The sequence below is a fragment of the Symphalangus syndactylus genome, chromosome 11 (assembly GCF_028878055.3).
Source record: "Symphalangus syndactylus isolate Jambi chromosome 11, NHGRI_mSymSyn1-v2.1_pri, whole genome shotgun sequence".
Taxonomy (NCBI): Eukaryota; Metazoa; Chordata; class Mammalia; order Primates; family Hylobatidae; genus Symphalangus; species Symphalangus syndactylus.
The window spans coordinates 30,479,269-30,623,447 of NC_072433.2; the positions used below are offsets into that span (position 1 = coordinate 30,479,269).

The 144,179-nt window shown below is 36.4% G+C and overlaps 1 pseudogene; it reads left to right on the forward strand.

Moving 5' to 3' along the window:
* The first annotated feature begins 3,208 nt into the window (after positions 1-3,208).
* Positions 3,209-3,598, forward strand: LOC129457462 (small ribosomal subunit protein uS8-like; annotated as a pseudogene).
* The last annotated feature ends 140,581 nt before the right edge of the window (positions 3,599-144,179 follow it).

The window sequence follows — 144,179 nt, forward strand, 5'->3', positions numbered from 1 at the left end:
GAATTGAGTTGTCAATTTTCACAAAACAAACTCCTGGAAACTTAATTGGGATGGTGTTCAGTATATCATTTAAATTTGGGGAGAATTGGCATCTTAATATTGAGACTTTTAAAACACAAACATGGTCTGTAACTCAATTTATGTAGGTCTGCAATTTCTTTCTGTAAAAAATGTTAATTTATTTAATTATTTATTAAAAATCTGTGCTTTATTTGCATATTTTAAATAAAACCTATTGTTAAGTGTTTTCATTTGATGCTATTATGAATATATTTTAAGTTTAATGTTATTTCCCTGTGTTGTTGAATACCTATATATACATACATATATTTATACACACATATATTTACATATATATCTCATACTTTTCTATATTGGTATTGCATCCTAGAATTTTGCTAAATTCATTTCCTATGCATGGCTTTGTATTTTTATTAGATTTTTAGATTACTAGATTTTCAGTGTAAATTACTAGATACTTGGCGAATAAATAATGTTTTACTTCTTTTTATGAAGGCCTTCTTCTTTCTCTTGCATTTTTGAAATGGCTATAAACATTACTGCAATGTTGAATAGAAATGAAGAAAAATACCCTTGCCTTGCTTCTGGTAATAGAAAGAAAGTGATCAAAATTAACTAAATTATTGTTGTTGGCTGCAATCATAGTTGCCTTTATATGTTCTGAGAAAGTTTCATTCTATTCTATATCTAGTTTGCTGAAAATTTTGTCATAAATTGGTGCTGAATTTTTTCAAATGCTTTTTCTATCTGTTGACTTTTCTTCTTTATTCTCTCTTTTTCTCCCCTGAATGTTTGTTAGAATTTAGCAGTGTGTTATGAAAAATGTGGGCAGGAAATTATACTCTCCTTTTCTTTATTACAAAAGTATTTGGGTAAATTAAGTATTATTTCTTCCATAAATATTTGACATAAATCCCAAATAAATTCAATGTTGGACAGAAACTTTCTTTGTGAAGTTTGTAATAAAAATTTAAGTTATTTAATACTATTGTTATCCATTTCATCTTACATTCCTTTTGTTAAATTGGATTTTTAAAGAATACATACATTTAATGTACCTTATCAAATGTAGTACATATTTTTACATAACATTTTCTTTCTATTCTTTTGCTCTACATAGCACATGTAGTGATATCCCCTGTATTGTTTTTATATAGATAATTCATTTCTCTTTTATTGTTTCTTGATTATTCTAAATATATATTTATCACTTTATTTGACCTTTTCAAATAATCAACTTGCAGCTTTGTTGATTTTTCTTTATTGTGTTTTTTTCCTGTTACATGAAATTTTTCTTTATCCAAACTATTATCTTTCTTATCCTTATTTTGGAATGTGCATATTATCTTCTGATAGTTTCCAAATGTAAAAGCTTAGATTATTATTTTGAACTTTTATCTTTCATGTATAAATATATAGCTATAAATTTTCCTCTAAGGACTGCTTTACCTGGATCATGTTATTTAATATGTTGCATTTTTATTTTCATTTACTTCAGAATATATTCTTAATATTTATTTATGGTATTTATAACTAATGATTTATTGATTTCCAATTTATTAGTATCACATTATATTTCCTGTATTGGTTATATACACGTGCATAAATATGTACATAGAAACATACAAACCATACATTAATATATGCAGATAAAATGCATTTGTATTTTATATATTGCATATAGTATACAAATATAAATATTACAAGCTTATGAATATATAACATATATAGTTATAATTATATTATACTAATTATTTATGTACACACTTTTATATAGAACTACACATTCCAATTTAGAGTGATTGGATTAAATAAGGCTATATATTGAACTCTTCAGAAGAGCAACAATTGTTACTACTACTGTATTTATTCACACATGTATGTATTTATTCCAACCTACTTACATGGATATAATTTTTTTGGTATAATTGGGTACCCTTATAACAGAATTGTTCTATTATTGTTTTATGTAGTCTAATATTCTGTATATGTTAGACTAATATATGTAGTCTAATATTCTGTATATGTTAGCTTTGTTCTAAACTGGTAAAAATTAAGATACAAAATATAATTTTATATTATCTACATATTTGTCATTTTTGTGATCTTTCCTTTCAGTAGATATCATTTTGATATCATACTCTTTCAAACCAGAGATTTCCCTTCCATATTTCTTTTGTGCAAGTAGGCCTATGATTTTTTTCCTTTTACTGTGCTTGTAAACACTTTTATTGGAGCTAGTTTGTCCCCTGTTCTGTTCGAAGTCTCACATGAGTCTTGCTCTTCTCTGTTCAATCTTAGTTAATAAGTTAGCTTGTCATTTCCAAACCTCCAAGCAGTAGTTTAACAATTAAAATGTTGACACGAGTGTAATAACCAGCACTCTGGTCTTAATTTGTAGTGGTATCTTCCCTACTCTCCCAACTCTGGCTCACAGTAGGTAGAATGTCTGCATTGTGACCTGGGGTTGGGTTTACATTATCTACTTCCTTTGCATTCTTTCCCCATTGCCATCTGCTAAGTTTTTAGCTGTGCCTTTGTTTTAATTTCACCAGGTTCTGAGTACATATTCGTGTATTGGGAGTAGAGAGGTCATGCATGGTAGTTAAGAGGGCAAAAAAAAAGATCTAACTTGATTGACACTGCTGTAGTTTTTGTCACGGAAATCTTCCTGGAGACAAATTTAACATTGACTACATTTTTCATGGAGTGATTTTTGAAGTGTGTTTTAAACTACCATCACTATGACTGTCTCACTTCCCTATCAATGTGTCAGATGAGAATACACTCTTGGGAGGCTTCTGATTCTTGGTCTCTGGTTCTTAGAGGCCCATATGAAACAGAATTCCCCTTTTCAGGCCCTCAGAGCCTCTCTCAATAGCCATTGATCTCTGTAACATTTTCCCTAGCCTCTTCTTTCTAGCATTAAAACTGGAAATATGATGTAGATGGTCAGTGGGCAAAAGATTACTTCCTACAGTGTAGTTTGTTATGCTCTTGCTATGGACTTGCCTTGTAACTCTAGAATTTGGGAGCATAAATTAGAAATCATACAGTTGTGTTCCCCCACTCCAGGCTATCATTCTAGGTTTGAGTGAGGAAGCATCTACTCTCTCTGTTCCAAAGCCAACTAATTTCTCATTTAAAAATTACCCTTTAACTCTTCCTGCCATCTTTCTGCACCACAATGGCGCACATGAATATGCTGGCTGATGCTCTCAAGGGCATCAGCGATGCTGAAAAGAGAGGAAAACGCCAGTTTCTCATTAGGCTGTGCTCCAGAGTCATCATTCGGTTTCTAACTCTGATGATGAAGCATGGCTACACTGGCAAATCTGAAATCATTGATGGTCACAGAGCTGGGAAAATTGTCGTGACCCTCACAGGCAGGCTAAACAAGTGTGGGATGATTAGCCCCAGAGTTGATGTAAAACTCAAAGGTCTAGAAAAATGACAGAATAATGTGCTCCCAGTCCGCCAGTTTGGTTTCATTGTACAAACCTCAAGGGGCATCATGGACCATGAAGAAGTAAGATGAAAACACACAGGAGGAAAAGTCCTGGGATTATTTTTCTAGAGATGTAATACATGTTTACAAATAAAATGCCTTGTGGACTCTGAAAAAAAGTTACTTTAAATTAAATTAAATTAAATTACTACCTCAGCCTTTCTATACCGTGACATTTACATTGAGATAAGGATAACAAAACTGGTTTCTGATCAAGTTTTAACGATATCTGTGTCTTTGAAATAAGAGTCTAGGCTTTCAAGGGACTATTTCAAATGGAACAATATTCAATTGTATACATGAGCTTACAGATTTTAGATAATTTACTCACAATAGCTATTAGTTATCAACTAATATTAACTATTTAAGTTATCTTTTTAAATCAGCTTGTAAGATCAAAAATATTCCAAAATTGATTATCAGTATTTTGATGTTCTCCTTAAGACTTATTTCATTAACGAGAAGGATTTTCATCTCAGGCAACTGTAGCCCTGGTGTGTTCATTGTTACAGACACCAGATGCTCCCCCTTTACTTCTCATAGTTATTTCCCTTCTTTTAAGATTGTCTATCCATCAATATCGTCAGACTAAATCACCTTGGACCAGGCCCATCAAAAGCTCCATTGGCAATGTCACTGGGACCATTGGCAACCTAATTAATCTATCTTTGTGGTGCCCCAAAACAGCACACACACTGCCTTAATTGCTACAACCTCATACCCACTGGGGACCACAAACAGAGAATAAGCAGACTCTGTTACACCCTGCAACTCCTGCATTAGCATCATTTACTGCAAGATTAATGAGAGAAGCTGAGAAAGCCAGAAGTGTGGAGCAAAGCCATAGGTTTGGGCTTTAGAAAACTTCCCATGCCACTTAAATAGAGCAACAACTTGACTATTAATGCAAGAGTTAAACAATTTATACACTTTAGACATATTACTTACTGTCAGTGAACTTTACAAAGCTTTAAACTTGATATTACTATTATTCTAAAAACGTTCAAAATTAAAGCTCTTTTTCCTTAAATGTTTAAATTGTACTTTTATGTGAAGTAATCACATTTTATACATATATATTTTGTTGAGGACATAATTTATTATGATTAATGTGTTGGATGTAGTGATTCTGAAAGGAAAACATGTTTAGACTGTAAACATTTCTAAAAATAACTATATTAAAAATGATATAGTGAACAACAAAAATTTTAACTACCCAGTACATTCAACCAAAAGCAAAAGTAAAAAAATATCAACAGCAACAAAAACACAACAGCAAAAATTCTTGAGTGCTTGATTTCGAATCGTGGTTCTTTGAATTTGAAGTCTTCTCATGTTAATATTTTAGACTTGTTATGTAAGCTGTATATATAAAATCTTCTATACCCCCAAAACAACATTAATATATGTTTTAATTTTTCTAATTATCAAAAAAGAAATATTTGTATTACGTAAGAAAGTACCAACTCATTTCTTGAAATGAAAGAGTCCCTTATTGAAGCATGATTCAATTTTATGTGCCAAAATTTCATTGACTTGTTAAAAAGTACATATGTTTAATAAAGTCAAATTCACATTTAGATTGTGGTTTCCTAATGGAGTGGAAAAACAGAGGATGTGATGCTTGGAGCCATGGGCTTGAGCCTGTAAGTCATCTTCACTTATGATCACTTCCCCAATATTCAGGGGTAGGGTAGAGAAGAAGGACATTTTGCCTCACTCAATCCCCATATCTTCCTAAGAATCATTGGGAGAATGGATGCCAATGTAATTAGAAACCATGGAGTCATTCCCAAGTGGTCATTTATTTTAAAAACCATTTGTTTTCTCAAATATACAAAGAAATAGATTATCCCTATCTATTTTCCAAAGTACGAGGTACGAGATAACGCGGGTCGAATGATCCTAACATATAAATAAGCTAAGATAGTTCCAGTGGTAAATTTCAAGATAATAATTATTTTTTTATTTGCCATCATAATTATGTGATATCTATCTATTATCTATCTATCATCTATCTATCTATCTATCTATCTATCTATCTATCTATCTATCCATCTTTCTATCTATATGCATCTATACCTATCTAGCTATCTAGCTAAGATAGACAGCAAATAATGTGAGAAATACAGAAAGTAATCAGATACATAGACTGTGAAAACCTTGGTGATCAAAGAGAAAGCAAGGTGTATTCGAAGCCAAGATAAAGAAAAAATACCAGCTAGTAGAAAAGAGTTTACGCTATTTAAAGTGCGTATCTGTGTGCACACACGTAGCCACAAACACATACACACACGTATAATTATTGGTGAACCAAAGAAGTATGGTGTTAGACTTAATAGAGATTACATACTAGTAAGCAAGAAGACAAAACAAACAAGTGATATAACTGTAAGTGCTCTAAAAACATACTAAGATTAAAAAGGGTAAAGTCATCTACATTTTATTAATCTTAAAAGAGAGGCACCATACAAAGGGAAGCGCATGTTATCATAAGCAGGGTAGTAATAATGATATATTTTGGGAAATTGATGGTATGTTCTGCAATAGACAAGGGCTTTGATGTATCAGGAAGGAAGGAAGGGCCAAGAGGAAGGATAAAGACTATATGAGTAGCTTAATGTGAAGATACAGAGGGTCTTGTGTGATAGCCTGTAAGGTTAGTATTCATAGTGTGGGCAAAGGAAACCAGTAAATGATTTCAGGCAGTGACATTCCAACTTCATGTGTGCTAAGATCATTTTTGCCCACCAGGTGGGAAATGATTTGCGGTAATTAAGTTGAGATATATGAGACCATTAGATGACTATCTCCGTAGTTTGGATAATAAATGATGTTCCTAAAACTGATTTCATATAGTGGGATAGAGGTTGATAAAGATATGTGAAGCAGAATGATGCAGATGACTTAAATAACTGGACATAGGGGCCGGGCGCGGTGGCTCACGCTTGTAATCCCAGCACTTTGGGAGGCCGAGGCGGGCGGATCAAGAGGTCAGGAGATCGAGACCACGGTGAAACCCCGTCTCTACTAAAAATACAAAAAATTAGCCGGGCGTGGTGGCGGGCGCCTGTAGTCCCAGCTACTCGGAGAGGCTGAGGCAGGAGAATGGCGTGAACCCGGGAGCTGGAGCTTGCAGTGAGCCGAGATTGCGCCACTGCACTCCAGCCTGGGTGACAGAGCGAGACTCCGTCTCAAAAAAAAAAAAAAAAAATAATAATAACTGGACATAGGGTAAGAGAGCGATAAATTATTAAATATAACCCCTCTACTCCACTGCTAAAAAGAGTAATTGAAAATCCCATATGATTTAAAGATGCACATTAGATTTGGTGATATGCTAACATATAATTCCTGCTAAACAAAGACATTCTTGTTCAATTACATCACTAATTCTGCAAAAGTCCTATGAAAAACTGTATTCTCATGCTGGCTTAAGAAGGTAATTTCCCATCTTGTAACTACAACATTCAAGGCATTTTTTACTGAAATTACTGACCTTTGCCATAATATGTTATAGGAACTAATCAGTACTTTAAACATAAAGAGTTACATTTTTAAAAGTTTTGTTTTGGTCTTTAATGCACCAACTTCTAAGCAAGTACAAGCACAAAAAAATATTGTATGTCCTACATAATGTGGGTGTTCTGACACTTCAATAAAGTTAAATTAATTGTAATAAACAAAAATTGTCACTAAAGTTCTCAGTTTATACCATCTAATACTGTGTGAATACATTTTATTTCCAAACATTATAAAACAGCCAAGAGTATAATAAATTACTTACCTAAGCCCTTTGAGCATTTTTGCATAATTTACCAAAACAAATTGATTTTAGTGGAAAAGCTGCTAATTTACATGGGTAGGAAGTGTTTTCCTTGGTGTGATGAATTTAATTTCAATTTCCCTGTTTGCATGAATTCACTCCAGTAATTCATCACTGTTACATTAAACTACAACTATGTTTTGCCTGAGTAGGCCCCCAACATTCAATATATATGAATGAAAATAAATTGTCCTCAGAGTTTGGTTATATATTTTATATAGTACATGAGTGTTAAGGTATCTTTTTAAAAGAATCAATAATTTTTTTAAATAGAAAAACAATGACATGCATTCATTTAAAATTTGAGAAAAGCAGTTTTGTACCTTTATTAAACTTGATTTCAGGGTTTTGTTTTGTTCTGTTTTATGTTTTTAAAAAGAAGGAGACACAGATTTATAAGACAGTAAATATGCACCAGCTTTTGCCGAGGGTAATTTACATTTGTCATGTTATTTTTTCCTTTCGACATTGTTGCTAAATAAATAAATAAAATATAAAATCTTTATGGCTTAAAACAACCAACATGGGCCGGGCGCGGTGGTCACGCCTGTAATCCCAGCACTTTGGGAGGCCGAGGCGGGTGGATCACGAGGTCAGGAGATTGAGACCATCCTGGCTAGCACGGTGAAACCCCATCTCTACTAAAAACACAAAAAATTAGCCAGGCGTGGTGGCAGGCACCTGTAGTCCCAGCTACTTGGGAGGCTGAGGCAGGAGAATGGCGTGAACCCCGGGAGGCGGAGCTTGCAGTGAGTGAAGATCGCACCATTGCACTCCAGCCTGGGCGACAGAGAGAGACTCCGTCTCAAAAAAAATAAATAAATAAAAAAAAAATAACCAACGTGTGTATATCACACAGTTTCTAGGGTTGAGAATCTGGGAGGAGCCTGGTCTAGGGTCTTACAAGGTCACAGTTAAGCTGTTGGCTGAGGCTTCAGTCATCTCCGGATTTGACAGACGCTGGATAATTATCTGCTAAGCTCACTCATATGGTTGTTGGCAAGTGTCAGTTTCTCACCGATTTTTGGCCATAGACCTCTCTTCCTTGCCATGTGAACCTCTCCATAGGCAGCCTAAGTGTGCTCAAGGCATGGCAATTTGCTTTGGCAAGAATGTATAATCTGAGAGAGAGAACTAGCTAGCAAGACAACATCCGAGACAGAAACTACTGTCTTTTATGACCTAATCTCGAAAGTGGCATACTATCACTTTTGCTGTATGCTACTGGTTACACAGCCCAACATCTTGTACAATGTGAGAGGAAATTGTACAAAGGCATGGATACTGTGAGGTATTCATAATCTTGATGGCCGGCTCCCATGAGTATTAAGTTTATACATTTCAACGGCAAAACTAAAATGTCACAGGTAGTATAAAAGAGTCTATAAGAAAAAAAAAAAACTTGTCTCTAAACTTGGCAATATCATCAGTGGTTCAGAATGAAGTTGATCTCTTGACATGTAACAACTGGACAATTACCGTAATGTTATAGTCAAAATATATGATAATACAAAAATGTTATCTGTGGAACAAACTCCTTTTTTAAAAATAGAAAAACAATGACATGCATACATTTAAAATTTGAGAAAAGATTGAGAAAAGATCTCAAAAGATTTATAAGATTCCCAGAAGCTATATTTGAAACTTTTTAGTGACACTAGAAAAATGTGTCACCAATCACCTCTGCTGCATACAGGGTGGGGGTACATGTATGAAATTTCTCCACCCTTTTAAGTGGAGATAGACACAGGATAAGGTGTTTGGAAAATGGGAATTGAGTCTCCCCAACTCCCAGTTGGTCCATTCCTTGAGCAATGGTAACTAGAGCACATTTTGATAATTGTGGTGGTAATAAGTCTTGGCTCTCGGACCCCTTCACCTGCATGTCAGTAAAGAATTCTTTCAATTTTAGCTAACATATAAGTTGATTACAGTGTCTTAAACACATAATGGGTTTGGGTTCAGTAAGAACTTGATGTCAAATGCTTCTTCTTTTCAACTCTCTTGAACTTCACTGCAATGTTTACATTTTTGTAAGAAGTCCATCCTGTGTGTTCCAGCTACAGGTGTCCATTCCAGATTCACTGTAGCTATTAGAAGGGTGGTGTAGTACCAACCACAACTTTTGATTTTATTAGCAAAGTAAAAGCTGTCTTAATATTAAAGTTGACTTCAAATTCCATCTTCTTTGCCAACATTCACAACAACAACAAAAGTAATGATACTGGCTTTTCCCTTTATAGCATGTGTTACGTGCCAGGTATTTTTCTAAGTACTTCACATATAATAACTCACTTACATATCTAAGAGGTAGCTATTCAGATTATTCCTATTCAACAGGAGAAGGAACTGAGGTACAGTGAAGTCATTCTGTGCCCCAAATCACATAGCTGGTGGATAGAAGAGACAAGATTTAAACTCAAGCATTTGCCTTCAAAATCCATATTGATAACCATAATACTAGTAAAATATGTCACCAGTCACCTCTGCTGCAGACAGGGTGGGACTATGTGTATAAAATGTCTCCATCCTTTTAAGTGAACACAGACACAGGATAACATGTTTAGAAAATGAAAGTTGGGTCTGCCAAACTTTTGTCTACTACTGTATATTAACCACCATGTATTTTTCTATTAACCTCGTGTAAAGTTAGCTTTCTCCATATATAAAATGGTGAAAAAATGCATCCTTTTTTCTTTACTTATTTTGGGTCACACAGCTATTGCTTACTTTTAGGTCAACTGGGAACTGCAAGCTCTTTTTGTTAATTGTAATAATAGATATAAATTATTCTGAAGTGTTATTATATTAAGAAGATATAGTAAAAATAATAAGTGAGAGATGATTGTAACTCCTTAGTTGATTGCAAAATACATGAGCTTATAGTTGTATCAGCTTTAAAATTTTCAGTCCTACAAAAAAAAAGTTGTCATGTCTTGTAGTTTCTTATGTATGCCTCTTCTCTCTAATGTCAAGCATTTTGATAGAGACTGAACCAGTGAGGCATAAGGACTTCCTTTCCTCCAGAATGTTTTTATCTCATGTGCTGGTAACAGGCCAATCACGTGTTTGCTGAGCTCTCATTATAACTGGCAGATAAACATCCCCATCAAAACAAACATAGCATCACCTTTGCCCATTAAGTATGTATTGGGAGGCATCTTGAACATCTTTCAAACATTGAATGAATGGCTTTTGATAATCTTATTATTAATTACTGGGGCAAGAGAGAAATCATGGGAATGTGTGTTGAAAACATGAACCAAGATATTGGAAGCTGCAGTTATATATGATGTTCCCTGATCCATATTGTCCATGTTAGTGACCATGCCTTGACACTGAACAGAGAACCTTACATTCACAGACCTGATGTCATTAAAGCTAAGGTGTGATTACATACCCAATCGACTATACCCAGTAAACAGAAACATTGACACATAACCACTTTATCTTACTATTAGACTCATTCATATGTATGATGGCATAGGGGTGAATCCGTAGCGGCCTTCAACTAATCAAAGAACATTTAGTGAGCTCCAATTTTATGCAGAACACTGCATTGCAAGAACACTTAAAATATATTTCCAACTCTACCAAGATAATTGAATAGTTTACTAATGATTTACTGGTCGGTTGATTGAGAATTAGACTAAACAAATGCAAAGTTCTTTGGGTAACCAGTCAGTCAAAACTTCACTGAGTACCACTTTCCCCAGCCCCAAATGCTCAGATATGCAGCTGCTGTCCCAGATGAGTATTCAGAATCTAATAGAGAGACAAACACATATGCATTTAATATGTCTGAAATGTCTGATGCAGGAGCAATTCTTAAACCAGACTCAACTCTAGAAGGAAAAACATCATGGGTATTACTACTTTCAATTATACCCTCAGTTCCAAATATAAAGGAGGTGTTCAGTGAACAATTATTGAATGGAAGGATTAATAAATGCATCAAAAGAAGGAGTAAAGAGTGTATTATTGGAGCATAGATGAGGGTGTTTATTTAATAATAGGGATAGTCAGAGAAGATATGTAAGAGAAGGGTGACGGTGATGTTGCCTTGACAGAGAAGGAAAGGTGCAATGAAGAAGTGTGGAGAAAATAACTAGTACAGTTATGCTCTGTGTCCACATGCTGTTCTCCTGGTGACTTATAATCCCTATAATCTTCATAATCCCCAGGTGTCAAGGTCAGACCAGGTGGAGGTAATTGGATCATGGGCGAGGTTTCCCCCATGTTGTTCTGATGATAGTAAGTGAGTTCTCATGAGATCTGATGGTTTTATAAGGGACTCTTTAACCCTCGCTCTGGACTCCTCTCTTTCCTGTCACCACGTAAGAAGGTCCAAGTTTTCTTCCCCGGTGAAGATGTGCCTTCTGCCACGGTTGTAAGTTTTCTGAGGACTCCCCAGTCATGCGGAACTATGAGTCAATTACACCTCTTTTCTTTATTAAATCACCCAGTGTCAGGCAGTTCTTTATAGCTGTGTGAGAATGGACTAATACAATAACCAAGGCTGAGAAAATGCATGTACTGGTTCACACAGGTGAGCAAGCCCACACCAGATTGAAGAAACTGGATGCATTCCAGAAACGATTGTTTCTGTCCCGGGATGAAAATAATGGACTAGGTATACCTAATGAAGACAAGCAGAAATAAATAAAAATCCATACATAATGACTAACATTCACTATTAATGAAAGAGTTCATTTTACATGAGGTTATAAACAGACAGCCATATCATTTTATAATCAGAGGGTAAATAACTTCTATTTCTCTTTCAGTTAACCCTCATTAAATTCACATAGGATGCAGCATTTCACTGATGAGAAAAAGGCTGGGCAAGTATGGTAATGCTTAAACTTGTCATCAACAATTTTAAAAATGTAAGGTCAAAAACACATTTCTTCAGTCATTTGCGTAATTACAGAATCACTTTAATCCTGCTGAATATGTTGTCCAATGAATATTTAAATATTTCCCCAAAACAATACCTAATGCAATCTTTATCAGTAATATGTCTTAGACACTTAGCAATAAAGGTGTCATACAAAGGAACTTTAAATTGCTAACATCTATAATATGCGTATTAAGTTTCAAAGGGATTGGGAAAATGGGCCATAAAAGATGAAAAACAATAGGTTTAGAGTGATAAAGAAATCACAATTTGGGGGCAGATGTGGAGAGGTCGAGGACAACACTACGAATTATTGGCAGTGTAGTATAATAACTGATACCACCAATAAATGTGTAAAGAGCTAAGGTCATAAAGATTGAGCAACAAATGATCCCTAAAAATAGTAGGGAAAACTTCACAGAAAAAATATTTAAATTAGTGAAAACGATGATTAAAATTTCAAGATACAGAGGAGGAAAAGGGCACCTCCATAAAAGACCATCCCTTGTACATAAGATAAAGTCAGAGAAATACGGATATGCAAGAGGAGTTAGTAATGAGGCTCAGGTGAACTATTGGGTGTTAAGATGTCTGAGAAAAGCAGAAAAAGACATTAGTGTTTGTGATATGTGTCTATCTGCCTGTGATGACTTAGATACAGTAACCTTAAGGAGTGGTTTAAGCAGGTTCTTCCTAGTCCTCAGAGTTTTTCAGTATTTCACATGTCTGTTTGTTGTTAATATCTAGACAGTATGGTACATTCACTCTTGCAAGATTAAATCAGAATGCTTGGATTGGCACTGAAGGAGAGATGGTAGAGCAGCCTGGTCTAGTCTTCACAGACAAAAGTACCTACACCACAGTCAGGGAACATGCTGGCCATTGGTATTAGTCATATTAGTTTTATTTAAGAAGGGCACTGCATTTCTCCAAGAGATATTACATGCTGATATTGAAAAAAATCAAATTTGCTAGTATTTTTATACAGATAACTAACAGGAAAATGTTTGGGACAAATTTCTAGGTAAAAAGAAGTGCCTGCAATAACTTAATCTGCACAAGACTTCTGCATCGATACATAATGAGATGGGTACTTGCAGAGTGCTGTGTTTATTTAGCTTTGGCCTTATAAAGAAACAATAATTTGCATATTTCTCTCAATTAAGTATTATACTGACATACTTAATTAAAACTATAAAGGGCACTGAAAATGTTTCATTCTCTTAATGAAAGAGGAGACATATTACGCAGTTCAGAATGTCTCTGTATTTAATTTTCCCAGCTTTTTTTTTACTGCTCAAACTGTGCTCTTCCTACAAATGTTGTCAATTAGGATGAAAAGAAGGAAAATCAAAGTCGCTCTTGAAAATGCACTTGTGTTTGTTTGTGAAATCTGTGTACGTTCACCAAATTGTGATTTGCATATTTCATGTGTAATTAAACCAGGAAAAGTGAACACTGGAAAAGCTAGGGCAGTTTCACCCTCTTGCCAGTGTCTTCTTTGTTATTACTGGGGATTCATGTCTAAAGACCTCATCTCTTATCCAAAAACCTTATACTCATTTTTTTTTCTCAGAGAAATACTTTAAGGATTCCTTTAAATTCCCACTATGTATATTTGAATATATTTAAGGGCATATGTAATGTGGCTCTGCTGGGACCATGAGTGCTGAGATAAACACGGTCTAACAAAACATACACTGGATTAGTTTCTGGAAAAATGAGTGTGAATCACAACCCTTCCAGTGTATTTATGAAAGGTTCACATGAGCCACACTTATACCATTAATAAAATGAAAATAGCGACCCATATTCCACTTACTGTATTATAAAACGGAGAATGCCAAACACTTCATGTACATGTAAGCAGTTTGTAAGCTGTTACACATCAAACAAACAGAATAAAAATATTTTTCTCAGACTGAATTTTCCTGAAATGCAAGAAGAAAGAAAAAAACTAATGGTCCCTGGCCAAAAGAGACTTACAAGTCTAGTGAGAAAGATAAGTGTGTAAGCCACCCCACTTCAAGTTGAATCAAATGTATAATATATTAGAGAAATAAAGCAAATACATAAATATGACAAATCTGCCTACAGTTCATTTTGCTTCTGTGAGAGGACTTCTGATAGTAAGACTACTGGGAGTAGATCAAGACTGGAAGAATAAAAATACATTTCCAACAACGAACCAGGAACATTTTAAAGGAATTAACCTTTGATCCCAGCATTGAAGGAAACACGAGATTTTAATATTTCCAGAGAAATACATTGGCTAAGTCACCTGCCAATGATCCAAGTTTCATTAACAGTGAGTTTCCGTATATATTCCGTATATAGCTAGGCTACTTCTGGTTCTTCGTCAGCTTCTGTTTGAACTGCCGTGAGTGGCCAACTATAAAACATTTTCAATGAGCTTCACCAAGAAAGAGGGATATTCTTAGATTATCTCTTTCTCACTCTTTTTTTTCTCTCTCTTTCCTTCATCCCTCCCTCCTGTCAACCTCTGACAACCACAAATATTTTTACTGTCTCTATATTTGTCTTTTACAAAATGTCATATGGTTGGAATCATACAGTATATAGGCTTTTCAGATCGGCTTCTTTTACTTAGTAATATACATTTAAATTTCCTCCATGTATTTTTATGGGTTGATAACTCATTTTTTTAGCAGAGAGTAATATTCCATTGTCTAGATATACCAGAGCTTATTAATCCAGTCACCTACTGAAACACATCTTACTTGCTTTCAAGTTTTGGAAATTATGAATAAATCTTCTATAGATATATTTTCATATTTTTGTATAGACATGTTTTCAATTTCTTTGGGTAAATATCAAGGAGCTCAGTTGCTGGATCACCTGGTACGACTATGTTTGGTTTTCTAAGGAACTCTCAAAGTGTCTCCAAAGTGTCTGTAATATTTTGCATTCACACCATCAATAAACGAAAGTTCCTGTTGCTCTACATCCTCATCAGCATTTGTTGTTATCAAATATGTAGTGAAATCTCAGTGTTGTTTAGATTTGCATTTCCCTGGTGATGTATGATGTGAATTATCTTTTTATATGTTTATTTATCATGACCATATCTTCTGTGCTAAGGTGTTTGTTCAGGTTTTGACCTACTCTTTATTTGGGTTGTTTCCTTACTGTTGAATTTTAAGAGTTCCTTGTATTCATCTAAGATACTTTGTTTTCACAATAGTCTGTTATCAGATGTATCTTTTGCAAATATATTCTCCCTGTATTGAACTTGTCTTTTTATTCTCTTCCTGGTGTCTCACAAAGCAGAAACTTTTAATTTTAATAAAGTTCAGCTTATCAATTGCTGCTTTCATCAATCACGAAAGAACTTAAAAGAGAAGTAGCATTCGACCCAGGAATCCCATTACTGGGTATATATCCAAAAGAAAATAAATCATTCCATCAAAAAGACAAATGTACTCATATGTTGATTGCAGCATTATTCACAATAACAAAGACATGGAATCAACCCAGGTGCCCATCAACCATGGATTGGATAAATAAAATGTGGTACATATATACCATGGAATACTTCAAAGCCATAAAAAGAAAGAAACCATATTCTTTGCAGCAACAACAATTCAGCTGCAGACCATTATCCAGAGTGAATTAATGCAGGAACAGAAAACCAAATACTGCATATGATTACTGATAAATGAGAGCTAGACATTGGGTACTCATAGACATAAAGATGGCAAAAATAGACACTGGGGAATACAAAGGAGTGAAGGGAGAGAGGTGGGCAAATGTTGAAGAACTAAATATTGGGTTCTATGCTCACTATTTGTTACATGTAACAAACCTGCACATATATACCCTGAATCTAAAATAAAAGTTCTAATTATATTTTTAAAGTCATCATCAAGCCCAAAGGCATCTGGATTTTCTCCTGTTATCTCCTAGAACTTTTGCAGTTTTGCATTCTACAATTATATTTGTAATGCATCTTGAGATGTGTTTGAGTATGTTTATGAAGGGTGTTAGTTCTAGGTCTAGATACATTTTTTAAGGTAGATGTCTAGGTGTTCTAGCAGCATCTGTTGAAAAGATTATCTTGTCTCCATTGTATCACATTTGTTCCTTTGTCACAGATCAGCTGACAATATTTATGTGGGTCTATTTCTGGTCTCTATTATGTTCCATTTATCTATGCGTCTATTCTTCTTCCAGTACCGCACCATTTTGATTATTGTAGCTTTAAAGTAAATCTTAAAATCTAGCTGTGTCAATTCTCTGATTTTGCTCTTATCCTTCAGTATCTTTTTGGCTTTACGTTTTTTACTTCCCTGTGAAAATGTCATGATCACTCTAATGTCCAAAAAATAGCTGCTGCAATGTTGATTGGGATTCCATTGTACCTAAAAATCAAGTTTGAAAAAACCGATGTATTAACAATGTTGCATTTTCCTATTCATGAATATTGAATATATAGATTCTGTAGAACTATTTTAAGGTCTCAGTCTTTTACTGAGCCTTTTTTTTTTCCTGTACTGTGACTCTTTTATGTGTTTCTCATTCTCCACTTCTGCCCCTTAGGTGGTGTGCTGGTTCATTTGCATTGTTACAAAGAAAATCCTGAGACTGGGTAATCTATAAAGAAAAAGGTTTATTTTGGCTCACAGTTCTACAGGCTGTACAGGGAATATGGTGCTGGCATTGCCTTCTGGTGAGGGCCTTAGGAAGTTTCCAATCATGGTAGAACATGAGAGAAAACCAATGTGTCACACAGCGAGAGTGGGAGCAAGAGAGAGAGGCAGAGGTGTCAGGCTGTTTAAAACAATCACCTCTCACATGACCTCAATACTGCAGGGAGGGCACCAAACCATTCAAGAGACATTCTCTCCTGTTGCCCAAACACCTCGCACTGGGCCTGACCTCTAACATTGGGGATTACATTTCAACATGAGATTTGGAAGGACAAACATCCAAACACTGTCAGTTGGACATGATGACTAGTGTGAGTTGGAGTTGGGAGTTTCCCTTCCACCAAGCCAGTTAGAATCTGATAAAACCCCAGCACTGTGGACTCTAATAAAATAGTTTCTCTTGAGGGCAGACGTTATTAAGAAGAACAGAGTGATCTGGCTTATTTCAAAATAGTTTATTTTCTTCTTCCTTGGCCAGAAGCACAAGGGAAGTTTTCTTCAGTATTTATTATGAGAGCCTGGTTGAGCTCCTGGTCGTACATTTCACAAAAGTGTGGAGATTCCTCTGAAGATTTTAATGCTCAGAATTTTCCACACCAAGCCCCCAGCAATTCATCAATTACAGGTTAGTCTTTCCTACACTGACATTGGTTCCCTTGGAAGTTTTAGCTCCTGGGTTGCTGCACCAGTAACTTGAAATTTTCCTTATCTGTCTATCTGTCTCTTTCATTTTTGGGGGAGTGGTTTTCCACTTGACCTGAATTCTCTTACAAATCTGAGAAGAACTGTTGATTTTTCAGTTTGTTCAGCTGTTTACTTATTTTGGGGAGGGAGTGGTGACTTTCAAGCTCCTTACATGAAAACCAGGGCCCAGAAGTCCATCAATCATCTTTTAACGTCAAGTTTGACATGGTTTGCATTTCTGTTCCTACACAAATCTCATGTTGAATTGTAATCCCCATTGTGGGAGGAGGGGCCTGGCGGGAGATGATTGGATCATGGGGGTGGATTTCCTCCTTGCTGTTCTCATGATAGTAAGTTCTCAAAAGATCTGGTTGTTTAAAAGTGTGTGGCACTTCCCCCCTCTCTGTTCCTCCTACTCCAACCATGTAAGATACACCTGCTTCCCCTTCACCTTCTGCCATTATTGTAAGTTCCCTGAGGCCTCTCCAGAAGCAGAAGCCTGTACAGCCTGGAAAACTGGAAGTCAATGAAACCTCTTTTCTTTATAAATTACCCAGTTTCAGGTATGTCTTTATAGCAATGCAAGAAGACACTAATACAAAGTTCTTATTTTGGAAGAGTGAGATGAGGCAATTTTTGATTTAGTGATGAATATAAAGCAACTTCTTAATGCAAGAGATTCTGAGTATTTTATGTTTCAATTAATTAATAACTGCAAATCACTTATTTTAATTGATTAGCATCCATTCTTATTTTCCCTTATTGGGCATATCTGAGCATTTGACAGGCTTGTTGAATTGAAATGAACTTTGAACTGTTGGTCTATATTTTTTTTTCATATGAAATTATATGATGATATCTATCACCTTTGGCCCATCACTGTGCATTTAATGTAAGTGTGGAATGTTGTCATATCTTTCAAATGAACAATTCTAATTGGAGCAGGATGGTCTAAGACTGGGGCACTAGACAAAAGAAAAAGAAGAGAGTGCCCTAGTTTATAATCTGCAGGTTAAAACTGACAGTGTATGACCCATGCAAGGAGACAAGAAGCAGCAACACTAACAATCCAAGGGTGAAGGTTTATCTAACATATAGGATCAAAAGCATGAGAAGTGGCTGATACTTATGTAAAAAGAGTGAAGCAAACGTGGGAGACAAACTTGATAGGCATATATCATGAAGATTCTGATTTACCTGTGGCTTTCAACTACATGAGGAATAGCAGCTTGAGGGTCACTGGACCATGTCTGTTCTTTGCTGCACCTTGTCCATTATGTATAATTTGAAACAACTGGGTATTTTTAGAAAACTTAAAATTGATTTTCAAAACACTGTGGTCAGATTGCTTTAGATGTTGGGAAAACTTCTCTTAAACCCCAAGAATATGTTCTTATCTTCTTACCTAGGAAAACCTTGCTCTCTATTCCGAGGTAAGAGTAACACAAGATCAAAGGACAGATTCTAAGAAATGATTATATTGGTGGTTGGTGTTTGAAATTGATTAGATTCCTTGGTTCTTTGGGATTCCACCATAGACAGCAAGACAATAGTCATTGAGCAATTGCTATGACATAAGTAATGTGCAAAATGTTTTAAATGAAACGCTCATTTAATACTCTCAGAGAATTAATGAAGGAGAGCCCAGAAATGAAACCAGAAACTACTAGTTTCATTTCATACATTACCAAACTCAGACTTTGAGATATCTTCCTAGAATCAAGATTTTCCTCAAAGAGTAAGAATCCAGAGCTGAGTCGATATTCTACAATATTATTTGGTTGGCTACTTGGTTACCTGATATTTATGAGACTTTTGATTAAAAAATGTGTAAAAGATTCTGATAGGACACAGGCCTTTTAAACTGCTTCTCATTCCTTCCTCCAAACTCCTATTTCATAAGGTGCTACCTGCTTCCTTTGCCTTTTCTGACACTCAAGTTTCTTATATTCCAGGGTACCCTGGAGTTCTGAAGGGCATTTCACATTTTTAAGCAATACTGTGTGTTAGGCATCCTGCAAAGTACACCTCTAATGTACTTCACACTTTAAATATTAGATTATATATTTTTATGACATCATATCTTTATAAGAATGCCACAAAAATAAATATGAAATAGGAAATGAGGTTGGTGATATAGTTAAATTCCAAGGTTTGAAAAATTGTACCTCATTTAATGGGTGCACAAACCCCATTAGCAGTTCATTGTGGTTAGTTAAGAATGAAATTAAAATGTTATATCTTCTTTCAATTCATATGCATTTTTTTAAGAGATGGCCGTCAAGTCCTTAGGACAAAAGTACAGTACTTATTAAGTTATTTGAGCCTGACTCTGCAGTAATCTGAATTTTTCTGTATTTCTTTTGTCATAGGGGCACCATGAGATTTCTGACAAAGGGCATTAAAACTGAGAAAGTTTGGGAACCTCTGAATGAGGTAAGTGAGTGTAAGTTCAAACTCGGGGCCCCAAGAGTCAAGTTATATTAATAGAGAATTAACTAACTGTTTTTCGTTTGTTCATTTTACTTTTTATTTATTTACCTTTTTTGAGACTTACACATACATCCACAAGTCTTCATGAGTGGCGACCAAAGGGCATATGACACAACAGAGCAAATCTTGGACCGTAGTAAGTGGCAGGTGGGATGGGGGCATGTAGGTAGATTTCTGCTCATTTATCTTTTTTCTGGATCACTCTAAGGTGCGTTTTTTTTTGTTGTTGTTTGTTTGTTTGTTTGTAGTCCTTTGAGGTAAAGTTCTGCAGATCACATAAGCACCTTCAGTAATAAACGGCTGTGTCTTCTTGAAGCTCTCAGCTTCATAGCTTTCCTTGACTCGGTTTTCATTCTCATCATCATTACTGTCCTGGTTTTTAATCTTATCAATACACTGTCAGTATTGTGAAATTTTCTCCAGTTCCAATTTCTAAACAAGCCAGACTAACACGGTACCATCATCTACCTCAAACAACAAAGGTATTAATTGATAGTTATCATGTGAATTAATCCACAGCCATTTGACTATAGGTCCTCAAAAATATAGAGATTAAAAAAAGGAGTTTGAATGTAGAGAAATGAAATATCAGTTTCTGGAATCTTTCCTAAAATGTCCACACATGAACACACTGACCAATTTTAGTAATATTAAGCTATGTTCTTAGATATCTCCATTTTATTTTTCTGAAAATCTCAGCAATATAGTCACTATTTGGCTATTTGGTTTAAAATTAGTCAGTTATCAAAATAATCAAGTAAATCAAAGTTAGAGTTATTTTACCCATCTGATCTTAAAAATGAGTCATATTTTAGTCTTGTCAGTATCAGAAATGTCCAATAGAATCAAAGCAGGAAAGCACGTAGCCTTTGTCATGTGTCCAGTTCCGATACCAATGTAAGCACTACAAGTATGTTATTACATTTCATACTCATGTGTCACTTACGAAATAGGTACTACTATTCCTGTTTTACAGAGGACCGCACTGATACAGAGTTGATAAGTTGCACGATCTCACAACTAAAAAATGAGCAATTTGGTTTTATAGCTGGGTTCATCTATTTCAAAACAGGGTTAAAAAATGAGCACTGGCCTGGCGCGGTGGCTCACGCTTGTAATCCCAGCACTTTGGGAGGCCGAGGCGGGCGGATCATGAGGTCAGGAGATCGAGACCACAGTGAAACCCCGTCTCTACTAAAAATACAAAAAATTAGCCGGACGTGGTCGCGGGCGCCTGTAGTCCCAGCTACTCGGAGAGGCTGAGGCAGGAGAATGGCGTGAACCCGGGAGGCGGAGCTTGCAGTGAGCCAAGACTGCGCCACTGCACTCCAGCCTGGGTGACAGAGCGAGACTCCGTCTCAAAAAAAAAAAAAAAAAAAAAGAGCACTTTGGGGGATTATCAAAAAGTTACACACTTTAAATTGCTAATAATCTGCTTACACAATGGTTTCTGATAATGAACTTCAAATGATAAATTAGCTCATTCATTAAATGGGGGTTTGTTCTGCCACAGAGGGCAAAAAAGATAGAGATGCCTCTCCTTATTCATTGCTCCCACAACGTTTCTTCACACTGAGGATCCCCACTGACTTCTGAGGCACTGAACACTGAAAGCAGTAAAAGGACATGATCTGCTTTGCCCCCTGTTGGGCTCATCTGAACTCCCTTGAAGCTCCTGGGGATTCAATATGAGCTCAGAGTTCAGTTCAACTTCACTAAGAGAAAGAATGTGCTAAGAATTTGGATACCATAAAGGGTTCTTTCTCTATGTCTTCCCATTAGTGTTTATTTACTTAAAAGTTTGAAGTCAATATTTTTTAGCTTGAACTTTCAATCATCAGTCAATCTCTCTTTTCTTTTCTTTAATCTAAACACCCGTCTGAACTGATGTGCTATTGCAATAGCGTGTATCCCCAATTCTTTCAGAAATCTATTTGGTTAATTATTCTGATTCAAAAGTCATAATGTTAACAACCACTGATATTTTCCTTTTCACATCTCAGCTTTCAGAATTATTTAAATAAAGTGCTTTGATTTCCCAAATGACAATAAAAATTCTCTTTACAAATATCAACTGAATTTTCAGAGTTTTGTCAGCTGATCTATTATGGTGTGTGTCACCAAAGTCATTAACACAGTGTTTGAAGTTCATACTCTTTGGCTTGTCAAAGGTGTCAAAATGGGATTTTTGTAGATAACATTCAATAAACTGACACACATTCCTTTTGATTATCATATAAATCACATTGACCATCCTCTATAAGAGGTATCTGTTCTGTGTCACTGGTCCTCTCTCATATTTTTTTTTCCTGACTATAAATCTTCCCTTTTCTGCCTTTGAATTCTGGATATGATGACACCAAGACAAAACAGATTAGTTTATTCTCATGATTAGCACATTGATAAATAGTAGCTATCAGGAGTTTCATGAATGAATTAGCTGCTCTATGTACGCACATATGTCTTGATTATCATGCCTACTGTTATGCCTTTGCTTCACTTATCCTCAAACATAGACACTGTGCATGAAGGAACCAGCAAGGAGGATGAATGTATTTTTTAAAAGTGAAACAGCCTAATAGGAAAACAGCATGAATTTAAATCAAAACAAAAACTTACCGTTACCACCTCTACCTTGCAGAATTTCATTAATAAAAATGATCTACAGGACTTAAAAGAGAAGCGATATTACTGAAATTAGCACTATATGTTTTAGGCTCTTAAAAACATATGTCTGCTGAGATGTGGTCAACCTGATTGTCAGGCCATTGAGGAAGTAAAGGAATAACAAGAAAAGAAAGCACAGAGTGTGGGATCATGGAGACCTTGGAATTTATCCCTTGTGGTGTTCTTCCAAGGATTCTACAGAGTCTCTAGTGACCTCAGGAGTAGGTGCAGTTTGCTCCAACACTGAAAACATTAAGAATAGACAGGAATTTAAGCAAACTCACAAGAAAAACATTAAAAAGTGGGCAAAAGACATCAACACTTCTCAAAAAAAGACATACATGCGGCCAACAAACATACAAAAATAGCTCAACATCACTGATCATTAGAGAAATGCAAATCAAAACCACAGTGAGATACCATTTCATGCCAGTCAGAATGGCAATTATTAAAAAGTCAAGAAACAACAGATGCTGGCGAGGTTGCAGATGAATAGAAACACTTTTATACTATTGGTGGAAATGTTAATTAGTTCAACCATTGTGGAAGATAGTGTGGTGATTCCTCAGAGATTTAGAACCGGAAATACCATTTGACCCAGCAATCCCATAACTGGGTATGTACTCAAAGGAATATAAATCATTCTATTATAAAGATACATGCATGCATATGTTCACTGCAGCACTATTCCCAATAGCAAAGACATGGAACCAGCCCAATCAGTCAATGATAGATTGGCTAAAGAAAATGTGGTACATATACACCACGGTATGCTATGCAGCCATAAAAAGGAATGAGATCATGTCCTTTGCAGGGACATAGATAAAGCTGGAATGCATTATCCTCAACATACTAATGCAGGAACACCAAGCCAATCATTGCATGTTCTCACTTATGAGTGGGGGCTGAACAATGAGAACACATGAACAAACGGAGGGTAACAATTCTTACTGGGGCCTGTCAGGGGAGGGTGGTGTGGGGAGAGCATTAGGGAAAGAGCTGCTACATGCTGGGCTTAATACCTTGGTGATGGGTTGATAGGTGCACCAAACCATCATGGCACACGTTTACCTATGTAACAAACCTGCACATCCTGCACATGTACCCCGAAACTTAAAAAACAATAATAAATAAATTTGAAAAAACAAGAATAAATATTTTAGATCATACTACCAGGTTTCAACCTTACCTTTACCACTGTCTAGATCTGTAAAATGAAGTAAGTTACTCTGTTTTTGAAACTCAATTTTCTCATCTAACAGTGAAAATAATAATAACTCCGAGGTTTATTTAGAGTATTAAATGAAAAGATGCATTTGAAATTATTAGTCTATTGAAAGCAACATAGTTCGCACTCAATAAATGTTAGCCTTTTATTATTGTTTTTGTAAATCAGTTTATATTTACATGCCTTTCTATTATTGACTCTTTCTCTTGCTGTATTTTTCTTCTTTTTATGACTCCAAAATACAGAATGATTCGGGGAAAATAAATAAATAAATAAATAAATATTTTTCATTGAATTTTTCATGTTCCCCATAAAAGAGTCCTCGCAGGCAGACTTTGTGTACAAGTCACCTTGTAAGCTTACAATCTGTTTGCCCCACCTTCTGCCTTAGTTACATTATAAAACATGGTCCACTGAATTGAAGCCATGCTCATAGAGCCACATGGCAGAAAGCATTGTCTCTTGTGTATGAGGTATTGCCTGATTATTTTTCTCAGGAGAAAGGACCAGAAGTAGGAACTTCACTGATGCCTCTGTAATGCAGTCATCAATCCTGTTGGATGACAAATATAATTACTGCAGACATTCAACACACTGATTATATTAATGAGAAGTTATACAGCCTTCTTCCACTACTTTTTGTGAAGCCTTACTTAAAACATTTCATCTTAAAAAAAAAAGCCAAGATCTAGGGGGCATATCCTCAATGGGTTTTGAAGAGGGAGCCCTGGAGGAAAATAATGGTGTAGAAGGAGAAAATGTTACCAAAGATAAAAGTTGGTTAGTCTCCCCAAAGGAAACAAACAAACACACAAGCAAAAACAGGTCTGGAGCAGAGCCCAAAGTGGCCTTTATACATTCAAGTCAATCTATCAATCAATGGCTCTCCTGGGACCAGATCAATACCAGGATAAATATTTATTTGATGACAAAGACTGTGTGTGTGTGTGTGTGTGTGTGTGTGTGTGTGTGTGTGTGTGTGAAGAAGGTGATAAAAATGGGTAAAAGGAGTTTTCCTGAGTGTTATCCCTAAAAAATTACTATCGGGCCCAACTACTTTAGACCCTATATTTTTTGGAAAGTACCTATAAAATCATTTTTTAATATAGAAAAAATCTAGCATCCAGGAACTAAGACAAAGACTGAGTATCACATATTGCAAGTAAAAATGAGCATCACCATATCACATACCTAACTCCAAATTTCCCTTACTTGCCTCAGATTGATTTCTTTGTCTTTCTATTTCTGTTCATCAAGAATTTTGTAGTTACAAACATTAGGTAAACATGGAGATAGAAAGATGATCATGCATTATTTCTTCAGTCGCCAGTAATGTAAAGAAGGCAGACTTGTAATGATTCAGAATAATTTGATTGAGGAATATATAGGATACTGTGGAAGCAGGGTGCAAGATCTCATGTTTGAGATCAGATGTGTTGGTGATATGCTTGTTTAGATTTGGTTTTCCCAAGAAAACATATTTTTTCCTGTAGTTTAACTTGGTACTAGTTTGCTTACATGACTTGGATTGTTCAAAAATGAACAGTCTTTCATTTGATTACTATCATTTTAAGAATGTGTAAGTAACCAAAACAGGTTTTAGTACCTTAGCAATTTTAATACATAGATATTGTAGAAGGGAAAAGGTTCTTTTTTTTTCTTGGAATGTTACATGGAGAAGTATTGAAGTTGGAGCTGACAGTGGCAGTCTTAGTCAAATGCAGACAATTTCTTTTTGGAATATAAACATTAGAGGATCAAAGAGATATGAAAAGGAGAGAGAGAGAAAAAGGAAGGAAGAAAGGAAAGTTGTACCAAACCATATCTGGTTTTCGCATTGATATAAAGTCAATAATACCTCTATTTTTCTAGAATTCTGAGCTGAGTATCAGAAATTATCAGTCACACGTGTTCTGGCTATAAAAACATTGACACATTATTATTAACTAAAGTCTAGACTTTCTTTGGATATGACAAGTTTTCTACCAGTGTCTTTTCTGTTCCAGAATCCAATCCAGACTACCATATTATAATAATTGAGCTTTTAAAGAATACTACAAAATACGTTCATACCATACAGGTACAAGATACCATAGTAAATTATTATTATTGATGCCACCCATATCCAAAATCTCAGGTTCCTTTCATCACAGAAATATGATATTTCAGTGCCAAATTATTTGTTGTTTGTCAAAGTTCTGAGCATATACACACAATTTAAAAATATGTCACATAATTAATCCAATGTCTATTTATTAGCAATTTGTTAGTGTTATCAATTAAAATCTGTTCCCATTGGAAATACTTTCTTGAACAGTCAACATCACATTATCAAGTATGAGAGAGTGTGAGAAACCACTTTGGCAAACTTCCTCCTATTCATGATAGAACCCCATAACTCAGATCTTCACAGGAATGGATTTAAATTTGCAGTCATTAAGGCATGTCTCCACTTTGTATGAGGGTTTTAATTTCATATTTATCATTTAGGAAAACTGATTTGCATTTTAATGGGAAAATCACTAGGCAAACTTTTGGAACATTTCACCTAGAAGTTGACAGGAAATTCAAAAGAAGTGAGTTTACAACTTTAAAAATGAATGATTTAGACTCTATAAACTATAATTGCTTAATTTTTTCAAATTAGACATTCTATTGGAAATTAAACCAGATTTGAAATCTCTCTGTATGTAAAGAGCATTATAATGCATTCAATTTTCAAAATGTGATAGGTGGTTACTTTTCCAATCAAATAAAGACATATGCTTTATTCATATTTAAAATACACATTTTTAAGTCTTTTCTATCAGTATTACAAACTATATCAAAAATTGACTTTGTCTCTTATTTTTATAAATATGCTTTTTAAAATTATCTTGTCTACAAAGTTGTGTATGTGTTATGTTTCACATCAAGCGTTCAAGAGAATTCCTGTTGTGTAAGTATGCATTTATTGAAATGATTTCTTTTTTTTTTGGTACAGTGAGAAATATTTTAGCAACAATAAGAAACATAACAAAGGTAGTTTCAAATGAGTCAGATATAAACTATTGACCAATTTTCTAAAGCAATTTTCTAATACCCCATGAAAACATTGGGTTTTAACATTCATTAGGAGAAAATTAGTCATCAGTATAAAACTAGAAATTAAAAATTTCTTTAATTATCTAAAGTAAGATGTTTTGAAAGAACCTCAGGCACTTGGATACATTATTTATATATTTCGGTTTCCTCGTAGTATCTATATCTTAAGTCTATCATAAAGACTATCTGGAATGATAGATGTGAAGTGCCTAGCATGGCTCCTGGCAAGCATTTAATTAACAGAAATTATGTTTACATGTTTCTCCATTGTGTGAATATCACTTATTAAGTCAACTGCACATATTACATCAGGTCGAGGTGATGAAAAGGACACTACTTCATTCTTAATCTTGACACAACAATCTGTACATTTTCCACTTTTTTGCTAGATACGTATTGTTCCAATAATGTTTTATTATAGCATTGCCCCTCTGCTTCAGCATATAGTTTTAGGGATATGTTTTGCATTTAGCTGTGTAGTATCTTTACACTCCTTTTATCTGGAAGTGATTCTCAGCATTACTGCACCATTCATGACACTGACACTTTGAAAAGTACAGGTCAATTATCTTACAGACTGTTCCTCAGTTTTGGAGCTGTCTGGTGCTTCTAGAGATGAGATTCAAGTTGTGGATCCCTCGCCATCTTATGGTACAAATGAGCCAGAATCTTTTCTCATGTATCACACACATTCAGGTGTAGATGGTATCTGGCTGTCACTCAAAGTAACATTTATCATGATCCTCAAGTCATTGTCAGGCTTCTCCACTGCATACAACTATATTTGCCTTTCCACATAATAAGCAATCTCCAGGGAAACTTTTTGAGATGAGGCCATACTGCTATCATCAACCCTCACTCCCCATGACAATTACCTGGAACAATTTTAACCATGAGAATTGCAGAGTAGCAATTTTCCACCTCCTGCTCTCCCATCACCTTGAAGAGTTGAAATGCCACTGTCAGAATGTGTTCTCTTTTTCATTGTTTCCTTTCTTATATACAATTTAGCTATCGATCTTTGTATCTATCTGCTTATTGTCGAAGCAAAATCACACATTCCCCTTTTATTTAAGAGGTTATAATCCGTCATCGTCTTTACCTATTTTGATGACAAAATTATTCAGATTTGGCTACAGAGGCCCCTTCAAGGCATCTCTTGTGTCTTTTTGTTAAGTTCCCATCATTTCTGGATCCGCTGGCATAACTAGATGTCCCAGGCTCATTTTGCACTTTGGTTGTCCTCGGTCCACAATCTGTTATGTCTTGAGGATTTCTGGTTTCTTTTGGTAGTGAGTGATTCCTAGAAACCAAATTCTGAAAACCAGATTTGCTCGTTACTACTAGAATTAGGGTTGCTTCTAAGCCACTTCAGTGAATAGGAAAAAAATGCAACATAGGTAATATAAACACATATATAATATACACACACACAACCATGATTTTATATATTTGTAGACACAGATATTTTCCTCTTTGGTGAGAACCACAGCTTTTAAAAACAATGCTTTAGCTCACTAGTTCAATCGTACAGTACTGAAGGAGTTTCCAAATTTCTATACCCCCAAAATTACAAAAATTAAGCATACTAAGAAAAGTGAAAGTTTTTTTAAATTCATTTTTTAAGGAGGACTTTTTCTTCATTATTTTTTACTTTTTTCCCTCTCTTATAAGCAAAAGGCAGCATACAATATATAATTTTAAGCACTTTTCCTTCTCAATTGAACAACACATTTTATAAATCACTTTATATTAGTAAATAGACATTCTTATTAGTACATGGTGTATAGAAATAATTTGTTCAACAAATTTCTTATGTTTGGGCATTTAGGTTATTTTCGATGTGTTGCACTCACATATAATACTGCAGATAATAACTTTGTACATTGTACAATTTTTTATATTGCTGCAAGTGTATCTTCAGAATAAATTCTTGGACATTCAATTGCTTGGGCAAAGGACAAATGAACATGTAGCTCTGTTGAATGTTGACAAACTCTTCCTATAAGTGTTTCACCATTTTGCATGTAAACCATGTGGGAGAACAGCATATGTTCTCTATATTCTAGACAAGACAGTACATTGTCAAGCTTTTGGAGTTTGACCAATCCAAAGGGTGAGATGCAATACATCAATGTTTTAATTTGCATTTCTCTTATTACATATGATATCTTATCTATTCATATGTTCAATGCTCATTTTAATATCTTTATTTGAGACTTGTTTGTGTTATTGGCCCACTTTTCTATATGATTTGTGAGCTATTGTTTTCTTAATATTTAACTGTTCTTTATATATGAAGGTTATTTTGTCCTTGTCATCCTCTTCATTTTTCCCAAGTTATTAAAGAATTTTGCCCTCTGCTGCTCCTTCCTTCCCTGCCACCTTCCCCTCCTCCTCTTAGGTCTCTGATTCATTTAGGGTTTTTTCTTGTGTATAATGTGAGGAATCGATTGAATGTAATCATTTTTCTAATTGCTGTTTAGTTTCTCCAGCACTATTTTTAAAAGTTCCACTTTGAGTCAGTGCTTTGAGATATTTAGCTATGCTGGATTTTGTAGACCGTTATGTATCCTTCTGAATGGTATTCTGTTTCACTGTTTTGTCTGCTTTTGTAAAAATACTAGATCGTTTTAATTTAATTTTATTTTGAAGAAGTTATCAAGAAGATTTTAATATGTGACAGGATCCACCCTTAATTATTCTGTGCAGGTTTTTTCTAAAAGCTTTTGTGTGCTTATTTCTTCTAAGTGTGGTATAGTATCAACTTACTACCCTAAAGAAAAAGAAACATATTGATTGTATTTTTAATGGAATCAAAATAAAATTATAAATTAAACCAAATTAGGGAGAATTAAAATTGTGATGTTTCAAGACATTTCAACTAAGAGCAAGGGGCATATCTTTCCATTGGCTGAAGTCTACTTTTGTGTATTTCAAGAGTGGTTTTTGCTACACACATGCGCACAGATAGACTATGGAGATATGATATGTGTAATTGCCCAATGGACTTATTTTACTCACCACCCAGAAAAGCCAATGTACTGAGACACTGTTATTGCAATAAAGAAATTGTTTAATAAGTACAGAGCAGGCTACATGGGAGATTGGAGTTCTATTATTACTCAAGTCAGGCTTCCCGAAAATTCACAGGCTAGGTCTTTTTAGGGGTAGTTTGGTAGGCAAGGGCCTAGAGAATGGGAAGTGTAGAATGGTCTACAAAAGATTGGGTGGCTTGGGGATGAAATCAGAGGGACTCGTAGCTTGTCTTCTTGGGCTGAGTCAGTTCCTGGGTCGGAGCTAGAAGATCAGAGGAGCCAGTTAACCGGTCTGAGTGGCACCAGCTGGTCCATCAGAATGAAGGATCTGAAAATACCTCAAACACCAATGATAGATTTTACAACAATAATGTTACCTACAGGAGCAACTGGGGAGGTTAGGATTCTCATGGCCTCTGGCCGCTTGACTTCCGAGACATAATTTCTAATGTTGTGGTTAATCTGTTTGTTTTACAAAGAGAATCTGGTCCCCAAGCAAGGAGGGAGTTAGTTTGGGAGAGGGGCTGTTATCATTTTCATTTCAAAGTTAAAGTGTAAAGTAACTTCTTCCCATAATTAGCTTGGCCTATGCCCAGGAATGAACAAGGACAGCTTGGAGGTTAGAAGCAAGATTGAATGTTAGGTCACGTTTCTTTTACTTTCATAATTTTCCTATGTCAGATTTTTCTGTCATAATTTTTGTAAAAGGGGCTTAAATGTGTACAAAGTTTTTCTACCTCTCTCTCTCAACCACCTCAAATAGGCATTTCCGTTACATGTGTCTTTTGTTGTAATGAAGAGCACATTGAACTAAGTCTGTGACAGTTCTAGAAAAAATTTGATATTGACAAAATATCTACAACCCACCACAAATGTTACCACATCCTTTACATTATTCTAGCCATGATTCTTCCTTTCTGCCATTGGACAAGTCATTTCTAAAATGGAGATATTTTACCAAATAATCTGAGTTCCGTGATGTAAAACGAGAATCCTTCAACACCACAATTCTTGGTAATGTTCCCTTTAGTTCATTATTTACTTCTCAAATACTTTGGACTAAAAGGCTTACAATATTAGGAAGAGTATTTTTATAATTGTTAAACTATTGCCTATTTTGCTATTGAAATTAGTGGCTAGATTTCAAATGCTTGTTTTGTTTAATTCACTAAGAAGATGGGTGGCATTTTATGTTTTTAATTTATAAAGATGGCCTGTGGGGAAATAGCTAATTATCCTAAAGATCCTTAAAAACTCCCAAAAGGAAATACAGAAAACCCTATTTCAAATGCATCTGTTAGAATAGCTTAAAAGTCTTTTGACAAACTCAAGGTTCATCACAATGATGGGATTTATTAGGACCCTTTATGGACGTGCTACACAAAGAAAAAGCAGTATTATCCAATGCAGGAACCTGTAGCTGCAAAGGGAGAAAATACCATTTAAATGCAAATCTTCTAATCCAGGAGATTCACTCTCTAAATAGAAGTGAGTCTTCAGGGTGACTCATGAAGTTAGCAATATATGACCATTCTTCTGGGATTACTTATTTTAGGAAATTTAATAATCTGCTTTATTATGTGAGGAAACCACATTTCTACCACTTATCTCCCAGACTTTTCACAGTGACTGTTGCTTATAATATGTGGATTTCCTGGTTATTAAAAGTTTCAATGGCTCCTTAAGTTATAAGTCAGATACCAAAAAACTCCAGTTCTAGCTACATTAGTAAATTGTCTATAATAATTACATAGTATATATTCTTCAGTCACAATTATTGGAAAAGTATTGAAGAATAGCATCTTACAAAGACGCAAGAGTACGAATATTTGAGATAATAATCTTTTATAAGAACATCTCTGTTACTGGAAGGGAGTCTGGATCCAGACCCCAAGAGAGGATTCTTGGATATTGTACAAGAAAGAATTCAGGGCAATTCCACAGAGTAAAGTGAAAGCAAGTTTATTAAGAAAGTAAAGGAATAAAAGAATTGCTACTCTGTTGAGTAGCCCCAAGGACTGCTGGTTGCACATTTTTATGGTCATTTCTTGAGGATATGTTAAACAAGGGCTGAATTATTCATGCCTGCCCGTTTTAGACCACATAGGGTAACTTCCTGACGTTGCCACGGCATTTGTAAACTGTCATGGCGCTGGTGGAAATGTAGCAGTGAGGACAACCAGAGGTCACTCTTGTCACCATCTTGATTTTGGTGGGTTTTAGCTGGCTTCTTTATTGCAAACTGTTTTATCAGTAAGGTCTTTATGACTTGTATCTTGTGCCAACCTCCATTCTGATCCTTTGACTTGCAATGCCTTAACCGTCAGAGAATGCAGCCCAGTAGGTCTCAGCCTCACTTTATCCAGCCCCTACTCAAGATGGAGTTGCTTTGTTTCAAATGCCTTTGACAGTTCCACTGCAAGATATACACCTATGAACTTTTTCCACAGATTACACTGTATATACACGTAAAAATTACCATATTCTATGGCATAGATAACTGTTTGTAAGCTATGTTTGTGATGCTGTTCCAGAATTTTGGTTTGTAAGAAGCAGCTATCTTCAAAATCCATAACTTTTCTGATACTCACTTGTAAGTAATCAATGATTCAATCTCTTGGTGATGTCAAAGAAAAAGATAAAATTATAAGCTGTAAAGGAAATTTATTTCTTAATATAAGTTTTACTTTTGGTCACATAATTAGGATTGGAAGGTCTGAAACTGACTTATTTCCTCTACTAAAACCAACGTCATGCTTTAAAATTCTCCAAGAAACAGAAAAAAGGTAAGAGTTTATAAATTAGTTTACATTCCTTGAAGGATTATAGGCATGTTCCTGGCTAGGTAATGAAGTGTTTCAGTGAAATAGGGCAGAAAGGAATTTCAGGTCAGAAGCATAGCATATGCAAGTCAAAGGCGGTTTAAAAATCAGATATGTTGATTGAGGTATGTTGGTGAGGACATAGAGAAAAGGAAATCTTTGTACCCTGTTGAAGGAAATGTAAATTAATATAGCCATTCTTATTCTAGAAAACAATATGGAATATACTTAAAAAATTAAAACCGGCCAGGCATGGTGCCTCATGCCTGCAATCCCAGCACTTTGGGAGGCTGAGGTGGGCGGATCATGAGGTCAGGAGATTGAGACCATCCTGGCTAACATGGTGAAACCCCGTTTCTACTAAAAGTGCAAAAAATGAGCCAGGCGTGGTGCCGGGCACCTGTAGTCGCAGCTACTCAGGAGGCTGAGGCAGGAGAATGGCCTGAACCCGGGAGGCGGAGCTTGCAGTGAGCTGAGATTGCACCACTGTACTCCAGCCTGGGCTACAGAGCTCCCAAAAAAAAAAAAAAAGCTCTCTTGGGGGTGGAGCCAAGATGGCCGAATAGGAACAGCTCCAGTCTCCAGCTCCCAGCCCGAGCGACACAGAAGACGGGTGATTCCTGCATTTCTGTTTGAGGTACCGGTTTCATCTCACTAGGGAGTGCCAAACAGTGGGTGCAGGACAGTCGGTGAAGCGCACTGTGCGGGAGCCGAAGCAGGGCGAGGCATTGCCTCACTCAGGAAGTGCAAGGGGTCAGGGAGTTCCCTTTCCTAGTCAAAGAAAGGGGTAACAGATGGCACCTGGATTATCCGGTCAGTCCCATTCTAATACTGCGCTTTTCCAACGGGCCGGGAAGACGGCACACCAGGAGATTGTGTCCCACACCTGGCTCGGAGGGTCCTATGCCCACGGAGTCTCCCTGATTGCTAGCACAGCAGTCTGAAATCAAGCTGCAAGGCGGCAGCGAGGCTGGGGGAGGGGCGCCCGCCATTGCCCAGGCTTGCTTAGGTAAACAAAGCAGCCAGGAAGCTCCAACTGGGTGGAGCCCACCACAGCTCAAGGAGGCCTGCCTGCCTCTGTAGGCTCCACCTCTGGGGGCAGGGCACAGACAAACAAAAACTCAGCAGGAACCACAGGAACCACCACAGACTTAAATGTCCCTGTCTGACTGACAGCTTTGAAGAGAGTAGTGGTTCTCCCAGCACGCAGCTGGAGATCTGAGAACAGACAGACGCACTCCTAAAGTGGGTCCCTCACCCCTGAGCAGCCTAACTGGGAGGCACCACCCCAGTAGGGACAGACTGACCCCTCATTCGGCCGGGTACTCCTCTGAGACAAAACTTCCAGAGGAACTATCAGACAGCTGAATTTGTGGTCTCACGAAAATCTGCTGTTCTGCAGCCACCGCTGCTGACACCCAGCCAAACAGGGTCTGGAGTGGACCTCTAGTAAACCCCAACAGACCTGCAGCTGAGGGTCCTGTCTGGTAGAAGGAAAACTAACAAACAGAAAGGACATCCACACCAAAAACCTATCTGTACATCACCATCATCAAAGACAAAAAGTAGATAAAAGCACAAAGATGGGGAAAAAACAGAGCAGAAAAACTGGAAACTCTAAAAAGCAGAGCACCTCTCCTCCTCCAAAGGAACGCAGTTCCTCACCAGCAACGGAACAAAGCTGGATGGAGGATGACTTTGATGAGTTGAGAGAAGAAGGCTTCAGACGATCAAACTACTCTGAGCTACGAGAGGAAATTCAAAACATAGCAAAGAAGTTAAAAACTTTGAAAAAAAATTAGAAGAATGGATAACTAGAATAACCAATGGAGAGAAGGGCTTAAAGGAGCTGATGGAGCTGAAAGCCAAGTTTCGAGAACTACGCGAAGATTGCAGAAGCCTCAGTAGCAGATGCGATCAACTGGAAGAAAGGGTATCACTGATGGAAGATGAAATGAATGAAATGAAGAGAGAAGGGAAGTTTAGAGAAAAAAGAATAAAAAGAAATGAACAAAGCCTCCAAGAAATTTGGGACTATGTGAAAAGACCAAACCTACGTCTGATTGGTGTACCTGAAAATGATGGGGAGAATGGAACCAAGTTGGAAAACACTCTGCAAGATATTATCCAGGAGAACTTCCCCAATCTAGCAAGGCAGGCCAACATTCAGATTCAGGAAATACAGAGAATGCCACAAAGATACTCCTCGAGAAGAGCAACTCCAAGACACATAATTATCAGATTCACCAAAGGTGAAACGAAGGAAAAAATGTTAAGGGCAGCCAGAGAGAAAGGTCGGGTTACCCACAAAGGGAAGCCCATCAGACTAACAGCTGATCTCTTGGCAGAAACTCTACAAGCCAGAAGAGAGTGGGGGCCGATATTCAACATTCTTAAAGAAAAGAATTTTCAACCCAGAATTTCATATCCAGCCAAACTAAGCTTCATAAGTGAAGGAGAAATAGAATACTTTACAGACAAGCAAATGCTGAGTGATTTTGTCACCACCAGGCCTGCCCTAAAAGAGCTCCTGAAGGAAGCACTAAACATGGAAAGGAACAACCAGTACCAGCCACTGCAAAAACACGCCAAATTGTAAAGACCATCGAGGCTAGGAAGAAACTGCAGCAACTAACGAGCAAAATAACCAACTAACATCATAATGACAGGATCAGATTCACACATAACAATATTAACGTTAAATGTAAATGGGCTAAATGCTCCAATTAAAAGACACAGACTGGCAAACTGGATAAGGAGTCAGGAACCATCAGTGCGCTCTATTCAGGAAACCCATCTCACGTGCAGAGACACACATAGACTCAAAATAAAGGGATGGAGGAAGATCTATCAAGCAACTGGAAAACAAAAAAAGGCAGGGGTTGCAATCCTAGTCTCTGATAAAATAGACTTTAAACCAACAAAGATCAAAAGAGACAAAGAAGGCCATTACATAATGGTAAAGGGATCAATTCAACAAGAAGAGCTAACTATCCTAAATATATATGCACCCAACACAAGAGCACTCAGATTCATAAAGCAAGTCCTGAGTGACCTACAAAGGGACTTAAACTCCCACACAATAATAATGGGAGATTTTAACACCCCACTGTCAACATTAGACAGATCAACGAGACAGAAAGTTAACAAGGATATCCAGGAATTGAACTCAGCTCTACATAGAGTGGACCTAATAGACATCTACAGAACTCTCCACCCCAAGTCAACAGAATATACATTTTTTTCAGCACCACACCACACCTATTCCAAAATTGACCACATAGTTGGAAGTAAAGCTCTCCTCAGCAAATGTAAAAGAACAGAAATTATAACAAACTGTCTCTCAGACCACAGTGCAATCAAACTAGAACTCAGGATTAAGAAACTCACTCAAAACCGCTCAACTACATGGAAACTGAACAACCTGCTCCTGAATGACTATTGGGTACATAATGAAATGAAGGCAGAAATAAAGATGTTCTTTGAAACCAACGAGAACAAAGACACAACATACCAGAATCTCTGGGACACGTTCAAAGCAGTGTATAGAGGGAAATTCATAGCACTAAATGCCCACAAGAGAAAGCAGGAAAGATCCAAAACTGACACCCTAACATCACAATTAAAAGAACTAGAAAAGCAAGAGCAAACACATGCAAAAGCTAGCAGAAGGCTAGAAATAACTAAAATCAGAGCAGAACTGAAGGAAATAGAGACACAAAAAACCCTTCAAAAAATTAATGAATCCAGGAGCTGGTTTTTTGAAAAGATCAACAAAATTGACAGACCACTAGCAAGACTAATAAAGAAGAAAAGAGAGAAGAATCAAATAGATGCAATAAAAAATGATAAAGGGGATATCACCACCGATCCCACAGAAATACAATCTACCATCAGAGAATACTACAAACAGCTCTATGCAAATAAACTAGAAAATCTAGAAGAAATGGATAAATTCTTCAACAAATACACCCTCCCAAGACTAAATAAGGAAGAAGTTAAATCTCTGAATAGACCAATAACAGGCTCTGAAATTGTGGCAATAATCAATAGCTTACCAACCAAAAAGAGTCCAGGACCTGATGGATTCACAGCCGAATTCTACCAGAGGTACAAGGAGGAACTGGTACCATTCCTTCTGAAACTATTCCAATCGATAGAAAAAGAGGGAATCCTCCCTATCACATTTTATGAAGCCAGCATCATCCTGATACCAAAGCCTGGCAGAGACACTACCAAAAAAGAGAATTTCAGACCAATATCCTTGATGAACATTGATGCAAAAATCCTCAATAAAATACTGGCAAACAGAATCCAGCAGCACATCAAAAAGCTTATCCACCATGATCAAGTTGGCTTCATCCCTGGGATGCAAGGCTGGTTCAACATATGCAAATCAATAAATGTAATCCAGCATATAAACAGAACCAAAGACAAAAACCACATGATTATCTCAATAGATGCAGAAAAGGCCTTTGACAAAATTCAACAACCCTTCATGCTAAAAACTCTCAATAAATTAGGTATTGATGGGACGTATCTCAAAATAATAAGAGCTATCTACAACAAACCCACAGCCGATATCATACTGAATGGGCAAAAACTGGAAGCATTCCCTTTGAAAACTGGCACAAGACAGGGATGCCCTCTCTCACCACTCCTATTCAACATAGTGCTGGAAGTTCTGGCCAGAGCAATCAGGCAGGAGAAGGAAATAAAGGGTATTCAATTAGGAAAAGAAGAAGTCAAATTGTCCTGTTTGCAGATGACATGATTGTATATCTAGAAAACCCCATTGTCTCAGCCCAAAATCTCCTTAAGCTGATTAGCAACTTCAGCAAAGTCTCGGGATACAAAATCAATGTACAAAAATCCCAAGCATTCTTGTACACCAATCACAGACAAACAGCCAAATCATGAGTGAACACCCATTCACAATTGCTTCAAAGAGAATAAAATACCTAGGAATCCAACTTACAAGGGATGTGAGGGACCTCTTCAAGGAGAACTACAAACCACTGCTCAATGAAATCAAAGAGGATACAAACAAATGGAAGAACATTCCATGCTCATGGGTTGGAAGAATCAATATCGTGAAAATGGCCATACTGCCTAAGGTAATTTATAGATTCAATGCCATCCCCATCAAGCTACCAATGACTTTCTTCACAGAATTGGAAAAAACTACTTTAAAGTCATATGGAACCAAAAAAGAGCCCGCATCGCCAAGTCAATCCTAAGCCAAAAGAACAAAGCTGGAGGCATCACGCTACCTGACTTCAAACTCTACTACAAGGCTACAGTAACCAAAACAGCATGGTACTGGTACCACAACAGAGACATAGATCAATGGAACAGAACAGAGCCCTCAGAAATGATGCCGCATATCTACAACTATCTTATCTTTGACAAACCTGACAAAAACAAGAAATGGGGAAAGGATTCCCTATTTAATAAATGGTGCTGGGAAAACTGGCTAGCCATATGTAGAAAGCTGAAACTGGATCCCTTCCTTACACCTTATACAAAAATTAATTCAAGATGGATTAAAGACTTAAATGTTAGACCTAAAACCATGAAAATCCTACAAGAAAACCTAGGCAATACCCCAGGACATAGGCATGGGCAAGGACTTCATGTCTAAAACACCAAAAGCAATGGCAACAAAAGCCAAAATTGACAAATGGGATCTAATTAAACTAAAGAGCTTCTGCACAGCAAAAGAAACTACCATCAGAGTGAACAAGCAACCTGCGGAATGGGAGAAAATTTTCGCAACCTACTCATCTGACAAAGGGCTAATATCCAGAATCTACAATGAACGTAAACAAATTTACAAGAAAAAAACAAACAACCACATCAAAAAGTGGGCGAAGGACATGAACAGACACTTCTCAAAAGAAGACATTTATGCAGCCCAAAAACACATGCAAAAATGCTCATCATCACTGGCCATCAGAGAAATGCAAATCAAAACCACAGTGAGATACCATCTCACACCAGTTAGAATGGCCATCATTAAAAAATCAGGAAACAACAGGTGCTGGAGAGGATGTGGAGAAATAGGAACACTTTTACACTGTTGGTGAGACTGTAAACTAGTTCAACCACTGTGGAAGTCAGTTTGGCCATTCCTCAGGGATCTAGAACTAGAAACACCATTTGACCCAGCCATCCCATTACTGGGTATATACCCAAAGGACTATAAATCATGCTGCTATAAAGACACATGCACACGTATGTTTATTGCGGCACTATTCACAATAGCAAAGAGTTGGAACCAACCCAAATGTCCAACAACGATAGACTGGATTAAGAAAATGTGGCACATATACACCATGGAATACTATGCAGCCATAAAAAATGATGAGTTCGTGTCCTTTGTAGGGACATGGATGAAACTGGAAAACATCATTCTCAGTAAACTATCGCAAGGACAAAAAACCAAACACTACATGTTCTCACTCGTAGGTGGGAATTGAACAATGAGAACTCATGGACACAGGAAGGGGAACATCACACTCTGGGGACTGTTGTGGGGTGCGGGGAGGGGGGAGGGACAGCATTAGGAGATACACCTAATGCTAAATGACATGTTAATGGGTGCAGCAAAACAAAATGGCACATGGATACATATGTAACAAACCTGCACATTGTGCACATGTACCCTAAAACCTAAAGTATAATAAAAAAAAATAAAAAAAAAATTAAAACCAGAACTACCATATAATCCAGCAGTCTCCTTACAGGGTATATATGCAAAGGAAATGAAATCTATTAGGTTGAAGAGATGTCTGCACGCTCATGTTCATTTCTGCATTATCCATTATAGCAAAGAAATGAAATCAACCTTAAGTGTCCATCAATGAATTAATGGATAAAAAAATTGTGGGATATATACAGGGTAGGATGCTATTCACCTTTAACAAGGAATGAAATTCTGTCATTTGTGATAACATGGGTGAACCTGGAGGACATTACTTTAAATGAAGTAAGCCAGACACAGAAAGACACGTTTTACATGGTATCACTTCTGTATGGAATCTAAGAAAGTAGAACTCATAGAAACAGAGTAAACTGGTGATAACTAGAGGCTGAGCGGTGGGATGAGTGGAGAAATGTTTGTCAAAGTATATAAAAGTTCAGTTAGGAAAAATAAGTTCAAGAGACCTATTGTATATCATGGTGAATATAGCTAATAATAATAATATATTGTATGATTGAAAATTGCTGAGTATATTTCAACTATTTTCACCACAAAAAAACTATGTAAGGTAATACATATGTTACATAGCTTGAGTTACTCATTCCACAATGTATAAATACATAAAACATCATGTTGTCCACCATAAAAATATACGATGTTTACTTGGTATATTAAAATAAATTAAAAATAAACAAATTTGATGAAGACAAATGACATAGAGGACAGAGACAGGCAGAGAAGAAGGAAGTTGAGAAGGAAGAGACTGAAAGCACGTGTTGGTTCTAATTATGTAAGAAAATGTCTTTGAAATCTTAAAGAATCTAAAATTTTTACAATTGACTATTCTGAAGGAATTTTTCTTTACTCACTTTTTCTCGGAGAATAACATGATACGTATTGTAGAAAAATAACTTTGTTCTAGGAGCAAGTGGAATAAATTATAGAGGGGAACAAACAATATTTAGGACACCAATACAATCGCTAGGTCATAGATTATGGAGTCTCACCATAGCTGTTGAGATTTTGAAAAATGACTTGAAAAATAAATATGGTGGGATTAAAAGCATTATGCAAATCAATATAGACAGAGAGAAATCAGAGACATTTCTTTATAACTTTGAAGACTAGGCAGTTTAGCATTATTTGCTAAGTTATATGCTCGTTCACTAAAACTTTATATTGAGGACCACGTGAAAGGTCTGTAGGAGGGGCAGGGAAGTTCGGCATACAAAGAGTCAGGTTCCTACCTGTGTAGAGTAAACCAGCAGGATAGCAGCCTATCTGAGTTTGTAGAAGAGCAGAGATGTCTGCACCCATGTCCAGACTACATTATCATCAATTTATAAATCGGAAGATTTTCTGCCTATTATAATTATCTGAAAATATATTTTTAAATGTATACCAATGCCCTGGACACATTTCTAGTGATTCTAAATTTGCCCACGTGTAAGTCCTTGGTATTTTTCTTATAAATTCCTCACAGTTTCTAATAATTTTCTAATACTACGAATGAGAATCACTGGTATAAACTATAAACAGTAACTGAGGGGAGTAGATACCTGTTTTATTTACTCTCTTTTGCGATCTTCACCTGCATAATTATTTGTTTAATATTTGTTTCCCTCACTATGACATGTAATAACACAGACCAGATCTAACTTAGACACAGTTTTTTTGTTTGTTTTTTGAGATGCAGTTTCGCTCTTGTTGCCCAAGCTGGAGTGCAACGGCACAATCTTGGCTCACTGCAACCTCCGCCTCCCAGGTTCAAGCAATTCTCCTGCCTCAGCCTCCCAAGTAGCTGGGATTACAGGTGCACGCCACAATGCCTGGCTATTTTTTTTTTGTATTTTTAGTAGAGATGGGGTTTCACCATGTTGGTAAGGCTGGTCTCGAACGCCTGACCTCAGGTTATCCGCCCATCTTGGCATCCCAAAGTGCTGGGATAGACACAGTTTTATTTCTTGGAATCCATTACTGCAAACAGGTTAGAGTAAACTGCTCACTCTCTTTTTCATTCATTCACTCATAATATCTATTGAGCAAGGCTCGTGGATAACTGCTAGGAAGATGATGGAAAGTAAGATCCTACCCCATCCCTCACCTCACAGAGTTTACAGTTCTTTACATACAGAAAGAATGAAGGAAGCAACGAAAGAAAGGAGGGAGAAAGGAAGAAACTTGAAGTCAATATCTATTCCGCCAAGGTTATGTTCATTTTTATATCTTATGACTTACTACAGGTACATGGGATTTCAACATTATTGAATAAATGAAAGAAGCATTTGGGGCACAAACAACATGTGCGTGTGTGTGTGTGTGTGTGTACACGCAGTTTACTGCAAAATCCACGCTTTAGCTCTTTATGTATTTTTTTTTCTTTATGGCTGATCTGACAAGAAGTTTTAATAATCTGAATAAGAGGATGATGTTAACTAAGATGCATATGTTTATTTTTAACAGGCAAAATAACTTCTGCTGAGGACACTAATAATTCATGTTTCTCATTGTTTGTTCCCTAGAGGAAGCTGATTATGTGAAATAGAGCAGAATCCTTTCTGTTTAGAATAGCAAAGTAGGAATGGTTAAATTATCCCAGGTTTCTTAAAAGGTGTAGATGCATATAAGTCATTTTAGAAGGGTAAATCTGCCAAAATTTCAAGACTTGTGTTACGTAGAGCATTGGAAAGGATTGGTTTGAGTCAAATTCTATATCTCTAACAACAATGCTTCTTTGGCCAAACTTCAGAATGAACTGTGTGGCATGTAGTGTGATGACTACCAAGAGCTTTTTTAGAGCTGGATACAAGGACAATATAAAATGCGTACAAGTTTGGCACATCTTTCAACAGAAGAGCAATATAAACATCTTTGTGGGGGTCAGGCCCTTAGAAAAAGACTAAATTTAATTGAAAAGTTAAAGAAAATACAGAAAATAAAATTTACAAAAATTGTACTTGAGATCACAGAATCAGAATACTTGTGACCTGAGAAAAGGCTTTGAGAGTTTATCCCTACATGTTCAAGGGTTTTTTTTAAAATATATATTTTTAATATATTTTTTCTATCAGCTTTGTTGAATTTGAATTGACATGTCATAAAATCCACAGTTTTGTCTCATTCAATAATTTTTAGTAAATATAAAGAGTTCTACAATTATCACCATGGTTAAGTTTTAGAACCTTTCAATCAACCCCAGAGATTCCACATGTGTATTTGCAGACAATCTTTGTTTCCACACCCAGCCCCGATAACCACTAATCTACCTTCTCTCTCTATGGATGTGCCTATTCTGGATATTTTTGATAATGGAATCTTTCAATGCTTCGTCATTTGAGTGTGGCTTCTGTCACTTGGTATAATGAATTAGGCTCATGTGCAAGTCATTGTGTTTTGTTGTTGTTGTTTGCCTTTCTTTTGCTGAATAATATCCAACCACACCAACCCTTTGAATTTAAAGGTGAGGTAACTGAGATTAACAGAGGCAATGTAACTACGTCAAATTCCCACAGCACGTCTGCGGCTCTTATTTTTCCTCTCTGGATTTGAAACTGTCCCCAGGCACTGGATGCTAGACAAACACCCTGACTTCACCCTAATTGGCTTTGCTTCCTGGGGAGAGGCATCTCAATATTGAACATGTTATTTTGTTGTAGTTGTAGTGCAACTGTCCCTTTGCTAAGCCAGGAAGCTTGGTACTCTGCATTATACAGGCTTTTATTGTAAACTGCCTTTAACAGAAAGCCACAGCCCCCTAATATCAATTTCTTTGGAAGAGTAATCACATTTACTTTGGTAACTATTTCAGAATTATTTGTCTATTTATTTATGTTTCTTCCACATCTAGGCTATAAGCATTAGAATGCCAAGGAGCTCGCCAAGGCCTAGGGTTATAACCGACACACAGAGCTGTTTGACTACAAATACATTTCTACCCAAATTCTTTGCTTTGTAAATAAACTCACCAAGTTTAACTCTTCTAAAGTCTCACAGTTTGTGAGTAACAGTGATAAGTAAAGATTTTAGATTTTGTTTATTACATTGATACTAGATTATACTTTCTTTGGGCAACATACAAAAGCTTGGGAAAAAGCTTATTATCATGCTTCCTAAAGTATAATATACTATAAAATTAAAAATGAAGGCAACATGTAGAACAGGAGAGAATATTTACAAATCATATATCTGATATATCTGATAAGGGGTAATATCCAGAATATATAAAGAACACCTAAATCTCAACAATGACAATATTAATCTGATTATAATGTGGGTGAAGGAGTGAAATAGACATTTCCTTCATGAAGATACACAAATGATGAAAGGACATATTAAAAAATGCTCAACATTACTAATCGTCAGGAAAATGCAAGATAAAACCACAATGAAGTATCATTGGACACCCATTAGGATGGTCAATAAAAACAAATGCCAAAAAATAACAAGTGTTGGCATAAATGTGGAAAAATTAGAACATTTGTGAGAATGTAAAATTGTGCAGCCATTATGGAAAGTAGCATGGGGTTTCTTGAAAAAATTAAAAATAGAATCACCAATGATCCAGTAATCTTACTTCTGCATGTGTATCTAAAAGAGCTGAAAACAGGATTTTTTTTGTCTGTTTGTTTGAGATGGAGTCTCGCTCTGTTGCCCAGGCTAGAGTGCAGTGGTGCAATCTCGGCTCACTGCAACCTTCGCCTCCTGGGTTCAAGTGATTCTGCTGCCTCTGCCTCCTCAGTAGCTTGGATTATAAGCACACGCCACCATGCCTGGCTAATTTTTGTATTTTTAGTAGAGATGGGGTTTCACCCTGTTGGTCAGGCTGGTCTTGAATTCCTGATCTCGTGATCCGCCCGCCTAGGTCTCACTTTAAGTGCTGGGATTACAGGCGTGAGCCATTGCGACTGGCCAAAAATAGAATCTGAAAGTGATATTTCTAAACTGCAGCATTATTCTTGATAGCCAAGAAGTAAAAGCAACGTAAATGTCCATCCACAGATGAATGGGTAAAGACAATATGGTATGTTAATACAATGAAATATTATTCAGCCTTAAAAAAATTAGGAAATTCTGCTACAACATGGATGAAACTTGAGGACAATATGGTAAGTAAAATAACCCAGTCCCAAAAGGACAAATACTGCATGATTTCACTTACAGGAGATATTTAAAGTAGTCAAACTCTTAGGAACATTAAGTAGAATGATGACTGCCAGGGTCTGGAAGAGAGGGAGATGGGCAGTTGATGTTTAGTGGATACAGGGTTTCAATTTTGCAAGATGAAAAATTTCTAGAGATGTTGCACACCAATGAGCATACATTAGCACGACTGAAATGTACACTTAAAATTGTTACATTTGTATATTATGTGTTTTATAAAACAAAAAAGAGAAAAACTTAATCATTGTTAAATGGATTTGAGTATTTGTTTATTCAAAAAGTATGAAATGTAAAACATGTATTTTTGCCAAAGAATATGTAATATGGCTGGGTGCAGTGGCTCACGCCTGTAATCCCAGCACTTTGGCAGGCCAACGTGGGCAGAATTATGAGGTCAGGAGTTTGAGACCAGCCTTGGCCAATATGGTGAAACCCCATCTCTACTAAAAATACAGAAATTAGCCAGGTGTGGTGGCGTGCACCTGTAGTCCCAGTGACTTGGGAGGCTGAGGCAGTGAGAATTGTTTAAACCCAGGTGGCAGAGGTTGCAGTGAGCCAAGATCACACCACTGCACTCCAGCCTAGGTGACAGAGCAAGACTTCATCTCAAAAAAAAAAAAAAAAAAAGAAAAAAGAAAAAGAATATGCAGTGTATTTAAACAGGTGTAATGGCATATGTAAAGATTGGAAATGTGATTTCTTCACTGACCAAATTTGGAATATAGATTCTTCAATAAAAATATTCCTAAGGAGACTATCATTTTAAATGTATCATCAGTTTGTATAACTCATATATTATCTTCTCTCCAATGATGTAAATAATTAGCAGCAAAGAGAATGCACAAGCATATTCTTTGGTTTGCTCATCAGAAAAAAAAAACTGAACCATCTTGTTTATCTGTTACTCACTACATGAGGATCTTCAGAAGACTCAAATGTCTGGATTTTTCTGAAATGCCAAACTAAAAATTTCAGAAAGAATTATATCTGTGGCTTTGCTACACACTCATAGAAGTTCTGGGATTCTAGCTTGTTTTTGTTAATCTTTCAAAGCAGGGCTGTGTGTAAACATGTGTAATGTAAACATACGCTGTCCTTGGTGGATTGTTTAGACTCTATTTAGAGTAGGCTGAGAGGTGTGTCACATTCCAGTACACACTTCCAGTAGGAAGCTATGGAAGGCTCTGTGTGAACAGCCTGTTCTCTGACCACTCTGGCATGCTTCTGTCTTCCTGAGTTCCTCATGTCCCCACTTTGGTACACCTAAAGATCCAGCCGGCTTACAACTTTCTGATTTAATCGTAGAGTGTGTTTGAGTCTTGGTTGCACGCCCTTAGTGTCAGTATCTTAACTTCTCTCAGCCATCATTTCCTTATATATAAATAACTTCCATGGCTATAAATTTACTCTATCTTAACAGGGAATTACAAAGACATAGAAGTTTTGACAAAGACTCGTTTGCATCTGTCTATCCCTGGTGTACAATAATTACATCTGCATCATCTTTTAATCATCTAGCTCAGGCCCAAAGCATAATAGGACTTAAGAAAATGTTCATCATATAAATACAGTTTTGTGGATGTAGAGTAGATAAGGTTGTGGGGTTGGAAGATGCAGATCTGAAATACAGCTAGAAGGATTTTGGCCAAACTATGTATGTCCCTGGTGTCATAGAGAAAGAAGGGAAGGCAAATAGTGTGTAAGATGTGACACAATGAACTAGATTTATAAAAGATATTCCTGTTATCTAAATGCAGATACATGAATTTTATAACTATTGGGTGTTTAGTAATTACCTCAGAGCACACTGTCCTCTCTACTTAGAGTTAATGCTTAAAATGTCATTACAAACTGGACAGATTACACATTAACTCAAATGAATCATTACGGGGGAAGAAACTTTGTTACATTTTTCTGGGTCAGAGGTATCAGCTTTTTTTTAACGTTTATTTTTTTAAATGTTTATTTCAATAGCTTTTCGTGTACAGGTGGTTTTTTTGTTGTATGGATGAATTATATAGTAGTGAATACTGACATTTTAGTGCATTCATAACCTGAGTAGAGTACATTGCACCTAATGTGTAATTTTCTATCCTTAGCCCCCTCCCACCCTCTATCTTCTGAGTCTTTAAAGTTCATTATGTCACTTTGCTTACTCACAGCTTAGCTCCTCTTTATGAGTGAGAATATGCGGTTTTTGGTTTTCTACTCCTGTGTTAGTCGACTTAGAATAATGGCCTCCAGCTCCACCCAAGTGGCTGCAAAAGAATTTATTTCATTCCTTTTAATGGCTGAGTAGTATTTCATGGTGTACATATACCACATTTTCTTTATCCACTCATTAGTCAGTGTGTACCTAGATTGGGTCCACATATTTGCAATTGTGAATTCTGCCCTTATTAACACATGTGTGCAAGTGTCTATATAATGACTTATTTTTCTTTGGGTAGTGGGATTGCTGGATTGAATGGTATATCTACTTTTAGCTATTTAATGAACCTCCATACTCTTTTCCATAGAGATTGTACTAATTTACATTTCCACCGGCAGTATATAAATGTTCCCTTTTCCCCACATCCGCACTAACTAGCATCTATTGTTTTTCAAGATTTAATAATGGCTGTTCTTGCAGGAGTAAAGTGACACCTCATGGAGGTTTTAATTTGCATTTCCTTGATGATGAGTGATGTTGAGCACATTTTCATGTTTGTTTTGGCCATTTGGATATTGTCTTTTGAAAAATATCCATGTCCTTTGCCCACTTATGGGTGGTATTATTTGCTGTTTTGTTTGAGTTTCTTCTATTATAGATTCTATATACTAGTCCTTTGTCATAGAGTGATTTACTTGAGGAGTATGGTTCAGAGTGCACAGTCAAGAATTAGATTTCAACTGAGTGCAGAAATAATTTCATAATAAGTGCTTTTCAGCTATGCAAGGGAAGTTATTGCAAAGGATACTGTGACAATGCTTCTTCAGCAGTCCAGGTAAGATGCAAAGAAATCTCTTAGGGAAGGTGAAGTGTTTGGAGAAACATTTCTTTCATCTTGCAAACCATATTTTACAATTCGGTAGTTTTCCTCTGGTAAAGAAAAGTTTCTCTCACAGGAGAATTAGTGACCTCATTTAAAGAAAATCAGAAAGAGAGAGAGAGAGAGAGAGAGAAAAAACAAAGATACAAAAAGACAGAAAAAGACAAAGATACACAAAATATCACAATTTTGCTTTTTGTTTTTCCTATATACACATACATCAGGTAAGTTGTCTTTGACATTTCAAACACAATATAATTATCTGCATGTAAAATAATTTAAATGACCCTTAATCACTCATTATTATGCACTCTTTAATATATCACCTAGTCACTCTTTAGTACCGCCAAGATCAGTATCTTGTGAGTTTTTGTGCTGTACAAAATTTCAAGTTGCTTAAAGATTTGCTATTTTTACTTGCTTGATAAGTATTAATTTATATTCCTTATTTAGATAGTAATAAGTTAATGATTTTAAAACACATCTTCAATATGAATTGCTGGAAATATCACACACAATGGAATGCTCATCCCTCTGCCATGAGTGTGGAAAATGCAATCATACATCTTTAGTCATTATAAACCAATGTGCTGTCATTCAGCTCAAGTACCCAGATGTCATTTCGTATTTAATAAAGTGACCTCATGATTTATAAACCCTGTGAAAAAAAAGTCATAATTCTGTTTTGTCTATGTCTCCAACAGCACAAAATCCTCTCATTTCCTACAGTGAATTTGAATACAGTCGTACCATGTTTTGGCTGTAAAGATGTATATACGCCTCATCAGAATGGGGATCTCGATAAGTGTTACTGGTATTTTTCTCCATACGAACAGGTTGTACTCTTGAGAGGGCTCTTTTCTTCCTCTTGTCAAGGCTTCTGTGAGCATCTGTCATTATTTCAACATCTGGAGGAGCAGATAAGCTGTTCCAATTGGAACATTGCAGTCAGCAACTTTCTCCAGGAAACTAAATTTGTCACTTCTGCAAAGCATTTGTCTCTTGCCAGCTTTTGACTTCCTATCCCCAGGCCAAACTGAAAAAAATCAGGCCTCCAAGTCTGTAAGGCTGCTGTGCTATGGACTAATTCAGCTATGGAATAAAGGATGACAAAGGGTGGAAAGATCATGATTAATTCAAATTAATTTCCAGAACAGCAGGAAACCTATCTAAATATGATATAAAGATTTAATCTTAACTTGATGCCTCTCCAGCCATTACACATGACTTTCTTCTTAAAGAAATATTGAATGCTATACATTTTTCCCTGACAATTGCTTGTAGACTTACGGTTTCTCTTTGATTTGAGGGACAGGTCATATATTTTCAAATTAACCAGAAAATGGCCAGTTGCTCATATAGAGGGTGATATTAAATAAATTCACAAACTAATCACCCATTTCTTATTTTAATCATTCAATTACAGTGACAAATTGCACAAACATAAAATTATTTTAAAGCAAATCTGATCATATTTCATTCCTTCTCTAATCAATAATCTTCACTGAAGTCCTTTGCCCAGAGAACATCTTGATGCTTTATGAGCTTGTAAAGGTGTGTTATCTTCTGGCTTTTGCTTGATTCTCCAGTCTTGTGTTTTATTCCTACTCTGCCCTCTGACCACTTGAAATTCTCTATATTATTCCTTCTTGAGAATGTGTATGTTGTTCCCATTTCCAAGATGCTTCAACTGCCTAGGTGCTTCTCAAAATCTGTGTATGCAAAATAGGCGGAGGTGTCTTGTTAAAAGGCAGATTTGAAGTTAGTAATTCTGGAGTGGAACCTGAGGCTGTGTATTTATAACAATCTTCTAGGTGATGGGAATACTGCTGAGACCTGTAATACACTTTGTGTAGCATGGTCTCAGAGCTCTGGTTTTCAACCAGTGGGTGATTTTGTGCCCCAGGGTCATTGGGAAATACCTGAAGATATTTTATGTGTCATAACTTCGGTTCTTACTGGCATCTTGTAGATAGAGGCCAGAGATATTGCTAAATATTTCACAATGGCCAGCAGAGTCGACCAGGACAAATGCTTACTCAGTCCAAAATGTTAATAATGTGAAAATGAAAATCCTTGATGTAGAAAGCATGTAGTTTTCAGAAACCAGCTCGGCCATTGCCTCTTCTCTGAAGTCCCTAATCTCACCTAAGCCATCCTGATTCTTACTGGCTTCCTGTGTCTATTCAACTCCTCACCTCCCACACACCAAATCCAGTATACTCATTGCTTACCTGCTCTATTGTCAATTACTTCTTTATCATGCTTCATTTCCCTTAAATTTGTAAGCATCTTGAATGCAATTATTGTATGTGTCATAGTAGACCGCAACTTTATTTGTTCGGTTGTCAATTTTCGGACACTTATTTATTTGATTAAAATAAGATGTTTAAAAAAAGATCATTAATGTTTTCAAAATGCAATTTAGCAATGACAACAAGACGCAAAACAACGTGTCACTTTGCTTAATCTATCGTCATCACAGAAGAATCTACTGTGTCTGTAAGAGTCGAGGAAAATGAGCATTCCAGTTGTTCACAGGAATGTTATCTAGTTCACGATCACTCAGAGGTAAATTGCTGATAGTCCTTACAATACACTGTTCTTTGACTTCTCTTGAACAGGTCGCTTTTCACCAGTAAACTTGGAACCTAATAAGTCTATTGACATAGAGAAGTAATTCTTATCCATGAGTATGGGCTAGGGACTCTGACTTCAAAAGAGGGAAATAGTGCACCTAATTTAACATTTTTTATGCTTCATGTAGGAAACAAATCATAGAATCATTATTAATACAGTTTGCCATTCCTGGCCACTGCAAATATTTTTCAATCTTATTATACTGTTTTAAATACATTGAAATATTACTTATAATAACAAGTAACTAATAATAATGAAGAAAATAATAATAAGAAGAAACCTACCAGTATATTTTATTTAATGCATTAATGGGGAAGCACTTATAATTCTATATCATTATAAAAATACTTCAGTAATTGTATTTCAATATAATTAACTTTTCTTGTAGTTCTGTTTCTTGACTTGAAAATATTTTTTATTGTTCTCATAGTTGACCCATAGGCTGCAAGGAAAAATAAAATTAAGAGTGAAAACTCTATCCCAATTCAATACTTCAGACCCTATCAATTTGAATAATTTATATGTCTGAAAACAGTATTTCATGTCTACGCTTTTACTTTTATGTAGAAATTTATTAAAATTCTCTAACATTGGGTATTCAGAAAACACTGTGTAAGGACTATCCTGCAAGACAAATGAAATACATAATATGCTGTATTAGTTTTCTATTGCCACATAAGAAATTACCCCAAATTTACTGGCTGAAATCAACACACATTTATTATCTTACATTTCTGAAAGTCTGAGGTCTGATACATACCTCACTGCAATACAATCAACCTATCAGCAAGCTGTATTCTATTCTGGAAGCTGTAGAGGAGCATCTGTTTCTGGCTCATGGAGCTGTTGGCCTAATTCAGTTCCGAAGGGGTGGTGGGAACGGGGTCCCTGGTTTTCCTGCTGCTTGTAAGATGAAGGCCATTCACTGCTCTTCTTGGCTAATAGCCCTTCCTCCATTTTCAAAGTGACCAATAGCAAGTCCAGTCTTTTTCATGTCACATTCTTCTTCCATCATTTTTCCCTTTTAAAAACTCATGTTATTAGGGTAATCTCCCCATCTCCAGATCTGTACATTTAATCTAACTGGAAAGTTCTCTCTTGTCATAGCATATTTATAGGTTCTGGACATTAGGACATGGTTATTCTTGGGGAAACAACATTCTGCCTGTAACACACATCCCATATATAGGTATAACCCTATGCCAAACAGTTGACCAGGTTTTACCCATTCTTATCATTAGCTACCATTTTGAGAACAAATGAGTCTGGACACAACTAGCCCAGGTGCCTAGAAATATCTCACAATGAGTAGAACATCTTTTATCTTCAAATGTTATTTATACCTTGTAATTATCAAGTGAAGATACCTGAATCATATGTCCACCAATGAAAATTAAGTACATTTTATTGTAAATAAATATAATATATGTAGAGCTATTATAATCAGCTCTACTACAAAATTCTGACTGAAAAGAGGATGAAAAAGTCTTTGCTAATATACTCGTTTGAAGTTTCGTTTCTAAACCATCTTTTTCTAACTTTCATTAAAAAATTCTATATGCCCCATGTATCAAATTTTAAGTATGACATTGTTAAGACTTAATGCAAATTGAGTTGCTTTTTCTGAAAATCTCAGAGTGCTGATTATTTGCTTCCTTAGCTAGAACTGCTCAGCATGCCAGCCACCCCCCACCTTTTTCTTTTTTTAAGATGAGGGCTATTTCTCAGGATAGATATGTTAAGGGAGAATATATTAAAAATGGGTTTTTTTTGTATGATGACTACTGAGTCACATATTTTCTTGCACACCTATGTCAGAAATGTTTTACTTGAAAAAATATAATCTTCAATTATTTTCTTTCTTTCTCTTTGCCTTCATAGCTTGGTATAGTACTGAGATTTTTCACAGTGCTTCTTCATATTGATTCATCACTTATAAGACTGCAGCAAAAATGAAAAAAAAGTGGATTTTCAAAGTCAGAAAGATTAGTGCTTAAAATTTAACACTAAAAATTACTAGCTTGCACAATTAAACTGAGAGTCAATTCAATATTATTATCTCTAAATTTGAGATAATACATATTTGAAAGATTTGGCAATTAGGGAATATTCAGGATCCCCACAGATACCAAAACTCACAGATGCTCAAGTCTCTTATACAAAATTAATTATGTATTATTTGCATGTAACTTGCATACATCCTCCTATGTACTTTAATTATCCTAGATTATTTATAATACCTAATACAATATAAAGACTATTAATGTTTAATAACACTTAAAATACAAATAGCTGTTATTATGTGTTTTTTATTTGTCTTTTTTTTTTTTTTTTTTTTTGACACGGAGTCTCTCTCTGTCACCCAGGCTGGAGTGCAGTGGCACAGTCTCGGCTCACCGCAAGCTCCGCCTCCCGGGTTCACGCCATTCTCCTGCCTCAGCCTCTCGGAGTAGCTGGGACTACAGGCGCCCGCCACCACGCCCGGCTCATTTTTTTTTTTGTATTTTTAGTAGAGACGGGGTTTCACTGTGGTCTCGATCTCCTGACCTCGTGATCCGCCCGCCTCGGCCTCCCAAAGTGCTGGGATTACAAGCGTGAGCCACCGCGCCCGGCCTTTTTATTTGTCTTATTTTTTATTTTTTTTTCTGAGTATATACTATCTGGGCTCATTGAATTGGTGGATGTAGAACCTGCGATTATGTAAAGTCAACTGAATCTGATAACAGATACAAATTATTAAGGAGAAGTCAGTGCCGGCCTGGAGTTAATACTCAGATTATTTAAACTCCAAAATATCGCATTCCATAATGTATATCCTTTTTAAACCAGTTCTACTACAAATTATATTGGCAATATCTTTGTTAATTCTTAACTGCTTTCATCATTTCCCTAATACTTTTTGACTTAGATCAACTCCTACAGGGTCCAGTCTATGTCTAACATTTCTAAATTTTACTCACGGTCTATTTAAAATTACATTAGACCTATATTAGGATTACCAGCTATAAACTTTACAAATAAGCAAACTAAGATTCAGTGAAATGAAGTAACATTTTCCAGGGTAGGAAAGCTACTTGCTGGCAAAGCAAGAGCTGCAACACAATTCTAACTCACTGAGAAGTTCTCCTTTGAACACACTATTTAAAAAAAAAAAAAATCAGGCCTGGGCGCGGTGGCTCATGCCTGTAATCCCAGCACTTTGGGAGATTGAGGCAGGCGGATCATGAGGTCAGGAGTTAGAGACCAGCCTGGTCAATATGGTGAAATCCCATCTCCACTAAAAATACAAAAATTAGCTGGGCGTGGTGGTGTGTGCATGCCTGTAGTCCCAGCTACTCAGGAGGCTGAGGCAGAAGAATCGTTGAACCTGGGAGGTGGAGGTTGCAATGAGCCGAGATATCACCATTGAACTCCACCCTGGGCAACAAGAGCAAAACTCTGTCTCAAAAAAACAAATAAATAAAATAAAATAATTTTGTTAGTAATCACATATGTTTTTTTTTTATTTTTCAAGCAATTTTGAAGATACAAAAACCACAATAGAATAATAAGGCTCATATGAATAGGACATATTGTAGTAGATATTTTGTTTTAAAAAATTTTTTAATCAGAAAGTAAGATATGTTCCCTGAGTTTTTATCCATCACTAGCACAAAGACGTTATTATCATTCCAGCAGTCCTCGGACAAACTATTAAGAGTGATTTTACCTAAAACTCAAACACATAGGAAATGGAGGTTAGTAAACATTTGAGTTATGTACCATAATTGAAAAAATAGATTCTAGATTAAAAGAGAAAAATGAAGACAAAAAAACTAACAAGTTTTGACAGATCATGAAATAAAGATTAAGCCTAACAAATGTCTGAAGAAAGGACGTGTAAGCAATGATAATAAATAATATTGACAGTAACAGTAATCATGGTAACCACCAATAATATATTTAATGCTTACTATGTGTCAATCGCTGAGATAAAAATATGGCTATTTCTATCAGCTTTTACCACTACACTATGAAATAGACAATATTATTATTTTCATTTTATAAACATAGACCAAGACAGTAAAAGACACAGAGAGTATGTACATTGGCCAAAGTTTTGACTAGTTTTAAACAAACGAAATCAGCATCATGAGAATTATTACCCTTAATCAATATGTTCTATGCAATATGAAAAGAATAAAGCCCTATAGCAAGCATGTGCAATGTTCAGTGTGGAGAGAAAATGAATCTTGGAAACACAAATACCCTTAGCAGAGTTGCATACAGAGTGGTCCAATAGGCCCTAAATACTTTGAATGAATTTTCCATTGATATTTTCCATTTCCTTTTGCTCATAAATGCCTGAACACTGAACAATAATGAGTAGGTACCTGTTCATATTTAGTTGAGAAAATACTACCCTGGCTGTCAATGGCTACCTAGCCAACATAGAGATAATATATTGATAAACATTTCTTGAACACTAATCCAAAGATAGATACACACACATATATGTATATATGTGTATGTATGTGTGTGTGTGTCTGTGTGTGTATGTATAATCTTATGGATCTTAATATCTTTGCATATTGTGTGTGTTGTCTTTTCTTTTCTTTTTTTTTATGAGATGGAGCCTTGCTCTGTCGCCAGGCTGGAGTGCAGTGGTGCGATCTCAGCTCACTGCAATCTCTGCCTCCAGGGTTCAAGTGATTCTCTCACCTCAGCCTCCCAAGTAGCTGGAGTTACAGGTGCCCACCACCCACCCGGCTAATTTTTGTATTTTTAGTAGAGACGGGGGTTTCACCATGTTGGCCAGGCTGGTCTTGAACTCCTGACCTCGTGATCCACCTGCCTCGGCCTCCCAAAGTGCTGGGATTACAGGCGTGAGCCACCACGACTGGCCCTTTTTAAAATATCTTGGTATTTATGTACAATGTTGTGGTATGAAAACTTTCTTGGAAGTAAAATTCTGGAAATTGCTTATGAGAAGATTTTATTTTTCAATTTAGGACTGTCTTAATGGAATCCTACAAAATTATATTGGTCAAAGAACACTTGAATAAAGTATCCTCAATAATTACCTATGTTTGTTGGGTGAAGATTGCCCCCTGCAAAAATTTAGGAACATATACGTACAGAATATGTGGGATATAAGACTTAGGTCATTAGTAAAACCCTCCTGGTCTACATTTTTGAATACTACTCCAACATGACAAAGTAGATTATTCAGAATGTTATAAGTCTCTGGAATATTTGAATCACAGTATACACTAGCCACAGCTTAAGCAGACAAAAAAAAAAAAATCAGAAAGAAGCCTGTTAAGTCTAGAAGATTCAATTTCTACAAGAATTCCTTCTTGGGGAACCACAGGTAAAAGTAGAAAATGAAATAAAACACGAATTACAAAAGGGGAATGCCAAAAGCAGTTTATAGCTTGCTGTAGTAAACAGCCCTTTAGCCATGCTCAAATTGTTCCCTTTCTCTTTAGTGTTTTTTAAGCCAGTAAAAAAGATTGGTAAAGGAACTTTGGAACTAAGAGCTGTTTGCACTAATGAGTCTCCTGACACTGTCCCAGTGATGAGCATGGCAGAATTCCATCAATAAAACATTAAGATAAAGGACCCACGACCCTTAAGGTAGCAGCCAAATCTCATTCCAGGGACTTGCATTTTTTGTGTCAATTAAAGAATAGACTTCAAGAGGCAAAATTCACTTTACTCAGGCTTGTGTGACACTTCCGGCAAACATTAGCACAACAATCGCCATCTTTTTTGCAACTCTCAGGTCTGTGTGCAATAACCATCTCTCTCATTTCTCATTGGTGTACTGTTGTTCTAATTTACTCACCAGGACTTGCATTTACGTTCTAACTGAGCTTGTTGGACACCGAAATGGAGTAAGAGTCACAAGCCATTTTCAAACCTGTAAGTATTTCCTATCTTTATAAGTAAGCCTCAATTCATTTTTTTTTCTTTGCTTCCATCTGGAGAGTTTCAAGACAACTCTGTGAGGTAAGATAATTTTTTTTAATGAAACAATGCTTCTATAAGTAAATTTAAATTCTGGATGCCTTCTGGGGCAATCTCTTTCTCCAGTGTTTGGTTCTTGAATTTCAGGGAAACCCACAATGAAAGAGGTAGTAGTACCACTGACTCACTCTGATTTTTTAAAATTTGTTACAGCAGCAAGTTATTCTATAGTACAAATATTAGAATGGAATTTACATTGAATGTTGGTATATTTCTGCATTTCTCATTACATTTAAATTAACTAAAGGGTTTTTGTTGAAAGCATCCCTTCTCTTGAGGAGAATGTAGGTAGAATTATAAAATCTTGTGGTTTTACATATGGGATTTTCTTTTACTTAATTTGCATTAAGCTGCCACATATATGTCTTTAAAGAATAAACAAATTTACATTTTTGCATACAACTTGCCTCATCAGAAAAAGTACTGAATATTCAGATATGTGTAATTTGTCTTTGCTGTCACATTAGTTTAGGGTGTAATTTACCTGCCTTTTCTAAGATATTTAAGTTATACCATGATTAAATAACATGAAGGTGATAGACCAATCGAACATTTTAATCTCACGAAGAAAACAGGTGCACAAATGTTACAGAGCACCCCTGCAATATACCAAATTCAAGTGTTGCCTATGATAATATTCAACCTCCACCCTGTTCCCCAGAGGCATGGCACTGCCAGGAGCAACTTCTCACTAGCAATAGGTCCTTTTACCTCCGACACTTCCAAAGGCCCTATCACCATAAGCAAGCTCGTTTTTTCTTTCCTGCCTGATTGCTCCAGTTACAAAACAATGTGAGACTTGGGAACTTTACAGCAAGAAACAGTGCCTTTGTTATCACCTCTATTTCCTTAGTGATGGAATGTATTTCATCTAAGCACCAAAGATGCCGAATAATCTATCTGAATTGAATAGTCATTTGGGGGCAGAACTGAGTTTAGAAAACATATTTCCTAATTTTCAGAATAGAACATCTTCTAATATATTGTTCCATGTTTTTGAAATTTAGAAAAATGATTAAAGGATTTTATTGTGAGTGGATTAGAGACCTGAGCAGGATGTAAACAGATAATAAGAATAGAAGGCAATCAATCCATTAAAGACCAGAAATAGTTCTTCACAAATCAGAAGACAATACCCCTTCAGCCTCTATAATAACAGAATGTGAGGAATCTTTCCATTCAACTTCCTTTTCAGATACTAGGAAACAAAAATTTAGATTCAGGAGAATGACTTGCCCAGGTAATGCTTTCAAAAAATGTTGTTTTATTGATTACCCACTCTGGGTCTTGCATATAACATATCACCCACTGCATTAGGAACCAGAGATGTCAATGCCTGATCTGCGCTTTGCTGGGAATATAGCTCTAAACGAAGTAGAAATAATTCTTGTGCTCACAGTTATCTTTTGTCTAATCGAAGGAGAGAAAGAGTAAAGATATACTTATGAGTAAATATCTACTTATGAATTATAGCTATGGTAGGTTTTTAAAAAATAATTACAAGTTGAAATGAGATATGAAGGGGGTTGCCAGAGGAGGTCTAAAGATTATGAAAAGCTCATTTTGAACAACTACAGTTGAACTAAAACCTAAAATTTAAATAGAAATTGGCTAGGCCAAAACAAAAGAAAAACAAAAACATGAGTGAATGATAGGAACATAGTCTAAGCAGAGAGAGAAAGCAAAGTTAAACCTGCAAATTGTAAGGAAGACAACATAATTGAAGAATTGTAAGACAAAGATAGCTTGAGAGTTTTGAGATAAGTGGATGCTATCAGAATATATTGGTAGTGAGTGCAAAGGCCAGTCTGTGTAAGACCTTATTTCAACACCAGGTCCTTTAAATCCCATTCCATAGCTATGGTTTGTTAATTTGTAAAATTATTTTTCTTTTTTATGCGACATGACATAGAAAAAATTTGGAACTCAAAGGTACTTTACATTTTCGTGTATTCCACACATCAATCTGGTGCTTTTCTTGCAAACTTTCATTTTGATTGTGTAATCAAAACTATTGGCAGATATGGCCAGCTAAGTAGAGTTAAAGAAATTACACTACATTACATCCAAACGTGATGCTCTCAGCCAGCGTACAATCCCTTATCATCAAACAGTTTGCAGTGAGCATGTATTTTGCAAGTTTCACTATCTCAATCTGTATTTGCCCTCAAACCTTCCTCAGGCTCTGTCTACACTGTCAAATCCAGAGTTGAGCAATCTCCCTGGGAAAGGTATCAGTGGAGACAGTTCAGGTCAAATGAGTCCCCTTTTCCCAGATTCTACTCTATAATAGCCTCATGTCTCCTCTTCAATTTGCCTGCATAAACAGAGCCTTAGGGCAACTGTGAGACTAGCAGGTACTCTAAACGTGCCTCAAATAATATTACAGATTTTGGGGTCTTGTCTACAAAGCATATTTGACCCATAATATTTCAACACTGAAAGAGAGGATAGAAAGATTCTATCTTAATTTTGTTTTGTTATATTTGAAGAAACTGAGGCTTATTCAATCATTAGTGATGTTACATGGTAGCACAGAGACACTCCTTGGAGGGAGCAGAACTGAATACAAATAGTCTGACCCTTGATTCAGAGGGTTTTCCCTGTGCTTCAGTACATTGTGACTGGGATCCATTCATTCCAACAACCATTTAGCAAGTACTTAATATTTTCCGATACTGTAGGGCTTCTGCAAGACAAATAATCAAAGCTAGCCATAGTTTATTTCAAGTAGGAATTGTGCTCAGTAATTTACATGTAATTCTTCTAATTGCCACACTACGGCTAGGCAGGAGAAATGATTATTAACCCCGTTCTGTATAAGAAGAGGATGAAGATTTAATGTTTAAATAACTTTTCTCGAAATGACACAACTTTTTGGGTGGAAGATAAAATTTCATCCCTAGCCTGAAGTCTTAAGCATTATACTATTCTGCCTCCCAAGTAAAGATTTGGGTATTATATGGGGAAAATAATTTTAACTTATATATTTAATTTAATCAATATTTTCTGACTCCTGCTATGCATTTGGGATTATGTTTCTTGCTGAGGATGCTGTGGGGAAAATAATACACATCATTCTAATATTTATAAAGTGTATTAATTAGTCCAGTAGGGGAGAACTACATTAAAAAATTTTTAAGTACTAAGAGTACTTTTAATTGTATTCTAATTGTAATCTTAACTACTAGGGATTAACGGGAGGCACTGTAAAACAGTATAACAACTCAAACAGTGGTGTCCAGGAAATTGTTGTCAAGATCAGGCTTAAGAGTTGACAACATAAAAGCAGAATTGAAGAAAATTAGAGGTAGAAAGAACAAGGGTGGGTGCAAAGGTGCTGGGTTGGAAAACAGCCGGATGCATTCCAGGCATAGAACTGATCAATGTGATCCCAATGTATCGAACAAAGGGACCAGGGCTGCAAAATTGGCTGAAGAAAAAGACAAGGCATGGGCACTGAAAGATTTTGGTCCTTCTCCCAGAAAGTGTTATGTGACTAAGGGAAATTTTAGTGGGGAGGTACCATGATAGGATTTAAGTTTTCAGAACGATATCTTGACTGTTGTGTAACAAAGAGATTATAGAGGTGCAAGAGTGAAACATTCCAAGCGGTGACATTTCATTCACTTACTGCCATACTGGCAACCTGGAGTGCAAATAGAGAAGGGCAAGTATGTTTGACAAGGCTCCAGAAGTCACTGCCATTTAAATATTGTGGAAAGAATGGGGCATGTTTACTCTTGAAAAAGACCAAGGGGAAAGCAGGCCTTTTTTAAGGAGAGAATAGAAACAATGGGATGAATTTCCAAGGAGACATATGTCAGCTCAATATGACAGAGTCATTATTATACAAAGAGATTGTCAACGATATAATAGTCAGTTCTCTGCCACTGAAGATATTCAAGGAGACGTTACACGTTTTTACTTTTTGGATATTATAGAGCTGATGCCATTACTGGAAGGAACTTTTGGGCAAGTTGCACTCCTGCAAAATTGAATGCTAAGATCCTTCCTTTGCTTTATAAAGCCAAATTTCAAACAATCTGTTGCTAGAGATGAAATAGCATAATTTGTTTCTGTGTAAAATTCTGATGGAATTGTTAAATCTTATTTACAAAGTGAGGACCTACCTACCTTCAGAAACTTGCATGGATTTTTTGGCACAAAAGTCATGACTGTTCACACCTGTAATCCCAGCACTTTGGAAGGCCGAGGCAGATGGATCACGAGGTCAGGAGTTCAAGGCCAGCCTGGCCAAGATTGTAAAACCCCTGTCTCTACTAAAAATACAAAAATTATCTGGGCGTGGTGGCGGGCACCTGTAATCCCAGCTACTCGGGAGGCTGAGGCAGGAGAAGCACTTGAATCCGTGAGGCGGAGGTTGCAGTAAGATGAGATCACACGACAGAGCGAGACTCCATCTCAAAAACAAAAAACAAACAAACAAAAACAAAAAAAAAGGTCATGACTGACTCAATTCAGCTGGTTACCTGCCTGTAAGTGGTGACTGGCCACATAACAGCATAAACTGTGTAGAAAGAGCTTCCATTTAAAAAAGATTTGCCACTCTTTCTGTTTCTATTCTACCAGTGATTATGCAAATACCAAGATTGAAAATATTTTTTATTATTAGTTGTAAAAACAAAACGAAATGTTATCTAGAAACTCAAATGTAAAGTCAATTTTTTTCTCCTGTGCTTTGGTTCAGTTTTCATGATCTCTTTCACTTGGCCCATCACATACTCACAGACTTCAGTGTTCCCTTCCTTCTATGTCCCGTTTTGTCTGCTATGCCCTGCTCCTCCTTCCCCCTTATAGCTGCTAGTGTGATCTTTCTTAACACGCACATCTTCTGTGCCTTCCCCATGTTTAAGATACGCATACACAGTAAACTTCTTTTCATTGCTGCAATATAAAGCTTATATAGTTTTACCTTGATATAAATTTTTTTATTATTTTAATCTCATGTACTTGATCATTCTCCCATACAGCCTTTTTTTTTTTTTTTTTTTTTTTGAGATGGCGTCTCGCTCTGTCGCCCAGGCTGGCGGGCAGTGACGCAATCTTGGCTCACTGCAAGCTCCGCCTCTTGGGTTCACGCCATTCTCCTGCCTCAGCCTCCGGAGTAGCTGGGACCACAGGCGCCCGCCACCATGCCTGGCTACTTTTTTGTATTTTTAGTAGAAATGGGGTTTCACCGTGTTAGCCAGGATGGTCTCGATCTCCTGACCTCATGATGCGCCCGCCTTGGCCTCCCAAAGTGCTGGGATTACAGGCGTGAGCCACTGCGCCCGGCCACATCCTTTTTTTTTTTACTTATTATAATGTATTGAAGTTACTGTGAACTGCTTTTTATTTATTTTTCAAGCAAAGATGTAGAAGCAGTGGTTATTATATATCAAATATGTAGATTATACATATAATATAATATGCCTGTATAAATATCTATATTATTATTAATAATGTATCTACATTTAGATATATTGTATTCATCATAAAGACAGATATTTATATATTATTATTAGTCTCAGTTATGGTAAAAACAATGGCTGCCATTTGAGGATCTGATATAAAGCAAGCACTCTAATAGATAATGTACATATGTGGCTTGCAACTGTTTTTTTTAATTCATTTATTTATTCAACATATATTTGTAACAGGACACTCTTGGGCATTAATCCGGGAATTTGGAATAGTGCAATGAACAGAACAGATAATGTCCTTCTTTCAAGGAGCTTATATTCCAGCTAGTCATAATATTAAATTGTACAGAGATAAGTATTATTCAATATTAATTCCCTCTCTCTTCTACTTTTCTTCTTATTCTAAGTCCTACATAAATATAATTTGCCTTAGGAAAAATAAAGTATAAATAAACACGTTTTCTCCATATGTGCCCCCGAATGAAAATTCAATGCTTAAATAAGAAACACATCTTAATATGTCTATTAAGGAATGTTACAGCTGCCAGAACAGAAATGGGTTTCTAACCTTGTTTTGATTCAGTAACCTACATTGTCAAGGAGATATGCCAATTGGACTGTATCTTTGAAGCTTTGCCTCCACCATCTGTATTCATTTTAATGTCATGCCATCAATGTGTCTCTTCAAGTGGAGACCATCTTATTCTTAATATAGTAAGGTAGCAAAGAGTGCTTTTCATTTTGGGAACTGCAAGAAGTGCAAGATGGGGGACTTTCTGGGTTGAGGAACAAAGTCCAAGAGAAACCCCTGTGAGCCTGTCAAAGGCAAAATGTAAGGAGATGTGAGAAAGTGTCACATGTTATCCAAAAGGAGGACGAGTGATTGGCAAGGTCAGGCTATTTGCAGAGATAGCATTTGGGCCCAGTTCGATTGAAACTTGAAAGCTTAGATAAGTCAAAGGGCTGTGAGAGTGGGAAATTACAAAAAGAGTCAAGTTCTTCCTTATGGTAACTTGGTAAGAAAAAGAATCACTTAAGTTAAAGGAATTAGGCAAGTGGATAGAGAATTATAAAAGGAATCTTAGTGTATAGTCCCTAGAATATATTAAAAACACAACAAATTATATAAGTCAATAGAATGATTAATTGTGAACGTGTGCAAGGGTTGGGAGTGTATTTCCAAAATATCCAAAGAGAGTATAACCAGTTAATGTTAATAATTGCTTTTCAAAAATCTCATGAGGCAGTGCCTGTCAAACTGTGATCTTTGAACAGTTTGAATCAGAATCACTTGGTAAACTTCTTTTAAAACAAAAATGCAGCTCCCCTGGCCATTTTTCTTGCCTGTTCCACCCACATATGCTGGGTGGGGGGGCCTTTTTTAGCAAGTTTCCAGGGGTGAGGAATAGGCCTTCTTCCTTTAATCAAGAGGGGTATTTTTCCAGAATCTCATTTGTGTCTTCACAGCTTAGTTCTGCTTGTTCTCCTCGGCTGCACATGTGCCTCTTGCTGTGTTTCCACTGTGGAATCCACACTTCAGCCACACTGACTTGCAGATCGACACCAGACTCTAGGTCTTCCACCTTCCACGATGTCACATGTTTCTTCTTTGCCTGCAATATTATGCAGATATCTCTCCTTTCCTTTTACCTGACTAATTTCCATCTTTCTTTCAAAACGCAACCTAGAGTCACTTTCTCTGGGAAGTGTGTGATGAGTATCCCAGGTTCTATGTTAGGCAGCCTTGTCCTGTGCTTCTCCACCTTTTGGTGGTTGCAACTATTCTTTTCACCCCAGGGTGCACTAATCCATTTACATGGTTTTTTTTATTATTTATTTTGGAATTCCTGTGAAGGGTAGGTTTGGTCTCAGGCAAAATGCTAGTCAGTAAACTCATGTAGTGTCCAGTGAGGAAGATCAAAAGTAAACAATTACAATAAAGTGAAAAGATTGAAATGATAGGAGAAATGGAGGACACTATAAGACAATACTACGGCATCCCAAATCTAATAGACTGCCTGTTGCGCAGTTCAAAACTTACATGACTGCTGCTCTGCAGAGGCTGTTGGTTGCTTGAATTCCAATTTCTGCATAAAGCCTAAACTGAGCATTCCTCCACAATCTCAATAAATTCTGTAGCCATTGCTGGAGTAGTCTCTTCTCCAGCCGAAGAGGTTTTAGCACCCATCTATTTTGTACTTAGCATTGCCTATGTGCTTTGAGTAAGAATGGGCAAAAACAAACAAAACATACAAAAGCCATATTGGCCTTAGCCTCAGGTTAATTATGTGCACTAATTATGATAGTATCTGCTGAAATACATAGGCTATTTAATTTATGTCAGCCCTTAATGTGAATTATATCACCTAAACCTCCCATCATTCTTATGGAGTAGGTTGTGATTTTAATCTCCATTTTACAGATGAGGAGACTGAAGTTCCAATAAATAGACCCATTTGTATATAGTCACAGAGTAATGAGAATATAAAAATGTCAAACTCATAGAATTAGAGAGTAGAATGCAGGTTTCCAGGGTCTCTGGGGGTGTGGAGGTGGGGATGGGAAAATGTTAGTCAAGGGTACAAAATTTTAGACAGGATAAATAAATTCTGGAGATCTAGTGTACAGTATGGTGACTATAGTTAATAATTTATCATATATTTGAAAACGGCTAAGACAGTAGATCTTAAATGTTCTTACAAAAAATCATAAGTATATAAGCTGATGGAGATGTTAACTTGATTTAACCATTTTACAATGTGTACAGATGTTACAACATCACATTTTATAACATAAATATATACAATTCTTATTTGTCAATTATATCTTAATAAATTAGAAATCCCTTGATTTCAAAACTATGAAGTTTGACTCCAGAACACATACTCATATCCATTAAACTGTCTTTCTTGCAGTTGGATTCCACTTCAACGTCCACTGTGCTTTAGATTGAAGTTTTATTCTAACCCTGTCGTTTCTGGAGAGAGGCAACATAGCAGAGGATCTAGGATCAAAATGCTTGATTTTAATCTCAGACCCAGTACTTATGAACTAGGCAGGCTTGAGTATATCAGTCAAGCTTTCTGTGCTTTAGTCATTGGCAAAGTGGAAATCTTGATAGCACACAATTTATAAAGTTGCCTGTATTAAATAAATTAATACATAATAAATTATTGCAACAGGACTTAGCAAATAGTAAGCACTCAATTTTAGTTACCATCACTACTATTACTACTATCACTGCTATTATTATTATTAGTACTACTACTAATGGAGCTACTATTACTTCCACCATAGTTGGCTGGTGAGCACTCAATAGACCAATTAGAATCAGTTTTCCCACCACGTAATGGGCATTTAAATCTTCATTGCTCTCCCTACATAATTTCTTTGAGGATGAAAATAAAAAGTGAGTATAACATTATTTCAAGTTATCTGACTCTAACAAAGTACTTATAAATACAACCCTTCAATTTTTGCTTTTATTAATTTCTTGTTTTGGATGATTCTGAAAGATATATGATAGGACTGGAATAACATCCTAAATTCAGGAGGAAAATATCTTCAAATAATCTCATTTATATCTCCATGACATCAGGTTACCCTTAAGAAGGGAACATAACATGAAAATAAAGGAACAAGAATAATGTCAAATATTCCTAACGATCAGCATGTGAAATATGATGAAGCTGCCTGATCTCTACCTGCCTATCAAAATATACACTGGACCCTGGACCCTAAATATACACTGGGCTCAATGAGAAAGAGGGTGTTACTGTCATTCATTAATGCAATATTTCCATTACAGGAACTTTCACCTGCATGCACTGGTTGTTTTATTTTGTTTTTTACCCTGTGTTCTCTATAATATTATGAGGTATAATACATTATCCCTTCTCATCTTTGGTTGACAAATTTTCAGCTCTGAGAGATGAAACAAGTTACGGATAGACATATTAATCAATGGCAGAGTTCAATGATTCCAGAGTTCAGGCACTTGCCACTAGGATATGGCACATCCTAAATATGCTGTAAAACAACTAACAAACAAGTTAATTCACCAACCCAAGAAAATAATGAGTGTTTTAAGAAATGGCATAATTGATGGTTAAATTAATGGACAAATGGTACAGAAAGACAGGTATGATGAGGATGGTTGGAGATCTGTATATCTATTACATAGATATATATAGATAGTTAATATCCCCAAATCATTCTAGGTTCTAGAGCCTGAAAAAGTGTGGCATTAATTTGAGTGTTCTTACCCTACAGTAAAGTCTCATGTCTCTATGTCTTAGTTTCATAATCACATATTCTTTTTTTTTTCCTTTCAATCGTTACAAGATTACAAATGCTCTATATGGCAAATTTTGGAAAAATTTGAGATGGGGACAGCTCATGTTTGGCATCCTGTGTTCATTGAGGTGTAGGCTCATGGAATTTCCTGGCCTTCAACCCTTCGACACAAAGGTTACCTGTATGTTTTACTGAGATGCACTTGAAACAGGGCTGAAATTAACTAAAAAACGCGGCTCATCTCGCACAAGACGTGTACAAATAACTCCACCGATGTTCAGGCTGGTTTTGGCAGCTCAAGGCAATCAAACATTCTAATAATTGAACCTTGATGCAATCATCAAGGCGCTGATTTCTTTACTGTCACAAGTGGCCTCAATAAAGATAAAAATGATGGCCGTTAATTATATTTTAATTTTCAAAACTGAAAAACACAAATAATTAAACAACATAGTGCCAATTATACATTTTTATTTTTGGGGACAGGTGGCATTAAAGTGTCTTTCTTTCATTGTGATTTCAATATTGCCCTGTGGGTTTTTTCTTTTACTTTTTTCCTAAATTTGTATTTATGAAACTCAATTTATCAAAAATAATTATAGATGACAGTCACAGATCAAATTATTTGATTAACAAGTATGACCCTTCAGAAAATCACCACAATTGTTTAAGAATTACTGGTGGTTGGGCAAACAGATTTAAATGGACACATTCATGAACACATTTAACAAGTGATTACCGAGATTAAAATTAGAGAATATAAAATTAATTGTATTCTCTGTTTTTGAGACGCTCATATTCTAATGATAATTACAAGTAAGAAACACATATTCTGCGATTTTTAAGACCAGTAGGGAAAGGATCTCTGTCTTGTTTTTTCTTCTTGTATGCTATGCAGCTATGATGATAGAATGTTTAGGGTTTTCAAAAACCCCAGAGAAGGCACATCTAGTAAAGCCTAGAGAGTTAAAAAAGTCCATTTCAGAGGGCAGGTCATTACTTAGCTGAATTACCCAGGAAGTGATGGCAAACCACGATCCAGCAGGATAAACCATCACCTGCAAAGTCATGGAAGTGTCAAGGAGTTGGAGAGTTGGAGAGTTAGATAATTCAGAATATCTGAAATTTGAGTTTGAGGTGAAATTCATGAACTAGGCAAGAGACAAAATCACACATGAATGTTATTCATTTGGACTCTGTTGTTAAGTATTGTTGGAAGATTTTACACAAGTAGCAGTCATATGAAAAGTTTAGAAAGATCTCCCTGGTGGAAAGATGGAAATTAAATTTGGAGAGTTTAGGAAGTGAGAACGTCATCAGGGTAATTTATTATTAGACTAGTGTAATAGTTCAACTGAGATGTAAAGAGGCCTTTTTCCATGATAATAAATGGAAGAACAGAGAATAGAAAATATATAAAAGATATTTATTGTCAAGGATGTTGAACATGAGTTTGTTTCAAAAAACTCATTTTTGTTGTTGTTGTTTTTTGTTTTTTTTTTTTGTTCCACAGATGTACAGTTGGGCATCTTTTAAAAAACAGGGACTGTTAAAATGAGAAAGAATGAAAGCTAAATTGCCTTCAGCTTAGAATAATTTCTTTTTCAGCTCTAATTTTCCTGCGTTTGCTGTGGAATTAGGTATTGAAATCCACTCAAGTTTCTAATTTTCAGCTTCCTTGCACCAACACAGCCTCACAGCTGTGAATTTGCAAATATAATGGATTCCCAGTTAAATCTAACAAGGGGCTCACTAAACAAACATCCTTGCATGGTGTATTTTCATATTAATAAAACTTAGATCAAAATATGGATATGAATAAACTTAGGGGTCTATATTTTCACAGAATGGTTCTTAAAGCTATTCTAATTAAACATGTTCCCTTGACCAAGTTGTGACAGATCTAATTTTTTTCATGTGATGTTAAGGGATTGCTATTTTAAATACTTGGCACTACAGTGATGTAGCATTGGTGCAGTTCTTAGATGTCACCTAGTCTAAAATTTAAACAGAGGTATTTAAGTGAGGAAGTGATTTAAAAAAAACCCAGATACTTCTAATTTATAATCCTGGGATTAGTTCCCTTAATGAGTCCAAATTAGAACATTCCCCTCTTAAAGCCTGAATTGTTGTTCACTTCAATTATGAAACCCAAACAAACATAGTAAAATATAATGCATAATCCTACATGTCTATATTATTGGAAAATCTGGGGTTTGGAACCTGGGAATCTGTATTACAGTAAAAAAGTAAACCAGGTTTATTAGTCCATTTTCACACTGCTATAAAGACATACCCGAGACTGGGTAATAAAAAAAGAGGTTTAATTGACTCATAGTTCTGCATGGCTGGGGATGCCTCAGGAAACTTACAACCATGGCAGAAGGGGAAGCAGGCACATCTCATCTTACACGGTGGCAGTGAAATGGGAAAACCTTCCTGGTCCCCCTCGCAGAGCATGCGACAGGGGGAGTGGCTCGCTTCTTCAGTGCCCCGCTGATCACACCTCTAGGGGAGCATACAGACGGGCAGGTCGTGGGGCTCTGACCCCACAGCAGTGCCTAGGGCTAGATGTTGACAGCTCCCGAAGCCCCAGTGGGTGTGTGCTACCGTGTGCTCTTTTAGTTTTGCCGTCTATAGGCAGCTTGTGTTAACCAGCTCAATTAGACCCTCTACTCTGTCACAAGGACAGAGGGCTTTCTGTATCCCGGTTCTTGCCTTGGTGTACTGGAAGAATCGGATCACCCCTGGGCTTGGAGAATGAGTGCAAGGTTTTATTGAGTGGAGGTAACTCTCAGCAGATGAGAGAAGCCAGAAAAAGATGGAGTGGGAAGGTTTTCCCCTGGAGTCGGGCTGCTCAGTGGCCTGGGCTCTCCTCCGACTGCCCCAGCCAAACTCCTCGTCGTTCTGCCGGTCGATGGCCTGCTGGAGTGTCAGTGCCTGTTGGTGCATTACTCTCCACCTCCAGCCGCTTGTGTGTTCCTCCGCTGATGCATTCCTCTCGAGGTGCAGCTGCCTGTGTGTCTGCCTGCTAGGGTCTTGGGTTTTGTTTTGTTTTTGTTTTTGTTTTGAGACGAGTCTCGCTCTCTCGCCAGGTTGTAGTGCAGTGGCAAGATCTCGGCTCACTGCAACCTCCTCCTCCTCCCGGGTTCAATAAATTCTTCTGCCTCAGCCTCCGGAGTAGCTGGGATTACAGGCACTTGCCACCACGCCCAGCTAATTTTTGTATTTTTAGTTGAGACAGGGCTTCACCATGTTAGTCAGGGCGGTCTCGAACTCCTGACCTCAAGTGATCTGCCCGCTTCGGCCTCCCAAAGTGCTGGGATTACAGGCGTGAGTGTCTTGGGTTTTTATAGGCACAAGATGGGGGCGTGGCAGGCCAGTATGGTCTTGGGAAGTGCAACATTTGGGCAGGAAAACAAAAATGCCTGTCTTCACCTAGGTCCGTGGGCACAGGCCCAGGGGTGGAGCCCTAGCCAGAGACCACGCCCTCCTCTACCCAGCACTTCCCTTCCACGTCAGCAGGTGAAAGACAGCATGTATGAGCACAGGAAAAACTACCATTTATAAAACCACCAGATCTTGGTGAGAATTCACTCCCAAATTCCTGAGAGTGGCATGGGGGAACTGCCACCATAACCCAATCATTTCTCACCAGGTCCCTCCCTAAACACATTCAAGATGAGATTTGGGTGGGGTCACAAAGCCTAACCACATCATTCTGCCTCTGGCCCCTCCCAAATGTCCTCACATTTCACAAAGCCTAACCATATCACCAGGTAATAATTTTCATGTATGCCCAAGTTTCCCAAGTTTGATAGTGACTACTCTAAGATTGCAAGAATCTCTATCCCTTTAAACTCATTGGAATACATGATTTCAATGAAAATGTTTTTACTGAGAACAAATATTTGAAAATCCAATGGCTGCCTTGACAGATCTGTTCTCACTACCCAGAAACTGTTGAAAAAGATAAGACAGAAGAAGACTTAGATATGTGGTTAGGTTTGGATACGTGGGCTAGGGGTAGAGGGAAAGACCATAGTATATTCCTGTCTGTGCTTTGCCCAAAGCCTGAGGCATGGCGTGTATCCAGCAAAATGAATGGGAAAAATTTGGGATTTGGAAATCAGTGACTTTCCTCTCAGTAGGGAAGTAGAGGAGGTAAGCTTTGGCTTCTGAAAGGAAGTCTGTTTGTTTGTTTGTTTGTCTGTTTGTGACAGAGTCTCCCTCTGTCACCCAGGCTGGAGTGCAGTGGCACGTTCTCAGCTCACCGCAACCTTTGCCTACCAGGTGCAAGTGATTCTCCTGCCTCAGCCTCTGGAGTAGCTGGGGTTACACGTGCGCGCCACCACGCCCCGCTAATTTTTCTTTTTTGTTTGTATTTTTAGTAGAGATGAGGTTTCACCATGTTGGCCAGGCTGATCTCGAACTCCTGACCTCAGGTGATCCGCCCGTCTCTTCCTCCCAAAGTGCTGAGATTACAGGCGTGAGTCACCGCTCCCGGCCTGAAGTGAAGTCTTGACTGCTGCCAGTTACGAATTCTGCAGTCGCCTCTTAATGGGAATAGAAAGCAACTCTTTCACAGACAGCCTGTAAGGGGGTATATATTGAAAAGTGAAGTAATGATTTTGTCGTTGATCAAATTAAACAGATGGGCTTCCTTCTTTTGTTTCTTCCGTGTGCAGGATTCCGGCTCACCTCTAGATGGTGCTGCTGATACATGGCTAACCAGCCACACACCAACTCATAGTATGAGTGCAGAGCTCCAACCTGAGGCACCAGCTCTACACTTCTATTTCTGACTCTTGCCAGTTTGCAGGAAGCTATATTTTAAAATGCATTCACTTGGCCAATGCGGATCACCTTTCCTTCCTACTCTCCTCTCATTACCTTTGTTTTCAAATTAAGGAACATGTTTTAAAATAGTCTTAATAGCATTTCTAATTATGTTTATGCTCTTTTTATTTGTGATGTGTACAGTGGAAGGGTAGAAATAACTGACCCATGGTTGGGGGAAAAGACTGTTTCTAACAGGAAAAATGTCATGTTATACTCCATATATATATATAGAACTCTATCCTTAGATACTCCATAGGTAACTTTGCCCAAGAGGTTTAATCTTTGGGAGTCCAATTTTTGCCATCTTTAAAAGAAACAGCTTAACACTAGAAATATAGCATTATTGAAATGGAAACACTCAGGACTGAAAAAGATGTGGCATCTGCATAGCTGCTCTGTTCTTTCCTTCCCAGGACAGATACCAGTATTTTTTTCATGGTACTTTCTCCCAATTAGCAAAATCTGGGATCAAAATTCATTTCCAATGCAGAAATGAAGGTGGATGAGTGTCTGAATATACTTTAAACCATGTATTAACCCTGGCCTAGTATAATTCCATTGTTTTATGTTAGTTATGTGGGACCTAAAGAAGGTAGGTGACCTGTCCTTATTCCCATGAAATAAGTTGCAGAACTAAAAATAGACCCCAGATACACTGACTCTAATTAAGATATACACCATGCTGATTAGGTCTATTTTATCTCTAAAAATCCAAGCCAGAGTCCCAGTACCATTAACACACAGTCTAGGAAATAGACAACAATTCATTCATTAGTCAATATAACTTATTCAGTAATTACTATGAGCTCAAAACTTTGCTAAATAAATCGTGCTAAAGAGATAAAAAGATATGTCACCTGCCCACAGAAGCTATCATTATTAGAGAGAAGAATACTTATAAAGTATTGTTATATGCAATAGCTGTATATCACATATTGCTATGTGAAACATGTGACATGAAAGGAATGTGTACCAGATGCAGGGGGGGGGGCATGTGATGTGATAAGCATATACACAAGGACCATAATTAATGCTGTGTTGGGTGACAAAAGCATGACTCAGGCTCAGTTTACTGAAACTGGAAAACATAGTCAACATCATTTTTTTTTTCCCCAAGAATGAGCAGGAAGTTACCAGAAGTACTGGAGGTAGATGAACGCATTTATTTAGGTTGTAAAAATATAAAAACAATAATGATAGTAGCACATGTGAAGTTGGTATTCCTATGTGATAAGTGTCATTTAATTTCCACACCACTGCCGCCATGCCTACCTGTATGTGACAGCCACTTCCAATTTTACAGATCTGATAATTGAGACTCAGAGATGTAAAGAGGTTGACTTGAAGTCAGGCAACCAACTGCGGAAGTTGTTTCAAAGCTCATGCCTTTAGCCTCTTCACTAGATAGTCTTTCTTATTTTATTTATTTATTTATTTATTTATTTATTTATTTATTTATTGAAATGGAGTCTCGCTCTGTCGCCCAGGCTGGAGTGTAGTGGTGCGATGTCCGCTCACTGCAACCTCCGCCTCCCAAGTTCAAGCGATTCTCCTGCCTCAGCCTCCCGAGTAGCTGGTATTATAGGTGTCTGCAACCACGCCTGGCTAATTTTTGTATTTTTTTTAAAGTAGCGATGGGGTTTCGCCATGTTGGCCAGGCTGGTCTAGAACTCCTGATCTCAGATGACCCACATGCATTGGCCTCCCAAAATCCTGGGATTTACAGGCATGAACCACCATGCCCGGCCTAGACAGTCTTTCTGATTGCCTTTTGAATAGAATAAAAGAAGAAAGTAATCAAATGCCTGTAGCAGTCCATAACCAAAGTTATATCTTAGTTTCAAAAACAAGACATGTGATGTTTTCCTAAATCTCAGAGAAGGAGTCATTCACGGAGGATTGTGGGAGGATATGTTCATCTGTCTTACTCAGATAGTTTCCTTGGACAACTAAAAGCAGACCTGTGCCTGAGCAATACTATTCCCAGAGTGTTTAACTTGCAAAAAGCACCATGATCAAATGATTTGGTGTAGAACCCTACTTTTTAGGTCAGTTATCATGTATCTCTCTCTCTCTCTGTCTTCATTTTCTAAATAGAAAGAAAAACAATATAGTATATTGACATATGAATTAGCACTTTAAAAGCCTTACATGCTAAGGCATATAAATAAGCAAGAAACAGTTCAGCTTGAGCATCTTCAGACCAACAGGATGTCAGAGCAATCAGTGCCTGGAGACCCAGCCACTCCATCTGTGTCATGCTCTGTGGGTGTTGGTAACATCACTGATTATTCATTCACAGACCTGTTCATCCCATCACCACTATACACTGGGCACAATTGCTCATTGTTCTCCACTGATTAGAATGCTGTGATTTATAAACCGATGATGTAAAAGAAAAATAGACCAAGGCCATTACTTGCAGGTGGATTTTTCTAGTTCCTAGATTCTGGGGTAATCAATCTTTTATAGAATGTCTCCTGCCTACTTACTGTTGGGCTTTTTAAGGAACATTCTCCACTGGCAACTGCACCAAACTCCAGTATGTCCAATTCTAAAAGGCAGCTTAAATATTACTTTTTTTCATGACAGTGTAAGTATCTAATTTACTCTAATACTGTCCTTTGTGTGAAAACTATAACATGTGAGTCAAAGACTCTAAATGGACAGACTAAAGGGGCTCAGGAGCAAGTGTGGGTATTACTATATCAGGATTGTCACTGCTAAAATACTCAAACTGACTCACGTCCGTTAATTGCAGTTGGGCAAAAATTTAGACTGCGTAAGTACTATTAAATTAGAGTGTATTTCTATGGACTAGTTTTCAGAGTTGAACCTATCTTTAAATATTGCCTTATATGATCACCTCCTCTTGACAGGCAAAGAAGACAAAGAAAGGAGAAATCACACAGTTTGAGACATGGAAAAAAAAGTGTGCTTTCTTAATTTCCATCCTGAGTTTTAACCAAATAATGCTCACATGCTTCTTAGAGGTGGGAAACCGTGCTTTGTGGTTTCCTGGCTCTCTTGCATGTCTCATGTAGCACACAACCCACTGCACTGAACAAAGCTGATACTCATACATAATAATCATAAGAATAATTATAGAATGTATATAGTGTGGAAGAATTAGGGAGGTGGGGATTAATTAAAGTCTAAAGAGAAGTGGGACTGTGAGAGAAAGAGAAAGTAGCATTTATGGTTGTGGGCTCCTTATGCCTACTTATTTCAGTTGGTGTGGAACTTTACCAGCCCATCTGGCAAACTATCTGAGATTTGGCGGATGAGGTGTTCTCAGATATATATATATGTAAACAAATATATGTTTTTTAAAAAAGTCAATAATGGGAAAGATAAATTATATATTTTTTTCTTTTTTGAGAGGGAGTCTCACTCTATTCACCCAGGATGGAGTGCAGTGGTGCAATCTCGGCTCACTGCAACCTCTGCCTCCAGGGTTCAACCAATTCTCTTGCCTCAGCCTCCTGAGTAGCTGGAATTACAAGCACATGCCACCACGCCCAGCTAATTTTTGTATTTTTAGTAGAGACAGGGTTTTACCATGTTGGTCAGGCTGGTCTCCAACTCCTGACCTCATGATCCGCCTACCTCAGCCTCTCAAAGTGCTGGGATTACAGGCATGAGCCACTGCCACCAGCAGATAAATGATTTTTCATTAAAAAATAATGTGTAAAGTTCAGTGACAAAAACCAATATAAGTTCAGCAAAATATGAGGCTGTTTTACAAGAGTATATATATATATATATATATATATATATATATATACACATATACATACACACACACACACACACATATATACTCTTTCAGAAAGAGTTTTGCTCTGTAGCCCAGGCTGGAGTGCAATGGCACAATCTCAGCTCACTGCAACCTCCACCTCCTGGATTCAACCCATTCTCCTGCCTCAGCCTCCCGAGTAGCTGGGATTACAGGTGCGCCCCACCATGCACTGGTTGCTAAGTGTTTGTATTTTTAGTAGAGACAGGGTTTCACCATGTTGGCCAGGCTGGTCTTGAACTCCTGAACTTAAGTTATCTGCCTTCCTCGGCCTCCCAAAGTGCTGGGATTACAGGCGTGAGCCACGCCGCTGCCCAATATTATATATTTTTAACTGAGTCTCTTGCTGTGTCAATGCAAGTGGGAGGGCCAGGAACCTGGGCTTGGAGTGAGACACCATGGATTGTTTTTATAAAATGGCACACAAACAATATGAGGAAGACTCTCATTTACCTAAGGCCAAACTAAAGAACACAGAGATGCAGTAGGACATCCTACTGACCAAAGAGACCGTTGAGCAGGAGAAGTGGAGTGAAATTTTCTAAGAGCCTTGAGGATTCTTCACCCTGTCATCTTCAAGGCCCGGTCGTCATGCACCCAACTGCCAGATGGCCATGAGCCCCAGCTGGACCAGGAACCTGGACACTCCGCACTGAAGTCCCTGGCCTGTGCATCTCTGAGGGGATCCTCTCGTCGGACTGCCACATTCCCTGATTAGCTCTGGAATATCAGCCCTAGAAAATTATTTGTATAATTAATGAAAATAAAACACACCATTAACACTCATTTCCTGTGTTTTTAAAACTTTGAACATTTGTTTCTGCAACTAGCAGCATGTACCTGCAAATAGAGATAAGTGATAGACACCTGTATATTAAATTCCATGTATATCTGGTAATATCAACTTGTTTTCAAAGATACATTTATATAAATTTTCTTGGCCCTTTCCTCCTCTGTATAATCTAGAAAAATTAAATACAAACCTTACTAAACAAACAAAATTGAGATATAAACCTTCCCATAGAAATTCACTCTGTGGGATCACAAGACTTCTCTGACTAGCAGAGAACCTAAGTTAGAGTCAGGACTTGCATTCCTGATTCAACCAACTTGCTTTTGAAACCTGATAGTTGTTGCTGCCTGAAACAGGGGAGTGCTGGAAAAACAGACTAATTATTTGGAAAAAGACTGGAAAAGACAATCTGAAGGAGGAAGAGCTAAAGAGACTGAGCAAATTCTTACGGTTTCATGTAATACCTAATGATTCTAAATTCTATGAACTTGAATTAAAAAGCAGTAGAATTGGCTGGGCGCGGTGGCTCATGCCTGTAATCCCAGCACTTTGGGACACCGAGGCGGGTGGATCATGAGGTCAGGCGTTCAAGACCAGCCCGGCCAATATGGTGAAACCCCTTCTCTATTAAAAATACAAAAACTAGCTGGGCGTGGTTGTGGGCGCCTGTAATCCCAGCTACTCGGAGGCTGAGGCAGGGAATTGCTTGGACCCGGGAGGCAGAGGTTGCAGTGAGTGGAGATTGCACTCCAGCCTGGGTGACAGAGCAAGACTCCATCTCAAAAAAAAAAAAAGCAGTAGAATTTCAAATTTCTAGAACATGGTCCATTATAAACTTTATTTATTTTTGAGCAAAAAAGTAAAATATCAAGAGGAGTAAGTAGCAAATAAGTAGCTGTAGGGAAAGTAAGTCTTCTCTTAAATATTAAAAGAAAAAAACCAAGAATATGCCAAGCATTAACCCATCTTTCAGCTCACTTGCATATACACTAATCACCAATGTTCATCATAATAATTGCAGTCCTAGCAAAAGCCCTAAGGATAACAAGAAGATTAAATTTTACTGATTACATTGTCACTAACAAGGCAGGAGATGATAGATACAACAACGATTTCCAATAATGTGCTCTGTGACCTTGGAAAATTTACTTAACTGCTCTGAACCTCATTTTTAATATCTGTCAAATTAAGTGATTGAAGGGGATAATCCGATGTTCCTCAGATAATTTAGTCAATGATTTTCAGGATGTATTCAAAAAGAAAAAAAAAGTCCTTTAATTCAAAATGTCCTTCCAGTAAGAAAGTTAAATTACTAAGTACTCAGAACAATTAGTAGCTCCCATAAGCCTTATATATATAAACCTGAAGCATGGCCAGACTTGCGTATCATTGGTAATACCCACAATATCATTAGAAAAGCAATAGCAGGGAGTCAGACCAGGTAGACAAAAGTCAAACTTCTTAATGACTTATTTCAGCTCATTCTGAAAACTCATGTGGTGGCCAGAAATCCTGCAACAGTGTTCTGGGTTTACGGGAAGTTTTCACTTTGGGAATATGGAAAATGCACTAAACATTAAGTACTGAATCAGGGGAAGCCAGAAACGGAGGGAGGTAAAAGAGAAGGGGGTAATTGCACAAGGCTTCTTTGGATAAATGAGAAAGTAAACTCACTTTTATTCTGTACCATAACTGTCTCTTACAGAGATGCCAGAAAAAAAAAAAAAAAAGAACAAATGCCTGTTTTTAAAGATGCAAATAATACAGAATGTGGACTTAAATCTAACTATCCTTAATCTTTCCAACCTCACAGCCCTGGCCCATTCCACTGTCACTCTATAGTTTACCAGTTTGATGTCAAATATATAAAAAAATCGCAACAAACACAGGCAAAATACAGTACATAAACATGATTGTGCAGTCAGTCTCATCAAGCAGTTTGCTTTTCTGGCCGTGCTTCAGATGTGTGAGATCTTTATATTCTGACATATGTGGATCTACTTCTTTACTTGTAATGCTGACATAAAATTCCATTTCATGAATACTGTTGAATTAACTATTCCTCTAAAAATTATTCTAAAGAGTTTTGAAATATTTGCTATTTTTATAGTCAACATTTTTATTTAATATGCATAGTTTACAATTAGTTTTTGATACTTTTTAGAATTAAAGAGAATATGACTTTTGGAAGGCTGGGCGTGGTGGCTCATGCCTGTAATCCCAGCACGTTGGGAGGCTGAGGCGGATGGATCATTTGAGGCCAGGAGTTTGAGACCAGCCTGGCCAACATGGTGAAATCCCATTTCTACTAAAAATACAAAAAAAAAAAAAAAATAGCCAGGAGTGGTGGTACATGCTTGTAACCCCAGCTCCTTGGGAGGCTGAGGCAGGAGAATTGCTTGAACCCCAGAGATGGAGGTTGTAGTGGGCCGAGATTGCGCCACTACATTCCAGCCGGGATGACGGAGTGAGACTCCTTCTCAAAAAAATTTTTAAAAAATCGAGTATTAAAAAATAAAGGCCGGGCGCGGTGGCTCACGCTTGTAATCCCAGCACTTTGGGAGGCCGAGGCGGGCGGATCACGAGGTCAGGAGACCGAGACCACGGTGAAACCCCGTCTCTACTAAAAATACAAAAAATTAGCCGGGCGTGGTGGCAGGCACCTGTAGTCCCAGCTACTCGGAGAGGCTGAGGCAGGAGAATGGCGTGAACCCGGGAGGCGGAGCTTGCAGTGAGCCGAGATTGCGCCACTGCACTCCAGCCTGAGTGACAGAGCGAGACTCCGTCTCAAAAAAAAAAATAAAAATAAAGATAAAGAGAATATGGCTTTTGAATAAAAAAATCTCCTCTCTGGATATATCATGTAACATAAAAGAAAAACATATTCTTAATCTTAGACTTTAAGAAGGTGACATAAGTTTAAGTCTTGTTTCATTATTGACTGTGCAACATTAGAAAATTGATTTCTCCCAGTATCCGTTCCCTCATCTGCAAATGGTTTAATAATTGTGTAAGCACTGTAAACAAAATGAATGTATTTAGTATAATGAAAGAAAGACTTTTAAAATTATAAGCAAACTCTGCCCATTGGAGTCTTTTTACTGAGTATTGTGGTAGCATCAAGTAAGAATTCTTGTTGTAATTCAGCAAATGTATAGAGTACAATAATGCTCTTCACCTTATACTTAACCTTTACTATGCCTGGTGGTCAAAAGCAAAAGACACACTTCCCTGCGGTATATGCCAGAGAAGATATAGATGGAATAGTTAAAGAGTGGGAATATCTCAAATCAGAGGTATTTCAGGGCTTATTGGCAACATTAAACTGTTATAAACGATGTGTCTTCCAAGCCACAGAATCTCAAAGATAATGTTCTTCCTGGAACATTTTCCAAAGTATTTGCTTTATATCTTCAAATTGGTAGGAATATTTGCAGAGAAGATTTGGTAGAAGCATTTCCAATATTCAGAAAGAAACTGTCTCCAAATATTATCAAGTATACTTAAAAATACTTATTTATATTAGAAAAAATAGCACAGTGGTATGATTTTTAAAGAGAAAGAACAAATGATGTAATCTGACATAATTTATGCCTTAGAAAAATAAAACTAATACCGTCAATGCTTATTCAGAATGCATTAAGATGCTTTCATTAGATATTTAATGTTGATCTTTCGATCTGTGAATTCTTTTTTCATATATATGTATATATATTCTTTTTTCTTTGATGAGGGGTATTTGCTGTAGACAGAGATATATAGCTGGAAGCATGTATTGGGATTCTAAATTGCTTCCCCTTAAAGATGTTCATATCTTACTGATATAAGTGAACCTTATATACATACCATCATAAATTTTATATTCAGACCATCAGCGATAAATCTGGCTGTTAACTTAAAATCTTTCAACTAATCCAACTCTCACTTATATATGGTATGGAAATTGTGTTATTTTCTACTTTTCATAGCAGCCTGGAAATTGTAAAACCTACTTTAGTATTCTTTAGTTTTTAACAAGTAAGACTGGGAATTGAGGAATAATCAGTAATGGTTACCTGCCTTTTCCTATTTAAGAACAATAATGGTGCTCACTCATCCCGAACAAGGCCTTTAATTAATCATTGTAGCTATGCAGGTTGAAGTCCCAACGTTATCATCAGTGAAGCATAGCAGTAATATAAACTCCTGCTTAAGTGCTTTTGTTCTGTGAAATAAATCTTCGCATTACAACCATTCCTAATCACTTATTAAAAGTATAACACTTTGCTATTATCATACTTGATTGTGATGTTTTTAAGCCATTTATTTGTTTTATCTCCTTGCCAGCACAAATTTAATTTGCTAGAATTTTTAAGCCCATAGTGAATATGATGGGAGGGAGCAGGAGATTTCTCTATAAAAATGAACTCTCACAAATACAAATAAAAGTAAAAGCAAAGCTAAAGTTACAGAATAGAAAAATTAATCTGAATGCCTAAACTAATTAGTATACTCACTGGACATTTGGAATAAATTTTAAAGGTGTTTGTGTTATTGGATTCAGCTATTCAACATGACTGAAAGAAACAACTGATGATATCGAGTTAACCATATTATCTGAAACAAATAGAACTTTCTATTGACTTTAAAGGAAAGTTCTTCTCTAATTTGGAAGTTGAGGTAATAGCCTAATTTGCTTAAATGTTAGTATCTGTGAATAATTTAGGTGAAATTACTACTTTATATTCTCATGGTACTCATAACTCCTGGGAAGACAACTTTTTAAGAGACTTTATGTAACCAGGTGCAAGTGGTTGCTTTTTAACTCATACAACCAACTGAAGTCTTATGAGGACTAATCATTTATCAAGAAAGAACACACCTCAATACCTAGGATGATGCCGTGTGCCAGTCCCACCCCCAGAGCAGCCATGGAACAGTACATGATCTCCTGACACTCTTTTTTAAGCACACATTGATTAAATGCCTGAATGGGGTCTAATACAGTTTATGAGGAAACGTAATATCACTAATTGTTGAACAAATAGACCAGAACTTATACAGCCAAACGAGTGTTGCTTTTTTGAAACAGGTGCCTGGGGAGGCTGAAGACTTATTTCAATATATTACCTCATTTAAACATTTTTCTAGAGTTCTCCTTTAATATCATTTCAGTGACCCAGCCAATTGCATCATGACATTTTTATCTAAGAGACTGGAGAGTTTTTCACAAACACAGATAGTTTGAGATAGATTCGCTACCACGTTCTGAAATTAAACTACCTGATTAATCAAAATTGTGTTCACTAATCAATTCTATAATTTACTGCCTGAAAGTCTTCAAGCAGTCATTCTGAGTGACCTAATGAATGAAGATTTGAATAAATTAATGTATGGCACTTTTACTCCTTAATCAGAAAATCTCTCCTTGGAAACAGTGACTCTAAATTTTGAAAATAAAATGGGCTAATATATTAAAATAATTTTAGTACCAAGAATACTTATTCCTTCCCTTTCTAATTTAAACATGCCTTGGATACCTACTCTATGCCATGCGTTGCATTAGGCGGAAGAAAGAAAAACATAGGCATTGCCTGTCCTCCAAACTTCATTATCTAACAGAGAAGACAAACAAGTAACCAGAATACAAGAATCCTGTCTGATTCAGGCTAGAACAGAGTGAAGCAGAGGATGTGTGGGACTAATAAGAGAAAGAAAAGGGAAAGTTTAAAAAAGGCTCCCTAGAGAAGAATTTGTGGGCCTGGAAAAATACATCTTTGTAATCACACCATCCCACTCTTGTCTGGGGAGGACATTATGATCCAAATAAAAAAAAAAAAGAATCTAGGTTTGAATGACTTCTTTCTCATAGATTTTAACTGTGAGTTATTTTAACACAGATCTAGAGAACTAAGGTTCAGTCAATATGAAGAAAATATATGCACTCTGCATTATCTAGGAAAGATCAAATTTATGCTTGTTGTCCTGAGGAAATTGTGACAATTCCTTCTTTTTACTCTGAAAAGTTATGATAATTGATAGCAAATTTTATATGTCAAACAGACTGGGTCACTGAATGCCAGGAGGTCTTGTTAAATGTCATTTCTGGCTGTGTCTGTGAGGGTGTTTCCAGAAGAGGTTAGCATTTGAACTGGTAGATGTAGTAAGTGAGAGTGCCCTTCCCCATGTGGGAGGGCATCATCCAATCTGTTCAAGGCTCAAATAGAGCAAAACAGTGGAGGACGGGAAGATTCACCCTCTCTGCCTGTTTGAACCGGGACCGCCATCTTTTGTCTTTAACCCTCCGTGTTCTCAGGCCTTCATATTCAGACTGGAATCTACACCATTAACACTGTGGCTCTCAGGACTTCGAACTACACAGTCAATTTTTCTGGGTCTCCAGCTTGCAGATGGAAGATTGTGGGACTTAGCTTCTGTATTTACATGATCCCATGCCTAGTACAAAATGTATTTATTTATTTATATAAATATATAGATAGATTTTATATAAATATATATTTATATAAATATGTAGATTCATAAATATATAGAGTATATATGTCTCATAGTGTATATATACACACCATACATGCTACTATGTTATATATATATGAGTATATGTATATATGTATACATGTATATTATATATACTCTGTATTTTTTTAATTTTTTTAATTTTCTTAATTTTATTTTATTCTTATTTCCATAGGTTTTTGGATAATAAGTGGTGTTTGGTTACATGAGTAAGTTATTTAGTGGTGATCTGAGAGATTTTGGTACACCCATCACCCAAGCAGGATACATTGTACCCAATTTGTAGTCTTTTTTCCCTCACCCCCTCCTACCCTTTCCCTTAATTCCCCGAAGTCCATTGTATCAGTCTTATGCCTTTGCATCTTCGTAGCTTAGCTCCCACTTATGAGTGATAACTTATGATGTTTGGTTTTCCATTCTTGAGTTACTTCACTCAGGCTAATGGTCTCCAATTCTATTTAGGTTGCTGTGAATGCCATTATTCCATTCCTCTTTATGGCTGAAAAGTATTCCACGGTGTGTGTGTATGTGTGTGTGTGTGTGTATGTGTGTACCAAAATTTCTTTATCCACTCATTGATTGATGGGCATTTCGGCTGCTTTCATATTTTTTTCAATTGCAAATTGTGTTGCTATAAACATGCGTGTGCAAGAATTTTTTTTTGCATAACGGCTTCTTTTCCTCTGTGTAATTACCCAGTAATGAGATTGTTGGATCAAACAATAATTCTACTTTTAGTTCTTTAAGGAATCTCCACACTATTTTTCACAGTGGCTGTACTTGTTTACATTCCCACCGGCAGTGTAAAAGTGTTCCCTTTTCACTGCATCCTCACCATCATCTATTTTTTTTGTTTGTTTGTTTTTTGATTATGGCCGTTCTTGCTGGAGTGAGGTGGTATAGCATTGGGGTTTTGATTTGCATTTCCCTGACCATTAGTAATACTGAGCATTTTTTCATGTTTGTTGACCACTTGTATATCTTCTTTTGTGAACTGTCTATTCATGTCGTTAGCCAATTTTTTGATGGGATTGTTTGTTTTTTTCTGGGTAATTTGTTTGAGTTCCTTGTAGATTCTGGATATTAGTCCTTTGTCAGATGTATAGATTTTCTCCCACTCTCAGATGAAGATTTTCTCCCACTTGTGGGTTATCTGTTTACTCTGCTGATTGTTTCCTTTGCTCTGCAGAAATATTTTAGTTTAATTAAGTCTCACCTATTTGTCATTGTTTTGGTTGTATTTGCTTTTGGGTTCTTGGTCATGAAGTCTTTGCCCAAGCCAATGTCTAGAAGAGTTTTTCCAATGGTATCTTCCAGAATTTTTATGGTTTCAGATCCTATATTTAAGTCCTTGATCCATCTGGAGTTGATTTTTTTATAAGGTGAGAGATGAGGGTCCAGTTTCACTCTTCTACATGTGTCTTGGCAATTATCCCAGCATCATTTGTGGAATAGGGTGTTCTTTCCCCACTTTATGTCTTGGTTTGCTTTGTCATATATCAGTTGGCTGTAAGTATTTGGCCTTATTTCTGGGTTCTCTATTTTGTTCCATGACATAGAAGAGACATATCTTAATGTAATAAAAGCCATCTATGACAAACCCACAGCCAACATAACACTGAATGGGGAAAAGTTGAAAGCATTCCGTCTGAGAACTGGAACGAGACAAAGATGCCCATTCATCACTTCTATTCAACATAGTACTGGGAGTCCCAGCCAGAGCAATCAGACAACTGAAAACCCTAAAGAATCCTCCAAAAAGCTCCTAGATAAATGAATTCAGAGAAGTTTCAGGATACAAAATTAACGTACACAATTAAGTAGCTCTGCTGTACACCAACAGCGTCTGAGCTGAGAATCAAACCAAGAACTCAACCCCTTTTACAATAGCTGCAAAAAGTAAAATAAAATAAAATCCTTAGGAATATACCTAGCCAAGGAGGTGAAAGGACTCTATAAGGAAAACTAAAAACACTGCTAAAAGAAACCATAGATGACACAAACACATGGAAATACATCCCATGCTCATGGATGGGTAGCATCAACATTGTGAAGATTACCATACTGCCAAAACCAATCTACAAGTTCAATGCAATTCCCATGAAAACACCACCATCATTCTTCACAAAACTAAAAAAGACAATCCTAAAATTCATATGGAACAAAAAAGGGCCCGCATAGCAAAAGCAATGCTAAGCAAAAAGAACAAATCTGAAGGCATCACATTACCTGACTTCAAATACAATATGGCCATAGTCAGCAAAACATCATGGTACAGGTATGCCCTATATGTTTATATGCATACATTATATACATGTTTGTGCATATATATATATATATATGCATATTCAAATATGTGTGTGTATCCTATTGGTTCTGTTTCTTGTGGGCAAATTATTGACCCTCAGAGCCTCAATTGCCTCATATGTTTAATGAATAGGATGGGAGAATAATGGATGAGGAGGAGAAGAGGGAATATTTTATTTTGAAGATTGAATATGTTAATGTGCGTGGAATTTGCAGCACTCTTCCTGGCATATATACCAACTACCTATATCTCAGCTACCGTTATGCTGTTAGCTACTTTTCACCCATTTATTCTTATAATCACATCCACTGACAGCAGCAGTGCATATGATTTAAAAGCATGCTCTGGAGCCAGACTACGTAAATTGTAATCGTGGAGTTTCCAGGTTCTGAACTTAAAAGCTATGAAGCCTTCAGTAAATTATGAAATCTCTTTGTACCTCAGTTTTCTCATCAGTGAAATAGAGATATTAACAATAGCATCTACCTCATATAGTTATTGGCAGCATCTAATGTTCATATAAAGAACACTTTTTAAAAGTTTCCACGGTATAGAAACTAGTGTCACAAATACAATAACTATCATCATCGTATTTAAGGCTAGTGTGGGTTAATATCTGAGGTCATTACAAAGACTCCAGAGCCTAAAGAACCTATATATTTGTACTAGCCACTGCCAATAATATTTTTTGTAATTCTCTATTTGGTATCAATAGCCCATAAATTTTATGTAACTTTTAAATTACAATTTTGCCTTTCATTCTATTGGACCCTCACTAAGTATGCTGGGACTTGGCTTGCTAGTGTGAACTTGATTTTTTTTCTATCCATCCCTTTCATATTTCACTCCAGTGCTCTTAGGAATTATTAACAATTAAGATGGCTGTTGAATATTACAGTACCAAGATGCACGCACTCAATTCATTAATGGTATTTGACATCTGGCAAATGCTCAGAAGTACTGAAAGGAGCAGAAACACCTATCTTTTTTAGCATCTCTGTTCTTCCCTCACTTCTTTTTTTTTTTTTTTTGGCCAAATTTACTTATTCTTTCAATTCTGGTGAAATTGTTAGCTATGATGTAAAATGATACCTGGCATTTGAAAAGGATGACTAAATGAAAAATTAAGTTCTCACCAGGAAGCCGAGTCCCAGATGTGTAGTGAAAGTCCAATATATTGAAAAGCAAAGAAAACTTCTTTGCCTTCTAACTTCCACTTCTAGCCAGAATTATCCTACCCTCCTCGATGCCTAGTTGGAATTATTCATCTTAGTTTTCATCATAGCTGCATGCAGACAGGGTTTCTCTATTCAGTTGTAAGCTATTCGATAATAAACAGACTATTTTTGTTTTATGCTTTTGTGTAGTTCTTGACTTACTTTCCCTGCAATCTTCAGCAAGGTGTTGCAAATTTTAAGAATACAAGAAATACTTATTAAATAAATATGTGATCATAAAATAAAATTAATTCTGATGGTTGACCCCAGCACTCCATTACTCCCCCAGAAACTCTATTTCTATGTGTTTGGGCACATCTATGCATATGTATATCTATAATTAATTATACATAATAATGTACACATAATGTATTCCTATGTTTTTGAACAGTTATTATTTTATTTCAATATTGATTTTGCAAACACAACAATATTTGTCTTAAATGTTAGAATTGTTTTAAATTCTCTCTTTCTTGTGCCAGTGTGCAAGACACACACACACACACACACACACTGAAACCAGCCAGTAATGCCCCTGTTGTTGCTTTTGATAGAAAAGCACAAAATAAGTTAGGTATGCTGAACAGGTGAATATCAAAGGCGAACTTCGCCCTGCTGCCATTAACTACATGAAAGCTTTTAGGAGTTATTCTTTTTCTCACTTTAGTGGTTTGTATAATGAGATAAGAAGATAGAAACTCTGGCAACTCTTGGATCCATTTGTAACTGTTAGATAAAGAGAGACATTCTGCAAAGGAATGATGATTCTATTTGAAAACACTGAACATCCAGATTCTTGAAGTGGCCAACAATCACCCCTGCCTCGTCTGGTATCACACAGTGTCTTGCCTTATGTAGTATGCTTTACTTTTCACTTTTTCTTTTCAGCTTCAGGAGCATAAAAACACCTTCCCTCCATGCTCATTTTGGCTCACTGTGAAATACAGTCTCGAGAGCAGAAAAATTGAAACACACTTATGCCTCTTAAGAAAGATTGTAGGAAACCAAAGTAATCACACCGCACGCACACACACACACACACACACACACACACACACACACGACGTAAACAATATCCAACAGCAAGAAATCTGGCCAACTCACTGTGTACATCTTTAAACATTCTAGAGTGTCTTTGGAATGCTGACTCAATTTTGAACTTTTATGCCTGTATTTGCCTATCTTTTTTGCCTTTGTCTTGCCATTACAAATAAATAGCACTTGACTTAGAACCCGATGCCAGGACTGAGTTGACTCTTGGTGATTTCTGTAAATGCAGTGTTGTATTATCCTCAAGTGTATCTTCTCAATAGTACTACATCTGATGTCAATACCTGAACAATCCCCTTTTTAGGTAAGACTAGATTATGAAGACTGATAAAAGAAAACAGTTTGTAACTAGACTGATGGTACTTCCAATGTATTTGGAGAAGTGTCAAGCAAGAAACAGTTTCAAAAGGCATCGATGGGTTCTGACGGTGAGGGGAGTATTCTACAGAAGACATTGATTATTCTAGCCTAAGGGCCAGTAGGACAATAAACTCCCAGAAATGCTAGGTGGGGATTTGGAAGTTCACATAACTATATGAATAGTTCTTGGTATTTGGAAATCTTATGTCCTTAATCTTACTTTGGAAAAAAATAATTCTCATATTAGTTTACATTTGCATAATTGGTTGAATTTCCTGGCATTAGTTATTATTTTTTTATCATCCAACATCTTTCCTGAATATAAATGTAATACACGAGTTCTCTTCTCTGGGTCAAAATTAGGGTCTTACAACTTTGCAAGCTCACTGGCTTCCAAAAACCTCAGCCCTGGGAAGCAATGCTCCAAAAATCTTGTATACAGACATCACCTGGTGATCAGTCAGAAACTGGGCATCATACATACCCTTGATGCATTCCAGCAGTGTCCTTTTTAGGGTGTCTACCTTTCCCCACTGATCATCAAAATCCAAATCCATGCCAGTTTTGTTGTCATAATTATCATTAATATCCCAGTTTACTGATAAAATTATCCTAATTTTGACAACACATTATATGAGTACTTTAATCCCCGTTACATATCGTATTTCCTAAAACTATGTTTTTCAAAGTGTAGTGCCCAGATTAAACTCATTAGTACATCCTAAAAATACACTTTTACTGTGTTTAAAAGTGTTTTTTTTTTTAAAAGCAAAATCCTGTATCTCTGTCCCAGAGATTCTGATTTGATTAGGTCTACTTGATGCTCATGAAGTTGTATTCATACAATTAATATTCATTGAACACATAACCAGATTCTTTTTTCAGGGCTGAAAATAATCAATAAAGAGGACAAGTTATTATGCATTGTCAATGATTCTGCTAACTAAAAGATTTTTATAAAAATCTAATGCAAAAATTAATGAAGTCATAATATATGACAGCTGTAAATTATCTCAGCAATTATTTAGCCCAATTCTTTCATATTTTAGTTAAAGAAAGTAGAGTTGAAATATAACAATAATACTAATAGCAACAACATAAACTATTATTTATGGAGTGATACTGTTGTTATAGGCACTGTCCTAAGATTTTTATAACCATTGTTGCTTTCTAGCCTTTCAAAACACCAATGAGGAGGATACTATCAACTATCCTCATTTCTTAAATGGGGAAGCTGAACTCGGAAATATTAAGGAATTTTATCAAGATCATAGAAATAATGAGAAGGTGAAGCAAAACGTTACCCAAGCAATATGACTTCAGAGCCTGTGTTCTTAAACAATATGTGCAACTCTTTCCCTTTTGCCCTCATCATCATTCCGTGAACTATGTTTGGATAAGAACCCAGGGTTCTTGATTCCCCAAGACTATTTTCTTTATAGTCTATCATGTTTCCTCAAGTGAAACATCGTCAAAGTTATTGCTACACTTTATGCCAGGGAACTTCTCACTTCTGTAAGTGAAAGAACACATTCTAACACCCTGGCAGCAACAGTTAACCAATTGACTTAAATCTTTCTCTTAATTTATTGATATGCCATGCTACCTGCTTTAAGAAATATAGTGTTTGACTACTATGGTGGATTTGAAAAACAAAAGACTATACATTGTGAGCAAGTGTTGGTGAAGGTTTTAAATGCTATGTGTCTCATTTGGTGGGACAGCAGGAATCTGTCCAAAATCACACAAAAGTAGCAGCTGAGCAACTCTTGTTGGGATACAGGTGATTTTTAGTTTAAGGTTTATTGTATCTTTTGATGTGTTACCTCCATGTTGGCAGTGTTTCTACATTGAGGCAATTAATCTTGTCAAACATATAAGCATAATTTAAATGAGGAGATTGTGAAGTCACTGAAAGATGTATGAAATCATGGAAATACCAGAAATTTCTAGAGTCCTTGCCACATATGTCAGAAAATATGCTTTTGCTTTGTTTTGTTTGTTTTCACATTTAGTAAACAGTGATTCATTAATTCATACAAATATCTCATTAGCAATTATTGCCAGTTTTCAATATGAGAAAACTAAAGGTCACTCTCCAAAGACACAGGGTAATAAATGGTGTCATCAGGATTGGAACTCAGGTTTCAAGAAATCCATCTGGTGCACACAATTTTCAATTTTTTTTAATCCTTAATAACTTCCAAACTGAAGATTGATGCTTCCATCTATCTGCTTAATTTCTTTTTATTTTATTTTATTATTATTATACTTTAAGTTTTAGGGTACATGTGCACAACGTGCAGGTTTGTTACATATGTATACATGTGCCATGTTGGTGTGCTGCACCCATTAACTCGTCATTTAACATTAGGTATATCTCCTAATGCTGTCCTTCCCCTCTCCCCCAACCCCACAACAGTCCCTGGTGTGTGATGTTCCCCTTCCTGTGTCCATGCGTTCTCATTGTTCAATTCCCACCTATGAGTGAGAACATGCGGTGTTTGGTTTTTTGTCCTTGCGATAGTTTACTGAGAATGATGGTTTCCCGCTTCATGCATGTCCCTACAAAGGACATGAAATCATCATTTTTTATGGCTGCATAGTATTCCATGGTATATATGTGCCACATTTTCTTAATCCAGTCTATCATTGTTGGACTATCTGCTTAATTTCTAAGAACTGTCATCTAGAGAGCTGAAAACAGCAGCACAACAACATGGACTGAGAAAACAAATTATATCTGAAAATGTAGGTCTGTCATCTCTAGATATGAGCTCACTTTAGAATTCTATGAAAATGTTTAAACATTAGAGTCTACAAATTTTCAAATTTTTCTTTGTTATATTTTTATTGTCAAAACGAAGTTAACCCAGGAGTGTTAATACGCATTGGTTGCTTTCACTGTATTTAAGGATTTTTTTTTTCTGAATTTGAATATAAGCTTTATTACTTAATATGTGTATAATTGTGTGCAAGATATTTAATTCTGACTTAGTTTTCTCATTTGTAAAATGGGAATAGTGTACATAAAACCTCATAGAGAGTTGGGGAAATGAAGCAAAATTTTATGTATAACATCCAGTGTGAAGCACATAATAAATGTCGGAAAAAAAGCTACAATTTTGTAAAATTATGTGTGTGTGTGTATATATATATACACACAAAGTTATTGCTATACTTTATGCCAGTGAACTTCTTACACACATATATACATACACATATACATATGCATTTATACACACACGTACATATATTCACAATTCACATTGATAGTGTGTACATTTAAATTATACACTATATCTTAGAAAAATACAAATCTGTTGACTTTCTGATGGACTTATATTACACATTTGAAAACAGTTTTAGATATACCTACTCCTGTGTTAATATTACCAATATGTAGATATTATTCAGTGGCATTATTGGATGGTAGATTCTAAGGAATGTAACCAAGTATTAAAGGATTTTTTCTCTTTTATTAAGGTCAGTATTTCCCAAACTTTAGGTGTTTGCAAACTGTCATTGTGATTTGGGCTACTTCTACATACTATGTCAACTATTATTTGTTGATATTTTACAATCAAAACCTCACTTACCTTAATATGTTTAAAAAGAAACTTTTTATCATTACAATAAATGGAAAGCCGCCTCACTTACCTTAAATATAAGATACTAAAATTAAATGAAAGAACAAAATATATACCTTTGTCATGCTCTGTTAAAGGCTTTGAGCTTGAGATACACTCTATCTTGGTTACAATGGAAAGTGTTGAAGTTGTGTTAGAGACCCATTCCCAACATACTGATTCATTCTCTTTGATGTATCCAGAGGGAATGAAAGAAAGTTGAGATGAGAGTAACTTTCTCACTATAAGATTCAAGGTTAATTATTGTCTTTTCAACATACCATCTAAAACCATCTCTTATTTCAATAAAAATCACTCTGATTTACACCCTAGATTTACATCCCCCACTCAGGCAAATTCTGTACTAGTCGATATCTACTTCTATTTCAAAGATCCTACCAATCTTTTAGGACGTATAAGTGTCAAATATTAAAAGAAGTAGAAAGGAAAGTTAATAGTGAAAGTTGTGGGGTTAACTGTAAGTCAAATGGATTGAGTAAAGCCATTGAATAATGTCTTTATAATTGACATGAGAGTGCTATACAGTTCAGCCCTTAATGCGATTGTCTCGAAAAGTTCAAAGACTAGAGACTACTTTTCCCTTTTTGGTACACCTATCAAACAGTTTTGTAATAATTCATGTGATGATGGACTGAGATTGTTTTATGATTGATAAACTCAGGGGATATAATGTATCATTTTTGAAGTAGGTGTTATGGTGATTGGTTTAATAATGATAGGAGGTGTCAAAGATTAAAAATATCAAGGGAAATGTCTATATAATATGCAAATGACTGTTAAGTGCAAGCATTTTTAACCAGATGGAGACAGAAAGCACATGCGCCAAAAAGATTTGAACATCATTCTGTCTGGAACCCTCTGCTTCATCCAGACACCTGGAATACTTTAAAGTCCGTTTCTGGAGTGAGTTTATCAATCTCTCAGAGAACGTTCTCTCTCATAATTCAGAGATATAAATACAACATTGCAAAGTTGACAATCTTGTAAAAAAGCAGTATGTAGACAGAACACTTTTTAGCAATATTCTTTTTTTAATAAATGCTTCTAATGGAAGAATAATAAATTCTTAATTAAAAGTAGCAATAACAACAAAAAGAGACTGCCTAAATGGAATAATTCTATTTTTCCCCTTTCTCTGTAGTTGAGCATTGGAGTGGCTATTTATATGTCTATGTCAGGCGGATAGGATAGTTCAATACATCTAAAAGATACATTGTCTCATGCATGGGATATCCACATCTATGGCAAACTATCCTGTATTCAAGAATCTCTGGAGTCCCACAGGCTTAACAGATGACATGTCAACTGTCAAATCACTTTCCTAACCCTCATCCCCCGCTTTGTTAGGGAGAAAGAAGCCCATGTCATATAGTAGGATTTTCAAATATTTTCTGGAAAAAAAGTTCCATGCCAACTAAGTAATTTGAATTTGAGTGGGATGAAATATTACAACTTTTAACTCTTTTACTTTATGTACAATATCCTGAAGAAATCTCAGATAACTCTGTTGGCCCTAAAGACTCACTGCACTGAGCTGGCTCAATTTGCTCTACATATTTTGAAGCCATTTCATAGGCTCTGAAGGGTACACTTTGATTTATTAAACAAACGTATCCTTCATGGGGTCAGTTGGTTGCAGGTAAAAATAAGAAAAAAAATATTTAAAAAGTATCCTTGGAGCAAAACTTCCCCATCTTCTCAATCATCACCATAAATAAAAACTAATACATTACCTTCCAGAAATCATTTTTTGGCTTTAGTTGGAAACTCTTTAAGAACCAATAGATAATACTAGGTTCCTCTGCTCTTTGTATGAGGAAAGATATCTTATCCTCCATTCTTCTGACTATGTAATAGCCACACTCTTCAGGCAGATGACATAGCCAATGTACTTTATTTAAGTCAGTGGGATATCAAATTATTCTCTTCTGTATAAAACAATCTGTCTTTATCAACAAGCCCTATTCAAGTTTATTGCATAGGGAAACCACATAATATATTAATTTGTTCTATCTCCCAGGGAGAAAGATCATTTTAAATCCCTAGATTTTGGGTTCTCTTACCAACTGAGACTGTGAGAATTCCTAAGACTTCACTATTTATAAAACATTTTATGACAATAACTGTATAAAACTTATTTTTACAATTTAGAAAAGCCCAAGAATGCCTCTTCCTGGACTGCAAAGTGGAAGAAGCTCTCCTACTACTGTCTCTGCCAGGGTTAGTGGAACTAGCATTGGTTTACTAAAACACGAACTTCACAGGCAGAATGGGACAGGAGCAAAAAACTATTAATTATTTATCAGGTTGATTCAGAGTAAGATACCAAAGAGAAATTTGTCTCAACTGGGGAAAACTGTGATATAAATCGGCCTATACCTCTAGCTTACTTTGTGGCCTTGGACCATTTGCTATACCTTGCGATCCTTCATCTTCTCCTCTAAAATGTAAGTCTTAGAAATATATTATTTCTAAGGTACACCAACTGATGAAATTCTGTATCTTATTCAGTGGGGGAAACAAAACTCAAGATAATTATATTGGAATCAGGATAAAATGAATAATAGCTAATACAGGTATATACTTTAATTTACATTGTTCTAACACTCTAAATTGCTGTGAGGAAAGAAATAGATGTTAATTACAAACCTAGGGTAAGAAGACAAATTTCTATATTTGTAGATGGTATGATAATCTTCTTGGAGGATGTCACTGAACCAACTGGAAACGAATTATATTAATAAAATGAAATTCAGAGTGCTTAGAGTTTATAACACACAGAAAGATAAAGCAATAGCTTTCCTGAACATCCACAAGGATTGGTTTAGAAATAATAAAAAGACTTCTCTGCAAAAGTAAAATATATATTAAAAATAACAAGGAATACATAGAGCAGGTATAAAGTACATATAAAATATGTTTAGGGACCTTAAAAAGATTTTAATAAATTGAGGGTTATACTATATTTCTTGCTAGATTTGGGGGTAATTAATAGCAATTAAAAGTTGATTCTTCACTATTGATATATTGATTTAATATAATTCCAATGAAAATCACAGTAGGGTTAATGGGATTTGGAAGAAACTTGAATACATTGTTACATTTCATGTAAGATAAGAAAGAAAATAGAATACTCAATTTTTATTTGAGATAGTGTGATACTGAGAAAGGGAAGCTTGCCATGCCAGATATCAAAATATACCACATTAATAGCTAGTATTACTCTTCTAAGCACGCTGCATACGTTAACTCATTTTTTTTTAGCACAAATCCTTAAACATGAGTTTAGCTTGTAAATGGAGAAACTAAGGGAAATAGAGGGATGAATAATGTGCCCTATTATACACAACAAGCAAGTGGTTTACCGAGGATCAGAACCCCGGTCATCTGACAGCGGAGTCTGTGCTAGTAACCACTATAGCACACTGAGAGTTAGAAAAAGTATGAAATAGAGAGGAGAACTATAAACAGATAAGATTCTAAAAGAATAGGAGTTTGATCAGAGAGAACAAAATACACTAAAATCACATATCTGCCAGTGGACAGCATCACTGAAATGAACTTTAGATCTCCGAATTATCAAGGACCTAGAATCACTCAAAATCCTTCACATCCTGTCCTTCGTATTTTATGCTTTGCCACATTAAATGTTCCTGATTTTCACCATAAAAATTGGCAAAATTATTTTCATGTTCTTTTATTTTCCTCAAATAGGTTTTCTAAGTTTTTAAATTTTGTCAAAAATAGGCAAGACTCTGGCCTTCTGCTTTCTGCATATTGGAATTTTAAGAATAGATTTTAGATAGTTTGGTAATGTTTTTGTCATGCATGTATGTGCACACACACACAAGTTTGCTGCAAAGAGGCAGATTCCTCATTTTAAATTACTGATAGAATTCAAAACAAAATTTGTACCTCTGCTTTGAAAATGGTATGCAGAGGGGTCACTGCATATGTACAGAAGTGGTAGATTTTATTTAATGAGATTTTACTATGGCAAGTGATTTACTAAGAGATTTACATGTGTTGTCTCATCCACACTTCTCACAAAATCTCTTGACCTAAGCAGCATTATTAGCCTTATATTATGTTTTAGGGAAATGGCAAGCAGATAGGTAACACTCTATAATAGTTTTCATATGGAATTGAAAACAAGGTTTCAGAAACAGAATTTAAATTTTTTTTTTCATTTTTAAAACTCATATTATTAAACACTACACTGCAGTTTTGGAAATAGATAATTTTAAAATGTGAGACAATTTTATTCATGCCCACAGACGTATGAAGGTGGTACAGAATGTGCTTTGAAATATGCTGGTGGTATAATTGAAGCATGCTTGACTATGGATGAGGGTGCCCAGCATTGTCGTCTGTGGAGGGGAGAGGTTCTTGCTGGAAGTCCACTTTTTAGCATAGGTGATCAATACATGTGGAATTCCCTTCCTATTGTGGTTCTGCAATATCTGCTTCTTTCTTTGAAGAGTTTTATTGTCTCATGTGAGACTAAAGAAGCAAAACAAGGCAAGAGTAGAGAAACCAGCTCTTACAAGTGTGCAGGTTACAAAGTGGTCACTCCTCTAGGGAAAGTGCTCTAGAAGAAATCGTGCTTATGTATAAATAAAAATTGATACACATGAGGTTAGTGCCTGCCCCCTGATGCACTTTATCATGAATCAATCATGGATCAAGGCAGATACTACACATAGAATAGCCAAAAACCAAACAAACAAACAAGAAACAGAGAAAGAGAGAAAAAAATTACTCAGAACAAAACCAAATTTTAACAATGGCGACTTTTAAGAGAAAAGGAAATAAGTAAAAAAAGCGCAAAGAAAGAAATAAATGAGGACTTTCAGTTTTAATGGAGTATATTGATGTGTTGAATTGTTCTGTGTGGAAGAACAGTTTAGTTTCCAATAGCAATCTGTTTCTTCCTTCATTGAATAAATGTTTCTTGAATGACTATTCTGTGTAAAGAATTGCCATAAGTGGTTAAATGTAAAGACAAACAGCTTTGTCTTCTTGTAGCTTAAATTTGACTAGGTATGTGGGTTGAAGACATAACAACTATAAATCTAATAAATAAATGAATAAATTATGTGCTTTCTTAGAAGTAATGCTATAGGGAAAAGGGGTTGGGAGGGAGGAATATAGAAATGTAAGAGACATAATCTGGTGATGGGTGAGACAAGAAAAAGTAGAGAAATTAATTGGGGGGGGAAGAGAAATTACAGGAAGAAAATACAATTAAGTAGATAAATTACTTGATAGTTGTTGCCACATGTTTTCTTCCGATCTCTAAGATCTAATATTTTAGCCTAACTTTTATTTCTGTGTTGTTGGTTTTTGATGATGTGAATTTTATATCTTCTCCTCCAAAAAACTTTGTAACATTATAAACATTTGTGCAATGAAAAAATTATGTTTCCATCTATAGTTGAAGTTTATGTTTCTGTTGTTGATGTTGTTTCTCTTATTGTTTTATTGTGGAAATCAGGAAAAGGGCATGCGTTCTACCTTTGGATTAATAAAAAGATGGGGAGGCTGAAGACACAAAAGGAGAGGCTGAAGACAAAACCATAATAAGAATTCAGTAGAGTCCTTTGTAATCAGAAGATAAGACTGCCAGAATGCATAGACAACTTCAGAAGAACTTTAGCAGCAGTGAGATAAGAGCTAGTAGCACTTTTGTTTGACATATTTAGGAAAGTATAACCTCAATCGGTGTCTGTATTATACTTGGGAGGGAGGAGAGGGAAGGAGTGACTAAGGTATCATGAGTAAAAATGACATCCATATCATAACATATCTATTTACTGCTTGAGTAAAACATAAATCTTAGGTCCCCTGCATCGAAGACTGATTTGCTTTTTACTTTTCCATTGAATTCTTATTAGCTTCTTCTCAGTCATTGTTCATGTATGATGCTCACTTGGCCTTTATCTTCAAGATATGCATAGTCATATAGCATGATAAAATATTCATTGCCAAAATTATTTTGAGCAGGCAGAAAATAATAATAAATACCAGGCCGGAAAGAAAAAAAGAATAAATGGGTATCTTGACCTAAATATGTTTACCATTTTACAATCTGAGTGTAATCTTTAGTGAGAAACTTATATTAAATGTAATAAAAAGTATGTCAGAAACTTTATGACCAAATGTAACACAAATCATGAATGAGTGCTACAGCAAGTATGAATGAATTATGTCTGCTCTCCGAGCAATATAGGAGAAGGCAATAAGACACTTTTAGACTCATGTAAGTTTCAAACTATGACTCTAAAAAGTTCTTGCTAAAGTACATGCATTCTCCCAGTGGCTGCATATGTTTGCCTGACAAAACCCACGGTTGGACAATGAGTCCCAAGGTGTTAGCATTAAATTCCCACTCACATAGTAAGTTTTTCAACTCAAGTGGCTGAGTTGACAGCATTGTAGAATGCTTTTCCATAAACAAATTCCACTCTATAGCCTGTTTTTCTGTTAGTTTCTGAAAAGAATTGTAATAGTGAGCTGAGACTCTTGAACAGAACAAAGAAGGAAAGAAAAATCTTTGATTAAACAAAATCCTCAGACAACAGGAGATTTTCCTTTATAATATTGTGTCGCCTGAGATTAAACTACAAATCTCCCTTCTTTCACACTAATTGTTAAAAACTTTATTAAAATGTTTTTGCACCCCACAATAATTATAGCAGAAGGAAAATGCTCTTGTTTACCAATGTAGCATAGTATTTAAACACAGAAGGTCTGGATTTAGGCATATCTGAGTTTAAATATCAGATCAAGTTCTGTGAAATAAGGAAATTTTAACAAAAATGTCAATAGCAATGGTTAACCATCTATAAAATGGTACTAATATTTGCACCTAATACAAGGGTGTTTGCAAATTTTGGTCAAGATCTTTCATGTAATACACTTGCCATAGATTTGGCAAACTAAAATTCTCTGAAAACACTAGCTACTAGTATAAATATATCACCTTCTAGAACTAGTAGGTACTTATTTAAAACAATCAGAGATAATGCTAGTGTCACAATGAACATAAAATGAGTTAATATGTGTAATAGCACCCATGTCGATATTCATGCCAATAAGGAATTTAGCCTGGGCCAGGTGTGGTGGCTCACACCTATAGTCCAAGCATTCTGGGAGGCTGAAGTGGGTGGATGGCTTGAGCCCAGCAGTTCAAGACAAGTTTGGGCAACATGGCAAAACCCCATCTCTAAAAAAAAACACAAAAATCAGCTGAGCATGGTGGCATAGGCCTGTAGTCCCAGCTACTGAGACTGGTTGGCTGAGGTGGGAGGATCACCTGAGTCTGGGAGAGGGAGGTTGTAGCGTGCCAAGATTGGACCACTGCACTTCAGCCTGGGTGACAGAGAGAAACTCTGTCTCAATAAAAAAAAAAAAAATTAGCCTGGCATTAAATGGTGGTTTCTTCATATAAAGACTGATACTTATTATTAATATGATTTTTTATATAAATGTATGAAGTACATGAGAAATGTTGTTACATGTATATAATACGTGGTGAAGAAGTCAGGGTATTTAATATGATTATTTATTAGGAGGTATTAGGAAGAGTCTACTACATGCTGGGTATACACATATTTCAATTAGAATCTCAACAATATATCCTCAAACATCTTGTTAACAAATTATTAAAGAAGAAACTGAGGTAAAGATATGCACAATACCTTTTTCAAAGTTACACAATTAGTTGCTGAAAGAATAATAATTTTTACTCTAGTTTTTGGGACAAACATACTCTTCTTCTTTGAACCGGTTATGACTATGTCATTCATAAATTGAGGCATGTGGTATGTGCTATCTAGGGAATAAATACCATTAGGAGAAGTTGTGAAAAGTAATGTTGGAAAATTTACAAAGTGATGACACTCAAGATGGCTAACTAGAAGGAGCTGGTGTTCACTGCTCACAGGAGGGAAGAAACAGTGGCAAGTAAACACTAGCTCTCCAACTGGGTATCCAGGTGGACACAGTGGGATTCATCAAAGAAGCAATGTGACCCCACAGAGAACAGAGAAGAGCAAGACAGGACAGCCGACCACCCCACCCGGGAATGGCACAGAGCCAGGGGAGGCCCTCCATTGTGGAAAAATGATCAGTGATTGAGACTCCATGGGTACCCACATTTCTGTTGTGGACTTTGCAACCCTGGACGCAGAAGATCCCCAGTGTCCCCCTTCCACCAGGGCCTCCAGACTGAAAGAGAGCTATGTGAAGTCTAAGCAGAGCCACCACCCAGGCACACACAGAGTCCCAGGAAACTTGGATCCCCAGGCACTCCCAGTCCCAGAGGCTGCAGCTCCAGCCATGGCTTCCTCATATGACTCCAAGATAGAGGTGGAATCCACAGGGCTGAGCAGCGGACAGATGGCAAGCCTCACCTCCACTGCGTCTCACCAGACAAGGCCCACTGGCCTAGGACCCTGTGCAGCTAGCTACCCCAACCCCACCTGAGGTCTCAGGCTGGTAGCAGCTCTGCCCTTCCCTGGGATGGAGCTCCAAGAGGTAACAGGCGGGCCGCTCTTTTTGCTGCCCTAAAGCCCTTGTTCCTCTTGCCCTCAGACTTGGGATGGAGTGCAGTGATTAGGAACTAACAGGGACCCACAGCACAGGACAGCTGCCTTCAGGAAAAATGGCCAGACTATCTTGCACGCAGGTCCCCACCCCCACTACTCCTCACTGGTCATGGCCTCTCCACCTGGGCCCCTAGCACAACCACCCTGCCCCTGCCTGAACACCTCAGTTGGGGGTAGCTCCACATTTCTTTGAGGAAGAAATCCCAGAGACAACCCATAGCCCTTCTGACATTGCAGCTGCAGTGGTACTGCCATTACTGCCCTTGGGCTGGGGAAGGAACCAAGCATGGTTGCTATGCTGGCACCCCTATCATGCTTCAACCACCATGCAGAAGAGCCTAATACCTCTTGCATGTGAGCTCTCAACCTCTAGCTCTTCACCAAGCAAGACCCTCAGCTCAGGCCAGCATCTCAGCAACCCCACCCCCTGGCTGAACATTCCCATTAGCTGAGGCTCTGCATTTCTCTAAGACGCAGCTCCCAGAGGCAAGTGAGAGCCCCTCTGCCACTGCCACTGCAGTGGTACTACCCTTGCTGCCCTTGTACTGGGGAAGAAACAAACACCCTGAGTGCTTTAGTCACACCTCCAGCAAACCACAGGCACTCTAGGAAGAGGACAGTTTGTCTCCCCAGCAAGCAACTCACCTCTCCTGCTCTTCACCAAGCAGAGCCCTCTGGCTCGGGACCACAACACAGCTGCCCCACCTGATGCCAGTCGCACTGATTGGCAGTGGCTCTACATTTCTTTTTTTTTTTTTTTTTTTTTTTTTTTTTTTTTTTTATTATACTTTAGGGTTTTAGGGTACATGTGCACAATGTGCAGTTTTGTTACATATGTATCCATGTGCCATGTTGATTTCCTGCACCCATTAACTCGTCATTTAGCATTAGGTGTATCTCCTAATGCTGTCCCTCCCCCCTCCCCCCACCCCACAACAGTCCCCGGAGTGTGATGTTCCCCTTCCTGTGTCCATGAGTTCTCATTGTTCAATTCCCACCTATGAGTGAGAACATGCGGTGTTTGGTTTTTTGTCCTTGCGATAGTTTACTGAGAATGATGTTTTCCAGTTTCATCCATGTCCCTACAAAGGACACGAACTCATCATTTTTTATGGCTGCATAGTATTCCATGGTGTATATGTGCCACATTTTCTTAATCCAGTCTATCATTGTTGGACATTTGGGTTGGTTCCAACTCTTTGCTATTGTGAATAGTGCCGCAATAAACATACGTGTGCATGTGTCTTTATAGCAGCATGATTTATAGTCCTTTGGGTATATACCCAGTAATGGGATGGCTGGGTCAAATGGTATTTCTAGTTCGAGATCCCTGAGGAATCGCCACACTGACTTCCACAATGGTTGAACTAGTTTACAGTCCCACCAACAGTGTAAAAGTGTTCCTATTTCTCCACATCCTCTCCAGCACCTGTTGTTTCCTGACTTTTTAATGATGGCCATTCTAACTGGTGTGAGATGGTATCTCACTGTGGTTTTGATTTGCATTTCTCTGATGGCCAGTGATGAGGAGCATTTCTTCATGTGTTTTTTGGCTGCATAAATGTCTTCTTTTGAGAAGTGTCTGTTCATGTCCTCTGCCCACTTTTTGATGGGGTTGTTTGTTTTTTTCTTGTAAATTTGTTTGAGTTCATTGTAGATTCTGGATATTAGCCCTTTGTCAGATGAGTAGGTTGCAAAAATTTTCTCCCATTGTGTAGGTTGCCTGTTCACTCTGATGATAGTTTCTTTTGCTGTGCAGAAGCTCTTTAGTTTAATGAGATCCCATTTGTCGATTTTGGCTTTTGTTGCCATTGCTTTTGGTGTTTTAGACATGAAGTCCTTGCCCACGCCTATGTCCTGAATGGTATTGCCTAGGTTTTCTTGTAGGATTTTAATGGTTTTAGGTCTAACATATAAGTCTTTAATCCATCTTGAATTAATTTTTGTATAAGGTGTAAGGAAGGGATCCAGTTGCAGCTTTCTACATATGGCTAGCCAGTTTTCCCAGCACCATTTATTAAATAGGGAATCCTTTCCCCATTCCTTGTTTTTGTCAGGTTTGTCAAAGATCAGATAGTTGTAGCTATGCGGCATCATTTCTGAGGGCTCTGTTCTGTTCCATTGATCTATGTCTCTGTTGTGGTACCAGTACCATGCTGTTTTGGTTACTGTAGCCTTGTAGTATAGTTTAAAGTCAGGTAGCGTGATGCCTCCAGCTTTGTTCTTTTGGCTTAGGATTGACTTGGCGATGCGGGCTCTTTTTTGGTTCCATATGAACTTTAAAGTAGTTTTTTCCAATTCTGTGAAGAAAGTCATTGGTAGCTTGATGGGGATTGCATTGAATCTATAAATTACCTTGGGCAGTATGGCCATTTTCACGATATTGATTCTTCCAACCCATGAACATGCAAGGCTGGTTCAACATACGCAAATCAATAAATGTAATCCAGCATATAAACAGAACCAAAGACAAAAACCACATGATTATCTCAATAGATGCAGAAAAGGCCTTTGACAAAATTCAACAACCCTTCATGCTAAAAACTCTCAATAAATTAGGTATTGATGGGACGTATCTCAAAATAATAAGAGCTATCTACGACAAACCCACAGCCAATATCATACTGAATGGGCAAAAACTGGAAGCATTCCCTCTGAAAACTGGCACAAGACAGGGATGCCCTCTCTCACCGCTCCTATTCAACATAGTGCTGGAAGTTCTGGCCAGAGCAATCAGGCAGGAGAAGGAAATAAAGGGTATTCAATTAGGAAAAGAGGAAGTCAAATTGTCCCTGTTTGCAGATGACATGATTGTATATCTAGAAAACCCCATTGTCTCAGCCCAAAATCTCCTTAAGCTGATTAGCAACTTCAGCAAAGTCTCAGGATACAAAATTAATGTACAAAAATCACAAGCATTCTTGTACACCAATAACAGACAAACAGAGAGCCAAATCATGAGTGAACTCCCATTCACAATTGCTTCAAAGAGAATAAAATACCTAGGAATCCAACTTACAAGGGATGTGAAGGACCTCTTCAAGGAGAACTACAAACCACTGCTCAATGAAATAAAAGAGGATACAAACAAATGGCAGTGGCTCTACATTTCTACGGGGTGGAGCCCCAATAGACAAGTGAAAGGTCCTCTGTGACAGCCACTGCTGAGGTCCCTTCCCCTGCTGCTTCCATAATGAGGAAGGAACAAAAAGCCTGAGCCTGCCCCAGGGCTGCTGTGTGCAGCCCAGGATTGCCAAGTCAAGATCTGAAGCTAGGACTCTAGTGGAAGAGGAGCCCACACTTTCAGAGTGTTCAGAGAGAGCACGGCTGCAAATGTGAGGAAATGCAGAGGAGCCACGTGGCTGAGCAAGAGCTTACCTACAAGCCATTATGCTTAATCTACTGGATCATGGCCCAAACTTCAACACCAAAAAGTATTTTGCTAACATACCCTCCTATGAAATCAAGAACAAGAATTTGGCTACAAATAAAGACTTGCATAAAGGCTTGGCCCTATGAAAATATCTATAAAAGAAGTCAACTGACTGTATTCAAATTATACCACAGTTACAAGAATATCAGCCAACACAGATGAGGAAGAACCAGTGCAAAACCGTGGCATCTCAAAAAAGGCAGAGTGTCTTCTTTCTGCCAAATGACTGTACTAGTTTCTCAGGAAAGGTTCTTAACCAGGCTGAACTGACAGATATAAAAATCAGAATAAGGATAGGAATGAAGATAATTGCGAGTCAGGAGAAAGTCAAAACCTAATCCAAGGAATCTAAGGTTTATAGTAATATGATACAGGAGCAGACGCACAAAATGGCCATTATAAGAAAGAAACAACCTGTTATGATACAGCTGAAATACACACTGCCAGAATTGTCTAATACAATCACAAGAATTGAAAGCAGAATAGACCAAGTTGAGCAAAGAATCTCAGACCTCAAAGATTGATTGGTTCTCTGAAGTAACTCAGATAAAAATAAAGAAAAAAAAGAATAAAAAAGAAGGAACAAAATCTCTGAGAAATATGGGATTATATGGAGAGACCAAATCTATGACTCACTGAATTCCCTGAAAGAGAGGGAAAGAAAACAAGCAACTTGGAAAATGTATTTGAGAATATTATCCGTAAAATTTTCTCCAGTCTCACTAACATTCAAATTCAGGAGATGCAGAGAATGTTTGCATAATGCTCAGATTCTCCAAGGCCGACATGAAAGAAAAAATATTATAGGCCACTAGAGAGAAAGGGCAGGTGGCCTACATAGGAAAACCCATTAGGCTAATAGTGGGTCATTCACAGAAACCCTACAAGCCAGAAGAGAATGGAGCATGTATTCAGCATTCTTACGGAAAAAACAAAAAACAAAAACAAAAACCCACACAGCTCTAAAAAAAGAATTTCATATGCGACAAAACACCAAAGGAGAAAGAAGATCCTTTTCAGCCAAGCAAATGCTAAAGAAATTCATCACCACCAGACTTGCCTTACAAGAGGTACTTAAGGAAATGCTGAATATGGACATGAAAGACCATTACTGGATACCACAAAGACACACTTAAGGCCAGGCACAGTGGCTCATGCCTGTAATCCCAGCACATTGGGAGACCAAGGCAAGCAGATCACGAGTTCAGAAGTTCAAGACCAGCCTGGCCAACATGGTGAAAACCCATCTCTACTAAAAATCAAAAAATTAGCTGGGTGTGGTGGCAGGTGCCTGTTATTTCAGCTACTTGGGAGGCTTGAACCTGGGAGGCGGAGGTTGCAGTGAGCCAAGATCATGCCACTGTACTCCAGCCTGGGTGACAGAGCAAGACTACATCAAAAAAAAAAAAAAAAAAAAAGCACACTCTTAAGTGTATAGAATATTGATAATATAAAGTAACGGCACAATTGAGTCTGCATAATAACCAGCTAACAACATTATAACAGGATCAAATCTGCACATGTCAATATTAACCTTGAATGTAAATGGGTTAATGACCCAATTAAAAGGCACGGAGTGGCAAGTTGGATAAAGATGCAACACTCACCTGTATGGTGTCTTCAAGAGATCCATCTCACATGCAATGACACCCATAGGTTCAAAGTCAAGGAATGGAGACAAAATTACCAAGCAAATGAAAAACAGAAAAAAGGCAAGGTTGCTATTCTAACTTAAGGTAAAACAGACATTAAACCAACAATAATCAAAAAAGACAAAGAAAGTCATTACCTAATAGTAAAGGTCAAAAAGAAGACCTAACTATCCTAAATATATATGCATGCACCCAACACAGGAGCACCCAGACCCATAATTAAAGTTCTTATAGACTTGTGAAGAGACTTAGATAACCACACAATAATAGTGGGAGACTTCAACAAACCACTGACAATATTAGATACATCATCAAGGCCCAAAATGAGCAATGATATTCGGGACCTGAACTCAACACTTTACCAAATAGGCCTTACAGATATCTACAGAGCTCTTCACCTCAAAACAATGGAATATACATTCTTCTCATCTACACATGGCATGTATTCTAAAATTGACCACACAATCTGCCATAAAACAATCCTTAGCAAAGTAAAAAAAAAAAAAAAAATGAAATTGCAACAAACTTACTCTTGGTCCACAGCACAATAAAAACAGATATCAATACTAAGAAAATTGCTCAAAACTGTACAATCACATGGAAATTAAACAATCTTCTCCTGAATGGCTTTTAGACAAGCAATGAAATTAAGGCAGAAATCAAGAAATTCTTTGAAACCAATGAGAACAAACATACAAGGTACCAGAATCTCTGGGACACAGCTAACACAGTGTTTAGGAGGAAGTTTATAGCACTAAACACTCACATCAAAAAGTTCGAAAGATCTCAAATTAACAACTGAACATCACACCTCAAGGAACTAGAGAAACAAGATCACACAAATCCCAAAGCTAGCAGAAGAAAATAAATAAACAAAATAATAGCTGAACTAAAGAAAATTGAGGCACAAAAAATGGATCAAAAAAACAGAAGTTGGTTTAATGAAGGAAAAAATAAGACAGATAGACCACTAGCTAGATTAATAAAGAAAAAGTGAGAGACGATCCAAATAAACATAATCAGAAATGACAAAAGGGATGTTACTACTGACACCAAAGAAATACCAAAAACCCCTTAGAGGCTGTTAAAAACACCTCTATGCACACAAACTAGAAAAACTAAATAAATGGATAAATTCCTGGAAATATTAAACCAGGAAGAAATTGAAACCCTAAAGAGACAAATAATGAGGTCCAAAATTGAATCAGTAATTAAAAGCCTGCCAACCAGAAAAAGTACAGGATTAGATGGATTCACAGCTATATTCCACCACATGTATAAAGAAGAGCAGACACTATTCCTCCTGAAACTATTCCAAACAATTGAGGAGGAGGAACTCCTCTTGAACTCTTTCTACAAGGCCAGCATCATCCTGACACCAAAACGTAGCAGAGGCGCAACAACAACAAAAAGAAAACTTCAGGCCAATATCCTTGATGAATATAGATGCAAAAATCTTCAACAAAATACAAGCAAACAAAATCCAGCAGCACATCAAAAAGTTCATCTGCCACAATCAAGTAGGCTTTATTCCTGAGATGCAAGATGGGTTCAACATACGCAAATCAATAAATGTGATTCATCACATACACAGAACTAAAATTAAAAAAGACACATGATCATCTCAATAGATGAAAAAAAGACTTTTGATAAAATTCAACATTACTTCATGTTAAAAATTTTCAAAAAACCAGACATTGAAGGAACATACCTCAAAATAATAAGTGCAATCTATGACAAACCCACGGCCAGCATCATAATGAATGAGCAAAAGCTGAAAGGATTTCATCTGAGAACTAGAACAAGACAAGGATCCTCACTCTCAGCATTGTACATTATAGTACTGGAAGTCCTAGCCAGAGAAATCAGGCAAGAGAAAGAAATAAAGGGTATCAAAATAGAAAAAGAGGAAGTCTAATTATCTCCATTTGCAGATATGTTTCCATACTTAGAAAACACTATAGTATCTGCCCCAAAGCTCCTACTAGATCTGATTAACCACTTTTGCAAAGTATCAAGTTACAAAACCAACGTACAAAAATTAGTAGCGTTTCCATACACCAATAACATCCACAGTGAGAGCCAAATCAAGAACACAAAACCATTCCCAACAGCCACAAAGAGGATAAAATACCTAGGAATACAGTTAACCAGAGAGGTGAAATAATTCTAAAATGAGAATTACAAAACACTGCTCAAAGAAATCAAAGATGACATAAACAAATGGAAAAATATTTTATGTTCATGAATAGGAACAAACAATATTGTCAAAATGGCCATACTGCCCAAAGCAATTTGCAGATTCAATGCTATTTCTATCCAATCTAGGCATTCTTCATAGAATTAGAAAAAACAATTTTCAAATTAATATGGAACAAAAAAAGATCCTGAAGCACCAAGACGATCCTAAGCAAAAAGAACAAAGCTGAAGCCATCATGTTACCCAACTTTTAACTATACTACCATGTTACCCAACTTCTAACTATACTACAAGTCTATAGTAACCAAAACAGTATGGTACTGGTACAAAAACAGACACATAGACCAATAGAGTGGAATAGAGAGCCCAGAAATAATGACACACATCTACATCCCTCTAATCTTCAACAAAGTTGACAAAAATAGGCAAAAAGGAAAGGACTCTCTATTTAATAATTGGTACTTGGATAACTGGCTTGCCATATGCAGAAGAATGAAACTGGACCCCTTTGTTACATCATGTACAAAAATTAATTCAAGATGGATTAAAGTCTTATATGTAATATCTAAACTATAAAAACCCTGGAAGATACCCTAGGAAATAACATTCTAGACATAGGCCCTGGCAAAGATTTTATGACAAAGATTTTATGACAAAGATGTCAAAAGCAATTGCAACACAAACAAAAACAGACAAATGAGACCTAATTAAACTAAAGTGCTTCTGCAGAGCAAAAGAAACTATAAACAGAATAAACAGACAACCTACAGAATGAGAGAAGATATTTACAAACTAGGCATCCAACAAAAGTCGAATACCCAGACTGTATTAGGAACTTAATCTAATAAGGAACACACACACACACACACACTTTAAAAAGTGAGCAAAGGACATGAACACTTTGCAAAAGAAGACATCCATGTGGCCAAAAAGCATATACAAAAACTACTCAACATTACTAATCATTAGAGAAATGAACTCAAACCCACAATGAGATACCGTCTCACTCCAGCCATAATGGCTACTAATAAAAAGTCAAAAAATAACAGATGCTGGCAAGGTTGCAGAGAAGAAGGAATGCTATACACTGTTGGTGGGAATGTAAGTCAGCCATTGTGGAAAACCATTTGACAATTTCTCAAGGAACTTAAAACAGAAATACCTTTAGATCCAGCTATCTTATTAGTGAGTATATATCCAAAGGAACATAAATCATTCTACCATAAAGACAGATGCATGTATATTTTCACTGTAGCACTCTTTACAATAGAAAAGGCATAAAATCGACCTAAATGCCCATCAAAGGCAGACTGGATAAAGAAAATGTGGTACATTTACACCATGGAATGTTACACAGCCATAAAAACAAATAAGATTGTGCCCTTTGCAGCAACATGGGTGGAGCTGTAGGCCATTATCCTAAGCCAACTAACCACAGGAACAGAAAACCAAATACCACATTCTAAATTATAAGTGGGAGCTAAAAAGTGAGAACACATGGACACAACGAAGGGAACAAAAGATACTAGGGCCTACTTTGAGTGGGGAGGGTGGGAGAAGAGAAAGCTTAGAAAAACTACCTATTTGCTATTAGGCTTATTAGCTGGATGACAAAGTGATTTGTACACCAAACCCCTGTGACACACAATTTATGTATAAAACAAACACACACGTACCCCTGCACCTAAAATAAAAGTATGAAAAAAGTCTTATAAAACTGAGAAACTGGAAGGATTTAATAACAAAACAAAACAAAAATAAAAATAGGTAACATATTGATACATATAATCATTTAATATTATAAAAATACCAATTATCATTCATAAAATTATAAATATTTGGAAATCCAATAAAATTTCTACTGCATTTCTCTGCAAAATCTATGTTAAAAAAGGCTTATAAAAGCTCAAGGTAATCATAAAAATCATGAGTAAACATAGAAGATTTATTCTACTAGTTTTAAAATATTTTCCAAAAGGAGGGATAGCATTGGGAGATATACCTAATGTTAAATGACGAGTTAATGGGTGCAGCACACCAACATGGCACATGTATACATATGTAACAAACCTGCACGTTGTGCACATGTACCCTAAAACTTAAAGTATAATAATAATAATAATAAAAAAACTATTTACTTTCCCTGACAAGACAAATAAAGAAATGAACAGGAGACCCAGAATTGCATCTTTCCACATATTAGAACTTAGTTTATCACAGATATACATCAAGCTCATGTATGAAAGAACTGATTAGTTTATGAATACATTGACAGAACCTTCATTATATGGAAAATAATAACATAAAAGCTTCTAAATATGCAAAATTAATCATAAAGGGTTTGCATATTTAAATATAAAATTTAGAATTATAAAGAGATAATAGAGGAAATGATAGTATACCATTGTTCTTTGAGGTAAAATATCCTATATTAATTCCTGGAAAATATAAACTATGTAAGAAAAAAATGATGGATTAAACTCCATGAAACTGAGGATTTGTGTTGGAAAATTAAAAACAGAGACAAATATAACAGACAGATGACAAATTGGGACAAGTTATTTGCTAAACTTAAAACTGCAAATTATTAACAACTTGAATTTTATAAGGTTTTGCTGCAAGTCAAGCAAGTGAAAGGAAATAAAGTAAAATAGATACATTATATCAATTGGTAAGTCACATAAGGGAATAAAAATGTATGACAATTATATAACAGTAAGTACATTCAAAGAAATAAAAATTTACAGAACAGAGGGAGATCAAATTGCATTATAATTTATGTACGCTATAAAGCAAGATAATGCTTGAGAAAATATAGGAATGAAAAGCCTGTGAGTACTGCTTAGATTGCAAGGCAGTGTTGCCATTTGAAAAAGCAGTGGCCATTAGTACATATATGGCCTTGACTAAGAAAATCACGTCCCTGATACATCATCTATGCAACATTGTCACAAATAACCATAAGAATTCACATATAAGAGCATTCCAAGGGTATTATTCTTGCAAATTATGTGAGGTGGAATTTCAACTTAGATGTTTCTCTGTACAATGAAGTACTTCCCTCATGCTATCTACAAACATTTGATGTATTTGTGATGCCTTCTCTTCATAAACCACATTATCATCTTAGGCAAGCTTGTGATAGGAAGTAGTTGGAGGTAAACAAGATTTTTATCATTAGTATAATCCATAAATTAACTGTGGAGTGTGCATTTGATTAAATAATAAACAGTAATATTTTGAAGCATTATATTGGATTTGCATAGATTGGATTTAAATGTAGTACTAATGCTGTTCATTACACGTGTGCTTTGGCAAGCCTGGGTAATTAAAGAACCCTCAGCAATAAAATATTTATCTTTGGTGTAATTATAAAGTAAATGATATTAATTATTTATCCATTTTACCTGCATAGTCACATATATGAAAATAAAATTCAATATTAAATAAAAAAATCTAAAAGACATACTGTATGATCCAGAAAAAATCACCACAAACACATATTTGTGTGTGTATGTGCATATATATATGCACACATATAGAAGTATCATATATATACAAAACCTTTTTGCAAATTTCACATACTAAATAAATTGCAGAGAATATATACGCATGTGTTTTTATGCATGTATATATGACATGAAACGGATAACAATTATTGAGTACTTATACTGAGCTAGGAATTCTTCTAAGTACTTTACATATACCAAATTTACCCTTTGGGTTAGATGTAACAGCCAAATTCAGTTTACAAAGAAGGAAGCTGAGATACAGAGAGTTTAAATATCTTGCCCAAAGTTGCAATATATATAATGGCAAATATGAACCTAGGCAATCCATTCCCAAGATGCATCTTAGCTATCACAATCTGACAGTGCTGTCTGAGTCCCCACTAGTTCCAATAACATTTCCTAAGAAAGAAAATCAAAATTGTGTGCCCTGATTTTAAATTTAAAAAAAACTTAAACATCTGTATTTCATGTCAAAAGTATTGACTTAAAAACTTTGGAAAATAACACAAATTTAATTTCAAAATATTCTAACACAAAAATTAAACACTTCCTTAGACAGTAGACTCTTATTCAGATAAATCAGAGTACTGGCTAACTAAGCCACAAATTGGACATAGGGTGTACCTGAATGACTTTAAAACTCCTAGAACAATTAATTAAAAACTCAGCAACATTTTTAAACAGGCCAGAGATATACATATAGGAAAAGAAACACCAAATGCCATAAATAAAATGCAACTCTCACTTGGATTGAGCAATAACTAATTTGAGCTGCGACAAATGTATGTTATATATTCTAGGACTTCATATATTTACAGTTCTAGAGTGCTTACTTGATTTTATTTCAATAGGTTTTGGGAACAGGTAATTTTTTATCACGTGGATAAGTTCTTTAGTGGTAATTTCTGTGATTTTGGTGCACCCGTCACTTGAGCAGTATACACTGTACTCATTGTGTAGTCTTTTATCCCTCACCCCCCTCCCACCCTTCCCCCTGAGTCCCCAAAGTCCATTAGATTATTCTTATGCCTTTGCATCGTCATAGCTTAGCAACCACTTAGAAGTGAAAAGGTATGAAATTTAATTTTCCATTCCTGAGCTACTTCACTTAGAATAATGATCTCCAACTACATCAAAGTTGCTGTTAATACCATTATTTCATTCCTTTTTTATGGCTGAGTAGTATTTAATGGTGCATATATACCACATTTTCTTTATCCGCTCATGGGTTGATGGACATTTAGGTTGTCAGGACTTTCAATTTTTGAAAGTTAGCTCCACAGAAGCAGAAGAGAAGGGAAATTACCTGAACCCCAATGTTCACTCTTTTTTTTTTTTTTTGAGACGGAGTCTCACTCTGTCACCCAGGCTGGTGCAATCTCAGCTCACTGCAACCTCCACCTCCCTGGTTCAAACAGTTCCTCTGCCTCAGCCTCCCGAGTAGCTGGGATTACAGGCGCATGTCACCACACTTGGCTAATTTTTTTGTATTTTTAGTAGAGACAGTTTCCCTGTGTTGGCCAGGCTGGCCTTGTACTCCTGACCTCAGGCAATTCACCTGCCTTGGCCTCCCAAAGCCAATGTTCACTCTTTATGAGGCAGTGATATGGTTTGGCTCTGTGTCCCCACCCAAATCTCATCTTGTATGGTACTCCCATAATTCCCACGTGTTGTGGCAGGAAGCTGATGGGAGATAATTGAATCATGGAGGCAGTTTCCCTCATACTGTTTGGTGGTTGTGAATAAGTCTCACACATCTGATGGTTTTATCAGGGGTTTTCTCTTTTGTGTCTTCGTCATTCTCTTTGCCTGCTGCCATCCGTATAAGATGGGACTTGCTCCTCCTTGCTTTACACCATGGTTATAAGTCTTCGCTAGCTATGTGGAAGCGTAAGTCCAATTAAATTCCTTACTTTTGTAAATTGCCCAGCCTCGAGTATGTCTTTATCAGCACCATGAAAGCAGACTAATACAGGGAGTTCATGAGTCTCCATAGTAAATGAAACCTTCTGAATCATAGACTCATATACAAATCTATTACATGTTTATTTATTCATTTAATCCATACTGAGTGTCCAAAATATAAGGCATTTTGTATATATTGATAAAATACAAATAAGATATTTAAAAACAGTTTTTCCTCTTTTTTTCCCATTTGAAAAGACAAAATAATGAGAAGAAAGTAGCATAAACAGGTTTTATCAAGTATCTAGCTTGTAAAGTTTCTCATTTACTGTGACATAGTGGGAAAGAGCATAGACTTAGAAATAGTAGTAATAATTTAAAAACTACTTTTGCTACAGAATATGTGATAGTTGTTTATCATGAGCATAACTCTATTACCCTGTGAACAGAAGATTATGATCCAAGGGTACAAAAATCTGAAGAGTATTAGAAATATCCTAAGTAGAAGACATGGCAAATGGTCTTTGACATATAAAAGACCATAAATATATATTGGTTTCTATGTTTTAATTAAAGATTTTGGAATGAGGCTAATTGAACTCTGACCTGTGTATCAGACATTCATGATTCATCAGTTGCATGGGGATGGCAAATGTTCCTACTTTGGGAAGTTTCAATGATTTTTGATTATGATAACTCCTATAAAGCATTTAGTACAATGCATGAGTCATTATGCGTCCTTATCAATGTTTAGCTAATATTTCTATTTGTATGTCTGTATTTCTCATGCCAGACCTAATTGAATTAATTCAAAAATTATTTTAGATAAATCAAGTCTTGATATCCACATTTCAGTGATGAAAACAAATACATTCTCTGAAACATCAATTAATTTGCATTATGAGAATTATTAAATCTGTGGTCTATGCCAGACTTGAGTGGTCTATTCCATGAATCCAAGTACCTAATAAACTGTGTGGTGTTCTGCTTTATTTCATTGGCCCAGAGACCTGAGCGGATGCGTTTCTTGGCCATTGAGTATATTCTTTATAATATTACTTGGACTTCTCATCCCTACCTGCTTTGTGACATTCTCTTGTCATTTTTATATCAGAGCATAAAAAGTCATATCCAAAGTGATAAATTTGCACCACAAAAGATTTCAATCTGTCCTGTGTCACTGCAAACATCCCATCATCTAATATTGGAATCAGGGATTGACTTTTAGAAGGTCCTCTCTATGTTGATGTATCTGTGGATTTACCTTTAGCAAAAGCTCCTTGCAGCCAGGGATCCATGACCAGATAATGGGATCATTCATGCTGCCTGATTTATCTAGCAACTCTTGAACTGTGTCATCATGAAGCTCTTTCATTCCTTCTACCAAGACCCACTGAAACAGAAGACTCAAGCCTTTTGAAGGAACAAGCCTTGAGAAACTATCATTTAAGATAGTGAAAAGAAGACTTTATTCACTGGTTCTTTTTCAACTCTCCTCATAAATATAGCTACTTGAAAATTTCAAAAGTGGGTTTTTTATGGGGTCAACTCCTTTCATTTGAATTTCCTGTTCCTATAATAGCATAGAGTGCTTTTATTACTGGAAGTTAATGTTATGTTTTATAAAAGAACGGGATTCAGAATTAGGCAAATGTCTTAAATCAGAATTCTGTCACACTTAATAACTTCAGTTCCTTAGCAATTTATTTATCCTATTATACACTTGTTTTCTTCATCTTAAAAAATGGGAATTCAAGTATATTTTTACAAAGTCACTTAGAAGATTGAATGTGAACCTGCTTTCCAATGCTTTGCCTGTCACTTTGAACACATTCCACAAATGGTGGCTGAAATTCTTTTAGGAAAAACCTGTGTGTGAGCCAGTTAGTTTTAAAAATCTCCTTGGTACTATGAAACAGAGAAATGTTACACTCTGCAAATATGTAAATAAACATAGTCCACCTCCTACTTCCCATCACCTTCCCCACCACACACGTAAACCTTATGTTAGAATGGTTATAAAGAGAGGAACGGGGATTAGATATTCTCATCACAAATAACATAGCAGCAAGAGTAAGATAACAATGGCTTTGAATTCTAGAAGCCTAGGTTTGAATCTAGTTGCTTAAAAGAACGAGGCATTATCTATGATTTTTCAAATTTCTCATTTCTCAACTTCAATATTTCAGAAGTATCACATATAATTTTCCTTCTATATTTACTCTTTTACATCCCCATTGCCATTTTACATATCTTGGACTCCATTATAGTTTGCCTGAACTATCTTATACCCTGGTCTTACCTCCCTCGGGTCCTTTGAATCAGAATTATCCTACCAACACAAAAATACTATTGAGTTGAATATTGGCTTCCAATTCATGGAAGATTCCCCATTATCCTAAATGTAAAGACTAAACCTTTTAAAATAGCTTATGAAACCCTTAGTGAAATAGCCCTTCTCTGGATCATTAGATTCATATTTTACCACATACTTTGTTAAGCTTTCCTCTCCAGGTATACCAAATGTTTTTCAGTTCCTAAGACATACCTTTGCTTCAGAATGCTTCCAAACGCCTTTCTTGTAATGTTCTTCTCATTCCCCCAAATCACACCTTACACATTCAGCTGAGTAGTGCTCTAATGTGAACACACACTCTCTCTCTGTCTAGATAAATGATAGATAAATAGACATAATTTTACAGCTATTTTAGATTTATGAAATGATTGTAAAGATAGTAGTGAGACTTTCTGTATACTTTACAGCTAATTTTTCTCCTCCCCCTCTCCCTCCCTGTCCTCCTCCTCCTTCCCCTTCCCCTCCCCCTTCCCCTTCTTCTTCTTCCTTAATAGAGAAGGTCAAGCTGTATTGTGCAGCTGGAGTGCAGTGACACAATCATAGCTCACTGCATCCTTGAAATCTTGAGTTCAGGAAATCCTCCCACCTTAGACTCTCAAGTAGCTGGAGCCATAAGCATGCTCCACCATGCCTGCCTAATTTTTTACCAATTTTTTTTAATAGAAGAAATCTCATTTTGTTGTCCCAGATGGTCTCAAACTCCTGGCCTCAAACACTCCTCTCTCCTTAGCCTCCTAAGGAGCTGGGATCATAGCCATGAGCCAATGTGCCCTGATCTATTTTTAAAACCTTATCCTGGTACACTGATCACAATTAATAAAACTGATCTCGATACATTATTGTCAACATAGTTTATTTGTAATTCCCCAGGTTTTCCCTAATGTTCATTTTATGTCAAAAGCTCCTCTAGAATACATTACATTTAGTAGTTGTATCTTCTGAGGCTCCTATTGGTTATGACAGTTTCTCACGCTTTCTTTATTTTTGAAGACCTTGACATTTTTGAGGATTATTGGACAAGTATTTTATAGAATGCCTTTTAGTTGGTATTTTTGTCTCATGGTTTTCTCATGATTAGCCTGGGGTAAGGTTTTTTGGCAGGAAGACAGTAGAGATGAGGAAGTGCTGTTTATATCGCCTCCTATAAAAGTGCATGCAATCAGTATAACTAATCACTGTTAATGTTAACCTTGGTCAGCTGGCTTGAGAAGTTATTTATCAGGTTGTTTCACTATGAATTTCTTCTCTTTTGTTCTCCCTTTCTATACCACATTGTCTGGAAAGCCAATCACTATGTATAGTCTATACTTAAGGAATGGCAATTATGGTCTACCTCTTATTGACAGACTGTAATTTAAAATATTTTGAATAATCCTGTAAAGAGAATTCTCCTTATTTATTCAATCATATTTGTATATGTATGGCCTCATGAATATTTATTTTATATTTTGTGTTACAATGCAGCACTACCTTGTTTTGTTATTTTTTCAGCTTTGGTCATTGGAAGCTTTCAGTTGACTCCTGTATGCATTTGACAATCATGCCATCTGCAAATAGAGATCTTTATTTCCAATCTGTGTACATTTTCTTTCCTTTTCTTATCTTATTGCACTAGTTAGGACCTTCAATAAGATGTTGAATAGGAGTGGTAAAAAAAAAAAAAAAAAAATTGGCCGGGCGCGGTGGCTTGCACCTGTAATCCCAGCACTTTGGGAGGCTGAGGTGGGTGGATCACAAGGTCAAGAGATTGAGACCATCTTGGCCAACACAGTGAAACCCCGTCTCTACTAAAAATACAAAAATCAGCCGGGCATGGTGGCACGTGCCTGTAGTCCCAGCTACTAGGGAGGCTGAGGCAGGAGAATCGCTTGAATCCAGGAGGCAGAGGTTGCAGTCAGCTGAGATCGTGCCACTGCACTCCAGCCTGGTGACAAAGCGAGACTTCATCTCAAAAAAAAAAAAAAAGTTTTGCTTTACTTGTGCTCTTGCTTTCCGGGAGACAGTATCCAGTTTTTTAACCTTAAATATAATGTTTTGTGTATGTTATTTACAGATGTTCTATATCAATTTGAAGAAGTTCTTCACCATTCTGAATTTGCTAAGTTTTTTTTTTAAATCATACATATTTGTTGAACTTTTGTCTCTTGCTTTTTCTGTTTATACAACCTTTTTCACTTTTAGTTTGTTAATATGGTAGATACACTGTTTGTCTTATAAATGTTGAGGAATCCTGTGTTCCTGGAATAAATCACAACTGGTTATGTTGTAAAATTCTGTATATCTATTTTTGGATTCAATTTGCTAATATTTCTTGAGGATTTTAATGACTATGTTCATGAGAGATATCAACCTGTAGATTTTTTTCCTTCTTATAATGTGTTCATAATGTTTTGCTTTCTCTATAATGTCAGTCTGGTTTGGTATTATTAAGTCTGGCCTCATAGAATTATTTGGAAAGTTTTGCTTTTGCCTGTATTTCTGTAAAATATTGTAGAAAATTGGTATTATCTTACTTAAATGTGGGATAGAATTCACCAGTGAAACCATCTGTCTATGGTGGCTTGCTTTTCAGAAGGTTATTAATTATTAAATACTCTTCTTTAATAGATATAGGGATTTGCAAGTTGTCTGTTTCACTTTGTTTGAATTTTGATAGTTTGCATTTCAGTCAGATGTCGTCTTGCTTCCATGGTTTCTGGTTAGGAAGTCACTGTGAAATTCTTATCCTTGCTCCTCTACATGTAGGGAGTTCTCCCACCCTGCTCTGGTTTCCTTCAAGATTTTTTACTTGTCTTTGTTTTTCTACAGTTTAACTATGCTTCACTCAGTTATAGTTTTTGTCTTTTTCTGCTTTGTGAGCCCTGAGTTTTCTAAATCCATAGTTTTGTGACTATAATAAATTTTGGAAAGTGTTTGGTCATTATTACTTGAAGTATTTCTTTCTCAGTTTTCTCTTTGTTCTTCTGATGCTCTAATTATGCATTTGTTACATCTTTTGTGTGAGTAACATGCTTTTAGTATTTTAAATGGGTAGCATACATCTTTCCTTCTCGCCCCAGGATTACACTATTAATGCTGAATATGAGACTCCCTTCATGCGCAAACACAACTCAGAAGTACAATAAAGTTAATGCCATGGGGACTTAATGTTTGACATGTGAGGGATAAAGCCGGCTCATGTATTTTTTTTCTCATGCCTTATTCTGAAAGGACTACTAAATGCGGTGCTTAAGCAGATTCTCAGAAAGCTATCCCATGATATATTGGCTGTCTTGCCTTCTCTGATTTAGTATTCTTTTTGTTGGTCTGCTTCCTTGAATTGTAGTTCCTTTTCCTCCAGTTCTAGTTTCTGGCTAATGAAGCTAAAATAGGAGTTATCATTGCTATGAGTAAACAGAAAACAATATACAGAAGTTACCAAGGCCAGAACTTTTTCTAAGTTTCATATATATCATATATGATATGCATCATATATATAGAGACAGAGAAATTTTAGCATAAAATATTTATATATCTATATATCTATATTTATCTGTCTACACATATATGCAGGCATATCTATTTCATTCTTTGAAAAATCCTATGGGATCCTCCTTATTATCCACATTTTACAAAATAAACATGAGAGAAATGACTTGGCATGACTAGCAGAAATGTCATGGCATGACTTGGCTTTGGGGTCATTAGGGTAATAGATGTATGGACCTTAAGTGAATTTAGGTCATCTTAATTTAATACGCAGAAATATTGAGATACACAGAGTGAAATATTTGGCCTAATTTAACCCTCATAAACTAACAACTTAGTTACAAATGTTTTACAATGAACACTGACAATTTCTTTTTGGTTGATTACAAAATGTGATTATGTATGATTTTCAACATCCTTCATGAGTTCAAATAACTTAAGGGCTCTGAAAGATTATTTGATAGTTAAATATTATAAAACACCAGTTGTCCACACTAATAGAATCATAAGAGTGTTTAAACTTTATTCCTAGGGAATCTTTTAACTCAAAAAGAAAATAAGAGATGAGAAAAGCAAAAAGTTAATGCTCATTATGAATTACATAGATATTTATCATTAGCTAAATTTGATTTTGCTTATACTTGCAAAGAAAAAAAGATCATTGAAGAAGTGAGGCTACATATCTCATATTTGAATTAATATATTTTATTTATTCAATTTTATAATTAGCATTTATTGGTCACTTGATATAAATTAAATACCAGACAAATCTTTGAGAGATATAAGATGGAAAATAAGTCTTTTCCATCCTGGATGAACTCACAGCACAGAAAATATATGTACAATAATTATTATGTGAAATTATGATTAACTTAAACACGTATTACCTAGTGAGTCAGAAACACTAAAGAAATAACACATGGTAACCTGAGATACACATGGAGAGAGAAATTCTTAGATAAAATAACAGAGCTTGAAGCTATTTTGATGGACTTTGATGAGTAAGAGGCACCTATCAAGCAGATAAAGGCCAAGTAAGAAGACATTTTTAGTAATGATACACATGCAAAATTGGTGATTTTTGTTATGTTGATTAAACTCAAGACATGTTCATTTACTCACAAAAAAAAGGTAATGACTCGATTATCACAGTCAAAAAAAGAGAGAATATTTATTGAAAATATTTTAATCATAAACCTTCTTATTACCAACACGTACCTGTCAAAGTCCTTCTATTTTTGACATGCTCTGTTAGTGATAATTATTTTGCAGTAGTGATTTTTTTAATTTTAAAAATTTGTATATTTTAGGTAGTGATATTTTTCTTTATATTGCTTCGCATTAATATAATTTACATACCATTGTATTACCTCCATCTTGTAAGTTTTAAAAAAATATTTATTAAAAAATGAAAAAATCTATCAACATAATTTAATGAAACTGTGGCTCTTTATTATTCTGAACATTTTTATTACACGTGAGAGAACTCAAAATCAGCTCAGGATGAGATGGACTTTGTTGAATCACAATATTGGAAAGTCCAGTGTCCAATTTGGGTGTGTGTGAACAGAAGTTCCGAAGGTGGGCAATTGGGAAGTCCCCACTTTTACTATCTTCTATCCTCTTTCCTATGCTTTATTTCTCTTATCTCTTTGTCTCAGCTCTTCTTTCTTTTTATTGGCTCTATTTTCTTTTTCTTTTCTTTTTTTTTTTTTTTTTTTTTTTGAGGCAGAGTCTCGCTCTGTCGCCCAGGCTGGAGTGCAGTGGTGCGATCTCGGGTTAACTGCAAGCTCCGCCTCCCGGGTTCACGCCTTTCTCCTGCCTCAGCCTCCGGAGTAGCTGGGACTACAGGCGCCCGTATTGGCTCTATTTTCTACTTGGAAACTTCTTAGTTCTGAAAAAAGAGCCTTCAGAAACTTGACTAAAATTGTCCTTAACAACTAGGGAATTCCCCTCTAAGACCATGACATAATCTAAATTGTTAAATCCCTCTGTTAACTCTTTGGAAAGAGGATTTTAGACCGAATCCATCAGGTTGGTATGTGAACAAGGCACTTTGATAGATAATCTCATTAGAACACAGGAAAAAGGGGAGCAGTTCCTTAATGGATAGATGAATACTGGTTGAATTGTTTTTACTCGCTTTGTGTGTGTGTGTGTGTGTGTGTGTGTGTGTGTGACAGTTTTGCTCTTGTTGCCCAGGATGGAGTGCAATGGTGCGATCTTGGCTCACCACAGCCTCTGCCTCCTGGGTTCACATGATTCTCCTGTCTTAGCTTCCTGAGTAGCTGGGATTACAGTCATGCACTACCGTGTCCAGCTAATTTTGTATTTTTAGTAGAGACAGAGTTTCTCCATGTTGGTCAGGCTGGTCTCGAACTCCCAACCTCAGGTGATCTGCCCGCCTCAGCCTCCCAAAGTACTGGGATTACAGGCGTGAGCCACTGTGCCTAGCATACTTATTTTTCTTTATAAGATTGACTCCCTGAGAGATGTAGTGGGTCTGATTATATGAATCTGTGTCGTCACAGGAAAATTTATTACCCATTTCTCTAACATGGGAAGGAAACTTAGTAACTCTTACAAAACAGCTGCTGATCATCTACACCCTCACCACCTATGGCTGGCCTCTTTTAGATATAAGCAAACACCCTACGCATTCATTTTTACTTTTGCACTAGCACATAAACCATTCATAGACAGAGCCCCAATTCTTTCCAAATGGTCTCTGGTTGTAGAATATTAAACAACAGGAATTTTGAGTTCCTCAGGTATAAAAAGTCTTCTCAAATGGAGCTGTGAATTTTATGCAGTCCCAGGCTACACAAATGTGGTCTGGATATTTGCATAATCTTGCAGCCTGAGTGAGTATGAGTATGCAACTGAGACCACCTCCAGAATATGTGTGATCTTGCACATCCATTATTAATTTAGTCTGGCAAACTGTCAGTCAGCCAACTGACCAACCTCTGAGCTAGTGTAGCAGGCAGCTGTGCAACTTGTCATCCCTTTAATCGGGCACTTAGCTAGTCAGGAAACCATCCCTGCAGCTAGCCGACCAGTCAGCTAGCAAGTTAACTCTCCAGTCTGCCAGGCAGCTCTAGTCAGCCAGCCAGTTAACCCCTGAGCCAGGGAGGGATTGAGCAAGTGAATAAGCCTCCTCCATCAGCTTGGCAGCCACGCATATTTCTGTTTGCCAATCAATCATCCATTCTATCAGCCATCGGTCCTAAACCTGGCACTAGAGGTGGATTGCAGGGTAAGGATTTTTTTTTTTATATATTTTTAAGGTTTGCTAGGGTTTACTGCTTACTCATCTTAATCTTTTTAGCCATTATGAGCAAATCAAATCAAATCATTTCATTATAGATTTTCCAAATAGATAGGATATTTAAGACAGCACAATACTGTGAATTCTAATAATTAGAGCAGACACTGCACCACAGAAAATTAATAGCAGGTTTGCAGAACCCATCTCGAAATACTTAAGAGAGTGCTGCCTTTAGGAAGACTTATTTACTAAGAAAATCAAAGTATAATATCTATAATTACAGAATTATCTTTTTAATACTATAAGTCTCTCTGGCATTCTATGTAGCTAGTATTTCTTAAATAACTTAATATTTTGAAAATAAAACAGAAATTTGCTTTTCAAATATTATGAAGTTTAAAATTTGAAGTCATTAAGATATGCCTTTTCAGTAATTTCAAATGTATGAACTTGCTCTATGGAAAAAGAAAAGTAGATTCAATGTGTGTTTATTCTTAAATTCAATCATTCTACAATCATTCGCGTGTTGTAAAATAGATAGCGTTTAAACCCTCAAATTTTAAAGAGGGAAACAAAGCAGAAAAACAAAAACAAAAAAAAACAGAACAAAACCAGAAAATCCCCGCCCTGAAGGAGTACATAAATTGTGACATTGGTGAAGACAAATATTTAACTCAGTAAAGGTTCTAATCCTCACAAAAATACAAATCTTTATGCGCCACCTAGAAGCGTTTCCAGAGGAGGGGATGATGCTGAGCTGAATTTTGAGGAGCAGGAATTGTTAGCTTGTTCATTTGGTGTGTAGAGAGTGAATTCAAGGCGGAAACAGCAAGCCCTCTAGGAAATAGGCTGGGGTCTTTCGGAAAAGTACCCTGTGTTCCGTCTTTGGGGATCCTTCTACGTGAGTATGGAAAATAGAACCCAGGAAATGAGGCTGCAGAAGTCATTGAGGCCATATGGTATTTCTTTTTTTTTTTTTTTTTTTTATACTTTAGGGTTTTAGGGTACATGTGCACAATGTGCAGATTTGTTACATATGTATCCATGTGCCATGTTGATTTCCTGCACCCATTAACTCGTCATTTAGCATTAGGTGTATCTCCTAATGCTGTCCCTCCCCCCTCCCCCCACCCCACAACAGTCCCCGGAGTGTGATGTTCCCCTTCCTGTGTCCATGAGTTCTCATTGTTCAATTCCCACCTATGAGTGAGAACATGCGGTGTTTGGTTTTTTGTCCTTGCGATAGTTTACTGAGAATGATGTTTTCCAGTTTCATCCATGTCCCTACAAAGGACACGAACTCATCATTTTTTATGGCTGCATAGTATTCCATGGTGTATATGTGCCACATTTTCTTAATCCATTCTATCATTGTTGGACATTTGGGTTGGTTCCAACTCTTTGCTATTGTGAATAGTGCCGCAATAAACATACGTGTGCCATATGGTATTTCTATGTGAACTTCATCCTGAGAGTTTCAGAGGAGGCCTGGAACGACTTTGTAGGACAGCAGGAATTCTGTGCTCGTCCACATGGTGGCGGTTTCTAGATAGCTACTTTTATGTTCTTAGACAGTGGTCTTCAACTTTTTTGTTTGTGTATTTCCAAATGAATTCTGAAAACCTCACTCCCTTTCATGTATTTAAATTGACAAATAGCATTTCATTTTAAGAGCAGGTAGTTGCAAGTGTAATACTTGGCACACTTTAAATACTAACATTTTTAAATAAGACATTTAAATAGTTCTTAGAAAGTGTATCCAATGAAATGAAAATCCTATAGCAAGTTGATAACCACTATTAATCATTCTATACATTCACAAAAAAATATTTCTTTACCAGAAATGTTATTTTCAATGTTTTCTACACGAGTTCTTATTTCTTTTCTCTATCTTCAAAAACTTTTCCTAATGTAATTGCTTAGTCTTAAAATTATCTTATTTTTAACCATATAGTCAAACTTTACAATAAAACATACATGTAAAATCATTATAAATTATTCATGTAAAATATTATTTTCAGATTACAGCATCCTATAGCCAAAAATCTCTATTTATAATTATTTTGATTAATATTATAATTAATGTAAATATAATTTTTTGATAAATATATTCATAAGAAAAATTTCAAATTGGTCTGAATAATGTGAAATAAATTTTTATCGTTTAGAGTAGAATGAAACAGAGGCCAACACCAGGAATAACATTTTTTTTTAACAGAGTTAAATGTTAAGCAGACATCTACACAGGTAAGCAGCGGCTCACTGCAACCTCTACCTCCTGGTTCAAGCAATTCTCCTGCCTCAGCCTCCTGAGTAGCTGGGACTAAAGGCACCCACTACCCCACCCGGCTAAGTTTTGTATTTTTAGTAGAGACGGGGTTTCACCATGTTGGCCAGGATAGTCTCGATCTCCTGACATCGTGATCTGCTGCCTTGACCTCCCAAAGTGCATAAAAGCCACTGTGTGTCTGTGTGTGTGTGTGTGTGTGTGTGTGTGCTGGGATTACAGGCATGAGCCAACTCGCCCAGCCCACACTTTCACACTTTCTTAATTACTGACCTTTATAGTAGGTCTTGAAATCAGGTACTGTAAGCCCTTGACCTTGGTCTCCTTCAAGATTACCGTGGTTATCCTGTGCATTTCCATAGGAATCTTAAAACCTTCTCATCAATTTCCACAAACAACAACAAAAAAATAACAAAACATCTGTTGCTATTTTGATTGAAACTGTTGTGAATCTATAATAAATTTAGGGAGAATAAACATCTTAAGAGTTTAGATCTTCCAGTGGAATAGGTACATCTTAAGGTTTCCTGTATCTTTAGAATCATCCAGTACTGGGTACTATTTCCTACAACTTTGTTAGTAAGCCTTAATCATGAATTATTTACATAATCTTTGTAACTGCCTGTGAAGTTCAACAACACAAAATTATAACCATAGAAAGCTAAAATTCATTCTTTTGATTTTTTTTTTGGAATGTTTGTGTTTGTTTATTCGTTTTGCGTTTGTTCCTTCTTTCTTTTAGCTCTATTAAAATTTCCTATCTAAAGTATTTAACCGTTTTGGTACTAACTTCATTCAAAATAATAAAGGCTCAAGACTGGCCACTAGCATTACTTCCAGTGCTAAGAAACAACCCGCATTTGTGTTTACAGTAGAGAGTTATAAATTACATTGAAATATCATTCAGTTAGAGTCATTCTCCAGGATTGTAAAGAGATGGATGGTCTCCAGGGGAGGGTTGTCATAAAAAGGAAAATCAAACCAGCTGAATAATACAATAAGTATCTATATAAAGCTAGCTCAGCCAAGCAGGGATATGAAAGGTGGTAGCCTTTCAGGAGATGGTGACAGATTTCATTTGTCATGGATCAGATCTTGCCCTGGTGCCACATGTCATACTTTCCCACCACCCCTTCGGTGTTCTACAGGAACCTTCTCCAGGTGCTGTCAGGGGAATATGCAGAGGCTGCCAGCTGGAGACCAGGCGTGGTTAAGTCAAGTGTTTGAAAAGCAGCTATTTTCTCCTCTCTCTTTCGGCTCTAAGGTTCTGTCTCCCCTGTTGATTTACTAATCGTGTAGAAAGAAAGTGAAGCTAAACTAAAAGTTTGACTTTTCTTTTATTTTCCTTTTTTTTTCTTTCTTTCTGTCGAGCCTCTCTATGCCTTTTTCTTCCTGGTTGTTCTCTTTTTTATTTTCTCTTTCTTAATTATTCTTTAGCCCCCCACTTTTTAAAATTTTATGTAATTTAGCCTCTCTCTCCTAGTTCATTTGCCTGATTTCTCCTCTTTTCTTTCTCTTTACAAATAAATACAGACTTTATAATAATTCCTGTATGTTTGTGATTTTATTAATATGATTTTTTTTGTTAAATGGGAGGAAATCCATCCAAAGGTGGTCTAAAGTTCATGCTTGCTTCATCAACTCTCTTAAAGAATTTCTTTGACCTTTTCATTCAATCTTCTTTTCTCACACCCTCCTTTCACTTTCACTCTCTCTCTCTCTTTTTTTTTTTAATTTTTTTGAGATGTAGTCTCTCTCTGTCACCCAGGCTGTAGGGCAGTGGCGCCGTCTCAGCTCACTGCAACCTCCGCCTCCCAGGTTCAACGATTCTTCTCCCTCAGCCTCCCGAGTAGCTGGGATTGCAGGTGAATGCCACCATACCTGGCTAATTTTTGTACTTTTAATAGAGACGGGGTTTCACCATGTTGGCCAGGCTGATCTCGAACTCCCAACCTCAGGGGATCTGCCCCATCTCAGCCTTCAAAGTGCTGGGATTACAGGCATGAGCCACTGCACCCAGTCTCCCTCTTTTCTCTTTTTTATCCATTTGTATGTGTGTGTGTGTGTTTGTGTATGTGTGTATGTGCGTGTGTATACTTTCTCTAGTTCAAGGCACTGTGCTAGGCACCAAAATCTAAAAAATGAACAAATTTTTGTCTCTTAACTGGAGCATTTCACCAAGTTATTCCTTCAATTGCCTCTTAGTCTTGACAATTAAGAACTTCAATCTATGTGTCAGGAAGGAATCCAAGCCTTCGCTATAAAGAACATACAAAGCTTACTCATATACTTGAAACATGATATTCAGAGCACTGCAAACTATGAAGAGGACTTTAAATAAGTTTTGTGATTTACTCCCCCAAGGAAACAAAAGAATCTGGGATTTGGTTCAATCTGAAGTTCCAATACCTGGGTCTCTATGTGAAAGTTGATGGTTCTCTCCAACTCTTTTCCTGACTTTACCCTTTTCTCCTTTCTATCTTTAACTCAATCACTGAAAGTACAATTAAAATTCCCAAAATTATTTCAAAAAACATATTTGAGCTATAAAACAGTCAACCAAACAAACAAAACTTTCTTATTTACCTTATAAAACAAACTAGACATTCTAACCACTTGTCTGCATTGTATCTGCTACATATTATGTGCAACTGATTTTCTCACACACCTGCACACACACAGAACACATACTGTATAACGTTATACAATTAGCATAATAAAATAAGTTTTGAGAAATTTTGCTAATGAATATGTGAATCAATAATTAAAATAAATGTATTATTCACTGTAATATTTTTATAAACAATATGTTTAAACAACAGAAGGCAGAATCTTCAAATTATAAGTAGGAACCTAACTTTTAAACACTACACTGCTTTGAAAAACATTGTAAAAACCTTGTGAGCAATGTTTACATTTATACTTGGAATGATAATATCTTTCTTACTTAACTTAAAGTTTGAGGAACTAAAGCAACCTTTTGAAAGAATGCTTTGTCAACCATAACGTTATCATCATTTATGTCACTAGTTATGATATCCTTTCATAAATATTTGGGAAAATATTTGAGAACATGTTCGAAGTAGTCAACCTGGAATATTTATCCAAGATATAAAACCTTGAAAACCTTTTTCTGCATTAGGAATCATTCTTTATTTATAACATGATAAAGTAAGCCTGAATACTCTATCACAGATACTGACAGAAGATATGAACTTCTTGCTCAGAGACAAAGAATTTCATTACTCATGACACAGCAAGTAGCATGAGTATTAGCATGTTTCTGTTACTTCCACTTGCCTCCCAAATCCACGCAGAGGGCCTATACAGATGCCTGCATAAATCATGGATTGTATCACAAAAGAGGATTGCTAAGCTTAAGAAATCCTCTATTTTACAGTGAGCAGTCAGCAAATAAGCCTTTGTTCCTAGGGGAGATGTTAACTCATCCCTCAATTACTTGCTGTAAACATTACACTGAAAATGGTCCAAGGTAAAGAGTGGTCAATGTCTTGAAGTGTAGCACACAGCAACACATGTAGGAATATGAAAGACCCAGGGAGAAATGTCTTGAAACATTTTTCTGTTTTAATTTTGCATTTCTTTTTGAAGAAAAGTAATGCTGAACTCTAAATAGCTTGGTATTCACCACAGTTACCAACTTTGTTTAGTATTTTAAACCTAGGTTCAATAAAAACTGTCTTTATTTTAGCCAAGTTAGTTTCCAATTCCACTAAAATTCACTTGTTACCTACTATGTGTCTATTATTAAGCTGGATGTCTTATTTCATAAGAGACCGTTCAGTACCTAGGAAAATACTCCAATATAAAGTCTTTTTAAAATAGTCTTTCTTTCTTTTCTTTTCTTTTCTTTTTTTTTTTTTTTTTACGAAGTTTCACTCTTGTTGCCCAAGCTGGAGTGCAATGGTGCAATCTCAGCTCACCGCAACCTCCACCCCTCGGGTTCAAGTGATTCTCCTGCCTCAGCCTCCCAAGTAGCTGGGATTACAGGCATGTGCCACCAAGCCTGGCTAATTTTGTATTTTTAGAAGAGATGGGGTTTCTCCATGTTGGTCAGGCTGGTCTCGAACTCCCGACCTCAGGTGATCCACCCACCTCGGCCTCCCAAAGAGCTGGGATTACAGGCCTGAGCTTCCATGCCTGGCCCAAAATACTATTTCAAACAGCATTGTGTGAGAAGAGGTAAGGCAAAAAGGAAGCTGTTGTCTAGCCGTGATCAATTTTCAGACCGTTTCAAAATGCCTCTGGTGATGTCGTTCTCATCATCTCATAAAGTTTTGCAAGTTGTTAGGAAGAGAACATTAAATCACCGGGTCAGTAGAGCTGTTTTCTTCCTTATAATTCATATGAATCCACTAGGTAAAGGAAATGTTCATTTAATCAATGTGATGCCATTGTCGTAGAAAAAGCTCAGTCATTGTTTTTTAGAGTTACATTACAAATGTTGCAGAATCTGTTTATTCATTAGAGCAAAAATGTCACAAAACACAACTCCTATCTTTATAGAGCGTTTATACATGTGTATGAATGGAAACACACACGCACGCATGCATATTCACACACGTGCCCAGACTGAAGATTTTCCCTATTGCTCTGCCGGTAACCATTCTCCTAGCAAGAGATATCAAGTGCAATAGCCAAAAAATTATTCTACACTTTTCATATTGATTTACTTCATTCAATTATTCATTACCAAAGTCTTAGGCAGATTGATCTTCAAAATGTAAATATAATCATTTATCACCACACTAAAGCCATACAGTGCTTTTCCATTTTAGTTAGGCTAAAGCAAAAACTCCTTAGCAATGTATACAACTCCTTAGATTTTCTATATTAGGAGTCTGAAAATTATAACACACAAGCCAAATATATTTACAGCTTTATTTGTAAGTGCAATTTTATTGGAATATAGACATACATATTCATTTGTGTACTATCTATGGCTGATTTTGCACTGTAATATCATAGTTGACTAGTTGCAGCAGAAACTGTAATGCCCAGTAGTTAAAAAAGAATTACTATATTTACTGTGTTTGTTTTCTATTACTGCATAACTAATCACTGCAAAATTATTAGCTTGAAACAACAAAAATATGTTATTTCCCAGTCTCTATGTGTCAGGAGTTGGCACAGTATGACCGTGTTCTCTGTTCGGGGTCTCACATGGCTGAAATCAAGATGTTGTCCAGAGCTGCTGTATTATTTAAGATTTAGGGTCTTCCTCTAACTGTCCGTTTAGAAAATGCAATTCCTTTGCGTGGCAAGACACCTGGTTGCTTAATAGTTATCATTAGTAGCTGCTTTCAGCTCCTAGAGCTGCCCACAGTTCTTGCCACATAATTTCTTCCATATTAAAGTCAGCAATGGAGAATGTCTTGTGAGTTAAATCCCCTTGTGCTGGAAATCTCTGAAGTCCTCTATTTCTGACCTCTAGAACTAAGATTTAAATGTTTATGTGATAGGTCAGGCCCAATAGGGTAACCTCTCTATCTTACGGTCACCTGATTTGGGACCTTAATAGCATTTCCTTTCCAGAAGTGGTTGGATTCATGTTTGATTTAATATTTGGAACGAGGAGGCTATACAACAAGGTCTGGAAATCTTTTAAGCCGTCTTACAATTTTTTTATACCATATGACACTTTATAGAAAACGCTTGCTGAGTCTGGTCTGAATCCTGGTGTGTAATTCAGACACATATCTCACCATGAGCCGCTTGGTTCCTGGGCCCCAGCCACACTGACTTTTGTATAGCTCTCACACTAAACAAGCTATCTTCTACCATGAGCCTTTTTAAATGCCAATTTCACTACATAAAACACTTTTCTCCCAATATGCATCAGGTGAACACCTCCTCTTTCTTTGACTATTTTTTCATAGTTCCTTTCTACAGAGAATACACTTCAGACCTCCAGTCAGGCCCTTCCCCATCATAGGAATCTGTAACTTCATGCTTTTCTGTCTTTTAACAATTGTGATAGCTGTAATTCTGTATTTGTCATATGATTATTTGATAGGCTTACCAAGCATACCATGTTGACTTTGTACTGAGGGAGTTCCTGGGAGGTAGACTTTCCTTTTAAAACAGGGACAGTCCCAGAAAAACAGGAAGAGTTATTTTTCCTATTATTTAATTAATATCAACATCTGTTTTGACTTTTATTTTCTAAGCTTCATAAGAACACATAACATATTGTTGGAGTTGACCAATCACCTGTTTGTTTTACTTATAGCAGAAACTCAATAAATATTTTTTAAAAGCTCTCTTAGAGAAGGCCGAGCAAGACGGCCGAATAGAAACCCCCAGCTAGTTTTACCCCAACAAGAATACCAAATTGAACAACTCTGCACACAAAAAGCACCTTCCTAAGAACAAAAATCCGGTGAGCAATCACAGTACCTGGTTTTAACATCATATTAAGAAAAAAGGCACTGAAAATTGTAGGAAAGACAGTCTTGAATCACCTAGATTTGGTCTATCATATAAACCAAATGGATCTAATAGTTATTTACAGAACATTTTATCCAACAGCTGCAGAATACACATTCTTCCTCCTCAGCACATAAATCATACTCAAGGATAGACCATTTGTTAGGCTACAAAACAAGTCTTAACAATTCAAAAAAATTGAAAGTATATCAAGTGTCTTCTCTGACCATGATGGAAGAAAACAAGAAATCAATAACAAGAGGAATTTGGAAAACTATAGAAACACATGTAAATTAAACAATATATCCCTAAATAACCAGTGGATCAATAAAGAAATTAAGAAGTAAATTAAAAAAATTCTTGAAACAAAAAAATGGAAACAAAAAATAACAAAATGTATGGGACACAGCAAAAGCAGTAATAAGAGGAAACCTTACAGCAATGAACACCTACATCAAAAAAAAAGGGAAAAACTTCAAATAAAAACCTAACAATGCATCCTAAAGAACTAGAAAAGCAAGAAAAAACAAACCCAGAATTAATAAAATAAAAGAAATAAAAAAGATCACAGCAGAAATAAGTGAAATTGAAGTGAAAAAAATACCAAAGATCAATGAAATGAAAAGCTATTTTTTGATAGGATAAAGTCAACAAACAAGAAACATTTAGCCTAACAAGAAAGAAAGAAAGAAAGAAAGAAAGAAAGAAAGAAAGAAAGAAAGAGAGAGAGAGAGAGAGAGAGAGAAAGAAAGAAAGAAAGAGAGAAAGAAAGAAAGAAAGAAAGAAAAGAAAGAAAGAAAGAAAGAAAGCCAAATAAATAAAACCAAAGATGAAAATTAAGGCCTCAAAACCAATTCTGTGGAAATACAAAGAATCATTAGGGGATACTATGAGCAACTATATGCCAATAAATTGGAAAATCTAGAAGAAATGGATAAATTTCTGGAAATACACAACCTATCAAGATTGAAACATGAAGAAATACAAAACCCGAACCAATCAATAACAAGTAATGATATCGAAGCCATAATAAAAAATCTCCCCTCGAAGAAAAGCCGGGGACCTGATAGCTTTACTGTTGAATTTTACCAAACATTAAAAGAACAAATACCAATCCAACTCAAACTATTCAAAAGAGACAGAGAGAGAGAGAAAGAGAGAGAGAGAGGAAAGGAGTACTTTCAAACTCATTCTACAAGGTCATTATTACCCTGATACCAAAATCAAAGAAAGACACATCAAAAGAAGGAAGCTACAGGCCAAGGTCCCTGATGAACATTGATGCAAATATCCTCAACAAAATACTAGCAAACCAAATTCAATGACACATTAAAAAGATCATTCATCATGACAAAGTGGGGTTTCTGCCAAGGATGCAAGAATGGTTCTATGTACACAAATCAATCAATGTGATACACCACATCAACATAATAAAGGAGAAAACCCACATGATACTTTCAATTAATATTGAAAAAAGCATTTGATAAAAGTCAACACCCCATCATGATAAAAGCCCTCAAAAAAAAAACTGGATATAGAAAGAACATATCTCAACACAATAAAAGGGATATATGACAGACCTACAGCTAGTATCGTACTGAATGGGAAAAAAACTGAAAGACTGTCTTCTAAGATCTGGGACACAGCAAGGATGTCCACTTTTACTACCATTATTCAACATAGTAGTGCTGAAAGTCCTAGATAGAGCAATCAGACAAGACAAATATATAAAGAACATCCAAATTGGAAAGGAAGAAGTTAAATGATCCTTGTTTGCAGTTGACATGATCTTATATTTAGAAAAACCTAAAGACTCCACACAAAAAAAACTATTAGAACTGATGAACCAATTCACTAAAGTTGTAGGATACCAAATCAACATACAAAAATTAGTACCATTTCTATATGTCAACCATGAATAATCTGAAAAATAAATAAAAAAGTAATAGCTTACTTTTTTACACTTATAATAGCTTACAATAGCTACAAATAAAATGAAATACCTAGGAATAAACTTAACCAAAGAAGTGAAAGATCTTTACAAATAAAAACTATTTTAAAAATTGAGGCAAAAATGAAGAGGACACAAAAAATAAAAAGACATTCCATGTTCACAGATTAGGTAAATCAATGTTGTTAAAATGTCAATTTTACCCAAAATACAGATTGAATGCAATCCTTATCAATATACCTGTGACATTCTTCATAGAAATAGAAAAAAAAATCCTAAAATTTTTATAGAATCACAAAAAACTTAGAATAGTGAAAGCTATTCTGAGCAAAAAGAAGAAAACTGAAGGAATCACCTTACCTGACTTCAAAATACACTATGGAGCTATAGTAACCAATACAGCAAGGTAGTGCCGTAAAAATATACACATAAAATTAATGGAATAGAATAGAGAATATAAAATATAAACCCATACATCTATAGTTAACTCATTTTTTACAAAATTGCCAAGAATATACATTGGGGAAAGAACAGTCTCTTCAATAAATCATGCTTGGAAAATTAGATATCCATATACAAAATAATGAAACTAGACCCCTATATTTTGCCATACACAAATGTCAAATCAAAATGGATTAAACACTTAAATCTAATATCTAAAATAATGATACCACTCCCCAAAAAACATTGAAGAAACTCTCTAAGACATTGGTTTTGGGGAAAGATTTCTTGAGTGATATCCCAAAAGTTCAGGCAACCAAGGAAAAAAATGGATAAATTGGATCACGTCAAGTTAATAAGCTTATGCACATCAGTGCAAACAATCAACAAAGTAAAATGACAACCATAAGAATGGGAGAAATTATTTGCAAGCTATTCATTTGTTAATGGATTAGAAAGAGAATATATAGGGAGCTCAAACAAAGGAAAAAATATAATAATCTGATTTTTAAAATGGACAAAATATCTGAAAAGACATGTCTCAAAAGAAGACATACAAATAGCCAACAGGTATACGAAAAGGTGCTCAACATCATTGATTACCAGAGAAATGCTAGTAAAAATTATAATAAGATATCATTTCACCTCAGTTAAGATAGGTTATATCAAAAAGATGGGAAATGACTAATGCTGATGAGCATTTGGAGAAAATGGAACCTTCCTACATTGCTGGTGGAAATATGTTAAGACAAACACTATAAATAACAGTTTGGAGATTCCTGAAAAAAACTAAAACTACCATATCATCCAGCAATCCTACTGCTGAATATATATGTAAAAGAAAGAATATCATTATATCAAAGAGATATCTTCACTCCTATATTTATCTGCAGCACTATTTGCAATAGCTAAGATTTGTAAGCAACCTAAATGTCCATCAACAGATGAATAGATAATGTGGTAAATATACACAATGAAGTACTATTTAGTCATAAAAAAGAATGAGATCCTGTCATTTACAACAACATGGATGGAACTGGAAGACATTATATTAAGTGAAATAAACAGAGCACAGAAAGACAAACTTCGCATGTTCTCACTTATTTGTGGGACTGAAAAATTAACACAATTGAACTCATGAAAATAGAGAGTAGAATGATGGTTACCAGAGGCTGGGAAGGGTGTTGGGAGGGGGAAGTGAGGATGGTGGGATGGTTAATGAGTACAAAAATACAGTTAGAATGAATAAGATCTAGTATTTGATAGCACAACAGTGACTACATTCACCAATAATTTATTATATTAAAAGCAACGGGAACAACCACAGTTACTTTTCCACCAACCTAATACATTTTAAAATAAATAAAAGAGTGTAATTGGATTGTTTGTAACATGAAGAAAGAATTAACGGTTGAGGTGATGGACCCTACTTACCCTTATGTGATTATTGTGCATTGTATTTCTGTATCAAAATATCTCATCTACTTCATAAATACATAAACCTACCAAGTACCCACAAAATTAAAAATAAACAGAAAGCTGTTTTTAATTAAATCCTTCAAAATAAATTATGAAGAGGTGTGTTGTTACTTTCTGTGTAGCTTATTTGGTGCTAGCTTTCTCATGTGTATTTGCCAACTAAGGTCTACCTGCCATCCCTACTCCCTATGCCTTGGCACCCCTATGAACATCTGGAACAGTGTGCAATGAAACATGAAACTTAAATTATAAAGAAAATTCAATTAAAGATTTGAAGCCAAGTGGTAGTTGGTGAGGAAGGAGGAATATGTTTGTAGCCAGATATCTCAAATTGCAATCTCAGCTTTGCCTTTAATACCTAAGGTACATTAGGCTTTTAGGCAAATTACGTGTATTAGTTAGTTTGGGCCACTGTAATAGAAGGCCATACACTGGGTGGCTAAAACAACAACCTGTTTTTTTCTCATAGTTCTGTAGGGTAGGAATTCCAAGATTAAGGCACTGGCTAGTTATGTGTCTAGAGAAAGCCCTCTTTCTCATTCATGGACTGCTGTATTTTGGCTGTACCCTCACATGGCAGAAAAGCAGAAGAGAGAAAGAGAGAGCACACACTCTGGGGTTGCAAAAACAAAACAAAACAGAACAAAACAACCTATTATTATCTTTCAGTGATGTGGTCTCCCTCTGTCATCCAGGCTGGAGTGCAGTGGTGTGATCATAGCTCACTGCAGCCTCAAACTCCTGGGCTCCATTGATCCTCACACATAAGCCTTCTAAGTAGCTGGGACTACATGTTCAGCTAATTTTACTTTTTTTTTTGTTTGTTTTGTAGAGATGTGAGTTTGCTTAATTGCCCAGCCTGGTATCAAACTCCCAGCTTTATGCCATCTTCCTGCTTCAGCCTCTCAAAAGTGCTGCGATTAGAATCATGAGTCACCACACCAGGCCTTCTGAGATCTCTTTTATAATACACTATCCCATTGATGAGGGCTCTACCTCATGACGTAATCACTTCTCAAAGTCCCCACCACCAAATATCATCAAACTGGAGGTTAAGATTTTCACATACAAATTTTGGGGGGCATAAACAGTCCATAGGATTCAATATCTCTAAATCTCATTTTACTAGTCTACTATAGGAAAAAGTGTGCCTACCTCACAAAGCTCTTGGGAGCAATAAATGAGGTGGCATATTGTAAAGCCAAGAGAACTAGTTATTTAAGAACTGTAAGTTTGTGTCTTTCTTCCTTACTTTTGTGAATGGCTTCATCTCTTCTATTCCCGAATTTTTTTGGGGGGTGGGGGCGGGTATGTGTTGCAGTTAGTCGTATTAGTCATATTCCAGCAAACTAATATAATATGAGAAGCAGCCATAGTACTGGGAACAGAGGAGATGAAAAGCTCTGTTTGTTTTTTGTTTGTTTGTTTGTTTGTTTGTTTTTGAGATAGAGTCTCCCTCTGTCACCCAGGCTGGAGTGTAGTGCCACAATCTTGGCTCGCTGTCACCTCTATCTCCTGGGTTCAAGCGATTCTTCTACCTCAGCCTCCCGAGTAGCTGGAATTACAGGCACTGGCCACCACGCCCAGCTAACTTTTGTATTTTTAGTAGAGGTGGGGTTTTACCATGTTGGCCAGGATGGTCTCAAATTCGTGACCTCAAGCGATCCGCCTGTCTTGGCCTCTCAAAGTGCTAGGATCATAGGCGTAAGCCATCTTGCCTGGCAGAAAACCTCTGTTTTATGCCCCTTATAACTCATTAATTAAAGTTTGAAAGCCATTAATTATAAAATATTTCCTCTGCATAATTTTTATGTATTATACAGCACTGGGCTTCTTGTTTTTGTTTGTATGCTTTCCTTAAATAATTCTAGTATTTCTCTAAGAATGCCATGTTTCTTGGGATACCTTAAAATTTGCATTTCTGGATCTTATGCCTTACATGCTAGATCTGAACTTCTAGGGCTTTTTCCTTTTCTTATGTAATTTTTAAGAAAAAAAAATTGAGAAGATTTTCTAAAGACAAAATAAAATTGTTTATTACCAGTTTAATGAGGATTTTCGTTCCTCTTAAGTCCACTTAGAATGTCGCCTATTCTCAAAACAAGGAGAGAAAAGAAAAGCAGAAGGATGTAAACAGAGAAGCCATTCCAATGGGTTAGGCACTGCCATATGTCAACTGTAGGAAGCAATGAAAGACCATACACACTGAAACATCACAGGCATAAAGACTGAGACCCTTCTTTAGCTGTCAGCTGAGATCAGAGTCAATCACATTTTCATTTTAGAAATTTCCCCTACTTGCTGAAGGATTGTATTATAGATGGGAAAGTAAGTTCCCCTCATGGAGCCTTTAAGGATCATTCCCACACTGCCCTGGAAATTACACTCTCAGAGGCATATGAAATAAAAGGATTTATTACACTCATATCTTACAGAGAAAGGCGTGGCATGCTGCTTAAGAGGCCATATGGGAGTAGCTCCAGGGAAGTGGGCTCAGCCAACCAGGTGGAGCTGAGAGAGAGAGGATCTATAGGCAACTGCCTTTACTGGAAATCTGGGGGGTGTACACAAGCAAAAGGAATGAGAGAAGTTCATTAGTGTGTTTGAACGTCACTAGTTCAACAGTCAGGGGAGGGCAAGAAGGGAAATTGTGGCAGGTACCTCCTTATCATTTAGTGTACCTGACCACCTGGGCAGGGTGTTCACAGCTGCATATAAGGATGTGGAGGCAAGAGGAAAATATGACATTTAAAAATTTTACAATATAAAGATATACAGTGTCCTGGACAAGATAATTGGCAGATTAATATGTTGAAATAATGTGATAACAGTGCAAATATTTTACATGACTTTGAAAGATGTAATATAAATCATAGAAAGTGGAATTTACTTAATGACATAATTAGTAGAAATATGGAATACAACTAAATAATAAAAAGGAACAGACTATTGTTACATATAAAAATTTGGATAAATTTCAAGGGTATTATTTATGCTGAGTGAAAATAGCTATTATATATGCATATAGTATGAGTAAATTTATATAACATTCTAAAAATAACAAAATTATAGAGATGGGGAACAGATCAGTGGTTGCAAGGGGTTAGGGAAGGAGAGGAGATGCATCTATGAAACAATTGTGGTGTTTTGAGATGTGGGAGTTTTGAGATGAGAGGATAGCTCTGTATCTTGATGGTGATCATAGTTAACAGAAATCTATAAATGTGATAAAATGTAAGCCTATACACAAACATGTGCAAAAAAAATGAGCACACAAACTCATGAGATCTAAGTCCTCTAGTTGTTTGGTTCCAATAATGTCCATTTTCTGTTTCCTACTGTACTATTATGTAGGATGTTAGCACTGGAGTCAATGAATTACAAGTACACAGGACATCTCTGTAATATATTTGTAATTTCTTGTGGCTGTATACATATGTCAAAAGAAAAAAGTGAAAACAAGATCCAACATATGTGCCAGGCATTATCATAACAGCTGGAGATTCAAGCAGTAACTAGACAAGTTCCTTGTCCTTATGGAGCTTACAGTCTAGCAGAGTAAAAGAAAAAAAGAAGAAATCAGATAAATATGTAGTGTAATGTTAGGAAATGATTGCTTCTGTGAAACAAAACATAAAGAGATCATTTGATGGCTGGGCTCAAGGCTTCATTTCAGAAGGAGTATTCAGGGAAGGCAACTCTGTGGAGGTGACATTTGAGATTTAAAATATTTGGATTTTTGGAAGGAGAAAATAACATTTCTACTTAATGTATTAAAAAATTGCCAATATAAATCTAGTTAGGCATTCTTATATGTCAGGTGTGAAAATATAGTAAAAAATAAAGTGGCCTTTATGATATAATATGTAAGGTTCTTCCCCTAAGAAATATATTTCTGCAAGGTAAACCTGGCTCAATTTTATTCTTGGGAAGAAAATAATGTATGTAGTAGAATAAAAATGGTTTTTTGGATTTTACTTTGGAGATTCATGCTTGCAGATAATAAAACGGAAAGTATTATAATCATTCGTAATACATAAAATTATTGTGTAATTAGTTTATAATTTTATTATTAACGTTACTTTTTATTAGATATTTGGCATAATCTAAAACAGAAATTTCCTCACCTGATTTGATCTTCACAACCACTCTGTAAAGTCTGTGTTATACTATGAGAAGCCACATTTGACCGATGAGGAAACTGAGGCTGATAAAGGTAAAATAAATTGCCGAAACACACAGATTTTTTGGCAGAGACAGAATTAAACCCAGTACTGTTGGGCTCCAAAGCCTGTTTATAACTAGGGTTTCCCGTAAGAGATGGAGGGAAGAATAATCCAAAAAGAAGCATGTGCATTTGTGAAGAGATGTAATGGACTAGGTGAGACATGATGTACCTGTGACTCATTCAAGTTGTGCTAAAGCTCCCAGTACAGCAATAAAATAATGGGGTACTCGGGCAGACAATTTATAGAAACTACATCACTTATGTAATGATTCCCCAACACTAAGAGGTGGATGTTAGCACTACTTAAGTATTAAGGAATGAAAGGAGGAAGCCACTTGGCCAACATTATATTGCTGGTAAGGAAAGAGCTAGAAATTACAGGCACACCTCGTTTTATCATGCTTCACTTTATTGCATTTCACAGATACTGTGTTTTGTTATAAATTGAAAGTTTGTGGCAAACATTTTTCTAACAGCATATGCTCACTTCACGTCTCTGTGTTGCATTTGGGGAATTCTTGCAATATTTTAAATATTTTCATTATTATTATATCTGTTATGGTGATCTGTGATGAATGATCTTTGATGTTCCTATTTTAATTGCTTTGGGGCATCACAAACTATGCCCATATAAAACAGCAAACTTAGTCAATATATATTACATGTATTCTGATTGCTGTGCCTACCATTGCCCCATCTCTCCCTCTGTTCCCTGAGATATGACAATACTGAAATTAGACAAATTGATAACCCTGCAATGACCTCTAAGTGTTCAAGTGAAAAAAAGAGTTGCACCTCTCTCACTTTGAATCAGCAGCTAAAGATGATTAAGCTTAGTGAGGAAGCTGTCAACAGCCTAGAAATACCAAAAGCTAGGCCTCTTGTGTCAACCATTAACCAAGTTTTGAAAGCAAAGAAAGAGTCCTCGAAAAAAATTAAAAATGCTTCTTCAAAGAACATACAAATGTTAAGAAAGTGAAACAGCCTTACAGCTGATGTGGAGAAAGTTTGAGTGGTCTGGATAGAAGATCAAACCAACCACAACATACCTATAAACTGCAGCCTAACCCCGAGTGAGGCTGCAACTGTCTTTAAATCTAAAAGGCTGAGGGAAGTGAGAAAACTGTGGAATAAACGCATGGAGGTAGCAGAGGTTGGTTCATGAGGTTTAGGGAAAGAAGTTGTTTCTATAACATCAAAGTGCAACGTAAACAGCAAGTGCTGACACAGAAGCTACAGCAAGTAATCCAGAAGATGTAGCTAAGATAATTGATGAAGATGGCTACAGTAAACAGCAGATTTTCAATGCAGACAAAATGGCCTTCTATTGGAAGAAGATACTATCAGAACTTCCACAGCCAGAAAGGAAAAGTCAAAGCCTGACTTCAAAGCTTCAAAGAACAGGCTGATTCTCTTGTTAGGAGCTAATGCAGCTGGTGACTTTAGGCTGCAGCCATGATCATTTACCAAAGATCTTGAGGCCCTTAAGAATTATGCTAAAGGTACTCTGCCTGTGGTCTGTCAATAAAACAACAAAATCTGAGTGATGATACACCAGTTTATGGCATGCTTTACGAAATATTTTAAGCCTACTATTGAGACCTGTTCAGGTAAAAAGATTCCTTTGAAAATTACTGCTCATTGATAATACACCCAGTCACCCAAGAGCTCTGATGGAGATGGATAAGAATGTTTACGTTTTGTTTTGTTTTTGAGAGGGAGTCTTGCTCTCTTACCCAGGCTGGAGTGCAGTGGCATGATCTCGGCTCACTGGAACCTCTGCAGAGATTCTTCTGCCTCAGTCTCCCAAGTAGCTGGGACTATGGGTGTGCACCACCATGTCCAGCTAATTTTTGTATTCTTAATGGAGACGAGGTTTCGCCACGTTAGCCAGGCTGGTCTTAAATTCCTGACCTCAAATGATGTGCCTGCCTCGGCCTCCCAAATTGCTGGGGTTACAGGCATGAGCCACTATGCCCAGCAGAGATGAATAAGGATAGCAATGATGTTTTCATGCCTGTTAACACAACATCCGTTCTGCAGCCTATGGAACGAGAAGTATTTTCAACCTCCAGGTACTGGAAATGCATTTTATAAGGCTATGGCTGCTATGGATAATGCTTCTTTTGATGAATCGGGGTAAAATAAAGAAAAGAACTTTCTGGAAAATACTTACTATTTTAGATGTTATTAAGAGCATTTGTGATTCATAGGAGGAGGTCAAAATATCAACAATAACAGAAGGTTGAAGAAGTTGATTTACAACCCTTATAGATAACTTTGAGAAGTTTGAGAAGTTCAAGACTTCAGTGAAGGATATAATTGCAGCTGTAGTAGAAATAGCAAGATAACTAGAATTAAAACAGGAACCTGGAGATGTGACTGCATTGCTAAAAGTTCATGATAAAATTTGAATGAATGAGGAGTTGCCATTTTTTTTTTTTTTTTAAGACAGACTCTCACTCAACTCTGTTGCCCAGGCTGGAGTGCAGTGATGCCATCTCGGCTCACTGCAACCTCTGCCTCTTGGGTTCAAGCGATTGTCGTCCTTCAGCTTCCCAAGTAACTGAGATTACAGTCGTGTGTCACCACGCCCAGTTAATTTTTGTATTTTTATTAGAGACAGGGCTTCACCATGTTGGCCAGGCAGGTCTCCAACTCCTGACCTCAAGTGATCCACTCGCCTCGGCCTCCAAAGTGCTGAGATTACAGGTCTGAGCCACTGCACCTGGCCAGGAGTTGCTTCTTTTAGATGAGTAAAGAAAGTTATTTCGTGAGATGGAATCTACTCCCGGTGAAGATGCTGTCAACAATGCTGAAATAACAACAAAGGATTTAGAAAATAAGTAAACTTAGTTGATAAAGCAGTAGCAGGGTTTGAGTGTATTGATTTCAATTTCAGAAAAAGTTCTACTGTTGGTAAAATGCTATTAAATGGTATTGCATGCTACAGAAAAATCTTTCTTAAAAGAAAGAGTCGATCGGTGTGGTAAATGTTATTTTATTATTATTATTATTTTGAGAACTTAACATAGCTACCCCAGCCTTCAGCAACTACTACCCTGATCAGTCACCAACATCAAGGCAAAATCCTCTACCAGCAAAAAGTTTATGACTCACTAAAGAGTCAGATGATCATTAGCAGATTTTAGCAACATTTTAAATTAAGATATGTGCATTGATTTTTGGACATAATGCTATTAAACACTTAATAGATTACAGTACAAATGCAACTTTAATATACACTGGAAAAGCAAAAAAAAAATCACGTGATTCATTTTATTGTGATATTCACTTCATTGTGATAGTCTGGAACCAAACCTGCAATGTCTCTAAGGAATACCTGAACCAGAATAAAAGCCACCCCTTCCACCTGCTCCACCCATGTTAGTTAGACCTTGCTAATTGATCCTGGTACCTTTTTTGATCAATTTCATCAGCAACCTTTCTCTGCACATGGCTATTGGAATTCTCTATTTATGTATTAGAGTTGCTGCAAGAGATAAAAATTATTTACTATCCAATGAATAGAATAATCATAATATCCAGCGTTCCATGATTCTTCATTCTGTATAGTGCATTAGGATCTGCTTTACTGAGTTTTTTGTCCTTTTATTTTCCTCTGGCCAGTGTGTAGCTATAATGTGGCTATGCACCAAAGCAGAAATTAAAAACAACTTATGACTTTGTCCTTTCTATGCCCCTGAGGAGCATTACAATTTAATATGAAAACTTGTAGTTAATTCTACAAAAAAATTAAAAAGAAGTCATTACGGGGGAAAATTTGACATAGCAGAGAAAAGCATATATTGCAAATTAGACCAAAGTGGATTTCCCCTATGATCTGTATAACGTTACCCAAATAATTTAACCACACCGAGACTCACTTTTCTCATGTGAAAGAATGTTACAATATTGCTAACTATCATATTGCATTTTTGCAGACGGTTAGTGTTATATCACAGATAAAGCTGTGAGTACTGTTTGCAGGTAGCATAGAGTAAATGAATATTTGTGATCTTCATATTCCATTTTGTATGTTGAAAAAAATGGAAAAGAACATATGATTTGTACAAGATATGCAACAACATCAGAATCAGAGAATGTTAAGGTAGAAATGACCTTGTGATCATATACAGTGTCTTCCTCTTTATGGCAGGGAGGAGAAATTGGCAATTTCTTTGCAGTCTTTAATGCCTTGTATTAAACTAATGCTTTATCTACTTGAACAGCTATCTATTCAAATCCCTACTACTTAGACTAAAAAAAAGCATAATATATTAAACAGAAAATTTAAAAATGTGATTTCTAGAGTGTCATGACCTAGATTATGTTGACTTCCAGAATGCTACATTTATTCCTCCTCACAGAGTGTCCTTTTTAATAAAATATTTAGTTTAAGTAAGTTTTTGAATTTTCCTTAAAAATCAGATAAGAAAATCTCAAAAGAAATCACATTTGTTCTTAAGAAACCACATTCAATTTTGAATTTTCATTTGGATAGAAAAACAGTTACCGGCCGGGCGCGGTGGCTCACGCTTGTAATCCCAGCACTTTGGGAGGCCGAGGCAGGCAGATCACGAGGTCAGGAGATCGAGACCACGGTGAAACCCTGTCTCTACTAAAAATACAAAAAATTAGCCGGGCGTGGTGGTGGGCGCCTGTAGTCCCAGCTACTCCAAGAGGCTGAGGCAGGAGAATGGCGTGAACCTGGGAGGCAGAGCTTGCAGCGAGCCGAGATTGTGCCACTGCACTCCAGCCTGGGCGACAGAGCGAGACTCCGTCTCAAAAAAAAAAAAAAAAAAAAAAAAAAAGAGAAACACTTACCTATTTTTTTTTCTGTTGATCATTAGGTAAATTAATTCTGAATAAACCTGAATTCAAAAACACGAGGAAATAGCAGTACTTTGAGTCTAAAATTAGGTTTTAATTTTGTATTATGTTGCATTGGTTGATTGTAACTCCCTATATGGTAACTTCCCCCCAAAAAATGAAGATGCAGGGGTGGTTGGTGTCAGGACAGCCTGTTATGATGTAGCCTGGAAGAGTAGTTCCCTTATCTGTTGCATAGTTAAGCCCTGGGGAGTGTGCATGGCAAGTACGTTAAAATGCAGCATCCAGAGCTTTAGCCCAGGCAAATCTGATTCAAGAGGTCTGAGCACGGTGCCTTCAATCCTGTATTATAACAGAGAATTGTAAATGATTCTGGTGCATATGTAGGGTTGCTTTTCTATGGTTAATAACAATAATAACACAATTTAAAGATTAGCTTAGAGAAAAAAGTGTTTTCTCTGTCTACAATGTTTTCTCTCAGGCCATACAGTTGTGCTGCTTCACACTATTACCAAAATTAGTAATAAGCAATAAGCGATGTGCTTTCAGTCAACAGTGCGTGTAACCTGGAATCTCCTTGTGAGTAGTCTATGTTCTTCAATAGTGACAAAGCAGAAGCCAGAGCAGAGGACATCTATTGTGGCATTGCATTTTGTCCCTCTACAGTGAAGCAGTCCTTCCAGGAATAAAACAAACCACTAATCTGCAAGGTATAGTTGGAGTTTATTACGACATCCTGTTTACATGGGGCAATGCAGTAGCTTCCAAATGGCTCCTGCTGGCATTCTCACATCTTCTCATTCATTCATCACCTGACAACCATAATTATCTTGTAAAATGGATCATGTTAATTCCAGCCTAAAATCAAAAGAGCCTTATGAATTAGGATCACGATTCAAATCCTTCCTTCCGTGTCTCCCAATTTCTCTAAAATTATTACATGTCTTTCTTTCCTTTACAAATTATGTTTTTACCTTCTTTTTGGTTCTGAGTTATACTGAGACCTTCCCAACTTTGGAGGATAATGCTCACTGTTTTTTGTTTGTTTGTTTGTTTGTTTGTTTTCCTTTTCTTTCCCATCACTCCTTTTATATGGCTTCATAGTCAAATTTCTCAGGTCAAAAGTCAACTTTTCTTGAGAGGGCTCCCTGACCATCCAATTGATATTCATTCTTTTCAACCAATGTTTTTCCTCAAGGCACTTTTTACATGCCATACTGATATAATCTGACTTTCTGTCCACACCAAAATCTCATCTCAAATTGTAATCCCCAGGTGTTGAGGGAGTGACCTGCTAGGTGATTGGATCATGGGGGAGGTGTCCCCCATGCTGTTCTCATGATAATGAGTGAGATC